The 121,896-nt window shown below is 38.3% G+C and overlaps 6 protein-coding genes across 11 annotated transcripts in view; 4 read left to right on the forward strand and 2 right to left on the reverse strand.

Annotated features, from left to right (window-relative positions):
* The window catches only part of atad2b (ATPase family AAA domain containing 2B), a 106,503-nt gene extending 87,595 nt beyond the window's left edge, over positions 1-18,908 (reverse strand). The window contains exons 1-18 of one of the 2 annotated variants that reach the window (XM_056269247.1): positions 18,652-18,908; positions 16,284-16,441; positions 15,904-15,935; positions 15,353-15,500; positions 12,942-13,038; positions 12,549-12,675; positions 12,063-12,218; positions 11,841-11,916; positions 11,613-11,714; positions 11,380-11,491; positions 11,135-11,250; positions 10,859-11,033; positions 7,986-8,074; positions 7,571-7,730; positions 6,225-6,315; positions 5,055-5,366; positions 1,597-1,741; positions 619-805 (exon numbers count right to left, since the gene is read on the reverse strand). In XM_056269247.1, the coding sequence (XP_056125222.1) occupies positions 619-805; positions 1,597-1,741; positions 5,055-5,366; positions 6,225-6,315; positions 7,571-7,730; positions 7,986-8,074; positions 10,859-11,033; positions 11,135-11,250; positions 11,380-11,491; positions 11,613-11,714; positions 11,841-11,916; positions 12,063-12,218; positions 12,549-12,675; positions 12,942-13,038; positions 15,353-15,500; positions 15,904-15,935; positions 16,284-16,441; positions 18,652-18,762 (2,394 nt within the window). In that variant the 5' untranslated portion in view covers positions 18,763-18,908. Of the gene's footprint in view, positions 1-618; positions 806-1,596; positions 1,742-5,054; positions 5,367-6,224; positions 6,316-7,570; positions 7,731-7,985; positions 8,075-10,858; positions 11,034-11,134; positions 11,251-11,379; positions 11,492-11,612; positions 11,715-11,840; positions 11,917-12,062; positions 12,219-12,548; positions 12,676-12,941; positions 13,039-15,352; positions 15,501-15,903; positions 15,936-16,283; positions 16,442-18,606 lie in introns of both variants that reach the window. The other variant, XM_056269246.1, reaches the window with a different exon arrangement.
* Positions 18,909-21,651: 2,743 nt separating this feature from the next.
* On the forward strand, positions 21,652-26,782 carry ubxn2a (UBX domain protein 2A). Of its 2 annotated transcripts, none has more exons than XM_056269256.1 (7): positions 21,652-21,820; positions 22,762-22,827; positions 22,927-23,063; positions 24,102-24,211; positions 24,634-24,771; positions 25,098-25,259; positions 25,945-26,782. In XM_056269256.1, exons 2-7 carry the CDS (start codon positions 22,818-22,820, stop codon positions 26,126-26,128), a joined length of 741 nt encoding a protein of 246 aa, XP_056125231.1. In that variant the 5' UTR covers positions 21,652-21,820; positions 22,762-22,817; the 3' UTR covers positions 26,129-26,782. The 2 variants fall into 2 exon arrangements, with proteins under 2 accessions (XP_056125231.1, XP_056125230.1); XM_056269255.1 differs by having other exon boundaries at positions 22,934-23,063.
* Positions 26,783-30,277: 3,495 nt separating this feature from the next.
* Positions 30,278-55,868, forward strand: mfsd2b (MFSD2 lysolipid transporter B, sphingolipid). 3 transcript variants are annotated; one of them, XM_056269251.1, is made up of 16 exons: positions 30,278-30,384; positions 30,764-30,812; positions 30,919-31,096; positions 36,713-36,838; positions 37,335-37,459; positions 44,884-45,007; positions 46,532-46,610; positions 46,807-46,988; positions 49,565-49,655; positions 51,012-51,133; positions 51,498-51,581; positions 51,786-51,869; positions 53,593-53,702; positions 54,310-54,453; positions 54,637-54,813; positions 55,464-55,868. In XM_056269251.1, exons 3-16 carry the CDS (start codon positions 30,926-30,928, stop codon positions 55,513-55,515), a joined length of 1,671 nt encoding a protein of 556 aa, XP_056125226.1. In that variant the 5' UTR covers positions 30,278-30,384; positions 30,764-30,812; positions 30,919-30,925; the 3' UTR covers positions 55,516-55,868. The 3 variants fall into 3 exon arrangements, with proteins under 3 accessions (XP_056125226.1, XP_056125227.1, XP_056125228.1); XM_056269252.1 differs by having other exon boundaries at positions 49,568-49,655; XM_056269253.1 differs by lacking the exons at positions 30,278-30,384; positions 30,764-30,812; positions 30,919-31,096 and adding an exon at positions 36,060-36,252.
* Positions 55,869-56,147: 279 nt separating this feature from the next.
* On the reverse strand, positions 56,148-61,135 carry wdcp (WD repeat and coiled coil containing). The gene is made up of 4 exons (XM_056269250.1): positions 61,066-61,135; positions 58,249-60,408; positions 57,157-57,277; positions 56,148-56,653 (listed from the first exon to the last, which is right to left on the reverse strand). The coding sequence occupies exons 2-4, from the start codon at positions 60,127-60,129 to the stop codon at positions 56,481-56,483; spliced, it is 2,175 nt and encodes a 724-aa protein (XP_056125225.1). The 5' UTR covers positions 60,130-60,408; positions 61,066-61,135; the 3' UTR covers positions 56,148-56,480.
* A 439-nt stretch (positions 61,136-61,574) lies between these two features.
* Positions 61,575-80,393, forward strand: fkbp1b (FKBP prolyl isomerase 1B). Its single transcript, XM_056269257.1, has 4 exons — positions 61,575-61,678; positions 64,791-64,838; positions 79,457-79,569; positions 79,662-80,393. The coding sequence occupies exons 1-4, from the start codon at positions 61,642-61,644 to the stop codon at positions 79,788-79,790; spliced, it is 327 nt and encodes a 108-aa protein (XP_056125232.1). The 5' UTR covers positions 61,575-61,641; the 3' UTR covers positions 79,791-80,393.
* A 998-nt stretch (positions 80,394-81,391) lies between these two features.
* mmut (methylmalonyl CoA mutase) lies at positions 81,392-117,216 on the forward strand. 2 transcript variants are annotated; one of them, XM_056269248.1, is made up of 13 exons: positions 81,392-81,514; positions 82,016-82,469; positions 83,269-83,636; positions 84,038-84,195; positions 85,317-85,488; positions 85,779-86,027; positions 87,075-87,186; positions 93,329-93,444; positions 98,379-98,494; positions 100,721-100,852; positions 111,080-111,227; positions 112,758-112,925; positions 116,820-117,216. In XM_056269248.1, exons 2-13 carry the CDS (start codon positions 82,064-82,066, stop codon positions 116,946-116,948), a joined length of 2,274 nt encoding a protein of 757 aa, XP_056125223.1. In that variant the 5' UTR covers positions 81,392-81,514; positions 82,016-82,063; the 3' UTR covers positions 116,949-117,216. The 2 variants fall into 2 exon arrangements, with proteins under 2 accessions (XP_056125223.1, XP_056125224.1); XM_056269249.1 differs by lacking the exon at positions 81,392-81,514 and adding an exon at positions 81,524-81,669.
* Positions 117,217-121,896: the final 4,680 nt, after the last annotated feature.

Here is a 121,896-nt window from a genome sequence, read left to right on the forward strand (position 1 = left end):
TTTTTATTTCTTGTATGTACTGCCAACCTTTTCCATTTTTACTTATCTTTTATTTTTATTTTTTCATATTTGCTAGAAATATGTATATTTTTCATTAATTATATATATATATATATATATATATATATATATATTTATCTGTACTGCAAATCTAATCTTTGTTAGTTAGTTACTGACTTATCAATAAATGTTATAAAGTGTTTCCAAAGCATCTACCTTATTTTTTGCAACGCAGAAGCAAGCTATTTTCTAGATTTCTGATTCATTAGCTGCCATGTAAATAACTAGATTAACAAAATGCAGTAAAAGGTCAAACTATTTGTGCTACAAACCAGTGTTTTAATGATTATATAATAAATTAAAATAATATGATAAGAAATAGCAGTTTGCAACATCAAGCCAGCATAACGGACTGTTTTGGTACAGGAAAAATAACTGGAAGCGAATGACACCGGAAGCATTTATGCTACAAATGGATGAGCTGTTCTAACATTAAGAATAAGGTGGATGACTACCATGATCACACATCTTAGTCAAAACACTGTTAATACTACAAGCCTACAGCCCCACACACAGGCTGTGTGAAATATTCAAAAGTGATTGTGTGTCTCAGCTTGCCTGAGCACAGGACTCCTCTGGGGTTTTGGCACTGACGGAGTATAGTGTGGGAAGGTCAAGACGGTGCACAGTGAACTTCTCCAGGTGGTGCAGCACAGCAGGGGCCAGGTGTGTGCTCTGCCCCGCGCCCTGGGGCCCCGTCAGCAGCAGCCGTGGCCGGTAAGAGGTGGGCTGCTGGTAGGCAGAACTGATACAAAACAAAAAAAGGTCATTATCCATCCATCCGTATTACTATCTTATCTACCTATCTATCTATCGAGACACAACCTCAGATTCTGAATTAAGGAAGAGTTGCTGACAAGCGGAATCAAGCTATGATGACTGACTAAAACTCCAATAATGTAATGAAGAGAAATAAAGGTAATTGATAAAGTTGGCAGCTCTTTAGGGACGACAAATTTTCATGCATTTGACATCTATACTGTATATTAATATATTGAGATGAACCACTTGCCAACATCTCATTTAAGTGTGAGGCGCTGCAAGTATTGATGATCTCAAGCGAATGTCATAAAACGCAACCACTGAACCATGAAGAACAAATCAATGCAAATGAGATTGAAGTAGGTCTGCTGAGGAACAAGACATCTCAGTGCTGACTGTCAGTTCTACAGCATTCCAACAGATGGCAGCAAAACACAGCGCTTGAATATCAAATAAAGCTCTCAGGTTTAGGGAACTTTTAAATTACACACATTTTGTTTGTTGTTTATTTTCTATTGCCATATCAGCATTAAAGGATATATTCATGGTAAAATGAATAAATAAATAAAAATACAATTAAACTTCTTACGTTCCAATAAAAATTATAATATCTAATATTCTAATTCTAAAAGACAACAGCTATATGGTAGTCATTGTTCATGACAATATTGTTAATTATGCATAATCATAATAAATGAAGGGTCTCAGTGTACTGATTAATCAAAAGGGCGCTGAGGATGACAACTGAGTTCTGTATGAATTTATGTAACTCACGTGGTAAAGTGGAGAAAGGGTTTATGGGTGGTGCAGGAAGCTGCTTTCTTCGGCGATCCTGGCTGAGTTTCATAAATGGAAGGAGCACCAAGACATTCCTCGTCCTCGCTGTACGAGTCCTCCACCAACAGATGATTGTCCATGTCTGAAATCACAGGCAAGAAACTTTAAATGCTGCCATTTCTATCACAGTGCTTTACAGCCAGTTTAACTAATACAGAAAACTGAAAAAACTGAAAACAGAATATTCAGCAAGAAATAGTGCTTTGATTTCATGCATTAACATTGGGGGAAGGAAAGTAAAACAAATTAAAATAAAATAATAATGATGTTATTATTTATTCAATTAAACCCCTTCCCTCAGTAATACATTTGTAAAACATTATTCAAATCAGGAAAATCTTAGCTCTTGTATTTGCACTTTCTCTTGAGAACTTGAGAAAAAGGCGAGAACAAAATCAGATATTTACGGTACCTGATTTTAATCTTTTCTTTACAAATTTATTCTTGAGAGAAGTTTATAAAGGCATGGAGGCATATTCTTGCAAATGTATTCTTTCTACATTTACTTTTCTTATAAAATTTGAACTTTATTGATTTTCTTATTTGCAATCAATAAATAATATAAATAATTATGTATTGACAAACAAACCACTAAAACAAAAATATACATAAAAAAAAGGAGTTAGTCAATAAAATTGTAACAACATAAATAAGCAAGTCAGTAAATGAATAATAAATAAATTTGTAAAAAAATATATATATATATTTACATATATATATAAGGAGGGGCAGGGGTGTTGCCAACACCATAAGTTCCTATTAGGAGCTATATCATGTTTACCATGACCACTATTTTTATCTCGCCACATGCCTGCTACTACTGTGGGTTACAGAAAAGCAAAATTGTTCCCCATTTATCAAAATAAACATCAGTTAGTTCTCCCATGCAGACTATAGAAGAGTTTTTCAAGGGCTGCCACCCGTCCTAAATCTGAAAGTCACTCACAAATCAGAGGCCTTTCGGAAGATTTTCAAATTTAACAATCACACATGATGAACAAACCCAGCATGATGCAGCTCTGTATCCACTGTGATTCAAGTTTTTTGACCCCAAGGCCCGAGGGTCACCAAGAATGTATAAACTAGGAAAGAGATCCTGCTGGGTATATATAATCATGCACCTCTCTCCAAAAATACTGGACTCCTGAGCATTGCCACAAGACATGAAATAGGTTCCCCTCCTCTCTCTGGCATCGCCACAATTCAGGATTATCTCTAAATAGCCTTCTGGGTGTCCAGTAGAATCTGTGTAAATTTTTTAATTGTATAAGACGTGTTCCAATATATCTATAGATCAATTTTAAATTACCAGTGATCCTCCCCCATTCTTCATCTTCATATGTGCATCCCAAATCTTTTTCCCAAATTATCTTAATGGCAGAACTAATATTTTAGCCCATTTGACTAATACGTAAGGAACAATATTTCGGTGCCTCATGGCCAGTACCCATGATATTCTGGATCATCATGAGAGTGTTTTTACCCCTGGGAGCATGTGAGGGGGAGGCAAAGATACTTGTGAGCATGCGTCTAATTTGTAGATATTTCCAGAATTGATCATTAGGAAAGCTGATTTTTTTTTTTTTACTCTCTCAAAAGAGATCAATGCATCTTCCAGAATACTGATATTTTTATCAACTCATTTCTTCCATAACACAGGTGTTCCACCTATTAACAACTTTGGATTGACCCAGATAGCAGACGAAGGGCTTAAAAAAGGCTCAACCCCCAAAATGCAGGAGGTCTTTTTCCAAACTGTTGGGAAATAATGAGATGGGAAATAATTGGGTAATTATGCACTGGTAGTGGTAGTTTTGTTATCAATAAGGACTTAAAAGGTATAAGCGAAACAACAGATTTTTCCATGGCTAGCCATGGGGGAGCCCACTCTGGAGGTAACATCCATTGTACCAGGTGCCTCATACAAAATGCAGAATGATACAAAGATAGCTTGGGGAGACCTAGTCCTACCCGCTCAATTCTTTCTACAATGTTTTTGTGAAAAGTACTGGGAAAAATAAGAGTAGAGTAGGGACTATAATAGAGTAGGGAAAATAGTGTAAGTCATTCTAGAGCAGTGTTACTCATTGCGCGGCCTCCTGCGGCTCGCCAAGCTTTCATTTGTGGCTCGCATGGCGGTAAATAATACGGTGATATGATCATGCAGTCACTACAGATATTTCATAAAAACATTAAAAACAAGTAGGGTTATAACTTGTTTCGGATTCTCATCCACAGACGACTGGCTTTGGGCATTTTTAGTGTGTGATAAATATAAGCAGCACAGCACAACAGTTCCATAGTCTCCAAATTAAGAACAGAAATGGATAAATATGAAGTCTGCTGTTTAAAAAAAAGAACCAATGTAGAAGAAGGTTATTAAGCGCAAACAGCGGGAAACTTTGTGTATTTGTGCGGCATGTCAAAAAACTAATTCCGATTTGAAGCTTGTGACATATAAACGTGTTTAGCGTTCATACAAACTACAATACATTCAGATTCATCATTCAGAATGGTTAGATACATGATGGGCTAATGTAGAAAAAAATAACTTACAGCCATTAAATATATTCAAGGATGAATATATTCTAGAAATCCTGCTTTTTTTGTCATTAAGGGAAATCATCTTGTCTCAGTTACAAATTTGACTGGAAAATCATAAAGAATATTTTTTCCCCTGCCCTTTTGTATTTATTGCGATGCATATTGTATGTTCAGGGATGACAGAATGATAAGCAGACATGGTATTTATGACTGCATGTAACTTTTGATACTTTGCGGTAAAATTGGCTCTCCTACTGACTTTGTCCTATCAGTGTGGCTCTCACGAAAAAAAAATAGTGAAGACCACTGTTCTAGAGGAAAAAGATTGCTCTAATTGAAAAATTAACCATTTATAAAATATTTATATTATTCATCAACCTAAAAAAAAGGGTAAATTTTGATTTAATGTTTCATTCACCAGTTATCAATCATCTTTAAAATGTATCAATCAATTTATCAATCATCTCTAACATTTCATACAAAGTTTCACTGCAAAGCAAAAACTCTAGACTCTAACACCAGCAGCTCCCTGACGAGGTGACCAATCTGTCCTCTGTCTCCCCTGAACATACCTCAAGACTAAAATGGAGGGATTGGACTTATTACTACAAAGAGGGCAGTCATTAAAAACACTGGGAAAATTCTATTCCCAGCAGAAATATGAGGTGGTAATTATAAAAGCTCTGTACGTAAGGTACAAAAAATAGATTTAAATGGATGACGAAACACCTAAATGAGAAAAGAAGGGCAAAGAAAAAAAACAAATGAAAGCAATTTTTGTACCTGTGATGTATAAAAGAAATAACTCAGCGAACAAAATACAACCCATCAGCAGGAAATGGAGGGCGTACCGTGTGTGTGTTCCCTGTGCAGGAGCTCTGCGTGGGGGAAGACTCGCATCAGGCAGGCAAGCATTTGAGCCAGCGTGGGCTCCAGCAGGGGCTTCAATACGCAGGAAAGGGCCTGGCCGGGCGGAGCCACAGCCCTTTGGCCCGCAGGTACTATGGAGCGAAGGGCACAACCAAAGTCCTGGGCCCCTAAAACGATGGAGCCCACGTCCAGCTGAAAGCGCTGGCTGGTGGCGTAGATCTGAGGATAGCGCCGCCGCAGAGCCGCTAGCGCAGCCTCTGTGCAAAGTGCTTTGATGTCGGCCCCACAGTAACCTGAGACACGGGGAGACAGCAGAGTTTGACACACGATTGTCACTATGTAGAAATATGGACATATTAGCTAGCTGTAAATATTACACAAAAATAAATAGGTATATTAATATTAAAAAGGTATTACTATGTTTTCATTATAGCCTTGCTAACAGTAGAATTATTAATGCTGTGTTTCATTCAACTCAAAGAGAAAATGTAATTTTATATTTGAGAAAAGTGCAAAAAAAATTAAATAGTAGATTTTAAATAATTGTATTTAAAAAAAAATTAATGATTCAAATTATTTTACATTTTCCTTTACGCACACTGTGTGTGTGTATATATATATATATATATATATATACCGTTTATACTGTAACACAATAAAACAAAAAAAATGCCTTTTATTATCAGGCAAACATTTTACTAAAATTTGAGAAAAGTGCAAAAAAATTAAGTCAGACAAACATGGCAATATCTAGGAAAACACTTTAAGACACTCTGTTTATTCACTTTTAAGTAAATAAAATGCATCAGTGAATTATGTTACTGCATTAAAAAAATAATAAAACGTGATGAATAAACACTGACACCCGAGGCAGGTGTGTAAAACATAGTAAATGTTCTTATTATGGCATTGCCATTTATTTCATCTTCTTCTGAGTCTCAGACAACAAAACACTTTATGATCCGGAGATATCAAGTTGTAATCGCTCACATCTGACTTTGAATGTAGTTTAAACATCAAACATGTTCTGACTGGCGTTTTTATGGAAAGAAAGAAATGACTTGAGACCCAAAACGCATTCAACTTTGCACCTAGTAGGGATGAACTGTAGAGCTGAAGCTAGAAAATCATGACTTTTGCATCCATCTTACCGACACATTTCTCGGCTAGCTCATTTATGAAGGGTTCGGCTAGCTTGGGGCTCCAGTCCCTGGTGTGGATTTCTAGAATGTGCTTTCGGGCCTGTTGGTGAGCATAAACACAAACACAGACAGTTTACAGATGAAACAAAGCACAACCAAACTGTTTTGATCATAAACTCTTTACAAAGGGGCTGGAGAAAACATAAGAGCTAACGTTTGATTAGCCAGCACCCTGCTGTGAAGACACAATATACACATCCAGAAATTAGAGCAGCACAGACCTGACCTGATGTTACAACTTCAGCTACAAAGCTCAGGCGTAGTTGACGCACAGTCATGAACTATGCCGGGGTGGGTCTTCAAAACCGATCTGTTCCCAGTTTGTTTATTGTCCCTACTCTACTGATTCTGTGACAACTAAACAGGTCTGATTAAAAAAATAATAGTTAAAAAATAAATGTATGTACATTTTATCCCCAATTGAATACATTTATTACAAATTATGTGTTTTAAATGAATAACTATGAATAATAAATAGATTAAATGATATACAACAAATGTATTTGAGGTCTGAGACCATTAGTGAAAATATATTTTGTATACGTTTACAATAATGTATTTTTTTCCACACCAAATTATATGCTTTACATTTTAAAAAAAAGGAAATTTTTCTATGGTTTTAATGAAATTTTAAATACACAGATTTTCAATGTATTTCACAATATTTATTACACTAATAATACTCTATTATACTGATCATCATTGTGTCTTTGAAAGTTTTCTGGTTTGATTGATGGTATTTAGAGTACACTGATTGTTTGACACTATTTGAAATCCTCATTTTTGTGCAGATAGTGCAGAACTCCTCTGACTGGTGGACAAAGGAAATATATATATGCTATAAATTTACAAAGATATTTCCCTTAAAGTCTTATATGTAGTTAGCGTCTATTTATGTACAGCTTGGAGTGCTAAATACTTAAGTCAAAACAGTAGCTTGACTTTAAAAGTGACTTGAAAATCTTCTGTTTAAAGGTAACGTTAAAGGCTTTAACACCAGTCATGAAATGTTTTGAACTAAAGCAGGAATGCCCAGATATCAGCAGTGAGCAGCATGCTAAACCGAACTCATCAAATTTAATTGGCATTCCATTTGTCAAGTTGTCAACGAGCTTGACAAACAGAATATGTGAGATTATCAGATAAGATGCATTTCAAAGGCCAAAAAGGCTGCGAAAGACTACAAACTGAGCTGTCAGACTATTTCAGGATTAGTGTTTTGAGTGAGGGACACGAAGGATGGCTGCGGGCAACCAACACAATACCCGGTAAAGTAAAATAAAGGATTTGTGCACCTTTTTATCTGGCAGGTTGAACAGAAACTCCCGGTCAAAGCGTCCGGGCCTCCTGAGTGCGGGGTCGATAGAGTCGAGTCTGTTTGTAGCACCGATGACCACTATCTCCCCCCGGCTGTCCAAACCATCCATCAATGCCAGTAATGTGGACACTATGGAGCTAAACAATTAAAACACAATGACTGGCTAACCTCTTTGCATGTAAAATGAAAAGGTGTTGAGGTGTACATGTGGGTAGGACATCTAACTCATTTCAAACGAGCAAGAAATATCTTGTTTTCCATGATACATTCCTTGTAATACCAAAACCCTTTGTGTGGAAATCATAATGAACTATCTGATTCCTTCAGGAGCATTTCTAATCCTGATGATGAAACCTTCTGCAATACCCGCCACATTCATTTGAATGCATTACCTGTGAATTTGATCCTGTCTGCTGGAGCGAACAGGAGCGAGGCCATCAATCTCATCGAAAAAGATGATGGAGGGTCTCATGAGGTATGCCTGCCAGAAGAACAGGAAGTGTTAGGTGTGTGGCTGGACAATCACATACCTAACACATCAAAACAGCTAGGGAAAGAACAGAGACTAACTATCTAGTTTCCATCACCCTGTTTTTATGCGCATTTTGAAGTATGGCATCAGAAACGAGAGATGGAAATGCCAAAGTTCGGGGGGAAAAAAGTTACCGTAATGCAAAAAAGTTTAAAAACGCTCGCTTGAGGTGGTTTTTGACTTGTGCGGAAAAAAAGTTAATGCAAATAATGGAAGATGGAAACACATTTGCCAAATAAATTCTGAGTAGCGAACATTAAATCCTACATGACTGGGAATTTCGGCTCTTTTTAGGGAACCGAACCGGATCATTTGGCTCAGTAATAAGAGTATAGGCTTGCGTGTGTTACGTGATATTAAGGATGATCTTTACACCACAATGCTCGACCACACGCACTCCATGCAGTGACAATATTATGTTAATGTGTAGCCTACTGTCTGTGCGTGAGATGAATCGAGAGCCGCGGCACCGGTAATGTCATCACACGCATATACACATCAAAATAACATTCAGATATTGACTACTTGACGTATGGCTGAGCAGAATAGCGAAAGGATAATCATATTATTCTGTCTTGTATTAATACACAAAAAGGGAAAACGTCTCTCAGAAGGGAACCGACTCTACCCGTTCACTTAAAGGAGTCGGCTCACAGTCGAGCGACACATCACTACTAGATAAAGTACTAATTGTTGGTGATTTTAATATACATGTAGATAATGAAAAAGTTGCTTTGGGATTGGCATTTAAAGACATTGTAAACTCAATTGGAGTTAGACAACACGTGTCAGGACCTACTCATTGTCGTAATCATACTCTAGATCTAATATTATCACATGGAATAGATGTTGATGCTGTTGAAATTCTGCAGCAGAGCGATGACATCTCAGATCATTATCTAGTCTCATGTAAATTACATTTAGCCAAGGCTGCAAAGCCGACTCTGTGTTATAAATACGTTAGACCTATAACTTCTGCCACTAAAGATTGCTTTATCAATAATCTTCCTAATCAGTTTCATCATCTCAGCATCCCGGATAGCTTAGAAGAACTTGATATTGCAACGGAAACGTTTAACTCTCTCTTTTCCAGCACTTTAGACGCAGTTGCTCCGTTGCGCTTAAAGAAGATTAAAGAAAATAGTCCAACGCCGTGGTACAGCGAGCACACTCAGGCCCTTAAGAGAGCAGCCAGAAAAATGGAGCGCAACTGGAAGAAAACTAAACTAGAGGTATTTCGGATTTCGTGGAAAGAGAGCTCGATTGCTTACAGAGAGGCTTTAAAAGCTGCTAGATCTGCTTATTTTTCAAACCTATTAGAAGAAAATAAACATAATCCTAGGTATTTATTTGAAACAGTGGCTAAACTAACGAAAAAGAAAGCTTCAAGCTCAGAAGTGTCAAAGCAACACGGCAGTGACGACTTTATGAACTTCTTCACTTATAAGATTGATAATATCAGGGACAAAATTATAACTACCGTAATTCCTCAAATAAAGACCGGGGCCTTTATTTACCTGAACTGCAGATGGTAGCCGGCTTTTATTTGAAGCAGGCTTTTATTAGAGGCAGGCCTTTATTTCTAATTCGCGATCCCCGCCCGCCCGCCAGCCAAGTTTCCATGGTGACGCGTCATGCTTGGCACGTGTTCACCACAGCCAAAATAGCGCTGTATGACAGATGTAGCGCTTTTATTTCTAAATATTAACAAACTTGCTTACTATGTCATCAACTATCTAATATTCTGACTCTCAAATCCGTGTGAGTGAGTTTGTTTTGTCGTTTAAAACCCTTTATAAATTATCTTGATCTGTAACGTGAGATGGGCACCGCAGTTCAGAGATTCCTGTCTGTTGGATTTGTTACGTTACAGCGCGTGAATTCTTCAGTTTGTCCCGAAATACATGAAAGTAAGTGGCCGGTGAACTGGGAGAAGAATAGAGTAAACTTTATAGTTACTTACACTGTGTATCTGATATGAATAAAACACGTCGCCAAATATATTTGAATGGATTGTTATTGCTGCTTCCATAGACACCATTGTGTATTTTACAAACTATAAATGTATTGTTTTGCTATAAATCATATCTATTTAAATGTCTGAAACCTAAAATAAACATGTGGTTAAAAACACTGAATAGTTGTGATATGACAACCGCTGAGCGAGTCCGTCTTTGAGTGTACACTAATTTTTCCCCGGCCTTAATTTGAGACCGGCCTTTATTTGTCCGCGTTGACCACGCCCCCGGCCACTATCAGAGGCCCGGCGTTTATTTGAATACCGGTCTTTATTTGAGGAATTACGGTAGATGTTAAACACTAAAATACAGTCTAAGGTTTTTTTAATATAACATTTATTAAACTCATTAATTGTATTAATGTTGTTGTTATTATTATTATTATTATTATGTAAATAACAAATTGGATTTAAAACTGCAAACTCATTAAAAATCATGTCTCTCTCTGTGAACCCAGAGAATGTAGTGTACACCATGAGTTTATAAAAGCTAGCCTTAAATGTGTAATATGAATAAATAGTGATCATAAACAGCTGTTGAGATAGTATTCTCTCTTGTAACAAGTGGATGTTTCGACCTGGAAATGGTTTTGCATTCATTACAACTTAACAGGAATGTGCAATATCTGTTCATCAACAAATATCCCCTCACAGACAACATAAACTAGCTCAAGGTCATACTGGGATCAGGGTTGTGAGGTTGTCTGCTAGATCACCTGGTCAAAAAGTAGGCGGAGCTGTCGCTCAGACTCTCCCACCCATTTGCTGAGGCAGTCGGCGCCCTTGCGCATGAAAAAAGACACCTTCCTGTCACCCTTACTGCATTCATTAGCCAAAGCCCGCGCCACCAGCGTCTTCCCAGTTCCTGGAGGTCCATAGAACAGACATCCTCTGCAAAGAGGGGGGAAAATTGTTGGTGTCAAAGCGCATGATGCATATTACACACAAAAACCCTTGTGAAAAAAAAAAATCATGTAAGGAATAAGCCACACCTTGGAGGCTGGATCTTAAACTTCTCAAACACTTCTGGATATAGTAGGGGGAAGACGACCATTTCTTTCAAAGACTGGATGTGGTGGGTGAGACCTCCAACACTGTCAAACTTCACCTGCATTGAAAGAGACAAGAACATATGCTAGCCCACAAAGCATCTTTTTCCTCAATGGAAATCAATGAAGCATCAAGGAGATGATAATAATAAATTGAATGTACATGAGTATAAAACTCCAAGACTCACAGAAGTGTCCAGATTCATGGGATCCACATCCGCTAAACTGGCACCCACTTTTACTCGGTCTCGAAGAACACCGCTAGCCAAATCCTCTGACCGCAGGTTCATGGGTAGACACCTGTCACACAATATAGACAAATAACAGATCAACATCAAACCTTAGTAAAAGTTCACACACTTCCGCTCTGTAACAAGCCACGAATTGTGTGAATAAACAGTCATTCAGTGAGTAATGTCACCTGTTACGAGCTCGACTCATGCTTTTGCCTTTCCGCCTTTCAAAACGCTCTTCGTCTGATGATGATGTTGATTCACTGCTGTGAATGGCATGTTTCTTTACTCTGGTGATAAAAATACAGAAAACAAAAAAAATGAAATATCCCTCCAAAAATCATTAAACGTACAACAGGGAGAAATGAGACATAAGGACAGAAACATCTGGACAGATGCAAATAACCATTATTCACCTAATATGGCTTCTTCTTGCAGGAGATCGGTGTGTGTCGAACAGAGAGCCCTTGCTTTGCTTCCTGTTCACTGGCTCTGAGAAAAAACACATTCAAAAGGCAAAAATCATCATTTAAAATATTTCAATAATTGCACAGACTACATGGCTTAAGTTTGTGCGAGACGTAGAGAGCGAGCATAGAGAGCTTTGTTGCTCGTGTGAATGTGTCTGAAGCGAGTACCTATTGGGGGAGCTTCATATCGCTGCACAGTTTTACGCTGCCTGAGGTTATAAGGTCTGTCGTTCTCCTCTCCAACCTCTTCTGCCTCGTCTCCTTCATCGTCTTCATCATCATCAGCCTCCACATCTTCATCCTCCTCTCCCTCCTCATGAGACTCTTAAAAATGAGAAAGAGGACTGTTCCGACACGTCGGCCAAACAGAAAAGCTCATCGGCCAATGCAAAATATTGGCCGATATCTCAGCCTTTCCGATATATCGGCCTACCACTAACCTACACCAGACAACTCGCATGATGACACGTCATAACTCAAATATTATAATAACAAAGCTGTCTGCACTGAAAGTGCTGTTTGCAACAGTTTTCAAAGCAGTACTCTTTTTGCTTGGTGCCAGATTTTTTCTATAATAACATACCACGGTATAAATGTTATAGCTTGTTCTCTACCATTATTTGTTCTCCTCATAAGTCCACAATCCACATATACCTTCAGTTCCTTCCTCCTCTTCAGGGTCCTTTGATTTGCTCATGACTTTGTGATGCCCCTGCATTCCATATGTGTTCCTCCGCAAAGACTTCCTCCTCTTCACACGGGAGTACATGTCCATGTTTTCCTGAACCAAATAAAATAAATAAATAAATAAATAAGTAAACATATAAATGAGAAATGTGGAGAAGAATCAATGGAGCAATGTAGTTTGTAGTATGCGAGTTGACTCATCAGTGGGTTCACAGCCCACACTGAAGAGAGAGGCCAATGCTTCAGAGTAACACAGGATTTTATTAACCTCAATGTGGGCAATTGTTGGCTTAATGAGATGGAAAACAAGGCGGCCCAATTGTTCTGCTGTGTAATCAGTTAAAGGATAGGAGGAGTCACCAGTTCAGTGTCCGTCCACATGCGGAGGCGCTCCACTTCCCGATTCTGCCGTATGCTGCTGATGTTGTCCATCTCTTGAAGAACTGCTTCTGCCGTACTAACAACAGACAAGAAGAGTTGTAAAAAAAAATTAAACTGAAATTTAAAAATGATTTAAAAAACCAAGCGCTCACACATAGATGCACACGGGAGCGTTTAAAAGCAGGCGTCTATCAGCGGATCCCTAATATATCTGCTGATAGACGGATCCACTGATAGACCCCGCTTTCAAACGCTCCTGTGTGTATCAGTGTAAGCGCTCGATGAAGAGCGTCAAAGATGTCATTGTTGACTATTGTAGCCAATCGCAGACATACATGTTGAGCGCGTCAACTCAATGGCCAATCAGAAGTGTTTAAGAATCTGTTTAAACAGCGCTCAAAATGCTAGAGGGAAATGTTGGTATCGTCACATTTTTTAAATTTCAGTACCGACTTGGTACCAAAGTCGGTACTTTTGACAACTCTAGACACAAGAGTTACATGCATTCAACAACAAAACTTAGTTTTTAATTTTTAGTCTAATAAAACATTAGTTCTCGAACCGTGATACACAAACATATTCAGATATTTAAAAATAGTAAAAATCAGTAATCGGTAGAGAGTTCATAAAGAGGTTTCTAAGCTTCAGTATGGAGTAACATTGCTCAGAACGAGTAGAGCAGCTCAGCCCATTCATGTGCCACACCAGCAGGTCTCCTCTCTCCAATACACTTTCACCATCTGTCTTTGACTAGCAGCAACTGTTAGCTCACACTAAAACCCTTGATAGGACACAGCCTAGTAAATCCATTGGTTAAAATTGCATTTCAACGTTACCTTGTCGCATCTGTAATGGTACATGTACACCGACTACAAAACTCAGCGCCGCTCAAAAAGCTTTGGGGTGTGTCTGAAGTGAGTGTGTTTAATTTTTTTGTTCAGGACATGGACAAAATAATCATCATATATAGCCTACATTCAGTTACAGTTGGAAAGATGCAAGCTTTGTTTCCCAATGCCCCAAAATAAAAATACGGTGTCAAATTAATCAAATTTTTAAACCCAACCTATTCTATTCTCAATGACAACATCCACACAGCAATATTTAGCAAATATGCAACAACCGCAAAGCGTTCAATATGTAAACAATATAATAAAGCACTAATTCCTGCAGAAACTTCTGGAAAACTTGACAAACATCAAAATACTCATGACAAACATCACTACCTGCACCTCACAATGATTGGCTGCCACCTGACGTTTTTCGCTTGGCATTTGCATAAAGTTGAGCATTTATGAACCTTTCGATGCTTTCAACATAGTCTCCGATCTGCTGTCAATCCCACAATCCAAAGCGTGAGTGTGTTGCTTGGCTCACATTGGACTAAAATGAAAATGCCACTCCATGCCAGTGTAAATATGCCATGTGTTCATCAACGTTAAACCACAAATGTGTGTTCAATCACAAAACTTTCCCTGAGAAAGACATGACAGCAGATTTATTTACAGTATAAAAGAGCTCAAGATGAGATTTTTAACAAGTGCAGCCATTTGCGGTCTTTGTATCAGTATGGTGGAATTTAAACAACACAGAAGCTCAAACGAGTGTGAAATATTACCTAAGGCAGATGCATTTCATTTGTAAAAAATTTGACAAAGACTTACAGGTTTAATGAAGCAAAGTCTACATCTTTTCAAGTACAGCCAGAACCTGCTTAAGTACCCCTGGGATACATGTAGCCTTGACTGGGAATCACCAATTATATCAGAAACCATTATGTGCATGAATGCAAGCTGAACAACTGGCATCACCACACATAGCGAGCTCACTTCTAGATCTGCTCGTGAACTCTGTATATTGTCTTGTTTTAGTTCTTGAGTTTAAAGTGCCTGTTTCTGCAAGAGTAAACTTTGTGGGCTTCGGATGTCTTACTAATTATACACTAGCTACTCAAAACCATGAGGGAATTATAACGTACGCACACAAAGTCCAAACAGAACATGATTTCGAACTGTGAGCTCTTAGTGGGGTGCAATTCTAGTTGGTATGTAGTCGTGAAGCGGAAAAGGACCATCCAACATCATTTGACGCTCAATAACTTTACAGACACACAACCAGGAGATAAATTATTTGCTGACTGTTTGGGCCAACACTGAATAGGTGTCTAGACGTGTAAATGTAGTTAATCATGTGTTCATGTTTATGACATGTCTGGCATCAGTAAGAGAAGAAGCAAAGATCCTGAACAAGCTGTTTCATAGGTTAATTGGCAATAAATGGTCTTTTTGCACTGGAGAGAAACTCTGAAGTTTGGAATTTACTTTGTTTCAAGGAAACTATCATCATACTTCGGGCATGAATTAACTACACATACAAGCATCAGATTTTACCTGTTGACAAGTTGGTCGAAAAGTAAACTCTGATTGAGGTGTTCGAATTGGGACTTCCTGATGCGACGGCTTCTCTTGAGCTCAACATGACCGTTCATACGACCATGGTCCCCCTCTGATGTAGAATCACCCCTCAGACTCATTCGACCTATGCGTTAAAAAAGGGGGTTACTAAAGTCATCCCCTGATGAACATCAAACGTACCCTCATGTGTTCACTGTTTCATGATCAGACATCATTGACATCAAACCTGATGTAACTTATCTAAATGCTGTCTATTTGTTTTGAGTGTTACAGATCCACAGAGTACCAAATCAAGGTCTCTTTCGTGACTTATTGAGCTTGAATGGTCAGAAACACACAAAATGAAGTCAAAATACCATCTTGGGAGGGTATCCACAAAATACACAGTCAGTTATGTCAAAAGCGAACATAAACAGCTAGGAAAGAAATCGGATGCATGTTCCCCCAATATTGGGTGACCCTTCCTTGTAAGCTTTCAATAAAGAATGATTCAGTAAATTAAAATGAATACACTAATATACACTTACTGTGTCCATTCTGCAAGGCACCAGTGGACAACCTGGAAGACAAGGTGAAAATGCATGAGAAAATAGCTCTTAACAAATAGTATAAAAAGACAGAAAAGTCCTTGTTTTACTGCATTATTAACAGAAACACCTACTATTTTTTCTTTGAGTAAAAGCAATTCTTGTCTAAATACATTTTGTCAAAACATATTGAAAATTATGTTTAAATTTGCATGTCATGTTGCTCATTTGCCATGTAGACAGTGTAAAAGCCAATATACACTAAAAGCGAGCAACACAAAACTAAAATGCTGCAACACTGAATATAATGGGATGAGATCATCAAAATACCACAAAAAATAAGTATTAATCATGCAACTACATCGACTGTCCGACCTCACCTAGTACAGTGTTTGGACATGGTCCATGAGCCTCTCTGGCCTTTACTCTGGGGACTTGGAGAAGTATCAGTAGAACTTGGTGGCGTCTGCCTGCGTGTCCGCTTGGGAGGTGGGGACAAACGTGGGCTACTGCTATTAACATCACTGCTGGGCTCTTTCTATAACAGGCAGAGGTGTGTAGGATATTAAAAAGCTTGCACGAGCATGCAGAATACATAGAGAGAATTATGATGATGGCAAGTCCACACTCAAATATGATCTGCACTGGGGACACTTGACACAATATCACAGCTGAGGCCACGAGTCACCTGAAAGAACAATCGGATTCACGTGACATAGACTTCATCATCCTCTATTGACGCGGTGAGCAAAGGACTCATGTCATCTCTCAAATTCTGCATCCTCTCCTCCCAGATCTCATTCAAACCTTCCTGCTGACTAAATAAGCCTATGATTCAAACATAGCCACCGTTTACACCACCCAATAACATGCAAGATAAGAAAATAAAGAGTTCGAGGTTGAACTAGCCAAAAGTATGAAATCATGCTATTCCAATACTTTATACCAAATCACTTCCATGACCTTTCCAGTCATTTGCTAAATACAGGATAATCATTTTTTAAAAGCATACAAATTCAGAACAAATCACTAATGAATCATTCAGAAGGATTTGTGAATCAGTTTGATGATTCATTCACAAGAACAGACTCACTCAGCCATAAATAATATATCACTAGGCTATAGCTTGCGAACAAGTTTTGCTCACAAAATTGTAACTGATTATATATTTTTAGATACATACATCTATATTCACTAAATAATTTATATGACTTTAAAAATGATCAAATAATACTAATTAGAATAAGTATTAATTTCCACACCTGGAAATCACTATTTTAATCAATCTGTATCAATCAATCTGTCACTGAAAGGTTTGAAATTAAATAGCGACATAATGCACCCAAAAATCATAACAACATAAAGGGTATTGAGCGCAAACCAAATTCATTGTCAGAGGACAAGCCACTTATGCCAGAAACTTGTGGCAGCGTATCTAATAATTATTATTAAAAAAAAAACTTCAAGCATTCTTGACAACTAGCACAGAACTTGATAATTAAACTGAACACCCTTGCAAAAAGTATTGTTGTCGTACTGATGACATCAGACGGTAACAGCAGCATGGAACTTCATTACTAAACATATACAGTACAGTACCATGGTAACGTTACATGTCCAAAAAACCATAATATAACGATAACTATGATATGAATCCGGGATTATCGTTTCAAACAGCCTTCCTAATGTGCACATCCACACAAACAACCTGTGCCAAGAACCGATAACACACAGAATCAGAAGTTTAATCTTAATACTCTCAAGTTCAAAGTTTACTTTACAAAAATATCACGAACAATGTCTGTTTTGAGCCACAAGGGGTCTGTCTCAGCTGAGCTTTTCCCTTCCCCCAACACTAGCTTGTTTTATTGTTGAAGACACACGGAGGACGAGACGTTTTTTATCCGACAAAAGGTGACAAACGCGCATTTGTTGTGACTGTTCGGTGCGTCGGAGCGCGTGTCAGCATGGCGCGCGCCGGTACCTCTCGAGCGCAACAAACACACAGCAACAAAATAACGCTCGATTCTTGTCAGCGAATCGGTTCGATTGAACTGTTGTTTTCGATTATCAGATTCACTTAATCACTCAAAACGCTGCAATTTCTTTTTGTGGTGAAATGTTTTCAAACTACTTCTGTTTTCAAAACGTTTGTAATAAAACTATATTCTTATTTTGAGTTTCATCTCGGTGCTCCTACTCCAATTCTTGTTTTTTCCCCTACAGATACATAGATAGGTGTATACAGATATTTCCCTACCTGCTCGGAAAAATATATAAGGTCAAATATTAAGTTATATATCGTTTTCAGTTTTACTGCCAAAGTTATCAAAGTGAAGTACCATGCAAACACAGCGAATCGGTTCACTCGGTTCATTCAAAAGAATCGGTTCAATAGCACGATTCATTCGCGAATCGGACACCAATATAACAAAGACAACTTAGGGGCACTGAGTGCATTAAACCAGCCAGCCGGCTTTATTAAAGTCCAGCTAATATATGTGACAAAACACATAAAACTAAGCGACACGCCACGATTAAGCGCTGTCGTGTCATTAAACTGCAATTTCTGCATCGCCAAGTGTCACTCAAGGCGCAATTTGGGAACAAAAGATGTGGACATCCATTCATCCAACCATTTATCTATACATCCATCCATCCAACCATCCATCTCCAAGAGGCCAGAGTGAGCAGCTCGCTAACCGGCTGGCGGAGAGAATAGGCTGCCGGTGTCTCTCTCTTCCTTACACGGCTGTTGTGCTCGTCCAAGTTTGGGGTGTTCCTCTGAGACGACCTCGTCCGGCCCGAGATGAAGGGACTGGCGGCTTTGTGCTCCGAGCTCTTCCTGGTGTTCACCATGATTGCTGTCTGTCCCCGCTGATAGACAGGTCCAATCCTGTAGCTCTTGTCAGTGGCTTTCGTTCTGACTGTGTCTCTCAGCTAGTAGAGTGCCGAGGCGCCATTTCTCTTTCTCTCTCTCTCCCTCTGCTGTCAGCCAGCCGAAACTCTCCGGCGAGCCACTTCCGCTTCAGAGAGAAACGAGAGTGCGCGCGCTTGAATGAAGTTGGCGCCAGAGACAATTTTGAAAAAATATATTTGTATACAGGAGGTGAGGAAAAAGTGTAAGAATACGGTTTTTATATTTACACGGGTGGTTCTGGCAGTAGGGTAATGTTTTAATAAATTTATTTGCTATAAATTATTTACATTACAATAAATTATTAAATATCGTAGGCTATATTTATTTGGTGAAGGAAATTGTAAAAGTATCATTTTTAAAGCTACAAAATGTGTTAACTGTCTGTCTAGTCTTTTTCTTGAGTAACAAAACAGTGGTCCACAGTCATATAATTTTTTAACATTTAACTTACCTTGGTAGTACCTTTTTTACAGTCTATGTAGTACCATGGTATTTTACCCTGGACAGTACCGTACGTGGTGTAAAAGCATCATATTACCATCGAATATTTTCAGTGTCATGGTACTGCCACAGTACTTTTTATTAAGGTGTTGTTGGCAAAAAGTATGAATAGGATATTGTTCAATTACAATTAATTGTAATAATTATTACATATTTTCTAACCTGAAAATATCAGGGATGAAATTGGGACGTTCAGGGATGGAAAATAAATTATTATCTTAAAAGGTCATGAAATTCTTAAAGTCAATATGAATTTTTCCTAGTCTAGTTTTTCTATTTTGTAAACACATTTTCCATCCTATACAGATGTACTCTAACATGTTTATTCTTATCAAGTGCTGACCGACAGAAAGAAATGTGGAAAATGCAATTTGCACTTACAAAACTCTATGGCTGTTTCCAAAAGCTTAAAAACGCTGCCTTCGGAGGATCCATTTCTAGGCATCGAGCCATGTCCGAATCCAATGCTTCCTGTCCACTGAGATACCTTCGTTTGATGGATTTTTGAAGGCAGCATAGATGTATCCTTCGCTGCCTTTGATATCCCACAATCCTGTGCTTTCTATTCTGTGACAGTTGAGCTAGAAAATAAAGATGGCATCTGAAAGTTGCGGTTGGTGGTCAGTTTGTGTAAATGTACATTTTTTACCAACTTTTTCCCACTTTTGATGTAATTTCTAGCGAGAAATTACTATTGTACTAATTAAATATTTGCTTAGTTATCACTAAAGCTTTCTATATTTTGCTGTAGATCATTAAACCGTTACTCTGCCTCAGAAGTTTTGTGAGGTCCCTTCGTGCCCAAATGCTGCCTGCAAGTTTTCAGAGGCAGTCTACATAGGAAGCTGCGTTCACGCTATGTCGTAATTACCATAATTTCGAGATGACAACACGTGACGTTCTGACGTGCTGTTAATGCGTTTCTATGGCAACATATTCAATGGCTAAATAATACTGCGTTCATGTCAGAATGCTTTCAAATCGCTCTTGCTGTACTTTGATGTCATTCTGCGCAGCGCCGCTTCAAGTCGAACTCACCTTCAATATGCAGTGGTCAGGTGGTACAGTGGCCGCGTGGTACAAGTCGTATAGCTCTCATAAAATTACAAGTTTACACATTGTAATTACAAGTTCTACAAGCACAAGAAGACTTTTTACAGTTCAGAATCGTTACGGTAAATACGACATGGTGTGAACGCACCTTGAATCTGCCGTGGTCAGGTGGTACAGCGTCAAGTTGTATTTACGAGTTCTAAGAGTATGTGAAGGCTATTTACAAGTTGGAATCTCGTAATTACAGTAATTACAACATGGAGTGAACGCACCTTGATTATCTTTGCCTAAACATTTTTTTATTACCCAAAAATGACAATTCTTTTATTAATTACTCACCCTCATGTCGTTCCAATCCTGTAAGACATTCGTTCACCTTCGGAACACAAATTAAGATATTTTTGATGAAATCTGAGAGCTTTAATAAGCATAAATTAAATCTGTTCATCTTATAAACCGATCGAGTCTCTTCAGAAAATGTCAAAGTGTCAGTTGCGTAGCTGTCAATGGAGGGACAGGAAGCTCTCAGATTTCTTTAAAAAGATCTTCATTTGTGTTTCCGAAGATGAACAAAAGTCTTACGGGTTTGGAACAACATGAGGGTGAGTACAGAATTTTCATTTTTGGTTGAACTATCCCTTTAACACTGTTAATCAATAAATCAATAAATCAACAAGACAATACATAAAATAAACATACAATGATTTGAATTCATATTTTTTTAATATGTGTTACAGATACAACGGCACCAGTGTCTCCACAACTTGGACAGGTAACGTATGAATGGGTGACTCTTATATTCGATAAGCCACAATAATTTCATTTTCAGAATGCAACTGCAACTTTAACAATAATGATTATTATCAGAAAGGTTTCCTGGACCCTCTTCTGTCCTCTGTCCATTGGTCGAGCAAACTCATAGCCCCGCCCCAAATTCACACCTCTTCAAACTTTTCTGATTGGCTATAGCCAATTTGCTAACCAATAGCATTTGCTAACATTCTTGGCTGTTTACAAGGTAAAGCCTTTAGCTATCAATATGATTTCTCAGGAGGACATTATTACCGATATTTAAGTAATGTCAGGTTGCCTAGGGTCAGGTTATGTGGGGTATTAAAAATCGCTTCTAGCAGCTTTGCTGAGGGTATTTTATTTCTGTACTGCTGACTGCATTCACCATCTGTCACTGTCTACACCCAAAACAAACACACATGCCAGTATTTATTCAGTTACGTTCAATGAACCATCTCATTATATTCATATCAGTACGTAAAACACCATTCCAAGAGCATTTTGGCCTTGCTATGTCATAGTGACGTGTGCACAAACGTGAAGTCTGGAGACGTCACAGGAATGGTGGACTGCTGTAGGAGCGGCATGACAACTGTGAGAAACTTACGAGCCGAGGAGACAGTTTTACGACACCATTGAAGCCTTACACTGGTAACCATCTACAGTTTATAATCGGAATTATTAGCCTGCGATTCAGAAATGATGTGTTATGGGTTATAGCGCTTGTTGTCCGTCATAACGGATCGCAGTGCGCTTGCGTGGTCTCTACACTATCCTTACGTAATTTTGGCGCACTGCTTTATTATGCTGCCTTTGACCTGTTTGTTACGGTGAATATGATTACGAAGCTTAAAGCATGCACGTGGGTGCCTTTACCTACCAGAGATTGACCTTAAAACATTTGATTAAATAAACTTAGGGTATTATAACGTCATGTAGTTTATTGTCGGTTCATCATGACGTCATCATTCAGTATTAAGCAGCTGATCGCATGTCAAATGTTGATCAGTATAATATTGATAAATTGTCTTTGTACCCTTCAAATGCTTCAGATGGTTGTTTTTTTATGGCACATGTCCAAAAATTCATAGTAGCCTACGCTTTGATACTATTTGCAAGTGCGTATTTTTGGACATATACTGGTAATGCCAAATGTTTTGGACGTGCAATGTGGAAATACGGTAAAAATGTCATAATACATGCATTTAATAATATTTCAGTACACTAGTATATGCCAAAGTGCTATAATAGCATTACTAAGGTAATTGTAAGGGTTTTATTTTTTATAATACTTATTTTTATGTAATATATTTGTATTTGTTCTTTTTATAATATTTATTTTAATTTGAATAATTATTTCATTCAATATTAAAGAACTGTACAGTAATTACAATTGATATCAGCATAATAGTGGTCATTTCTGGTCAGTTATGAAACCATATCGATATTTTGAGAATTTCACATCTCACTGCACCTGTCAATCTCAGATAGAAATGCCCCATGAATTATTCAGGAAGCACTGATGCAGTGGTTACATTGACTTGCACCATCCCTTATAACTTATATATTCCCGCATATGTTTGTGTTGCAAGATGGACAACAGAAGACGTCATGATGAAAGATATTGATTCTAGAGAAAGGGTTCAAGATGACACATGGTAAGTCCGCTCTGTCTATTATCCAACTTGAAACGTCATGCAAGAATCATTTCACCATTACTGAATGTTTATAATTGAACGCTTTGTTGCCTTCATGAGCTCTTAGGTGTGAAGGGGCTCAAAATGATGAAGAGGAGGATGAGGAGGAGGCGAGCCCTCTTAGATCGAGTTTCTCCGTCGAGGACCTGCTCGATGAGGTTGAGAAGATCAGCAGTGTTGCCAGTAGCGGCAAAAAGGTCAGACAGTTCATATGAGACGTCTTGTGTGCAATCGCATTCAGAACATCCAGGTGGTTACCTTAAATAAAAATGTTGTTAAAAAAAATAGTACATCAAGTTAATGTCAGGTAGGGGTGGGCAATATGACTAAATTCCTATTTCACGATATGATACATTTTATTTCACGATAACGATATATATCACAAATTGGTTATTTTATCTCATTTCTGTTAAAAATAAGAAAAAAGAAGCAAATTACAAACAATTGGACAAATACAATATAGCAAAAATATGAATTAAACAAATTACGTTTTTCAGGTAGGTGTCTTTAGCGTGTACTAGTTAGAATTTGTACAGAAATGTAATAATCAAATGAAAAAATAAGATATTGCATAGTCTTCACTGTATGAATTAAATATGAATGTATTCTTATTAAAGCTAAAAAAGTTATTTAGTCAAGAGCAGTAAGTTATTTTCTCTTTTGTTTGATTCACATTAATGACACAGAGCAGCAGGTAACGGTTTATTAGGCTGCTGTCACTTTAAGACCAAACGCACAGATCCATTATACTGATGCACATCCGGTTTACACCCAACTGTTTACTTTCACTTGAGACAATAATCGCAATAAGATGTGATTGTGAAAGAGAACTGAATTTGCCATCACATGCTGAGAGACGCTTATATGCGCAAGCTCTTATTACATGCTTTCTGCTTACCATGTGTCAGTCAGCGCATGCACAACATTGAGTGCTTTTTCACTGCTTATTGTGCTTAATAACAGTTTTTAACATCAAGCACGTCCTGCACTTTATATTCTCATTCATGCCTTCACTCTGAAGTGCTATATATTTACATATCGCGATATACATGATGTAGCAAAATCTCTAACGATATACATTTATTCCATGGTAACGATATATATCATCATACCGTCCAGCCTATATGTCAGCATAAACATGTAATTTCTGATCCACTAGCATTATCAAACAAAAATGCAAAGATTTCGAATTTTCAAAAGTATTCTTAAGGTTGTTTTATGACCGAACTCTACAGGTGGAGATTGTAGTGAGACTGTGGGAAAATGGCTTCACAGTAAACGACGAGGATTTGCGCAGTTACACCCTAGAAGAAAACCAAGAGTTCTTGGAGGCCATTAAAAGAGGGTGAGTATTGTTTTTGTCACTAGCTATGTTTCCATCCATCCGAATTTTAGGATATCGCATTAAAAAACCGCTGGATTGAAACGCCAAGATGGGTATAAATTCTAAATCTGCACATAAAAAACTTGTGCGCTCAATTGAGATGAATAATTTTTTATTTGATAATAAGACATGCTCATAAACTACGATGAAAACACATTTACCGAATAAATCCACAACAAAACACTCACCTGACTTTGGATGTGATTGCATAACTGGACTAACCAGCGGACTAATTTAATTGCACAGCATCTAAACAAAATGGCTTTAAAATACCCATTGTATTATCATGTTTTGTGCTTTTTTCCCCATCAAATGATGACATACTGACAGAATAAAATTGAAATATATTTAATTGTATTGATTTAAAAATCCTCTATATAAAGTGAGCTGCCTCTGGAGCTAGAAGGAAGAGCCGAGGATGAAGAACTAGAAATCAACATGGAGGACATGAAAGATGAAGTTTATGTCCCAAAGAAAAAGACCTTCCACCCGTTTACAGGCCGAGGTTACAGACTGGGAAGGTAATAGGTCCTCTTTTGCTTACAGTTTATTTATTTATTTTAACTGACCACATCACAGTAGTGATGTTAGTAAACGCTTAGCATACAAATAAAAAAGATTTTAGCAAGATTTTAGGTATTCCTACAAATATCCACTAGGTGTCCTCACAACACTTCCACTACTTGATGGTTTGACTGTAAATGTGTTGAGGATTATCTAGATGTTAGTGTTAGTTAGTTAACCCTCTAATCGCATATAAAATCACATGGCACCACAATAATTGCAGTGCATCTGTTAAAAGCCTGTCTTTATAAATTGATTAAGTTGAAATGATTGTCGTCGGCAGTGTGGCCCCGCGAGTGGTGGCCAGGTCTCGGTCGATACACGAGGACTGTTCTGGTCCCCCTCTCCCGGCAGTGGAGCTGAATGAGGACCTTCCTGTGACCTCCCTCCAGATTTGGCTGGCAGACGGTCAGCGGCTCGTGCAGAGGTTTAATCTGAGCCATCGGTGAGTATCATATGGTCGTAGAAGGTGAACTTCACGAAAGCATACATGGGTCATATCCCCCTAAAAGTGTGTGTCATTTCTGCAGCAGTAATGTTACGAAATGAAGTACATTTAATACAATTGATTGGTTATATATGTGTGCCAAGCATCAACTTTAAAAACCTATTATACAACTAAACATAATATGACTGAATACAATTTATTGTTGTTTTCTTTATTATGAGTATTTAAAATTGTATTACTCTTACGTTTGATATGTATATATCCTTTGATGCTGATATGGTGTTAAAGGATAAATAAATAAATCTAACTGAATATGCATCCTTTACATAGTGTAATTTGCTTTTTCACAGCTAAAGTTACAGGCTTTAAACATGATTATGTTTGAATGTTTATTGTCAAAATCCACCCCGGGCTTGTTGTGATGCTCTAAATTTGAAATCCTACCCTTAAAAGCTCTTACATAATTCTCATTCATCATTTATGTAATACAATCATGCAAGGTAAAATGGAAGAATCGTAAGCTGCAACTTTGCGGCAGATCAAATCAGATTATGCTGGATTTAACGTATGCGTCACAACATGTAAGGATTTCATGCCTCCGACTTGAACATGATTGCTAAGATGTGGCTGCAAAGCTCCCTGAGAAGATGCATTCATGTTGGCTTTTATGTAATTGGTCCAGGATCAGTGATGTGCAGCATTTTGTGGAGCAGGCTCAGAGTTCGGACGCTCAGTTCATCCTGACTACATCCCTGCCGTTCCGAGAGCTCACAGATGAGGGTCAGAGTTTGGAAGAAGCCAACTTAGCGAATGCCGTCATCATTCAGAGGTCTCTCAACACACAAGCTCCTTTCGGTCACTCCTGACTGTTCCTGCTTTCACCAGAGACTCTGATCTTTTGGTCCCACCCATGTTTGGGTAACATTTTATAAATCCGTCTCCCTTAAAACCATAAAAGCCAATGTTTTGTCTGGTTATGAATACAGGGGTCCTTTGGACATCACTATGACTGTATAAATGGCCACTCAACTCAAATAGCTTTAAAGGAATAGTTCACCCAAAAAATGAAAAATTTCACTGACTTGAAGCAAGCTAACAACCCACTGGACTAAAAGATTATCAGTAAATGATGATTTAAATTTCAGTCGAAATGCAATGACATGTGGGAGATTAATAAATGGTAAGTGATGACTTTTTCTTATTTAGGTGTATTATTCCTTTTACACTTATGTTTTCTTTTTAATTTCCCCATCATGTTCTTTCACAACTGGAAGTGTTGGCCTTTTCTGATGCAATGCAGTATGCACAAGCCAAGTCTTTAACCTTCACGATTATACATGTTTACACATAGATCAATGAAGAAGTCAGATCATGGAAGCTTCCATGATGCTTAATGAAGTTCTGTGCTGGTATGTCTTATAATGTACCGTTAAGTTATAAATGTCAAATGTTTATGCACTTTGCCTAAGACAGAGGCTCTGTTATAAAGACCTCTGCTTGCAATAAACCTACTGATGATATGCTGATTCCTTTTCTCATTTCAAATGGGTTCTAATATGTCTTAAATGCACACAGAGCTGATAAGTATAAAATTAGGAGACTTTCTGATTCATGTGATTTTTTGTTGCATGAATGGACTTGGATCGTTCTTCCACTTTTAAATATTTTAGAAGTGATATGAGCTCATGAAGGTTTTTTTTAAAGATCAGTTGTCTTAAGAGTAGTGTATGTTTATTTACTCAATGCAATGCAATTCAGTCATACCGTCTTCATCATTAATCTATTTCTAGTCTCCACCGTTGTTCCATACGAATCTCGTTCCAACTGTCTTTTTAAACTTCCTGTTCATTTCCACATATTGTTTATCGTTGCACAAAATACATTTACTTGTAATGCCAACCATATGGTCCATGTCCTGGCCAGGGGGCTGAATGTCAAGAATTTCTAAAGTACAGTACATTAGGTTGGTTTGACTGTTTTGATCAGGTCTTGCAACCATGATGAATTTTTTTTAAATAATTTACTAGCAAGTTTATATCTGGGATTTTGTGAGCAGTTCATGCATAATTAAATGTGTATTTTCTCTTCTTTTCATGCAAGTCATGGTAAACGCATGTCTATTCACCTCATTCAGTCAGGTTGACTGATGTGCAACTAAAAGATTTTATTCATTTTGTTTTGCTACTAATTGTAATTTATGCATAAAATATCTGGTTTATTCTACAGAGACTTAACAATGATTTTTTTTGTCCACTATAGCTGTGTCTCTGAGATCCTACATGACACTATTTTTTACTAATGGTTTTTCAAATTTCTTAACATGTAAATATTTGTATGAACATGAAAAATATTCAGCAATTGAGACATAAACTGAACAAATTTCGCTGACATTTGACAAACAGAAATGGAAAAATGAGTCCCTTGGTCAAGGGCAGTCAGTATGTGGTTTGGCCACGGGCTGATGTAAGTGCTACAGTGTGTCTCGTCCTCATGGACGTCACCAGATCTGCCAGATCTTGCTGTGAGATGTTACGACACCCTTCCGAGGTACTTGCATTCTCAAACAATAAGTTTGGGGGGACATATTTTTTACAGTCTATGGGGGGACACATGGTTAGATGTGGTTTGGCACTGTGAGGACGATCAGCTGTCTAAGGCGTGTTACATTATTATGGACATTGCAGTTAATTGCTCTGGCCACATCTGCAGTCCTCATGCAGGTGATCAAGGAACCTGGGCTTCTTTACCCCTGGTGTTTTTCAGAGTCCGTGGAAAGATCTCTTTAGTGTCCTAAGCTAACTCTGACCTCAAAGGACTATTCCACAGGTGCATGTGCAATAATTGTTTTTTATTTATTCATTTAATATACAGTAAACTGAAAAAAGGTATATTTCTTTTTTTGTATCTTCAATGTATATGTTTTTTTATTTTTATTTAATTTTATATCAAATGCCTGTATGCTAATAATTTAATATTTAATGTCATGCTGCTTTGTTTATTTAATTCCAGCCGCGGCTTGTCTGTAAGGGCAGTTGGGGCAGAGGCAGAGCCCCACCAAAATATTCATCCAAAACATAGACCTGTATATAAATGTTAATATATTGTACCATAATGTATTATCTATATTAGTAAATTGTAAATGTGTTTAGCATTCTGCAAAAAAATATTTGCTTCTAGACTATTTTAATCCGAGCAGAGGGTGCCGAGCCCTGGCCAGCTCTACTGCGCCCCACAATTTTCCCAATGTAAATTTATGGTGAAAAATGGAACTGAAGCGCGCTCTAATTTGGAGCATTTGGGCAGATTTCAGACTGCCCGTTTATTTTCACTTTACCCTGCGTAAACCTCGCTCCAGTCCAGACCAAGACGATATCAACCTGCTTCAGATATGTGTAGCCAACATTAGTCTCCATCAGGTCAGTTACTAGTTGCCTTATCTGTTCTGTGAAGTAGCATATCAAATTAATGAAAGTATAAATCCATTAGTTAAAATGGTTTAGTTTTAGTCTTTTTTTTACAGTCTATGGTTTAAACGTGCTCATTTGTGTTTTGTTTATGTGTGTTCTGAGATTAGACATGACTTTATTAAGACAGCACTAATGCGTGTGTTGTGTGTGTGTGTGTGTGTTAGGGGTGTAACGATACACAAACCTGACGGTTCGGTTCGTCCCACGGTTTTGAGGTCTCGGTTCGGTTCATTTCGGTGGGGTGGGGGGGTTTAGAAAGCTAAAATTGCTTTTATTTTTTATTAAACAGTGCTTTAATGAACAAATTGTGTCCTTGTCTTTAAATTAATTCAATTACAAGTAAACGTTTCTCAAGGATAACAAAATTATCTGCTAATGCTGTAAACTACAGCCCTTACTTGCACATTACTATAACATTAAAGCTTAACAGCCTAGACTTTTAGCCTAAATGATATAATATTAAGCAACACTCAAATAACAAATTGTATGAAAACATGTAAACTGCACATAAGGCAATTTTTGCATTAACATGTTCTAATTTGTTATTTATATAATAATTTACACAGTTGCTGTTATTTTCATGACAACTATTTTAAACATAAATTAAATAATCAAGATATCATAAACAGGTTAAGTAAAATAGAATATATAGGCTAATATATAGCATGTATTTAGTGAAAGAGTTAGCAAACCAGCAAGCTGTGGACACTGAATGACTTGCCTGAGGTCAATATAAAGCTATGTGAAAAACTAAGCGTTTTATTGACGTATTTCCGCTGTTGAAACACTGATTGAGTGTTTACACAAGTTATGATGCCTTTCAGTAAGTATACTGTATCTTTCAACATACCTTCGAGTGTCCATTCATGTTTATTCTGTAACTGAGGAAGAGATGATCGCGCTCCGCGCTGCCGCATGCATACAGTGATATCTGTCACGCCACATCTAAGAGCGCCAAAACGGCATTTATTGTTTGCAATTCGTGATCAAATAGACATAATTTGAAAGATTACACCTTGCTTATTATCAAAAGTAACAAAACACTGAGCTTATTGCGATTATATGTGGTTAATGGTGGTTAGGCAACAGCCCTGTATTCGTTGTGTACACATAACACATGAGGTGCAATGAGCCGGGGCTGGGCGGGGCAGCAGGGGGCGGGGCGTGTTCGGTTCGCCATGAGAGTATCGCGATACGTATCGTGGGTGGCGTATCGCGGTTTTTCGGTTCGGTTCAAATATCGTTACACCCCTAGTGTGTGTGTGTGTGTGTAGCTACTTAAAGCCTGCCAAGAACGCCACCCTCAGGCTGAATAACACAATGACACTAGACCTCTGCCAAAAGTGTGTCTGCATGTGCAGATAAAGCTTACAAACTGTATAACATAAACCAGCGCTAATAATCTGCCCTACCTAAATTTACAATCAAGCTGCTACTGGTGACTTAATTTTACTTTGACTGTAGTTCATTAAGAGCATGGTGTCTTAACTAGATATAGGATCCTGTGAGTTGCCAATTTGGTGTCCTGCAGGGGGCGCGCTTGTTTGTTTGTGATTACTACTATCGAACGTGCTGCTGCAGAATGAGTGTGTGAAGGAATGAACCCGCAGTTCATCCACCGCTGCAGCAGATGTGCATTTCACCGCATCACTCAGGTTATCTATCTATCTATCTATCTATCTATCTATCTATCTATCTATCTATCTATCTATCTATCTATCTATCTATCTATCTATCTATCTATCTATCTATCTATCTATCTATCTATCTATCTATCTATCTATCTATCTATCTATCTATCTATCCATCTATCTATCTATCTATGCTTATGTCTCTTCATTTTGTGAGTATGTTTACTCGATATTTATTTAATCAAATTAATATGTTGCTTGATATAAAAAATGCATGGAATACAAATCATTATTTGAGCATTATATGAACTAAAAGTATTTCTGCTGGAAAAGTGACCATTAGATGTTTTATGTTAATATTCACTGCCTGAAAAACTCTTACTTTGCATATGTGTTTATTTAGTGTTTTGGTGTCTTTGTGACAGCATAGGGATGTATGCTATCCGGTTCAGGTAAGCAGCTTGTTTTGGTAGAGCGAGGACTCTGATTGGCTCATATCTGTGAGTGACAGCTGGGAAGCATCTGTATCTAACCCTGCCCATCCTCTCGCTGCTGCAGTATGTGAATGGACGCAGGCACAGCTGTAGCCAGCTCTGAGAAGCCAGAGAGTTCAGCTGCTGTCTCTGTACCCGTCACACCGGGTGCCATGGCAAAGGGGGAGAAAGCCCGGGTCACATCAGGGGATAAAGTCATGATGAAGCACTCTGAAAGTTCTTTCACCAAGGTACCACCACAGGTAAGGCAATGTGATGCTCACTTCTTCTTTTTTTCCTGTGTTAAACTGTGAGTTATGTGCAAACTGCAGTGTCTTTTTAAATCAGCTTGAAATCTAAATGTATATAAATTAATGGTCAAGTGAAAAAGAATATAACATGACTGAATCGACCTGCCTACTTTGGGTTGCACAAATTAATGTTTGAGTGTAAAAATAAACTGTATTGTGCACTTTGGAGTTGATGAACACTCAGTAGGGGGGAACAGGTACCAATATACACATATTTTTGTTATGATACCGCCGGTCTGAACATTTCTGGATCTGTACGTTATGAAAGTATGTGGAATGGCATGTTTTAATGAGCACATGGAATGTTTGTGTGGAATGGATGCTTTACCAACACACACATGCCCAAAGGCTGCTTAGGCGTAGCACTGACTGCCAGACAGTTGAACCCACAAGTACATACTGCTGTAAAGACACAAACTGTATTTTTAAGTTGTATATTACAAGATTACATTTGAGTTTAACCATTGCACCAGTCAAAAAATCACTTCTGTAATCAGACCTGAATTCGTTTCACATGCCACAGACTGCAGTGTATTATCATCTGGGTTAGAAATAGATATAATGTGCATTGAAAGTAAATGAAAAGCTCCTCCCTGTCATTATCACAATTGAGTGTTATAGATTAAGTCAATGAATATTTGCCTTTTTTTAGAGTTTTTGGAGAGATCACTCTATTCATTTTGAATTTCACTGCATGTTCCTTGACAAGTAAATGCAGTCAGACAGCAAATATTGGCATTTTGTTCTATTCAAATTTAAGATAGCATATTGTAGACAGATCTGTAAGCAATATGACCTTCATCCATGAAAAAAAAATGTCAGGGATGATCTGTCAAGTGAAATAAAGTCTGTGCCGTTCTTCTGCGCTGACCCTCTGGTCGAGGGGAAAATGGCAGTCGTGTGTCAATAATGTATGGAAAACACACTAATGGAGCTCTTGTTCTCACGCACGCCATTACAAAAAGGAAAGACGGAGACTCTCATAGTGGAAGGTTAAAGATTTCAAGTGGAAATGGTAGGGGGTTCACTTTTAGCATGGCTTTTTTTGGACATGTTAACGGTAATACTTGATAAAGAGCGATTATGTTACTATGGTTAACATGACTCTCTGGCATGTTTGTACAGACCAATGTACCAGTTTTTTTCATGCAGTCTGAATCTACTGAGACTCCATCAGAGAACATTTGCCTCCACAGTCATGAAAAAATTATTGCTACACTTGCGTGTCTGGGTTTTGCGAGCTTGATATTGTTTTTCATACTCTTTGCACAGGAAAAAAAAAAATCGCAATTCAGATTGGAGGTGAAAGTCCAGGGTCGATTTGACATTGCAAGTGTAATGATAAAATGCATTTTTTAAATCCCGCTGGGCATGAAGCCTTAAACCCTTCATTATATCATCCAGATTCATCCTCACGCAAACATACACAGGGAAAAGCAGCTTAGAGCAGCAACTCTGAGAAAGTAGGCTAAGCACAAAGAGTTTCAGTTCAGTTGAATCTCACAAACATCATGGAGTCATCATGGGTCCGGGTCACATTTCACCCAAAAAATCAGATGGAAAAAAGAGACAATTATCATGACTATTCAGCATGTTTCCCCCCTTAAAATATGTGCTTATTATCATGAAAATAATGTCACTGTATATGTTTAACTGCTTGTTAACGCAAATATCTAATTAGCCAATCACATGGCAGCTACTCAAGGCACTTAGGCATGTAGACATGATCAAGACGATCTGCTGAAGTTTAAGCATCAGAATGGCGAAGAACGGCGATTTAAGTGACTTTATGGTTGTTGGTGCCAGTATTTTAGAAACTGCTGATCTACTGGCTTTTTCACGCACAACCATCTCTAGGGTTTACAGAGAATGGTCAGAAAAAGAGAAAATATCCAGTAGTTATGTGGGGGGAAATGCCTTGTTGATGCCAGAGGTCAGAGGAGAATGGCCAGTCTGGATTGAGCTGCGTGATGCGATCGTGTCAATGTGGACCAAAATCTCGGAAAGAAAAGAAAAAGTTTCCAGCACCTTGTTGAATCTATGCCACAAAGAATTAAGGCAAAAGGGTGTCCAACCCGGTACTAGCAATGTACCTAATAAAGTGGCCGGTGAGTGTATATGTTAAAAGAATAATAATAGTTTTTATTATAGATTTTGGGGTAAAATATGTCCCAAATGTGTTCTTGACAAGCTTTGTGAGACAAAATTCCAAAAGGAAAGTTTGGTCCTCTTGTCAGCATTACATTTACTCCGTCTTCCCACCCTTCTGTGCTGCTATCAAGCTTTTGCTGTTTTCAATCTGTGAGGAAGTCAGATATTTTGTGTCTCAACTCAACGACTTCCTGTTTGTGTCTATCATGATAACAGCCACAAAAACAAACTTTGTGAGAATTCGAGCGATCCATGATGCTATAGTGTTGTGGATGGTCTCCAGGGTGTGTTGCGAAGTGGTTGTCTACCAACCCAAGTCAATAGATCCCACAATAAGATTCTCTGAGTCCCTTGTTCAATGTACACTTCCGTTCAAAAGTTTGAGTAAAAGACATTAATACTTTTATTTAGCCAGGATGAAATTGATCAAAAGTTACAGTAAAGACTTTTATATTGTTACAAAAAATTATATTCTTTTATAATAGAATATATGATATTATAATATAAAATTATGATTTTTATATTATAATAATTATATTTAAAATAAATGCTGAATAAAGACATCATGTTTTCAACATTGATAATAATCAGAAATGTTTCTTGCACAGAATATCAGCATATTAGAATGATTTCTGAAGGATCATGGGACACTGAAGACTGGAGTAATGATGCTGTAAATTCAGCTGTGCGTCACAGAAATAAGTTATATTTTAAAAAAATATTTCAAATTGAAAACAGAAATTTTAAATTGTATTTGTAGGCTACTTTACAGTTTTGACTTTATTTCTGATAACTGCAGCTCTGCCGATAAGGGATTTGTGCTAAAAACCTTACTCACCCTAAACTTTTAAACGGCAGTGAAAGTCAGATTTTCTTTCTGGAATTTTTTTTAACATCTGACTGCTGAAAATCATGTATTAGCATACCTCATGCCAGTATTTTTGTCTGGTTTTCCATTAAAAATATAAAAGTATTAATATTAGTGCTGTCAAATCGATTAATCGTGATTAATCATCACATCTAACATAAAAGTTTATGTATACATTTTATATATATATATTATTGCAAATTACAAACTTTTATTATACATGTATATTTACAAGTGAGGTTTATGCTTTAAAACAAGGGGGGAAACTATTTGCCAATGTGTTAAAAATAAGAAAAAAATCATTTAAAACCATGTATTTTATTTTATTTTGTACAATTCTGCTTCTCAATTATATTAGTTGTAAGAGTGTTGAGATATTCTTATCAGAAAACAAGACAAAAGTATCCAAAATTAAGAAACTGTTTTTTTTTTTCACAACACTTTGTACTTAGGGGGTTAGTTCAGCTCACAGTGTGCAATAGTGATGCTTAACAGATAAACCAGAATTAGACCAGTATCTGCCTCTAGCACACAATCTTCCTGATTCATTTCACACGTCAGTACCATCAAATCCTCGTACTTTTCCTCTTTTAGAGGCATAATTGTTGTTCAGTAGCATCCGAATTTAGATTAAAAGTATATAACTTGTGTGAACTCTCTGATCTTTTGATTTTCTTGCCTGAGTGATCCGAATAATAATATTTTAACCTCCTAAATTGTGATTTCAGAAGTCATTCATCTTTTTTTCATCATGGTGAAGTTGAGAACGTGAGGGGGAAATTCAGTGAGTTAATTACAGCGTCTTTTGAAGAGCGATCAGTCCTGCCCTCTGCGGTTGTGTTTCTTGTGAGGGTACCCAGAGTGCACGTTGACTTGGAGACGCCAAACACCGGCTTTGATGAATGAATGAATGAGTTAACAACTCAAAGACGAGTGTTTGACTTCTGTAGCACCAAATGTCTGTCTGACTGTCTCCAAGATCTCTCTCATAAATATATGGCTCTAAGCGGCGGTTTGACTTCCCTTTTATGTGTTGAAAGGATCTCCCCTCCGTTTTCTACTCACACACCGCACATATGCAGACACACACACACGCACATACACATACACACCCTCAAAAACACACATTTACGCCTTATCCACAGAGTTTTCCAAGGGATAAGTGTCCTTTTTAATGTGTGAAACACTTTACATTCAGAAAGCCACTCAAAACGTATGCATTCCTTTAATCATTACGGTAAAGAGAGGTCACTCACTACACCCGTGTTGCTTCCATTGTGTCATTGCCGGGTTCCTTTGAATGGCAAGTGCAATTAAGTGATGTGGTTTCATTTGAAAGGAATAGTTCCACTAAAAATGAAAATTCTTTATCATTTACTCTCATGTCGTCCCAAATCTGTTTATTTTCAACTTTAGAGAACATTCAAAAGTAACGTTTCCATATTGTTCTCAAAGAACGTTACATTTACATGTAATCATTTAGATGCTTTTATCCAAAGCGACATACAAATGAAGAGAGCAATAGAAGCATTTAAACCAACATTAGGGAAACAATATGCAGGTTCTGTGACTAGTCTCAGATAGTCTAGTCTAGTTAGTCTACAGAACATTAACAGTCACATAACCAAGAAAAAAGGTTTTTAAAACGTTTAAAAAAATTGATGTTTTAAATGTTCAGCAAACATTAATTTTAATTATTTTCATAACCCAATGGGAATAGCACAACATTCTTAGAACATTTTTTATAACAAACAAATCTGTAGAAGCACAGAAGAAAGAACAATATATATAGGGAAAAAAATCATTCCTTAAAAGAAGCTTTGAAGAACCTTTATTTTAAGGGTGTTCTCTGTGATCAAATAGCCCGTCACTCACAGCAGTGGAAGCATCTGGGTTAAATATGTCCCGTGGTTTCGGGACTGAGGGTCCTTCAAACTATCCCACACGGAATGGAGAAAAGAGAAACTCTGAACCGACAGCACAAAGACAGATGCTGTGATTATCACCTAAAAACCTCAATAAAAGAACTCCTAAAACCTCATCAAGTACTGACCGACTACATCAAATGGAGAAAAAATACTTTGAAAAGGTGAAAACACCATTATATAATTCACAGCACATTATTTGAGAGATTTAACTATTTGCATGTTTATGGTTGTTTTTATGGCTCTACTGCTACTATCAATATAAGTTGAAAAATTGTGTATGTATGTATATATATATATATATATATGTGTGTGTGTGTGTATATATATATATATATGTATATATATATATATATATATATGTGTGTGTGTATACAGTATATATATATATATATACACACACACACAAATTATATTAAATAGAGAGAGAGAGAGTCAACATCAAAGAAAATGATTAAAAAAAATACTGAATAAAAAAAGAAATATTTGAAAATGAAACTCGCATTGGCAAAGTAAGAATGGAATCAGCTTCCAAATTTAACCTTAGAACCCCCCACCCAAAAAAAACCCCCCAAAAAAACCAGTATTTGTGATGGTTGCGTCTAATAAATCCCATTTTTTCAGACTCATCTGGATCAGAAGCTCACTGTTTGTAGCAAACTATGTTTCGCCATCGGAGGGGCACCGAATCAAGTCGCCGGGAGCGCAACAGCATTCTTTCTTCAGATATATCTACTTGACATTGCACAGGTGAGATCTCTAGGTGTTTTAATGAAATAAGAAGCCACACTGTAATTTTTTTTTTATCTATAACAGTAATAAACACCTAATTTATTCAGAGTGCAATGCATGCTGGGAACACACAAATGTTTAACATTTCACCAATATGAAATTCTTTGTTCGGACAACTCGTTTGCCTAGTTGGGACAACATTTGGGGCAATTCCCTTGGTCTGACATGGGTTTTTTATGTAATTTCAAGAAAATTGCATTTCTTAGTTTTTGAGACTTGGAAGGTACTGTGATATAATACTTGAGGATATGGTTTTTAATAGAGCATATTAATCACAGAATAGCACCCTATTAATTATTTGATTAATAGAAACAGAAGCCAAAAATAATTCAACCTGTGTTAATGATTCTGCTCTTGTTCTGATTTTCAAGAACCATACAGTATGAATAACACATACGGTTTGATGGTATTTCTTAATGTAGGCCTAGATGTTCACTTTCTCTTCTCCTGACAGATTAACCCGTTCCAGGCCTCCATGGTGTTGTTCGTCGGTAAGGCTTGGGGGGCAGTTACTGACCCCATTGTGGGATTCTTCATTACTAAGAGTAAATGGACAAAGATTGGACGACTCATGCCATGGTGAGTGGCGTATGAGAACTGGTGAATGAAGCAGTGTGTTTGAAAGTGCACCTATTGTTTTTCTCATACTAAAGGCATGCCATTCACGCTAAATAATTTTTGATGTATTGCTTCCTGATGAGAAAGGCAAGAATATTCAAATACTAACTTAGAAAATCAAAGCAAGTCTGCAGATTTTCAGCAGTCAGAGTTCATTTTCTTTTACAGAAAATAATGGGCATAGAATCCGATTTGTAGCATCCAGTTGAAGAATTTCAAACATGTTTGATATTTTGAGCCAATTTAGAACACATACAGTAGTTTTCAAGAGCATTAGTGCCCGTCCACTCTTTCAGCGGCACTGGTTCCGGAAGTATTTTTTCCATTGATTTTTTCTCATATGGATTTTAAAATACGTCTTTGTTAAATCATTATAAGCCATGAACCAAGCCAACCAGAGGCGAATCGTAACATTATAAACTTTGATTTAAAGCAAAAAAGTTTTCGAAAATTTGACCAAAAAAAACAAAGGTACAAGACTATACTTAACGGCTTTAATGAGGGAAAGAACTACAATCCGATGAAGCATTGCAAACAGCATAATCGAATTAAAAACGATGGAGAAATATAAAACTACACATTTACAAATGTTGATTATATATATTAAAACTATATATTTTAATTCCATTGCAAAATATGCATCCATATACAAATATTTAAGTATTTTGAGAGCGTCGTTCACAGTGCTTTATGGGAGTGGGCGGAGCTAAATAGCTCTGTTGGCACATGTTGCTCTTTTCGACTCTCTGATTGTTGGAATTTTCTGCAAATCATGTAGTTTTTCACCACAAATTGCACTGTTAAACATGATTATTTAAAAAAATATCCTGAAATAATGCGGGCTGATGGCTTCAAAAGAAGCAAATAGCATAGATTAACAACCTTGTAGCTTACCGTAAGGCAGTCTTTAAAAGTTATTTAAGTTATTGTTAAAAATCAATTATCCTATGGAGAAAATGAATGGAAATAATACTTCCGGAACCCTTGCACTTACAAAATCAGCAAGAGTATGATGCCTGGTGTTCAGATGTTGTGTAGTGTATTCCTGCCTTTAGTTCAGGGTTTAGTCAAAATATCACTAGCCTATATTCTAACAAATGACATCTAAGCAAGTAACAAACAGGTTTCTGAAGGTTGAAGGCTTCTTAAAATGGGCTTGTGGACGTCTCAGGAGATTAAAGTGACGACATGCCCAAGATGTGAGTGCCTGACAGGAAGTTCTGATTACACTCTGATGTGACATCATGGAGTCTGGGAGGAAGTAGTTAGGGTTTGTTTTCAGAGAATCACTGCAGAACATCTCAGCCATGCCCATGTGGGCCTTCTGGTGTGTCTCTGTGTTTATTATGCTAAAGCCGTGCCAACACAAAGACAATAATGTTGATTTACAGATTCTACATTCTCTTTTAAATGGGGGAATTCTGCAATATTACTCATCCTATCGGCATCACGCTTGAAATTTCTTTTGTTTTTAGTTACGTAATCAGTGACATTTTCAAAGCACAGGTTTTTGACCTCTTTTAACTCTCATGTTAATGTTTTGGAAGCTCAGTGCAGCTCTTAACGTTCATCGGACTGTTAAATCTAAATCTCTTTCTTTGACGTACAAAGAAATGATTTAATACCACAAAAATATAAAGTCTGTTCCAGAAACAGGGAAGTTGTGAGTAAGCTCATTTTATAGAAAAAAAAATTATTTGTATGCATTTTTTTGGGGTAACACTTTCATAACGTTCATTAAAAATTATTAACAAATATTGTAATTCTTAACACATCAGTACCCTATTTATTTGTTTATTTTATCATTATATTAAATTTATCATGTTTTATCTTTTTTTGTGTGAGTAATTATGGGTTGTACAGTGGGGTCTAAACGTCCGCATGAAAGTCCACATTTTTTTTTTTTTTTTATCTGGAAAGATATATTTTAATGTTTAACAGGTCAGTACCATACATTTACATTTTTATGATCTTGTATCGTTATATTATATTTATTTTATGTGTACAGTCCAAAAGTCCAGAGACCACTTTTAAAAAAATGAAGATATACATTTACTTAATTTTTCTTTTGCACTCATATTTTTAAGTAAATTTCACATGTATAGAATTAAGTAAAAACTGCTTAACTAAGTTATGTAAAATTATCAACAAGGAGTCAATTTATCTTGGCCATTTAGACTTTGTTTCTACAATTTCTGCCCCAGTGAATGATTAACAGTATTAGAAAGTTAATCAAGTAATGTAGAAATTACTTTATTTTTTTTTCTGTAGTATTTACTTCAACACAGAATTATTTTTATTAGTGCATTTTACCTAGTGGTCTCAGGCTTTTTTCCCTCAGGTTACTTTGCTCCCAGAGTTAAAATATCAGGTCATCTCACATTCACATTCAGCACCTTACATAGTCAAGTCAAGTCACCTTCATTTATATAGCGCTTTTAACAATATAGATTCTTTCAAAGCAGCTTTAGAGTGATAATAGGAAATTAAAGTAACAGAAATTGTTTTGGCTTTACAGCAGCTCCAGAATAAAGTTATAGTCCAGCTAAATTTAGTTTTGATTGATTCACTTCCGTTACAAAGATCATTAGTTATTAACTTAGGGGCCGCTAACACGACGGCTTATATCTCGAGAACCCCTCGCTCAATATTCCCCAAACTCTAATCGATCGTAGTGCTGGACGGGGCCTTTCGAATGAGCCCTTTTCGAGGTCTGAAAATTCCTCAGAGTCCAAAACCTGCAGTGGGTGGGGACTTCCAGGGCCCCAGACACCGTTCTAACAGAAAACCCTTAACGCGCTCCGGCCCACTCATCCGCATAACGACAGTGCCTGGTGCCTCGAGAACGCAAACCTTGAAGTAGGTTCCAAGGTGCAAGCCTATAATAAGGTTTTTTTTTTTATCTTGTCACGATACGCACACAAAAGGGTGATAGTCCAAGTGCAGTTTATTGGGTAATCCGTAATCATAAATCCAGGAACAGCCAAAAGGTCAAGGTCCATGTAAGCAGTCCAAAAACAAGAAATAAACACTTAACCAAACCAAGACTGACTCTGGGAAGCGGGTGACAAAATACAAGGATTCCAGAACAAGTGATTAAACAGACAGGGTATAAATAGACAGACACTAACAAGGTGAGTGGGAACAGCTGAGTGTGGTAATGAATAATGAGTCCGACAAGGGTGATGGGGATTGTAGTCCAATAGTGACTGACACCTTTGGGGGAAGAGGACCTCTAGTGGCTACCCAGGGGACATCACCCAGACATTGTGACAAATCTCTGCGCAAGCTTTAAAAAACGCAAACCTGTGAAAACCATTATGGCGTCAGGCGTGCACATGCATATTACGTGTTTATAGACCTTATGTAGCCACGCCCCTTTTCCGTGCTGAGCTCATTGTCTTTTGACTTCCGGTCTGTATTTTCACAGCGATCTTGCCTAGTTATGAATGAACGGCTCGTTAAAAAAAATTCCCAAGGTCCATTTGTTAAGACATATTTACAATGCTTATCATAAACATTACAATGCTCATGATAACTTTCATTAACTCTACAATAAGTAAATCAACTTCACCAGCTAATTACTCCTGGACAGCGATGCCATAGAGATATACAGAGCGACCGCAAAAACGGAAGTTCGAAGACAATATTCTAAAGATGGTGGCGCCCTCGTTTCTCTGGTGCATAAGGTCTATAGGTATGCGCGTTTGAATATATATGTGCGCAGGCGTGTAGTATTTCTTTATTAATTAACCTCAACAAATTAATTGTCTGGCCATTAAAATGTATAATACAGAATTATTTATCGCTTCTGCGTAGCCATGTGAACCGGAACTATTTTGACAACGTTTAATCTGTACAGAGGTAAAGGGATGGGAAGGAGGCCTTCACAGGGGAGAGGATAGTTGACACTTCAGGACTGCGTTGTCGTCGTGTCCAGGCGCAGGTCCTTCATCAGATCTGGATACGGCCTAGATCTGGCAGACTGCGGTAAACCTCGGGATAAACCATAGGGGATAAACAGAGAGACTAATATTAGTGTAGATGCCATTCTTCTCATGATGTAAAGAGTACATCAGGATTTATGGGAAGTGTTCCCGGTTCCGGCTGATCTAATCTATGCAGCCTAACATTGAATTATAGAAGTTTATAATGTGTTATGGTATGCTAGGTCAAAGGGATGTGTTTTTAGTCTCGATTTAAACTGACAGAGTGTGTCTGCTTCCCGGACAATGGTAGGAAGACTGTTCCAGAGTTTTGGTGCTAAATTGGAAAAGGATCTACAGCCAGAAGTCGATTTTGATATTCTAGGTATTATCAACTGGCCGGAATTCTGGAGATCGCAATAGACGTGAAGGACTATAATGCGCTAAGAGCTCGCTCAAGTACTGGGGAGCTAAACCATTATGTGCTTTGTAAGTAATCACCAATATTTAAAAATGTATCCGATGTTTAACAGGGAGCCAATGCAGTGTTGATAGAACCGGGCTAATATGGTCAAACGTCCTGGTTCTGGTAAGAACTCTGCTGCGTTTACAGTAAACAGCTGTAGTTTGTTTATTAAGAGTGCAGGGCAACCACCCATAATAGCATTACAATAATCTAGCCTTGATGTCATTCAATTCAATTCAATTCAAATTTATTTGTATAGCGCTTTTCACAATACATATTGTTTCAAAGCAGCTTTACAGAAAGTGCATTTCAGAAATGTACATAGAAAAAATACAGTTAGTTAATCATGTATTAATTTAGGGCATAACATATCGCCGGCGTTGAGTCGTCTCTTCACATGCGTCGAGTCGTCTCTTCACAGGCGTTTAGTCATCTCATCGCAGGCATCTGAAGTCTCCGTGAGAGGCTGGATACAAACTGGAGCTGACGAACGCTATTTACCTCGGGACTAGCGTCCCGAGATAACAGCAGAAAAGCAGATGGGAAATATTTAGCATGGCTGCTGTTCATAATATTAATGCATTCGATCTGATTCAACAGTAGTATAAAAGGTAAGCATTATGTGAATGCTTGGCTAAAGAGATGCGTGATGCGTCTTTAATCGAGTTTTAAACTGGGACAGTGAGTCTGAGCCTCGAACAATATCAGAAAGGCTATTCCAGAGTTTAAGAGCTAAATGTGAGAACACCCTCCCTCCTTTAGTGGACTTAGATATCCTAGGAATGACCTCGAATTTAGTGATCTTAAAGAACGCGATGGATTGTAGGGCGATAGAAGGTCCATTAAATACATATGAATGTAGTGGAATGTCATGAATGTATGAACTAACTGTTCCTCATTTGTCATTGAGAGCTTATGCCGTAATTTAGATATATTTTTAAGATGGAAGAATCCGGTTTTACAGATACTAGAACCGTGACTTTTAAATGAAAGATTGGTATCAAAGAGCACACCCAGGTTCCTAACCGTCTGTCTCTCTCCATTCACATGAACCCGTCTGTCCTGTTCTCTCTCTCTCTCTCCCTCTCTCTCTCTCTCTCTCTCTCTCTCTCTCTCTCTCTCTCTCTCTCTCTCTCTCTCTCTCTCTCTCTCTCTCCCCTGTACGGTGGCTCCTTTGTGTGGCCGAACAATCAGCAGGGCACACAGAAGTTGCTCCACACTGCAGTAGTGGCATCTGGACTGTGCCAGAATTGGCCACTCTCTTTACCTCCCTGTTCTCTGTTGCTTGTTTGCTCACAGTTGTTTATCCTCTGTGAAAGTGAAAAGCAGTGTGGCACAGAGGTCAGTGTGTCCAGGGTAAACTGCTTAGAAAGTACCTGACCAAACATTGAGGTTTTCTTTACAGGAACAGGGTTGTGATATTTCTAGAGTTGACAAGGTCACGTAATTTAGTATGAAAGCCAACAACCTGAATTCAGCATTCAGCAAACGGTTGCTTACTGTGGGACAAGTCTCGCTCCTGAGTCAAAGGGAGATATGGAAAACAGGGCTATAGACTGTGACTAAAATGCGACAAAAACAAAATCTAGTTGTGAAAGCTTTGTGTGCGTCCATTTGCGGTTTCGCCAAATTTCTTCTCGTTAGAGCGTGTGCCAATGTTTCCTGCACACAATGAACAGCGTGAGCAGTGATGTTTGATTCATAGAAATTGACTCCTGTAAACCATCTATCTATCTATCTATCTATCTATCTATCTATCTATCTATCTATCTATCTATCTATCTATCTATCTATCTATCTATCTATCTATCTATCTATCTATCTATCTATCTATCTATCTATCTATCTATCTATCTAGCTAGCTAGCTAGCTAGCTAGCTAGCTATCTACTCATCTTTACCTGATTAACAAGTAAGGTTTAATGACAAACACATTTAATGGTTAATACATGTAAAGGCATTTCAATATTTTGCCCAAACATTCACATCTGCATAATTTCTTTACTTAACGTATATTTCTTGTACGCCTTTGCCTCAAGAATCCATGGATAGATTGCACTTTTAAAAAATCTTTAAAAGTGTAGAATATATAATTTAGCTGATATATGGGTATAAATTGCTGAGAAAATGCACATTCAGCTGTGTATTTGAAATCCTCTCAACCCTCCAGCTGACTGCCTCTCCCATAATGGCACAGTATGGAAGGCTTGTATCAGTATGAATTATATATGGCCAACACATTCCCCACGTCCTGCTTCACTCTGTGAAGACGACTTCGTCAGAATAAGACTCTCAGTGTGCGATTCACTGTTTTAGATGATCATTCCGATCTGCTGTAGCGTCCATACAGACAGAGACAAAATTGATACACAGATACACAAATCTGTTATAGATGTGCACTGTAGCTTTAAGATGATATTCAAGCTGCCCTATGTAGGTTATATTGATTAGTTCATAAGCTAAAATGGAAGATCAACCACAGGACATCTATTGAAGACAATGTTATTTAGCAAATTTAGCAATGTTATTTAGATCATTTTTCTTTCTAGCACTTCCTGTGACCAGATGACTTTTGCCAGAAATATTTTCCCAAAAACATTTGTTTGTTTGTTTGTTTTCACATTCTCAATCATGTGCATACTGATAATCATACTCAGATGATCTCATTTATCTATCTATTTAATGTTGTAAAATTGGACTTTGATATCTCACCATCACTAAATAATAAACAATTTTGTTTTACAGTATGTGCACTTAAGTGTACTTACAGTGTACTTATCTAAGAAAGTACTGGTTAATATAAGCTAACTACATGGGTTAAGGTTAGGTTTTGGGGTAGGTTCAGGATTGCTACCTAGTTATTACCCAGTTATTGTAATTACTATAATAAGTAGATATGTTAATTGAGAACAGGGCTGTAAAATAAAGTGCTACTGACATTTTGTCTTTTTACACTTAATTGCATTAAGACTTTTGTGTCCTTTTCTCCTCCAGGATGGTGGGCTGCACTCCATTTGTGGTGGTCTCTTACTTCTACCTTTGGTTTGTCCCACCTTTTACCAATGGGAGGTTCATCTGGTATCTGGGCTTTTACTGTCTCTACCAAACTCTCATCACAGTAAGTATCCAGCAGATTTGCTTCGATGTTCTTAGAGTTGTACTATAATTTAATGGTATAAATAATCGTCTACAGATTAACAAGAAAACACATTTCTTTAAAATAAACATCCTACTGACCCCAAACTATTGATAGGTAGTGTATCTGATGCAGTGTTGCTTCTCAAGTTAATTTAATCTTGCTAAAAATGCTTGTCAACAAAATTTAGTGTGGTTATAGCCCAGCCTCTTTGATCTCTGCATGGAGTTTTCCATGATTTATTTGTGTTTCTATCCTTTGTTACTATGGCTTGGCTCATTCTGTCCTCCGTAAAAACCCGCCAATAAGTGCTGGAGTGGGGAAGCCGTTCTGACCACATTGGTCTACGCTGTAATGAAAAGTCATTCTAACTACTTGATAAATACATGGTACAACCTGCCCGAAACCACCAGAGAGGATAAATGCTGCTTTCCTCTTTTAGCGTTCTCCATTGTCTGTGAGCACAAAGCTGAGAAACACCAGCTGCTGTTAGTGTACATGTATAAGGTTGTAGCACCGGTAGTTTACATGATTCTAATTAGTCCGTTTTTCATAATTAAGCTTTGGTTTATGTTTAAATAAACAAATCTTCCAGCTACTCAGAATCAAAACCCTTAATGGAAGTCAAATGGACAATATGGGGAACTCTTAAGAAACAGAAGCCCTCCTGGAGAAGCACTCTGTAGTTAGATTTATTTTGGTAGCCGTTTGGGCCGTTGGTCTGCCGCAGGGCTGACTTGGCTTTCGTGAGAATTAGAAAAGCTATAGATGACAGTAGTGCACACTTATAGTAAGCATGCAATGCAATATGTAAGCAAGTTCAAGGAAGGTTTGCTGTACTTTGATAAATATTGATTTTGCACCGCACATTTATAAGTAGCCTACACAGTTGTTGTTCTTAAAATGAATAGCATTGATTTATGAGCTTTTTTTTTAGAATGATATACAACATAATATAAATGGGAAAGATGATAGTTATGAAACCACTGATAAATGTACATGCTCTAAATTTTGGATCACTCATCATTTTGCTTGCCTTTTTTTAGATCATCACTTATGAGAGCGTACAGAACTCTCCATACTGTAATAATAAACATAAAGCTTCCAATTAGAACCAAAAATAATTTTATTGCCTGAACTATAGGTGGTCCTATTTAACCTCCATGAGAACTTTTTATTATCTGGTTCTTTATGAAAACCATAATGTACGGCTGCTTTAAAAAACCTAGAAACCAAAACCTGGTCTGAAGAAGCTATAATATGGCCAAAATGTAATCTTTGCTCAACCTAAAGCGCAGCAAAAACTTTTAGGAAAGTCTACACTAAATAATTTGTTTATTCACTGGTTTAATATTGAATTTTTTTCACATTAAGCATATATTTTTTATTTTTTTTTATTTTTTTTGTGCAATAATGTATTGCATTTTCATAAGACATTTATTTCAGTGTTCAGTTTCCATCTTAATCACTGTTTGTCTTGTATTTTATTCTTAATCTCTCTTGCAGTGTTTCCATGTGCCTTATTCCGCCCTGACCATGTTCTTGAGCACCGACCAGCGAGAGAGAGACTCTGCTACAGCTTACCGTAAGCTTACAGCTACACAGACAACATTGTTCATCTTTAAACCCATGTTTAGATTTGCTCTAGATAGAATATCAACATCTGATTTCATTGTGCTCTAATAATCCTAAAATGAATGCTTGCCAAGTGCTTATGTTGAGAACTGCATATGTTTGAATGTAAAGAATGATTTAACTCATTTCTCCTTGCATATGTGCAGGTATGACGGTGGAGGTGCTTGGGACGCTGGTCGGTGCCGCTATTCAGGGTCAGATTGTAGCGAGCGCACACACTCTGAAGCACTGTCCGCATCGGAACCTGACGACTGGTCACCTGACAAACAGCAGTGGCACAGAGATCATCAGATCCCTGGCGCTATCACAGGACTTTCTGTCTCATGCTGTACGTGTCACAGTCACAGTTTATTAAAACTCACCTTAAAGGGATAGTTCACTTTGAAATTAATTTTTGGTATGTTTTAGCTTACCTCAAGGGCATCCAAGATGTAGGTGTCTTTGTTTCCGCAGTAGTTTCAATTTTGATATTTTTAGGTCAAACCGTTCTTGTCTGTCAGTCATATAATGCAGGTCTATGGTCACCACCTCAAAGAGCATGCACAGAGAAGTCCAAATTAAACATGATTTAATGACTCGTAAATGTAAGTACACATTGATGGCCTAAGACACGAAACGAGCGGTTTGTGTGAGAAAACGAACAGTATTTATATAGTTTTTACCTCTTGTAACCACAGCCACGTCCAAGTGATCTGAGGGCGCGGGCGCTTCGGTCTGCGCAAGCGCCGGAAAGCTCCGGAAGTGATCTCTCGCGCGGTTGCGAAAAAAATTCAACGTTGTCTGTTGATATATCGAAATCGTCTTCCATTGCGATTTCCTGTATATCTAAACATGTTTAGATCTTTACAGTAAAAGGTAACACTTCCAAAATCTCTGTGTAAACAATGAGTGACGTACACGCGCGAGAGATCACTTCCGGAGCTTTCCGGCGCTTGCGCAGACCGAAGCGCCTGCGCCCTCAGATCATTTGGACGTGGCTGTGGTTACAAGAGGTAAAAACTATATAAATACTGTTCGTTTTCTCACACAAACCGCTCGTTTCGTGTCTTAGGCCATCAATGTGTACTTACATTTACGAGTCATTAAATCATGTTTAATTTGGACTTCTCTGTGCATGCTCTTTGAGGTGGTGACCATAGACCTGCATTATATGACTGACAGACAAGAACGGTTTGACCTACAAATATCAAAATTAAAACTACTGCGGAAACAAAGACACCTACATCTTGGATGCCCTTGAGGTAAGCTAAAACATACAAAAAATTAATTTCAAAGTGAACTATCCCTTTAAAGTGCAGTAGTGAACCACTGGGCTTAAACGAATAGTTCACCCAAAAATGAAAATTAGTCCATAATTTACTCACCCTCAAGCCATCCTGGTGTATATGACTTTCTTCTTTCAGCCGAACATAATCGGAGTTATATTAAAAAATATCCTGGCTCTTCCAAGCTTTATAATGGGAGTGAATAACTGAGATTTTGAAGCTCCAAAAAGCGCATCCATCCATCATAAAAGTAATCTATACGTTAATAAATGTCTTCTGAAGCAAGCGTTGGGTTTTTGTAAGAATTGTTTTTTTTAAAATAAGGCTTTATTCATTTTTAAAAAGATTTAAAACTTTATAAACTATAATCACTGGCTTCCAGCAACGGCCGTATTCTATATACAGGTGAAACTAGAAAAATTTGAATATTGTGCAAAAGTTAATTTATTTCAGTAATTCAACTTAAAAGGTGAAACTAATATATTATATAGACTCATTACATGCAAAGTGAGATATTGCAAGCCTTTATTTGTTATAATTGAGATGATTATGGCTCACAGCTATGAAAACACTAAATTCAAAATTAGAATATTGTGAAAAGCTTTCATAGATGTAAGCCATAACCATCAAAATTATAACAAATAAAGGCTTGAAATATCTCACTTTGCATGTAATGAGTCTATATAATATATTAGTTTCACCTTTTAAGTTGAATTACTGAAATAAATGAACTTTTGCACGATATTCGAATTTTTCGAGTTTCACCAGTATATATATATTCATTAAAACATTTGTTGAATATAATAATAATGTAATATGCTTTGATATTGTATATGCAGTAGTGGGGAAAAAGTATTTTTCCATGAAATCATCAATCATGATTTCATCCAACCATAAACCCTTCAAAACTTAATGAAGAATGGATTTCTAGAGCTTGACCTTCGGAGGATCAATTTATATTCATCAGAGTCCTCAGAATCAATAAATTAATGTGCTTGTCTTGGGGGGTGTATAAATCTATTTTGAGCCGAGAGCCACTGAGCTCCATGTCAGTCAAAACCGACTTGTGAGTGAACCGACAGGCTTGGCTTGTGGATGTGGCTGAGGGTTCCATAGTGGAAACCCATGATGGAGAACCATGAAGGCCCACAGCTATTTGGAGCTGGACTGCAGAGCGTCTCTGGTTAAAGCTCTCTGAGGCGGCCGGGCTGAATCCAACACGCACCGTGTCACCGCGCATTCTTCTGTGGTCGGGCCGAAAGGCGGTGAGAAGGAAGGGTGCGCCAACCGTCTCCTCTGGAACGGCTCTTTTGATCTGGAACAATAATGAAGTGCTTGCCGCGGTCCGTGGAAAAATAGCAAACAATCCTGAGGTTGTTTAGGGCAGAGCAGTTCCTGTTTGGGGGAAATAGATTGAAAAGTTCCTCTTTTCTGGGGTTGCACCTAATTTGAGCTCGCTAAAATTTGCAAGACCATACAGTACGAAGTCTAAAGCAGTGCTACACCCAAATTAATATATTGAATTTGGAACATGACAACCATGTACTGGAATAAAACTACAACCAAAGATTAAGATGTATTAAAGATAGAAGGAAATGTGTTGCAGGACTGTTTTCTCATGGTCTGTTTCTCTTTACAGAAGGAAGTGTACATGATCGCTGCCGGAGTGATCGGTGGGCTGTTTCTGGTTTGTACGGTGGTCATGTTTCTGGGAGTCAAAGAGAGAGATGGTGAGCATGTGCAGTAATCATGTGGCATACATTTGTTTTGCCACTGCATCCGAATGGAAAAGTTTGCTTAGTTCACCCCCCAAAAAATTAACATTTTCAAATGACTTCCTTCTGTGGAATACAAGAGGAGATGCACACTGCTCTTTTCTATACAGTCTAAAGAGAAGTTTGGAGTTGTTGATCTCTGTTAAACACACTACAAGAGTAGTCCGTATGACTTTTCAGCTGTATATCCTATGTTTTCTGAAGATACACAACCATTCAAAAGTTTGGGTTTTGAGATTTTTTATTGCTTGTGAAAGAAAGTCTCTTACGGTATGCTCATCAAAGCTGCATTTATTTTGATAAAAAAAATACAGTAAAAAAAAATATTTTGTGAAATATTAATACAATTTAAAATAACTTTTCTATTATTTAAATTATATTAAAATAATTTATTCCTGTGATGTCAGAGCTGAATTTTCAGCATCATTACTCCAGTCTTCAGTGTCACATGATCCTTCAGAAATCATTCTAATATGCTGATTTGATGCTCAAGAAACATTTCTTGTTGTTATCCTTTTTAAAAACAAATCGTGATGCATTTTTTTCAGGATTATTTTTGACGAAAAGAAAGTACAAAAGAACATAATTTATTTAAAATACAAATCTTTTGTATACATGTAAAGTTTTTTCTGTCACTTATGATCAATTTAATGCACCCTTGTTTTTGCATCCATATTGACCCCAAATTTTTGAAGAGTAGTGTGTATGATAGCTTTGTGTGAAGTGAACAGAACAAAACAGACCAAAATCCATTCACTTATATTCAAATATGGCATACGCGTCAAGTTTGAATACATGCAAGTGCAAATTATATTTATAAATATAAATTACTTAAGTGAATTCTAACTCACAGTACACACAAAGCTAACGAATGGCTTCAGAAGACTTATTTAATCGCTTTTTTTTTTTCTTAGCTTGAAAGTCAAGTCAAGTCAAATATATTTATATAGCGCTTTTCACAATACAGATTGTATCAAAGCTGCTTCACAGTATCAATCAAAACAACTTAACAGTGTTTGTTTATTACTGGAAAAGACATCCAAGTTTGGTAGAGCTGATCAGTGGTATGATGGGTCATTTAATTTGAATATCCCCAACTGAGCAAGCCAAAGGCAACAGTGTCTTTCACTCTTTAATTATATGGAAAACTGCAGCATAACTACTGTCTAAAATATATTTTTGCGTCCCAGTAAAAATATTTTTTTTTTGGTTGGGGAATAACTTTTCCTTATAATGTGTCATAATAGTGTCACACTGTACCTCAGAAAACATATCTAACTTGTGTTTTCTCCGCTTTTCCATCTGCATTAGATCCCTACGCTACTAAAACGGACAAATCCATTCCTTTCCATAAGGGCTTTATTTTGGTCATGAAGCACGGGTCTTACCTCACTCTGACGGCAGCTTTCCTTTTCATATCTGTGGCCATCCAGGTAACATACTTTCCCTCCAGTATTTCATTCTACAATAGTTTGTTCAGTTGTATCTAACTGAATTATTATATTTATTAGCAGCATATACAGTTTCATCATGTTTGAAACTCTGAATATATTCCCAGAATGTGGCCTTCAGGTTCTCTTAAAGGGATAGTTCACCCGAAAAATGAAACTTCTGTCATTATTTACTCGCACTCATGTCGTTCCAAACCCGTGGGCTATTTGTCCGACGCAACATGAAAGTCAAAAACGTTCATCTTTGGGTGAGCTATTCCTTTAATCACAGTGTTTTGGGCTGGATTTATTAATGACATCATTATAACTGTATTATATGTCCATTTGCCGCTGTCTCCTTTTGCAGTTGATACAAAGTAACTTTGTGCTGTTCTGCACGTATGCGGTGGAGCTTCGAGATCACTTTCAGAACATTGTTTTGACAATTCTGGTGAGTACCTGATAAAGCTGACACCACTATGAACTTTATTCAATAAACAGATATTGTTGATGTCATATCCATTTCAATAGACCTGTCATCAGTTGTTTGTTTGTTGCTGACGTTGAACTGAAGACAAAGCTCTCTATAATTCTCTAATGTGTGTATCTTGGGTAGAATGAACTTGTGACTGAATTTCTTCCTATATCTTCCCAGATGTCAGCAGCAGTGAGTATCCCATTCTGGCAGTGGTTCCTTGAGAAGTTCGGGAAGAAGACAGCAGCATTCTGCGGCATTACAGTAATTGTTACTTTATCAAGTGTTTTTTCTTAATCAGTGATTTGGATGACTCTTTATTCAGTTATAAATGATCAAAGGATACTACAATTATTGCAGCAACAGCAATTATTGGGTATTTTTTACTATATAGTGTGTCATATAGCAGTGTTTATTCTGAATGTGTCTGATAATAGTGGCCTAATCAAAATCAATAGTGTTCTGCTGGTCATGTGATCTCAGAGTTACAGCCACCATGTTGGGAAACTAGTCTTATACTGAATAAATGGCCTTTTCTAGACCACTGACCACTGTTATGGTACAACGGTTCTAAAGGCACACCAGGGTAAAAGGCACATTTGACTTAATTCTCTTTTAAACCACTAGATGGCACAACACAGCTCTTTTCAAGCTTTTAATGTTGTATATAAGACAAACCATGTGCAAATTCATGAGTCAGCACCATTGCCGAGTATTTTGTCCTTTAAAACTTCAGTGAACCAAAGACGCGGTTTGAAATCACTGGTGTTTCTGACATCACAAACTACCTTGTAACCAATCAGGTCAACGTGTGATCGCCAACGAGTGGATCTCTGAGCTGGTGTGAGTGAGTGGAGGCGGGGCTCATTTGCATATTAATAGAACCGCTTATACTAAATGAGGCAAGGGTGTAGAGTTACATTCAAGCTATTTTAAGGCATAAAAAATTATTTTCAAGGAAAAAACTTTTAAATATGTCATTTTGGTGATCAAAGATGAGTTTTGAGGGATACAATTATTGACTACAGGGGGACTTTAACAACCGCTTTTGATGATGCACGTGGAAATTTGTCCAAACTTTGACGCAATTTCGGGCAGCAGCGCAAAGTTGATTTTGCGCTACTTTAATTAATATAGGTAATTAAAGCAACAGTTTTTTAATAACAGATGAAAATGTAAAAGTATGGTATTTGGGGTAAAAAGTGCTTCTGCCGTTGAGGCTCAAGGTACAATAATTAACATGATAATAAACAGCCGACTGACTTTTCCATTTGTTGACATGACATGGTTAGATTCAGATGGTAAATATATATTAAGTTGGGTGTCCTTAGAGATAATCACCATATTTATAATGAAACCATCATTTAAAAATATGACATTAATCGTATAATAAAATATCATATTTATTTGTTATAAAGATTTTTTTTAATTATTATGGGATCTCATTCAATGCTTTCATAATCTTTTTTAAATAATTTTGTTTCTGTGTTTTTTTTAAATCAACATATTTTAATGACAGTATTTATTAAGCAAAAATGAATTCTTTTATTTATCAAAATAAACCAAAAACAGTACAAACTTTGCTAAAGTGATTGTTTTGAACAAGTATTAACTTAGTAACAAGTAAAAACATATTATTTTAGCTATTTGTATCAATAGTTTGTGCCTTTTGCCCCATGCTAGTTTTACCCCGTATGTGGGGTAAAAGGCCCACCTCTCAACCTCATACATTTATACGATTTTTAAACAAACAAACTGCTTTTATGATTTATTTTCACACAAAATCTGTTGCTCCATCAATGTTCAATAAAAACAGATCTATTTTTCCATACACTATGAAAGTAGTGCCTTTAGCCCCGTTGTACCCTTTGACTGGAGCCATTTTAAAATGTTTATCAAATGCATTATACATTTCTGGAGGTTAAAAGCATACTTACTGCAACTATAAATGGTTTAATGCCTATGTTTCAAACTGTCATCCGTGCAGTGGATCATGCCGTTCACAGTGATGCTGGTGTTCATCCCTAATCTGATAGTGGCATATGTTGTGGCCGTATCGTCTGGGCTTAGTGTGGCTGCTTCTCTCTTGTTACCATGGTGAGTCTTCCAAACCGAAATATAATACTGCACTATATGCATAAACAAGAATATGCATCCAATACTTTGTGTTTTTTGTTTTAAAGCACAGAATAATGCGTAGATTCGTTTTTGTTGTGGCAATGAAAAAAAAGCAGCGGCAATGAAAAAAAGCAGCATTGTCTTCAAAATGTATTATAAATATAGTTTATGAATGCATTTAAAGGGATATTTCACCCAAAAATGAAAATTCTGTCATTATTCACTCACCCTCAAGTTGTTCCCTTAGTAGACTAAGGGAAGTAGACTATCACTACTTCCGTTTCATGCCGACTTTAAAAGTTATCCATAAAGAACGTATTACAACGTTTATTTTATCCGGCCAAGCTTTAACCTTCATATATAGGTTTAATAACCAGTAATCTCCAAATAACAGGTTCCATGGCAGGGTCATGCTATTTTTTGGTTTTTAAAGATAGACTCTGCTTGATTGGAAAAGCCCCAAATGAGTAAATTGCAGATTTTATGTGCCGTCTACAAAGAGGATTTGGCTTTATGGTACCAATGTCAATGTTTAATATGAGATGATGAATGATGCCTCTGCTGTGTTGTGTTTCCTGTTGCTCAGGTCAATGTTACCAGATGTAGTGGATGACTTCAGACTGGCAAACCGCAACTCAAAGGGACACGAGGCGATCTTCTACTCCCTATATGCCTTCTTCACAAAGTTTGCTGCAGGCATTTCTCTTGGAGTGTCCACACTCTGTCTACAGTGAGAGCACTCTTTCATTACTCTGGAAATAATGATTCATGACAGACCACTGGTGTAAACACTGTAATATTGAGAATTTGACATTGACATTTGGAAACCAGTCAGTAAATCAAGTAAATGAATGATTATTTGTGTACAGAATATATCCCATGAAAGCTGAATGCACAGTTGTTGTTGTTGTAGGTTTGCTGGTTATGACACAGGAGCGTGCAGACAGCCCCCTCCAGTGGTCTACACACTGAAACTGCTCATCGGCGCCGCCCCGGTGGCCTGTATCACCACAGGCCTCATGATCCTCATGGTGTACCCGATCAGCGAGGACGTCAGATTACGAAACAAACTCGCCCTGGAAGAGCTCAGGTAATGACCCTGTGTCACATTTCAGGCTTACATATAATCCATATATTTAAGTATATATATATATATACAGTATATATATTATTACAAAAGTTTGGAGTCTGTATGTTTTTATTTAGCAAGGTCGCATTAAATTTGATCAAAAGTGACAGTAAAGACATTCATAATTTTACAAAAAAATGTCATTTTCAAATAAATGCTGTTCTTTTAAACTTTCTATTCATCAGTTTCTGACATTTATAATAGTAGAACATATCGTTACTGTTATCAATGGTTCCCTGTTTATGAAAAGCAAAAATAAAGTACCGTACATAAAACCTTTATTTTTATCAGTTTCCACTCAAAAAGAAAGCAGCGTTATTTAAAAAAAAACAAGATATATATATATATATATTTAAAAAAAAAAATATATATATATATATACAAAAAAAAATATATATATATATATATTATTGTAATAATTGACAATATTAGTTTTTATTGTATTATTTTGATTAAATAAAAATATTTTAAAAAACAACTTTTGAACAGTGCGTTTGTGTGTGTATACAGTATTTAAGCATTTTTATATTTTACAAATGATATTTTTTTATTATTTTATATATTGGATATATTATATATAATAAAATTTATATATGTCATTTATTTTTCAGAAGCCAGAGCATTACCTGCAAATCTCTCAGAGTTGATCTGAACAGTGCGTAACGTCCTCAAGCAGCAGATCCTGATATTCCAGCCCAGTGCTGGGATGAGTTGTGTTGGTGTATATTACACTGTGTGAGATTTATAATATGTTTTAATGTAAACATTTCAGTTTGTTTCAGTATTCAGTCTGTTTCTGTATTTTCACATGAACATATAGCCACATATATCTAATTTATACACATGACATGAATGGATTATATATCATTCATTATATATATATATATATATATATATATATATAAGGATTTCCTGAGGGAAAATATACTGATAATATATTAAGATGTTATAGTGATTATAAATATTTTTAATTGACTTGATTCCAGGATGAATAAAACATTGTGCTGGTTCACGTAGCTTCAGCATATTTCAATGATGCTTCAATAAAAATAAAATATAGAATAATGATAATAAAAGTATTGAATATTAATTGGATGTATTAATGTAGTTCATGCATCTATCTGTATATGTGTGTGTGTGTGTGTACAGTATGTTGTTTAAATAAACCCAAAGAATCCTTTAGATTTACTAAAATAATAATTATAATCCTATAAATAATAATCAGGTAATGCAAAAAGGTATTAAGGTGCTATTGTGTGGTTCATGTGCATTTGTGGTTTACAGAACACAATCACTTTGAAGTTTCACTATGAGTTTTAATACATTACATATATATTCATTTTGTTGTATGGAGAAAAATAGAAACTAATTTTTAGCAAAAATAATCAAGCAGGCACTCAAGTATTTCTTCTGAAAAATAAACAAAAAATGTTCTGCCCTTGACATCTCTCATGCTACACAAATCTACCATCATTCATTAAATATCAAAGAGGCGAATATGTCGGCAAGAAATTTTCCCTGAATTCCAAATTTTGGAATATCCCTGTGTTAGCCACAAATATCCAGCCGACAAAAGACAAATATTATAAAAACTCTTTCTAAAAAGTCCTCTAGCGATGATATGGGTTTCATTTCTCTGCATTGGGAGACAGTGGACTTTCAGGGAGAAATTCGTCTGTGCCATTTGGGGGTCTTGCAGGAGATTTCCTTCTGGCGTTCCTGATCGTGAGCTCGTCCTTGTGTTTAAACGTGAGCGGGACGAAACCATCTGCATCAGCTACCAAGACGATCCACATGGGACCTGTGAGAAGAAGAAAAAGTCATTTCTGCACATTCATTTGCAGTCTCAGCATACGGTAAGTGACAGTGGTTTGAGCAGACATTAGTGTAGAGATGCACAGCACAAAAGGCTGTAAGCTGATTCAACCTTAAACCCTCAAATCCGATTGCACCACCTAATCACTTCCTATTTTAGTCATTGACAATTAAATGAAGCCAAAGCACTTGAACAATCTGTCTTCAACAAAGGATTCGCTGCATTGCACAGCGTCATTAAAAGATCCCATCTCCTCATTGTTGAAAAGAGCAAATCTGCCTGAAATGTCAACACAGATCTCACAAACGTTCAGTGTGCAATGGTTGCAACCACTTTTTCATGCAAAAAGTCAGCTTATCAACGCAATAATACACATCTTAACTTATTGAACCTCTATAATATGAGATAATGTCTCATATTATTACATATGTATTGATCAAGTTGGTGTAATCAGCATTTTGCAAGGTCTCTCTATCATCCAGACGTACCATGCATCATCTCCACGACGGTCAGGCCGAAGAGTTCCTGTACCAGCCGCAGGCAGAGCCGTCCCACACACAGCAGCAGCGCCCTTCTCTCGTCCGTATACACATTCTCAGACAACTGTTTCTGGAGGAAAACACAATCGATGAACACCATGAGTCACTAGGGGAGCGTCATTCATAACAGACCTGGTCATGTGGTCACGGATTAAGTGATGATGCCCCTAAAACAAATTATGCCTAGGTCAACAGAATCACTTCAATCTGACATCTGCTGACAAAGGGTTGTACTGACAACAGAGTTGGTGTGATGCTTTACAATGCCTGATGGTCTGACTAAGAGTAAAATGGGCTTTGTGGAGTCTTGGTTTGGATTAAGGCTTAGCTCCAGAAGCAAATCATTTAATCAAGTAATCATTTATTTTGTGGTGTATTTATTCAATTTAACATTCACTGTATGACAACGTCTAAGAAGGTTGTAACTCTACTGATAAATTCAACAAACGGAAGTCTGCTAAGAACCACTAATGCAACTGCATAAAAGTCAATAAAACTAACTAATCAATCATTTAAAAAAATGAAATAAAAAATTGACAATGAAAATGGTTGACAACAAATGCCATCAGTTATTAAGGCATGTGCTCTTATATTGTATAGTTTGCATTTAATTTATAAATTATTTTAATGGAATATATTAGAAATAATAATCAATATTGTTATTATTTATATTAATTATGATTTATATTATTTATAAATTATATTTATAATGTGTAGTGTTGTAAAATTGAATAATAATCATAATATAATATTACATTTAATAATAAAATAAACTATAGTATTAAAATTATTGCAATACAAAATTCTAAATTATTCAAACCATATGCATCATATTTTTGTTTGAGATCATTTGCATATTGAGATTAAGATGTTGGTTTTTCAATACAATACCGCAAAACGAATTCTTTATGCAATTAATCGAACACATAAAATCAACAGATTAGCACTCTTCACTTTTCTACTACAGAAGACTGCAGACTTTCCTTGCTTAAGTTTAGACTCCACTGTACAATAAAAAAATAAAAATAAAAAAAGTCATACCTGACATGTAATGTGCACGTATTGCGGTTCATAAGCGGATGGATAACTGCATGCGATCTTCTTGCCGTTCTGGGTGAAGTCTCGGATTTCTGAGAGGCACTGCTGGAGGTCAGCAAATCGGGTGAAAATCCTCTCCATGTTCTGCGTCAGCTGCTCCAGGTTGTTCTCCTTGGACTGAAAGCTGTTCTTTGGTGGAGTGGCATCGGAGTATGATTTTTCCGAGACCTCGTACCTGGGCGAACACGGCCGACTGGAATCCCGGCTGGCCTGACCGGCTACGGCGAGCGTGGCCATGCGGCTGATGTGATCCATGTCGTAGTTTTCTAGAGTAATGGAAGAGGAACTGGACGCTCTATCTGAGAAGTCGGTGGAGCTTGCCACGGGGCTCAAATCCGAGCTGCGTACCTCCTCGATTAGTTTTCTCCGACTGGATGGCGAAACAATTACAGAGCCTCCGGGAAGAATAAGATCCTTAATTGATAGACGATCCTCTTTAGAAACGTTCTCAGAATGACGTCTAATCCCATGATGTTGGCTTGGCGGCTCGGACTTGGGAACCACTGGGGTGACACCTTCCTCGTCGAATACCAGTTCCTTGGCTATTAGCCTCAAGATGTACTTGTCCGTGTTGGAGGAGGGGAGGAAAGCAGGATCATTGGACTTCTGCCGGCCAATCATAAAGAGCAACATCTTGTTGGTGAAAAAGCACACCCCTTTGGGCCTCTCGTTCTTTTGCAGCTGGATCTGTTGCACGTTGGGCATGGAAGAATCCGTGATACAGTAAACCAGGATCATGTTGCACGTGTTCGAAGCCACGGCCATCGTGCTCCCGCTCGGATCGAAGGCAATGATGTCAGGGACCAAGATGCCAGGGATGCTGACCTTCCTTGTAGTGGTGACCTTGCGTTCGTACGTTACTAGAATCAAATGAGAGGAGTCCTGACCAGTTCCCGACAAATGATCCCGCCGCCTCAAGTGAATGAGAGGGCTCGGGTCTGATTTCCTGTGTTTGGCGAGAATGTGCGTTAGATCCATGGGTCCGGATGAAGAGGCGTGTCCCGAGCGTTCAGAACCACATGATCTCCGTCTAGAGTCCAAATAATAGTCCGTATCCACTGTCAAAACAGGAGAAGGGCGACAAGTCGATACCTCTGACTCATTCGGTAGGTCGAAGGCGATGCCTGCATTGAGCCCGCAAATTTTATCAAGCGGAAGTTCAGTTGCCACAGCCACTTGAGCGTCGTTGGTGGACTCGATGGCGCAGATATACCCACCTATATCGAAAACAGGGCAGAAGGAACACGCCACCAGGCTTTTTTGGATGTCGTTCCAAATGTACGAGTGCAATGCGCTACCGATGGCAACCACAAGGCGGGTTCCGTCTTTAGTCCAGCAGGCACAATGGATTAGACCACTGCCCTTGATGTCGGCCTTCACGCGACGATTATCGACCCGCACAGTAAACAAAACCGAGGCGTCCCGCTTGGTCAAAACCGCTAAGATGTCCATTTTGGGATGCCAGACACATCCTTGGGACAGCAGTGGGAACGGCTCGCTCATTTCACAGGTCTGCGTGCACAGGAGTTTGTTTTGCTCCGAAGCGCTCAGCTGAAGTTGCCAGACAGTGATGTGCTTCTTATGCTGCACGGCAAGCAACGCCGGGGACCCGGAGCAGCACAACGGCCCCCAGAAGAGTCCCAAGACATGTTCGAATTGTCCAATGACATTGGTGTCACCAAATTTGGGCTCATCGTCAACAGAATACAATGACGTGAGACAGACCTGCTTACCGTCCGTCCAGGCTATTCCGTGCACAGGGTGAATGGCTTGGTGCAGGGTGTTTAACCCTGTTCTCAGAAGTTTGGCTTTTCCTAGCTCCATGCTTGGTTCAGATTATCCAATGGAAAGGAAAATAATGTTCCTGGTCATACAGGAACTGAGTCAGAATTGAGAGATAGATGCAACTCTGTGCTTCAGTATGAGAAGACTGCCATCACATACTCCAAGAATAGGTAAAGCCTCTTCCCTCACTCTCTAATCCTATTGGCCCGAGTGAGGCTCCACTCAAGGATGACCAGATTAGGCTGACACGACCCCCGACGTCATAAAACCTTCTGAGGTTTGAATGCTAAGTCTTTTTTTTTTTTTTCAGCCCCAGGCCTGAAATACACAAAAATATATAAGACAAGACATATACAAAGACTGAACACCACAGAAATGTCACTTTTGAAAATGTATGCTGACATGAAAAACAGCCCTTTACAAAAAAAAAAAAAAAAAAGCTACTAGACTATAACTACAATAAAACTGTGGTGGCTTTGAATTAGCCAGAATGGTAATCAATCGATCAATAATTAATTAGTTAATGCTAATTGTAGTAAAACCAACTGTATAAAAAATTATTTAAAAAAAACTATTGTTAATATTTGTAATGGGAAGTCAGTTTACCACAACAGACATGATCAAAGACTGAGAAGAATCACATAAATTTCACTTTAAACATAATACAAAATAACCCCTTACTAAAAGTTACCATGTTAGCCAAAGTTAGACCACAAAAATATTCTAAAAGCTTATTGCATTGTTTGAAGTTGAAGTTTAGAGTAGTAACAATAACTATCATACGCAAAAAAACAAAGTTTTTGTCTAATTTCTCTGTAAGGTGCGTTCGCGAAACTGTTTTATTCACGTGTTGTATTGCCACAATCCCACATGCTAGCATGTGAAGAAGATCTAGAACAATCCTGAAAATAAGAGCAAAAATATAAGATAAAAATAGCAAACCAGTATTTTCAGAAGGTAATATTAAAAACATACCATAATGCTATTGACAACCCTGCGGAAACCATGGCAACTCCACAGAAAGAAAATCACGTAAACCTGAGCAGTGTCCGCATTTCCCATGACATTTCCCCGCGGAGACATTTGAAGTCATGGACAAACGGAAAGAGAATGACTCGGGCATTCTGGGAGTTGTAGTTCACATACGTTCAAACTCGCGATAGAAAGTTCATTTCCGCGAATCGATTCTTTCGAACAATTCGTTTTAAAGGGCTAGTTCAAATATATTTTATTATTATTAAACTTCAAACGAATAAAGTCAATGTACATTCAGAACTGCAATAAGATATATACAACATAAAAATGACCTATTTTACAAGTGTCGTTAATGGATGTTACACACAGCACACTATTCCAGAATCGTATAAAAATTGAGGTCATCAGAACGGAATGTTGCCCAATATTATATTTCACATCACCACGGCACGGGTTGACCATCGCGCATACAGTTAGGCTGATATGATGACAGTGGGCGGAGTGCAGTAGCGCTGTAGTCTCTCACACTCTGTCTCTCTCTCTCTCACCACTGAAGGAACTATCCGCGCGAACAGAATGGGTGTTGAGATTGAAACAATATCTCCAGGAGATGGTAAGATGCTATGATCTAATAAGTTCGAATTTCAAATTCCCAAACGTTCTATCTATATTAGGACGACTGGCGAATTCGAATGTTGTTTTGGGACATTGTAGTGGTAAAAGCGGGATTGCGGGAACATTCTGTCTCTCTAATTACATAATAACATTCTTGAATTTTCATTGCATATTTATTTGCGTAAAGAAGTCAACACTAACAGTACAGATTCAACGAAATGCCCATCGCTATATGATGAGGATGTTTCCGCTCACTGTCTAGTCAGGGATTTATCGTGTCTGTGCCCAGCAGAATAATGTGCCATGCGTGCCAACTCAAACACTCTTCTCATTATGATTCCTCACTGCAGCTGTCAAAAATGTGCCTTCTTCAGGATTTCCTCTACAACATGCTTGTAGAATGATTTTGCTGATGAAATGCAGGTAGATGCTGTTGATCGTTTATGTCTCAGATGGCAGCATTTTTGCCCTGGCTAGACATGAGCTTTGATGTTAATCCGAGGGGGCTTTGCAGGATCATTTGGCACAGTTGGCAGTCTCTGCTGGTCTGGTCTAATGGCACAATGCTGTTATGTGTGCCACTTGTTGCATTACCTGTTTACCTGCATTACAAACTGACCGGTTGGCCATGATGCCACTTTCATTGACACAATGTATGGATTTATATCTTGTATCTGATTGGCCAAACTGATATAGAGTATAACTAAAAAGCATTGGGACCACACATTATCACTTCATAGCCAAACCACTCACAAATGTGGGGTTTTTATACTCACCACGGCTGCATTTATATGAGAGAAAATGCTGTAAAACAGTAATATGAAATATTACAATTACAATTTAAAATAATTGTTTTTATTTACAATATTTAAAATGTCTTTTTTCCTAATTTCCATCATTACTCCAGTCTTCAGTGTCACATGATCCTTTAGAAATCATTCTAATATGATAATTTGCTGCTCAAGAAACATTTCTTATTATTGTCAATGTTAAAAACAGCCGCTTAATAAATTTGTGGAAACCATGACACATTTTTTCTTTGATTAATAGAAAGTTCAGAAGAACAACATTTTTGTATAGTATATTTATTTGTAACAACCTAAAAGTCTTAACTGTCACTTTTGATCAATTATTTTGTCCTTGCTGAATGATATATATATATATATATATATATATATATATATATATATATATATATATATATATATATATATATATATATATATATATATATATATATATATATATACACACAGAGAGAATACTAAATTATCTTTAATATCTAAATACAAATGTGCAGATCATTTCATGTGACACTGTAGGCTATCTATATAATTTATTTATTTTATATAAAGCTTGCCAATATTGCACAAAGAAAACATCAAAGGTAAATCCAGTCTTTGATTTTCAATTATATACTTTTAACCCCAAGTTATTTTATTGGGCTATTTCTTTACTGTATTTAAGTCACTTTGGGTAAAAACATCAGAGAAGTGACACTCTTATAATATTCTAACAACTCAACATGCCTATACGCTTAAAATGGTTACATTTGTGTTTATGTTTTTTTATACTCAGAATTTGGGGCTGAGAGTCTGATTATTCATTTATAAGCTTATATGGACCAATAGGAGGCCAGTGAGTCATAATAATGAGCATTATTATGAAATGATCAATAGAAGCTGTAAAGAAGTGCTGGAGTGACCATGAGCTCATCTGATTTTGACACCTTTCAGACGTAAAATTCTTGGCACAAGTCATCAAACTCAAGAACTGCCTACTTGAGTGGCACAGTGTCAGAAATGAATGCGTTGTAATGGCGCTTTTATTTTCTCTTGCTCTGCTCTGGTCCCTTGCGTCTGTGGGACGCTCTCGTCTGACATCCTATCTGACCCCCACCAGCCTGCTGTCATGTGGCTCACATTCCTGTCCAGCTCCCACACACATTAATCAGACACCACCTCCACCACACACACACACACACACACACACACACACACACACACACACACACACACAGTTTTCCTGATCTGCCCTGGACTGCAGATGAAGACCATACCCAAGTCTCATGACTGTAGGAGCTGCTTATGGATTTAGAAGCGTTTTTATTGATCCCTTTAGGGTTTTGTGGATTAAATTAAGCTATTTCCACAATTATTTGAACAAGTTTTTGCCACTGTGGTGGTCTATTATTTGTGGTATCTATTTTAGACAAACTCTATGGTTGCATCCAAAATTGCATACCTATTAGTAGGTGAAAAAAGAAGCGTGTGAGAAAAGAAGTACGTCTGAATTCACAGTACTCATAAAAGAGCAGAGCAAAAAGTCCCCAGAGGACCTACAACTTTTAGCGAGATTCTGAAGTGTGTATATGATAGACACTTTACTATCCCATGAGGCCACGGGAGAGGATTTATGAATGGTAGTGAAGCGACGCAACTGATGCTTGTAGGTCATATGATAATGACAACATGGCGAATGTAGTACGTCTGGATTACATTCATACTACACACTCATACAATATAGAACATACTTTTTAACGGTCGTGAAGCTATTATTCAAAATAAGTTCCTAGTCAAGAGAGTATGCGATTTCGAACGCAGCCAATGCTAATCAGAAAATGTAACAATACAACCGGTGGTTTGTCGCTTTACATGCCAATCAGACCTTTTCTTCCTGTTTGGGTTGTTCTTGGTCATAAAAAGCTGCTAAGGGGACTAAACCTGAGTATCTTTCAAAGATTCAATGCCGCAAATCTTGCAAACCTCTGAAAATCTGTTAAAAGCCTCAGAAGTGATCATTGTACATATCCTGGCAACCCTTGTTACCCAGTTGACTGATTAAGACGTGAGTCTTGAAGCTGTGTGTCAGCCAGCCAATAAGATTGGACCTGGACATTTGAGTCAGCTCTTGCCATTTTTATGTGCTGAACACATCAGACGATCAGTGAACGGTCAGCGGGGGTGTCGTCTTAACTAGGAGTTAATGAACTGATAACATTAGCTACAAGTTGAAAAAGCTTCTTCATCACCAGACTGTGATGGTGTGCCAGTGGATTCACATGCTATGATTCTTTGCACTAACTGTCTCATTCTCTTCTTTCTTCACAGGAAGAACTTTTCCGAAGAAAGGACAGACATGCGTTGTGCATTACATAGGTAAACTATCTGCTGATGTAAATGTTCACATGTGTTGTTTATTGGAGGTTTCGCTCAGACGACCAGTGCGCCCTGCAGTCGACCAACTCAGACAGACCGGAAACAGGATGTCGATAACAACATTCTGTCTCCTCTTGTTTAATGTTTTCTTTCGTCTCAGTATCCCAGTGATTCTCTTTGAAAACACGGGTAGAACTTGATAAGTGTTGCAGTTCTTTCCCTGTATTGAATTGCTTGGTCTTCAACTACATAATAAGCCCTTATAATTATTGCTTGAACTTTGGACATTTACTATTGTGCATGACACACAGTATGTTGCCAACTGGATCAGAAAATTGATGTCTTTTCCACTCATTATGTTCATATTGTTGCAGATAATACAATAATACAACAAAAAATCTTATAGAAGCCAAACATTTCAACAGCAGTGATTATCTCTGTAGGACAAAATTGTTATTTCTTACGGAATAGTTTTAATACTGCCAAAAAAAGACAAAAATATGATTCTTTCCTGTCTTTTCAGAGGGATCTGCACTAGGATTGATGTAAACAGTTTGAGAGCGAACTCTCAGTGTTATTATAAGCTAGATTGAGGCAGCTCTGACTGTGAGATCATTAGCACTCAGAGCAGCAAACAGGGTCAGACTCACTGCAGACGTCAATACAGCCCTTCTGCAGCACTTAATATAGCACTGCAGGGCCTTTGCTGAGAGCCCTCGAGCCCTGGAGTGAACCAGATACAGCATTACCACCAGAGACAGGCAAGTCATCACTATTCAACCACACTCTTTTTGGATGAAATGGACAAAAATCAATAGGGCAAATGTTTGGAGTGTAGGAGCAGGAGGGAAATTTGGGCTTAAGATTTATAATTTAAAAAAAAAAGAAGCATAAATTGTGAAATTAGGGGTCAGAAACCATGTTTCATTGAGGTCAGATGCAATAAGCGACAGAAAGCGTTTTCTAGGCCATTTATTTATTTTTGTTTAGCTCATATCAGATAATTAAATCAAAGCAATGGAAATTGCTGACTAAAAGAAAAGCTTTGTGACTGATTGTCACTTGTCCTAATATGACACAACAAAGTCTATATCTGGGTATCGTTCAAACATTTTCGATACGATACCTTGACTTCGATACCGGTTCCTGAACGATACTTTTTCCGATACCAATTTTATGAAAAATGTTTTAACAAGATTACATTACATTACCTTTGGTTTTATTTGTTCAGTTTGTTGACTTTTTCTTCACAGACTCAATGACTCATAAATGCCTCACGGTCAAGCACACGCATAAATCTTGCCGTAAAGCACTGGCAAAAGTAGCCTAATGATTATGAATGTGTCGGGAGAAAATAGCAAGGAGACATTTTAATTGTTCATTAATAAACTAGTGTTTTCTGAGTCAGTGTAGGCTGCAAAGATGAAGTTGACATTGCTGACTCGTCATCTCTGCAGTAGTGAATGTGCATGCCTATAGAGAGAAATGGATTATATAATCAGAGAGAATTTGTTTTCGATTCGAATTGGTTCGTTTAAAAGTATACATTTCAAGCTTTCTTATATGCCTATTTTTCATGTCTGTGTGGCAAGTAGCCTGTACGCAGGGTTTCGGTTCATTTGTGACGCGCTCCAGTTCTTCTTGCAGTCGAAGACGAAACAACTTTCTGTTCTTAAGTTTATTCCGTGCACTGTCAAGTGCCTCATCAGATTTATCGTGTTGCCGGTCTTGGCAGCAATTATCTTGTCGTAAATATTGCATCGCGCACTGTTGGCATTGAGCCTGGTGAAATGTAGCCACACTTTTGATCTTTTCCACATCTTTAACATCTATGGGGATTGGGACGCTTACACACTACAGCCTCACGTATGAGCTCTGGGCATAACTGCCGTAAACTAGTGTTTTTCCTTGATGCCTCGCCACAGCCAATCATGTTGCGTGCTTATTGGCTGACTGATGTTGCTGAAATTTTTTTCGGTTCATTTGAATAATCCGAATAATTTCGAACCCCTTCTTAGGTATCGAAATTTGGTACCGAACAACAAGAGATTTTTTGATGCTCGATGGTATCTAGGCAATTCGCTCAGTGCCTAAAAAGTATCTAACTCGATGCCCAGCCCTAGTCGCAAGCAACTTTGCCCCAAAAATGTTTTTGTGGTGTCATTACGATTATTTTATTCCCGATCGCGTTTGAAATCTTATTTATTCAGCTTTCAGATGATGTATAAATCTCAATTTAATAAAAGTGACCCATGTGACGGGTTTTGTGGTCCAGAGTCACAAATAGGAAGCAAACAAGGCAGGTAACGAGGGAGAGCAGGTGGGGCAAATGAACCAATAATCGGATAGGGTTAAGACAATAGACAGGAGAGAAAATAGCCCAAAGAAATAAACATGACAAGCCATGTGCTCACACCAAACATGACAAAAATGTGGCCAGCGAACACAATCACAACACAAGCCTTGTGCTCAAACAGAACGAGAACAGGAACAAACAGCTATAGTAATGAGAACACTCATAAGCCAAAACATGACAAAACTAAACAAAAAATGACATGAAAGAAGCGTACAGCCCGAGCGAAACAGCACGCTCACACGACAAGACAGAACGCACGGAGAATGTGCGAATGCCCATCCCGTGCACTCAAAACAGACGACAAACTCGGAACCGCACGCTTTATTTTATGTAAACATCATTTTACACTGCCTTTTAAAAGTTTGTCTGTAAGAGTCTGTAAGATTTTTAATGTTTCCGAAAGAATTCTCTTATGCTCGTCAAGGCTGCATTTATTTGATCAAAAATAGAGGAAAAGCAGTAAAATTGTATAAACTGTTTGCAATTTTAATATATGTTAAACTGTCATTTATTCCTGTCATATCAAAGCTGAATTTTCAGCATTTATATAGCATAGTCATAGGATTTTTCATATTTCATATTCATCATCAGTGTCACATGATCATTCTAATGATCATTCTAAATCATTCTAATATGCTGATTTCTGCTCAAGAAACTTTTCTATTCTCCATGTTAAAAACATTTTTTTTTTTCTTCTTGGTTATATGGGTGTAAACGGAAGGGAAGTAGGGAACATTCCATTTTATAATTTTGCAAACAATTCTGAATGGGGTTGTATTCGCTATAACAACCGCCTCGCTCTACATTATCCCGCTTATTACATGGCTACCTACCAAATAAATCAATAATTTGACACAAAATATTGATTTAAAAAGGAGTTTATTGTTTTAAAAACGATTGTATTGCTTCTGCTAAAGAAAATAGTCTGTTCCGTCTCTATATGGTTAGAATCCTGCGTCCATAGCAACGCTCTGTTTTTTCATGGCAACGGTGTGTTATACTTAGCAGTGGTCTGTTATCAAGAAATAACAGACCGCATTCTACATTAGAATTCAACCAAGCCATGTAATAAATACCATAATAATTGCACATGACATCACTACTTTCCTGCCTCTGAATGTCTGGTCAGGGTTCAGGGAACTAGACACCTATAGTGGGTTTCTCTTTATTACCATTACAGTGCTCTCCTAGTGCCACCACCAATCACATGGGTGTCTCTTCAGAACATATTTATACATAGTGTTGCCATTGTTATTAATAGAGCCGCCTGTCACGAGAGATCTGATGGCTTCCTGTGCTCTAATAATAAACCCCAGGGGACCCAGCGGGACTGGGCTAATTGATTAGTTCTGCCCGCCTGGGTCAGAGAATGGTAGGTGTGCAACGGGGTGGGGGTCTCTGCTAATTCAGACACGAGCCCATTATAAAATCCATCCCATTTCACTCGGCATCCAACCATGACTGCTGATAATAAACAACCTGTCCAGCTAACAGGGAATGTTCTCAGGACGTTCTCTCAAAGTTGTGAACAAACGTTTTTTCCAGTAACATTAATAGAATGTTCGGTCAAAGTTATTCCGTTTTTAAGAGAACATTCAGGCTGATTCAAGACGCTTCGGGGTCCTGATCAGCCTGTCGGGGTTGTATTCGCTATAACAACCGCCTCGCTCTACATTATCCCTTACATATTCCCTTCTTTAGATTTTAGCTTATGTTTGAGCCACAGTTCAATGCTTTAACCTTTTTTAAAGGAATAATTGACCCCGATACAAAAATTGTCTCTGCAGTTATTCTTACCTACTTCACATAATGTAACGTTTCATACACTTCATTTTGTTGTTGACAAATTTTCAACATATTTTTTTTCTCTTTGTATTTTTATATCACTTAAAACAAGATTATCCCATTCACCATCCGGGCACATTTGGCTTTCCTTTTTCCAACTTAACTATGATTCAAGATGCTGGCATATTCTGGCATGTATAGTATGGATAGTCTGGAAATTGGGATGCAGCCAGGGTTTCAAGTTCTGGGAATGAGTTGTACAGGTCACCACTCAGCAGCCTGTAATATAAGATTGAGTTAGTGTGGAGATTATTGGACAAAATGAAGACGTATACACTACCTTTTAAACGTCAGTAAGATTTTCTTCTTTGAAAGAAATTAATACTTTTATTCAGCAAAGATGCATTAAATTGATCAAAACTGGCATTAAAGACTTTATAGCCTATTGTTACAAAAAAATTATATTTAAAATAAAATGATGTTCTTTTGAACTATTAAAGAATCCTTAAAAACGTATCATGGTTTCCACAAAAACATGCTTTAAAAATGTATTAAAACAATCATGTTTCTTGAGAAGCAAATCAGCGTATTAGAATGATATCTGAAGGATCATGTGACACTGAAGACTGGCGTATTGATGCTGAAAAATTCAGCTTTGCATCACAGGAATAAATTACATTTTTGAATATATTAAAACAGAAAACAGTTATTTTAATTTGTAATAATATTTCACAATTTTACTGTTTTTACTGTATTTTTAATCAAATAAATATAGACTTGGCACTAAAAAGTGATGTCTTATATATGCATATATGTAGCCTATATGTGTTGTTTGTTGATGTTGAGATAATTGATCAGAAGTCAGCTGCATTTTTAATATCAACAGCTAAGGATTCAAATAGGAGCATTCATATTTATTTACATCAATATTTATTAACACCATCATTCTATTGAAATACCAAGTAGGCATATTGTTTGTCTTAATCATCATCCCGCACCATTTGAAAGTATGTTTTCTCTCTCTGCATCTGATGTTTCCGCCGGAATACTCTTGTTAGATGATTCATGAACCCATAAGTTTGCCGTGCCACGTGGTTTTCTGCTGACATATTTTTGAGTTGAAATGTGCCAACAAATCTATAAGAGGCAGGTGCATTCAGGTAGCGTGTGCATCTGATTACATTTGACGCTGACTGAGAGAAACCGACTGCCAGCTCGGGTAGACAGATACTGTAAGCTGAGGTAAAAATAACCGTCCTGGCCTCCGCCTGCTGTAACGTTACTGGTTCACACTCTCACGCACAGGTTCAGGAACCAAGATTGACTTTAGGTTTTTTTTCCACTGAAAGCATCAGGTTCACATCTGCTCGTCTACATCCATCGGGCACAGAAAAGCTCCCACCCAACATGACCGCGCGCTGATTGGAATCATGGAAAATAATTTACAGTGGAGCTGGTAGTACAAGCTGCGACATATTCTGTGACTTGTTATTATCCTGGGTTTGTAAAGGGTCGGTAAAGATATTGACATTAAAATCTCTCTGTTAAAGTCGGCATGAAACGGAAGTTGCGATGTTTTTTTTCTTTTCTATTGTGACATATAGAGCTGGTAAGTCCCGCCCATCCGTAAAACTACTCGGTTACTATCGTAACCTCAGTTCCCTGAGATAGGGAACGAGTATTGCGTAGCTATACGCAGTGGGGAAACTCCTTTTCCTCGATTTACTGAAGCCTATATGTAAAACTCATTTGCAGCTGCACAGCTAGCACACTGAGCATCTGACCCGCTCATAGGCTGTGCTGCAGCAACTGCACATCCAATGGCGCGGGCGAATCTGACGCACGACCAATGAGCTAGCCCAACGTCAGAGCCCGTCGAGGGGGCGTGGCCCAGCCTATATAGACCCCCGAATTCGCCATTATAGCAGGTTTATACGAAGCGACAACTTCACTAGTTACCATAGTGCGGCCGGCTACGCAATACTCGTTCCCTATCTCAGGGAACTGAGGTTACGATAGTAACCGAGTAGTTCCCTTTCGAACGGTCACTTCGTATTGCGTAGCTATACGCAGTGGGGACACCATGCAAAACGCCGCACCCTGAGTAACAGGACCCCTGAGCTAACAGAACAAGCCAGAACCCAATAACATATGCATATACATGTATATATAACAGACCAGACACAGTCGGGTCTGAATAATATATATATAAGTCAGTAAAAACTAACAGAATATACTAACAAAACCAGACACCGTCGGGATTATTAGTATAACCTTACTACCGGCCGAAGCGGGTTTATATAATATGTATGTGATTAAGCACAGTAATTTTTGTAGATAAGACCAGCCACTGTCAGGTCTCAATCATACCGAAAGCACCTTCGCCTGCAGGGAAGGTACCTCCATATTATAGAACTTCATAAATGTGGAAGGCGAGGACCAGCCGGCCGCATCACAAATATCTTGAATGGGAAAACCAGATGACCAAGCCCACGACGAGGCCATACCTCTGGTCGAATGGGCCTTGACACCTATGGGGCAAACCTGACCCACTGCAGTGTAAGCCAAAGAGATGGCATCCACTATCCATCTAGACAGTCTTTGCTTAGTGACTGGATGACCCTTAGATCGGCCCCCAAAGCAGACAAACAGCTGTTCTGATTGTCTAAAAGACACAGAACGCTCCAAATAGATTCTCAACGCCCTGACAGGGCAGAGAAGATTAACCTCCCCATCCTCGGCAGAAGGGGGAAGGGCTAATAGCGTAATAACTTGTGCTCTAAACGGCGTTGAGAGCACCTTGGGTACCTAACCATGCCTGGGTTTGAGAATGACTCTGGAGTCATCCAATCCAAACTCCAAACATGCAGGACTCACAGAGAGGGCCTGCAGATCTCCCACTCGCTTGATAGATGCCAATGCCAACAGGAGAGCAGTCTTTAGCGAAAGTGGTTTTAGATCAACCGACTGGAGCGGCTCAAAAGGTGGTCCCCTCAGGGCCCTAAGGACCGTGGAGAGGTCCCAAGGCGGCACCGAAGGGGGCCTGGAGGGGTTAATCCTCCTAGCACCCTTCAGAAACTTTACCACCAGGTCATTCCTTCCTAGTGATTGGCTAGCCACCAGAGCATGATGCGCTGCGATGGCTGCCACATACACTTTGAGCGTGGACGGGGTGCGGCCCGCGTCCAGTAGCTCCTGCAGGAAGGAGAGCACCACCGAAACCTCACATGACTCTGGGTCAATACGATTTCTCGAGCACCAGCTGGAAAAACCCGACCACTTTAAAGCATAAAGGCGCCGAGTAGACGGGGCCCTTGCTTCAGAGATAGTGCTTAAGACCCTGTCAGGAAGGTCCGCGGATACCCGTTTAGGGGCCACACATGGAGGGCCCATAAATCGGGTCGGGGATGCCACATCGTTCCGTTGGCCTGTGTGAGGAGATCCTTCCTCATCGGAACAGGCCAGGGGGTCATGTCTGACAACTGAACCAGTTCCGGAAACCAAGTTCTGGATTTCCAGAGAGGAGCCACCAGAAGGACTGGGCATCCGCTCTCCCTGACCCGCTCGATAACCTGTGGGATCATCGAGACGGGGGGAAACGCGTAAAGGGGGCGGCTGGGCCAGAGATGAGCCAGCGCATCCCTGTTTTTCGAGAAAAACACCCTGCAGTGGGTGTTGGCTCTCGAGGCGAAAAGGTCGACTTCGGCCTCGCCGAACCTCTCCCATATTAGTCTGACCGTCTGAGGGTTCAGGGACCACTCGCCTAGGGGAGTGTTGCCCCTTGAGAGCATATCCGCGCCCACATTCTGGATGCCCGGGACATGCGCTGCTCTCAGAGAGCTCAGATTGGCTTGTGCCCACATGAGGAGGTCCCTCGCCATAGCGTACAGGTTGCCTGACCTGATGCCACCCTGGCGATTTATGTAGGCCACCACAGACACGTTGTCTGTACGGACCAAGACGTGGTGACCCCTGAGGTTTGACAGAAAAGCTTTCAGGACCAAACCAACTGCTTTCATTTCCAGACAGTTGATATGTAAGCTCTGCTCCGTGCTCGACCAGAGGCCGGAGGCAGGCTTGCCCTCGTGCAGCGCTCCCCAACCCATGTTGGATGCATCTGTAAAAACCACTTTCCTCCTGGAAACTATCCCCATGGTCACCCCCTTGCGGTACCAGTCCTGAGCCCGCCAGGGAATCAGTGTTCTCAAACACCCCTGATTCACCATAATGCGCAGGCTGCCTGACTGCCATGCATGGGTTGGCACACGGCGTTTCAGCCAGTGCTGCAGCGGGCGCATGTGCAGTAATCCCATGTGGAGTACTGATGATGCAGCTGCCATTAGACCAAGCAGTCTCTGAAACCTCTTCAGAGGCGCGCGCTTGCGCGCCCTGAATGCGGCTACCAGTGTCTGCACAGAGAGCGCGCGCTCTTGAGTGAGCCACGCTTTCATTGTCACAGAGTCTAAAACCGTGCCCAGAAAGACCACAGTCTGGCTGGGGTTCAGTTCGCTTTTGGCAACATTGATTGTGAGACCCAGGCACTTTAAATGGCTGAGAATCAAATCCCTGTGAACTATTAGTTCGTCTCTCGACTGCGCTAGCACCAGCCAGTCGTCGAGATAATTCAGCACACGCACTCCCTGGCTTTTCAGCGGGGAGAGCGCTGCATCCATACATTTCGTGAATGTACGGGGTGCCAGAGCCAGACCGAACGGCAGAACGGTGTATTGACATGCCCTCCCCTCGAAGGCAAATCTCAAAAATGGCCTGTGACGAGGGTCGATCTGAATCTGAAAGTATGCATCTTTCAGATCCATTGAAACAAACCAGTCCCCCGGGCGAACCTGCGCGAGAATTTGTTTGGGTGTTAACATTTTGAAAGGCCGTCTCATGAGAGCCCTGTTCAAACGCCTCAGATCTAGTATGGGTCTGAGCCCGCCGTCTTTCTTTGGAATTAGAAAATAGCGGCTGTAAAACCCCGAATACATTAGCGTGGGAGGGACTGACTCTATCGCTCCATTTGCTAATAATTCCTGAACTTCGGTGCGAAGCACGTGATTCACGCCGCTTCTCACCGATGTCTCGATAACCGCCTGGAATTTCGGGGGTCTGCGAGCGAATTGGAGCGAGTAGCCTCGCTTTATAGTGTTTATGACCCAACTCGACACACCAGGGATGGCTTGCCAGGCCATCACTCGTGTGGCTAGGGCGTGACACACTGAATGGGGGGGACCGCCTAACATAGGGGGACCTGATACCCTTATAATGTGATTTGTGCACATACTGAGTGTTTGACTGACTATATAGGCTTTTGCCCGGGGGGAAGTCAGTGTTACAACAGGGCGGGGGCCGCCTAGTGAAGGGGGAGCGTGAACCCGTGTGTTGTGGTTGTGAAACATGCTCTTTTTGTGCTTTATTTGGGTCGCCGTGAAAACGGCGTTTGTTTGCAGAGATGCGCTCACTGCTGCGGGCCTGTTTACAATAATAAAATCCCCAGCCGCCTGAACTGAACAGGGAGCTGTGGGAAGTTTTGCTGGTTTCTTCGAGGGTGGTCCGGCTAGCGCGAGACACGAGCCCTCTCTCTTTCCCCTCCATGCTAGGACGACTTCGGAGGCGCCTGGTCGGCCACGGCGCTGGGTCGAGGGCCTTGACGCCTGGGGAGCGGGTAGCGCTTCGCGGGCCTTGACTGGTGCTGGCTATCAGCCGCAGGGCGGGGCTGAGAGGCCTGTTTCGCCGGCTTGGCTGGATGAGGCGAAGGCGGCGGCTTGGGCTTGCTGGACGCGGAGCTCGAACGTTTCGGCAAGAAGTGTCGCATGGCCTGGGACGCTTTCTGTGCCTCCGTGTACCTCTCCGAGAATCCCTTCACCGCCGGGCCGAAGAGACCGGAGCTGGACACCGGGGCGTCGAGAAACCTCGTTTTGTCTGCCTCCTTGATTTCGGTGAGGTTAAGCCACAGATGGCGCTCGAGCACGACTGGTCTCCTGCGAACAGGACCGGTGATGGCGTTTGAGTCGGAGAAAGTGAAGCACGCGGGGACGCGGCCGGCGTGCGTTCACAAATCTCCATACCCTCCGGTTGCCGTTGGCTGCGACGCTTCTTCTTCCTCGGAATGGAAAGCGTGGTTGAAGTGGCCTCGCCGTCCCGGGAGAGAGCTAGCCGATTGCGCAGCGCGGAGATAGGCATGCTGTCGCAGGCCTCACATCCGCCGGCAGAGAGAGCATTCTCTGCGTGGTCGACACCCAGGCAGAAAATGCAGCTCGTGTGCTGGTCTGCCTCGTGCAGACGGCCTCCGCACGTGGCGCAGGATGAACGAGGCATACTGAAAAGAATTCACAAAATAATAATACAAAGGATATAGGATGTCGCCGGATAGCCACAGGTGAGACGGCGTCAGGAGACAATCGACGTGCAGGCGAAGTCTGCTGAAGAGAAGCTCGCTCAGGCTGAAAGGCTTGTTCGACGGCGAATACTACAGTAAAAAGCTCAGGGACATGTGTACTGTCGCTGAAGGAGTAAAATCTGCTAAAATGGCGAATTCAGGGGTCTATATAGGCTGGGCCACGCCCCCTCGACGGGCTCTGACGTTGGGCTAGCTCATTGGTCGTGCGTCAGATTCGCCCGCGCCATTGGATGTGCAGTTGCTGCAGCACAGCCTATGAGCGGGTCAGATGCTCAGTGTGCTAGCTGTGCAGCTGCAAATGCGTTTTACATATAGGCTTCAGTAAATCGAGGAAAAGGAGTTTCCCCACTGCGTATAGCTACGCAATACGAAGTGACCGTTCGAAAGGGAACTCCAAGTGGACCTCTAGGTTGAAAAAGCGTCAATGCAAGTGAATGAGAGAAAATAATTATTTTCTGATCCCGTTTGAATTGTGCCATGAATGTGAACATAATGTTGTCTGTGAATTTTTTATATAATTTCTCATGTAACGAGTTTTACAGTATATTGTATGATTCTTTGGCTAGCAGTTGTGGAATAGACATAACGAGAAAGACTCGGAAAGACTACTACTACACGTCGCAAATGTGACGTCACCGCATAACACATTTTCCCTCCACAAATCACGGTGCGATAATCTAAGGAATTAGATCGAGATGCCTGTGTGTTTTGTACCCAAATGTCACCATTCAAACAAAACAGGCTGTTTAGCGGGATCCGTGTGCTAGTGGTGGTGACGTATATCAAACGCGTCGAAACCAGCGAAGAGTTGTAGTCCACAAAGTGCTCTCACACAAAGTCTAACCGTATGAAAATTCTACCCGCTAAATTGTAGCATTCTTTACACGAAAAACTATATAAAAAATTCACAGACAACATATGTTCACATTCATTGCAAAATTCAAACGGGATTAGAAAATAATTATTTTCTCTCATTCACTTGCATTGACGCTTTTTCAACCTAGAGGTCCACTTAGAGTTTTACAGATGGGCGGGACTTACCAGCTCTATATCCTTTACTGTCTATGCATGCATATATCCAAGTGAAACGGCTTTTTGAAAGAGACAAAATGTTGGGTGGAACTTAATTTTGTCCATGGGGAATTGATTGGATGGTTGTGGTTTGCTATTGGTCGATCTCATGAGTGACAGGTTGCCCCGCCCTCATGCCACTAAACACATCATCAGAGAAGAGATGATGCTGCAAGAGGGTGGGGAAGTTTACGAGGCAAATGTTTTTTTTTATAAAATATGCATGGATAAATCATTTATAATATATGCTGGGATATTTAAAAAAAAGTCATGCTTCATTGCGTTATCACAAATAAAACAATTGTCTCCAAGCAAAACTATGCAATATGCTTACAAAAGCTTTACCACATTTTTAATAATATGTAAATATGTCGAGGTCAAGATGTCAGGCTTTTGGTATTTTTTAAATTGATGGACAATTATAACAGTACAACCTAGGAATGATTTAACAACATGCTAAAAACTTGTGCTCGGACAAGCACTATTCACATTCTGAAAATGTAAAAATCGAGTTTATAAATGGTAATGGTAGAGCAACACTGGATAACTTCAGTCAGTTAAGTTCATTTATAAATATGCTTTAGTTGGTCCTTGTAGTAGAACAAGCTTATATTATAATATACTGTCTGCTTTTGGAACGGAGCCCACTCTGCAGATATCTTGGCGCAGTGAGCTTCCTGGAAGTCCCAATGAAATTCAAGGGGGAGTGAAAGCTAATACTTTACTGTACTGTCAGAGAACCATCTCTCAGCATAAGGAACCTTTATATCTCCCTCAGCATGGATGAAACTGAAATGAATGCTTCTAATGTTGTGTCAGACACACTCCCCATGTTATAGTGTTTCTTTTTTGCTGTTAAAAAAGGGGGAAAACACTTGTAACATTTGGAAAATTAAAGAATTTTGGTATACATATCTAGTAGCATGTTTGTATTGTAACCATATTAATGTTCTAATAATTAGCCTTATTATAGCCAATAAAGCCTTATTGTTTGTAAAAAATAGTTTGAAAAATAGTCAATATTTCATATGAAATATATGAAATATTATATTATTTGACATAATATATTTTTATAATTTTACTTTAATATTTAGATTAGATTTAGGTTTATTATTTATTATAGTAGGTATTATAGGTTAGGTTTGGATTTTTTTATGAAGGTTTTTTTTTTTTTAAATGTATTGGTGATGTCAATTCTATATGGTAATTTGCTGATTAATCAAAAAAATCTATTAAAGGTGGTTAAAAACAATAGAAATTTTTTTTTAATTTAATTATGCTGATTAATATCAATCATCGTATGGTATAATTAAATCATAATTAATGTTTTAGTTATTATTAATTATTTTCAATTTAATTTTTAATTTTGATTGACACCCCTAGCTAAAATATAAATGTATAAATAGGATATATTTAAAATGGCATTATTTATGTATTATTTTTTACAATTCTTATTTAAGTACTGTACATCTGACAAAACTAGGTAGCTTTTGTTGCTAAATATTACAATCTTTTATTATGCTTTATTTTACATTTGGCCTTTATGACTAAAGACCTATTCTTATATGCATGCTTATACTATAATAATGGAGGACCAGAGTGTTTCTGTGTGTATCTTCCTCTCTCTTTCTTTTTTTCTTCCTTTGATATGGACAGAGGCAAAAGATGACCTACTTAAGCCGGCTGAATAATCTGTTGAATTAGGCCAGTGTTTCATATTTCATTCTTTTTGTTAATTTAGATCACAAGAGCTCATATTCCACAGGAGATTTTGATAAGCACAGAAGCGCTCCCTCTGATGGGTCAGCTGTGTGTTAGTGGACCATGCCTGATTTTAAAGCCTGTTTGACTGAAGGCACCCTGAAGACATCCTGAATGAGTTAACTAGTTAACTGCAACACCCTAACAATAACAACCACCAAGAACACCCTAGCAACACCCTAAAAACCACACAGAAGACCCTAGCAACACCATAGAAACATTCAGAACACACTAGCAATACTCTAAATTTTAACATCCAGAACACTCTAGTAGCAACACCCTAACAACCACCAAGAGCACCCTAGCAACACCCTAACAACTACCCAGAACACATTAGCAACCACCTAAAAACACTCAGAAGACCCTATAGAAACACCCTAGAAACATTCAGAACACCCTAACAATACTCTAAACCACACAGAAGACTCTAGCAATACCATAACAACCAGCAAGAGCACCCTAGCAACACCCTAACAACTACCCAGAACTCATTAGCAACCACCTAAAAACACTCGGAAGACCCTAGAAACATCCAGAACACCCTAACTATATTCTAAACACCCAGAAGACTAGCAATACCATAACAACCAGCAAGAGCACCCTAGCAACACCCTAACAACTATCTAGAACACATTAGCAACCACCTAGCAACACCCTAAAAACCACACAGAAGACCTAGCAACACCCAATTTGGATCCCATAGCTTCAAGGCCTGTGCAAAAGTTGCTTGAGAAAATGTAAAAATCTAGTTGTCACTGGGTATTACTGGGTATGACATCAGTACAAACAGCTGGGATTACTGGATCTGTTTGTGTGGCCACTCCACAGGTGGCGGATGGTTGATGTGGACTGTCTGTTTCACCAGCTGTTGTTTTGGGACCAGTGTTGGGCTGTCAGTTTTTTTCCACCATGTTGCACAGTCTAAATCTGCAGTTAAATGGACGCTTGAGGATGTTGTGCTGATGGTATCTGTTGAGCTCTTGGTCCAAGGCTGCAATTACTGTCTCCTGTGAGCCTGGCAACTGCAATCGTGCTTGTTTCTTCGACAACATGCTTGTCTGTTTAGATGTGGTAGCATTTTCTCCTTAATCTTAGATTTTTGCGTTATGAACAGTAAACGTTTTTAGGGAACCACCCAGAACACTCTGAACTGAGTGGTTCTCTTTTCTTCTTTAGAAAAGAAAAAAAATAGTTAGTTGTTGTGATGATAATTGTGTATTTAAACTGTATGCTATTTAATTGCAGGGATGCTGCAGAACGGAAAGAAGTTTGACTCGTCACGAGACAGAAACAAGCCCTTCAAATTCAAGATCGGCCGACAGGAAGTCATCAAGGGCTGGGAGGAAGGAGTTGCACAGGTATTCGAGTCTGATGTTGTGCTGCATGTACTCTGGAGCTTATCATATTCTTTGGAGTATTTTTGCTCTATAATATTTTTACCTAATTTCAGATGAGTTTGGGTCAGCGGGCGAAGATCACCTGCACCCCAGATATGGCTTATGGGGCCACAGGACACCCTGGTGTCATTCCTCCCAACGCCACCCTTGTGTTTGATGTGGAGCTGCTGAAACTGGAGTAAACCACTAGCTGTTACAGGGCTGAAGGGTCGCCCAACCAACAAAACCTTCATCTAAACAATCTAGACATCATCTTTTGTGTTTGTTTGCCAACAAATGCAATATGTAGACACTGTTTAGTTACTTTAAATCTTTTCTACACATTACCTTAACACTATTTTGGCATCTCGTTTTCATTTTGCTTCATGCAGTGTTTTTTTTTTTTTTTTTTTTTTCATATTACATTTTCCTGAAAATATGTGAATACAATAGAGTCATTAAATCAGTATTTTAATTTGTACCAGACTGAATCCACCACCTTACTGAATTTAGTTGGGCTAGTATTTTACAGAAGGGTATAATGGGTTATAATTCTGTATTCCGAGGGGCATTAACAACCACTGTCTGCATTGCCACTTTTGATAAAAGTATATCCTGCTGAATGCATGTGATATAAGGATAATGTTACTGTATTTACTATATATTTTATATATAAATCCATCCCTTATAAATATTTGCTGTAAGTCTCATTTGTGGAACAAACCGAATATGTACGATGGAGTGCTTTGGCTTCAATGAACATTTTATCAACTTGCTCTTAATAAAGACATTTGAACTCTTGGAAATCTTTGTGCGGTTGATGTAATTTGATCTGATACATTAACAGTAATGATGCTGTATTATCATCTGTTCTCCTGCTGTGTATATGACAAGAGAGAGCAGGAGATAAGATTATTTGGTGTTTCATAACTTGGAGGCATAACTTGGATTTTTCAAGCTAATGTTCTTCTTTAATATAATCCAAATTAAATTGGCTGAAAAATATTAAAATATTTTTTAAATCTAAAAAAATACTCTTGATTTCTTGGATAATTTGTATACATAATATTTATGAAACTTCATGAACATATATGAAACAAGGAAAGATTAAATGAACAACATGTTATGGCCATAGGCAACCTGTGAGTGTTTTAAATTGAAATAAAATAAATTATGTAAAAAATTGGCGTTTTGACTGGAGCCTTACACTGTAGTCTGGTGTTTCATAATGCATATTTTAATTACTGATAATGCATTGCATGTGTGCAAAAACAATATAATTATGCAGAGACACTACACGTTTGCAAAATTATCAGTCGTTATGAATTGTAATAATGACAAAAAGCCTATATTTACATATAACTTGGCATATGTCACCACCTGCTGGAATTAAGGTGACATAACGATTGCATAGATATATTCCATTGGGCTGCCATATTGGAACAGTCAAAAAACACAAGTTGAGTTTTTAGACGCGTGTATGAATATCTACATCTGATTTCAGCCAATGATTTTGCTAAACTGGCATAATACTTCTAGACGAAGGCGTCAGCTAACATGACATGCTGTCCGTTCCAAAGATGTATATCTATAGTATGTAACGATTGTAAGACCGTCAAAATAATAATCGGCGAGACGGTGACGTATCTCACTATACAAAACTAAACTATACTACACTACCTATACTATAACTAATTTTGGCGGGTCTTATCTATTCTACACAAAAAAAAACGAATATTTTTTTTAAACACTAAACGGAACCTTTGATTCAAAGCCTCAATATCATCCGTGAAGTTATACGGTGCACATCCGGGTCAGAGTTGATGCTGATTGGCTGGATCTGGTTTGTTGTTAAATGTGATTGGCTGGAGCGCAATACGCCTGTCAGCGTGTCATCGTCAGTGTCTGGTAAATAGAAGAACGCAAGGTCAGAAATAGCTTTTGGTTTGCTCTTAAATGTTCTGTTTTAAAACATTATGATGTCACCGCTTGCATTTAAATGTTATTTTGTCGCGTAATGTCCTAGATGATCTATTATTGTTAGTATGCAAAGGCTCCAAACGGGACAATCTAAATAGGCCTGTAAGTTTGCAAACTTTAATGGATAATACAGTGAAAGTGGCTGATGATCCGTGATGTATACGGCTTTAAATGTGACATTTGCTAATATATTTTGTTTAATGGTATTATAAATCTAATGTAATAGAAATGCTATAATATAATGGGTACTGTTTGATGACATGTTTGCTACTGGAGGCTTTACCAGGTATTTTTAGTCATAACAGTCGTATTGTGTGGGTGACTTTCAGTATCCAGTATCGAAGACTGCATGCTAATCACCATATGCTTATTTATACACACACACACACACATAATAATAATACAAATTTGCAGTGAACGCCTGTTTCTTTTATTTCTTTTTTATTAGATACCCTTGAGTAACTAAACTCGCTCTCATATACCCAATGCATACAACATGTTGACCGCACGGAAGGCATGCGTGTCTTTGACAGCCAGACGACTGCTGGGAGCGTCTGTATCCTCGACCCTTGACCCCCAGCGCCACCCCAGACAGTTCCGTACGGCCACCCCACACCGAGATGAAGTGAAGATCCACGAGGGATGGGCTGCCCTGGCCAAGAAGCAGCTGAAAGGGAAAAACCCAGAGGATCTGATCTGGAAGACCCCTGAGGGCCTCTCCATTAAACCCGTATACACTCAGACGGACACGGCCGCGGTGGAAGATGAGCTGCCCGGAGTCTTCCCGTTCACCCGAGGGCCGTACCCCACCATGTACACCTACAGACCCTGGACCATCAGGCAGTATGCCGGCTTCAGCACTGTAGAGGAAAGCAACAAGTTTTACAGGGACAATATTAAAGGTATGACATCACAATATTAAAAATATACCAGTTCACTCACATGAAAATTTGAATTAAATATATTGATTAAATTATTCAAATAAATAATTAAAAAATATCACAATCAAATTCAAATATTATATAAAAATATTTGTTGTGTATTATATACAGTTATATTGCATTTCATGTGATCATTAACTAACAGAGAACCGTGAATGTGTTGTTGAATTATTTAAAAATGTGCAATATTAAAGGTATAATTAACCCAGAAATGAAAATTCTGTCATAAATTTCTCACCCTGCTGTTGTTCCAAGACCTTTCGTTCATCTTTGAAACACAAATGAAGAATTATTTTAATGAAATCTGAGAGATTTCTGTCTCTCCATTGATAGTCTATTCTCCCAAAGCTCTGATGCTTCAAAACATTCATAAAGAGACCGTAAAAAGGTTAAAAAACCCAACATATGAATCAGGCAGTTTAATCCCAAGTCTTCTGAAGAGACTAGATTGCTTTATATGATGAACAACAGATTGAATTTAGGCTTTATTCACATATAAACATCAATCAAAGAACATGGAGCACTCAATTATGGTAAACGGAAGCTCAGCGTACTATCTTCATTTGTGTTCTGAAGATGAACGAAAGTTTTATGGGTTTGGAACGACATGAGAGTGAGTAAATGATGACAGGATTTTCCTTTTTGGGTGAACTTTCCCGTTAACTTAAAATCTTAGAGGGTCTTAAAATAAATATTTTAGGTTAAAAGCGGTTCAGTTGACCAAAAAAAGAGATAAAAGTCATATAAATTCCCTTTTCAGCGGGCCAGCAGGGCCTCTCTGTGGCCTTTGACCTCCCGACGCACAGAGGTTACGACTCGGACAATCCCAGAGTTCACGGGGATGTGGGAATGGCAGGTGTAGCTATCGACACCGTAGAGGACACCAAGCTGCTGTTCGACGGCATCCCGCTAGAGAAGATGTCGGTATCCATGACAATGAACGGAGCCGTCATTCCCATTCTAGCCATGTTCATCGTGACCGGAGAAGAGCAAGGTGTTCCCAAGGAGAAACTGACCGGCACGATCCAGAACGACATTCTCAAAGAGTTCATGGTGCGAAACACCTACATCTTCCCTCCAGAGCCGTCAATGCACGCCATCGCCGATATCTTCGCTTACACTTCAAAGGTACAGCTTGTGTGACATGACATATAAATGTCATTCTTTCTCTCTCTTAGGCGTATTCTTTTTATATTTCTTCCTTCTACACAACTTGTATAATTGCTTATTTTTTGTCTATTAACTTTAAAACTACTTTTTTATGAACATACTTTTAAGAAGATTAATTTTGAATCTTCTACTGACTTGTATTGATAGAATGTTCCGCCTATGATAGTGATGTTGCCTTTGTAATATTTACATATTGAAGTGTGATTGATTTCTTTGATCTTTTTTTCTAAAACTCTTATTTTGTGATCCTAGCATATGGGCTTTTCAGAGCCTTGTAGTTTTGACTGTCTTTGTTGGATCAATATTCAGAGGGTCTGTCTCCTCTACGCCGTGTAACACATTGAATTGTCTTCTTACAGAATATGCCCAAGTTTAATTCTATTTCCATCAGTGGATACCACATACAGGAAGCTGGCGCTGATGCCATCCTTGAGTTGGCTTACACTATTGCCAATGGACTGGAATACTGCAGGACCGGACTGAAGGCTGGACTCACCATCGATGAGTTCGCTCCCAGGTTAACTCTGGGATTCAGGGACATTTCCATTCAACTCTCTACAGTTCTACAATTCCATATTATTATTATTATTGCTTATATTATATTATTATTATACACATTGTGTAATATATTATTTAACATGAATTTATTTTAACAATAATAATATAAAATAATAAAAACATGTTAAATAATATATTACACAATGCTTATTAAACAATAATGGTGATAATAATGATAATAAAATAACTGATACATAATTATAAAAATAGAAAAACATATCAATTAATATTTTATTTTCTCATTAATACAAACTTGAATTAATATTTTTTTATTAAGTAATTAATTATTAATGAAATGTATTAAACTATTGATTGTATACAAATTATTATTATTATTATTATTATTATTAATAAACATGTTAAATGATATATTACACAATACATATTAAATAAAAATTATAATCATATTGATAATAAAATAATACATTATTATTACTACTACTACTACTATTATTAACATTATTAATCATAATAGGAATAGTATTAGAAATGCATATAATTAATCCATCTGTTTCTTCAATACAATTTTAATTGATACATTTGATAAATTAATAAAATATATAAAATGTATTGTATAAATATTGTTGTTATAATTATTGCTACTACTATATATGAATTTCTAATTTCTAATTAATTCAGTTACTATACATTTTATTTAATGCATATTAATAATTACATTATAGGTTATAAAGATGATGAAAATGATATAATAATAATAATAAAAACTGTATTTATATATCAGATTTAATTGCTTAAATCTGTGAATGTTAAGTTTTGTGGCACCATCTGCGGACACTATTAACATGTTAGCCAGTGTTCAAAGCGCCAAATGCGATTAAAAATCCATGTTGAAACAGTGTTACTCACCAGTTGCCCGGTAACTTTATATGAATTTTGAAAATGCATGGTGGTGGGAGGAAAGTGATGTGGCTTTGTGCGATCATCAAATATCTACGGTTGTGATGTAATTATATAACTACATTGGGGCCGTGGTCAGGTTTCCCTTTCTTTTTGTCTTTAGCTGATCACATGTTGACTTTTCCAAAAGTTTCATATACACTCTGTATGATCTCTTTTTAGACTGTCATTCTTCTGGGGCATCGGCATGAATTTTTATATGGAAATAGCGAAGCTGAGGGCTGCGCGCCGTCTGTGGGCGACACTCATCAAAGAGAAGTTCCAACCCAAGAACTCCAAATCCCTCCTGCTGAGAACTCACTGTCAGACGTCTGGATGGTCCCTCACTGAGCAGGTACTGTGACCGCAGGCTCGTTCACAGCTGGTTCTCCTGCTCTTTGAAAGATGATGGACAATAGCTTGTTAAAGTGGTGCAGTAAAGCGTAACAGTGTTAACTCGCATCTTTGACGGGCAGTATATGACATTTTGCTATTTGCTTGTCTTCAATTTCTGTGATGTCATGCTGGGTAGTCTCTAGTCACGTCCCAGGGGGAAATATCATTGGTCGAAAATCCTGCCGTATTTTTAGGATAATTTATGTTGTGACTGGTCTCATGATTAAATGTACCCCATGTGTCCTTCAGGACCCTTACAACAATGTGGTCCGTACCGTAATCGAGGGCATGGCTGCAGTATTTGGCGGCACGCAGTCTCTGCACACTAACTCTTTTGATGAGGCTCTGGGTCTGCCCACGGTCAAGAGCGCACGCATCGCCCGCAATACACAGATCATCATCCAGGAGGAGTCGGGCATCCCGAAGGTGGCTGACCCCTGGGGTGGGTCTTACATGATGGAGGCCCTCACCAATGATGTGTACAGCTCAGCGCTCACGGTTCGTACCACAGAGAACCGCTCATTATAAACCTCGATATAATATAAACCTTCCTTAACTTGCAGATATTTATGTGTGGATGTCTAATGTTATGCATCATAAATAATAATCAGTGGTGACAAATGTATTTAATTATAATCTGTGTTAATGGATTTTCCCCCCTCATTTGTCTGCATATTGATAAATCCACTTGACTTTACATAATATATATAGATCTGTAATTAAACACTTGATGCGTCTTAAAAAGCACATAATGAAATGATTAATGACAACACACACAGGCTTTTGATGTTTTGGCTAATAACTGATATGATATTGCCAGTATTATAAATCTATACTGTTATAATAGTAATACTATCATTACTACAATTAATAGTCACGTTTAAAATAAATAATACATTTGTTGACTTAAATGGCAAATATAAATTATTATTATTGTACATTTAAATGTTACGTAATGCATTTTAAATATGGTAATACAATAATAAATATTTAATTAAAGTGACGACAGAAATAAAAATGAATTCATCTATTTTATTGTTTTGTCAAAACAATATTTAATTGTATATGAAGTAGAGCTGATGTAGAACTTTTAAATTTGTTTTTCTTAATTGATTAATTTTTTAACTAATTTACAAATTAAATGAAAACAAAATAATTTAAAAACAATCTGTATTGTATAAAGCACTATAAATAAATGTTATTTGACTTAGCTTCATACATTTTATTAATTAATAAATGTGTATAAAATGTGTTAAATTGTATTGATTGTATGAATATTATTATTATTAGTAGTACTATTATTATTACTACTGCATAATTTCAAATTAGCATAATCACTACATTTTTATTTAATGCATATTAATAATAATAAAAATAATAATTAAATGACGGCCATGTCAGTTATCTGTCATAAATAATTCTTAGATTTATGAAAATAAGTAGTTGCTTAAATTATTCCTATTTTAAACACTCTGATTTGTTGCTTAAGGTCTAGCAATATATGTGATTGTGTATGTTTATTCTGTTCTCGTTGTTCTCGTTTAGTTCATCACTGAGATTGAGGAAATGGGAGGTATGGCTCGCGCCGTGGCCGAGGGAATTCCCAAACTGCGCATCGAGGAATGTGCCGCCCGCAGACAAGCGCGCATTGATTCAGGTACCAAAGCAAAACACTCATATACACAAGCCTGCATACATAATTACAGCCCAGCACACGTGACTAATGTCCCATTTAACTATGTAGTGCTACTTTTAAAAACCTCCATGACCAAAGGAAGTGAGCTCGGCCAGTCACATGCATTAAAGGATTAGTTCACTTCAGAATGAAAATTTCCTGATCATTTACTCACCCCCACATCATCCAAGATATTCATGTCTTTCTTTCTTCAGTCGAAAAGCAATTAAGGTTTTTTGAGGAAAACATTCCAGGATTTTTCTCCATATAGGTGACTTTTGAAGGTCCAATTTGCAGTTTCAATGCAGCTTCCAAGGGCTCTACACGATCCCAGCCGAGGAATAAGGGTCTTATCATTTTCAAAAAAAAAAGAAAAGAAACATTTATGTACTTTTTAACCACAAATGCTCATCTTGCACGTCCACGACTTCACGCATTACGTAATATTGTTGGAAAGGTCAGGCGGTAACCTGATGTAGTCGGAAAATGTTGGGTAGGGGGAAAAGCTGAATCTCATTTTCTTCTCCAACTTCAAAATCGTCCGACATCGTTGTTTTACCTTTTATTAATTTATTAATTTATTTATTTTTGTAAAGGGCGTTTGATTTAGTCTGCACGTTCACTTTGTAAACACTAGGTAGGTAAATCCGCCTACGTCATGCGGGACCTTTCAACGTGATTGCGTAATGTGTGGCGCATCACAGCTAGTGCAAGATGAGCATTTGTGGTTAAAAAAAAGTATATAAATGTTTGTATTTTTTTTGTTTTTCTCGAAAATGACCGATCGTTTTGCTAGATAAGACCCTTATTCCTCGGCTGGGATTGTGTAGTAGAGCCTTTGAAGCTGCACTGAAACTGCAATAGAAGGAAAGACAACTATTTCTTTTAACAGATTTCCAGTTACATTTACTCCAGTTAATTTTTCAACATTTCAACATTCTCCTTAAGCTATTTTGTGTGAATGTGCGAGACTTCCGATTCATTAGCCGCTATAGGGAAATAACGAGACAAAATGCTGTAAATGGTAAAACTATTTGCGCTACAAACAAATGTGTCTATATTTACGACAATACATAGTACATAAAATGATATGGTAAATACGAGTAAATACGAGTTTGCAATATCAAGCAGCAGAACACGCTTTTTTTATACAGCTAAAAATAACTGGAAGCGGATGACACCAGAAGCCAGACACATTCAATTTACAAATGGCCGCTTTCACTCTCACCTAAAAAATAAGGTTGAAACTGTCTCTGCTTTAAAAAAAGCATCATCACTACAGTAAGCTAGGTTAGCGATGACATTTTAACCATTACAGGAAGTGATTGATGCATCTGATGATTGACTCTGAGAGGGTTTGCTTCAACGGGAAAGGGTCTGGTATTTACAGAGAGGATTTGACGTCTCATCTTCTTTAACAATAAATAGATAATAAGCAGTGAGTGGGTGTTGAGGCAGATGTCACGTTAGGATCCTCTCGCCCGCTGTGGAGACATCAATCAATCAGTCGAGCGAAAACCGGGGCTTTTCTGAACCAGACCACACGTCCTCTAAACGGCTTATGTCAATGCACTCTGGTGACAGATAGTTCAGAAGCACTGACATGCTTGCCATGAAACATCAGCAACGTTTGGAGAAGTTTTTGAATGTAACTAAATGTAACTTTTCTTCTAAAATGAATCCTTTTTTTATTGCCTGTGTGTGAAGGGGTTGTAATCATACATTACAATGATCCACTTGTCGGGTTTTGCTATTACCTCTGAAGGCCAGTATTCCTATTTCTATGTGAAGTCTCCGGGTCGGATTTACGGCGAAATCCATCGGATGTGACGTGCATGCGCGCTCCCGAGCCTCTCTCCTTTTTATATACAGTCTATGCGACGGCACTGCAGCTGACGACATGGAGTCTGATAACACCAAAAACTCCTGCCTCCAGCACAACACACACTCCAACACTAACTCCACATAAATATAAAAAACAAAACAAAACAAAAATGTATCTGCTGAAGCTCGTCAGGCCAAACGTGAATCGGATCGACTTAGGACAGGACGAAAACACGGATCAACATCGGCAGAGCGTTTGAATTATGGAGAGACCTCCGCTATTTTTATTGTGATAAATTACAAGTTTTCAGATATGCTGAAATAAATAATGGTAAACTGTAATGAAATGGCAAGGTAAACTACGACATACATGAGACATGAAATGAATACAAAAGACTGTTCCAGGATAACAAAAAGTAGGTGCTTTAGGATGTAACTTTTATTTTATGTACTAGATCTACTGTCTAACGTCACTCATCCCACTACTATCATATTGTTTATAATATTCAGACATGCTCAGTACAGTAATGTTACATCCTACGATCTTACTGTTACACTGAAATTTAGTCTAGTTCACTAACCGTTTTCGTTATCATATTATACATTCACCTATGTTGACATTGCTGATTTTGAAAGATACACGAATAGTTAGTGAAATGCCTTGTTATGCTAGATAACACACATGTCGGCTAAATGCAGTCAATGTAATGTTATCATACCAGCATGGAGCATTAGTTCAACGTCAAGCTGATAAAAGTAGCCTATTATTGTAACGTTGCAGTGGGAGTTTACACGAGTTTCCAGCATGTTGTGTGATGGTTTCTCCGGTGTGTTGAAAGTCTCAGTGTGGCCGGTACCATGAGTGCTCGCTCTTGTGTTCGAGCACGCGCAAGAGCACGAGCGCTCTTGAAAAAATTGGTTGCAATCTGAAACATCACCGATAGAGGGCGCTAAAAAAATACATATAGCACCTTTAAATGTTTTTTTGCCCATGTCACTAGACTTGCAATCTAGAAAAATACTTTAATTATTACATTTTAAAGCTATTACTGTCTCAATAAAAATGAAAACAATCATAAACCAGAGAATGGCTGAATTAATGTAAATTCTTGGACATTAGTAGATTAGTAGGCAAATTAAACTAGTGAGAGAAAAGTGTGAACATTTTGTTGTGCATCTTGTGGCATCTGCTGTTGTTGTTTTGAAGTAGATTTCTCTGGTGTCACCGGAGGACTTGTGACAGATGGCAGTCGAGATGCCATTTAAGATCTCTATACAGATGTGCACAATGCTCTGATCAATAGTGAACCAGAACTACAGATGCAGAGATATTAACAATGATTTGTTTTTTGTATTATTGATCATTCTGTCTGTGTAGTCTAAAAGCTAAGTTCGAGATCTCAGATATTTACATGCTATTGGTAAAACTTGACTGATGCATTAATTGGCTCCCATTTCTCTATGCTTTGCTGATTGAGAAATACAGTGCCACTAGGGGGCAGTCTTTTAACATGCATGACACGCGCATACAATAATCATTATGCCAAATGCCTCCATGATAAACCTGAAACACAAGATTTTCACTTTCACATGCGTGCTACTCTTAAATCGAATGTTGCTTCACATCAGGTAATGTTTTGCACGTGGCTCTTTCTCCAAGGAGTTCTGCATAATTTAAATATCCCACAGATGCCGCACAGCTGGATGTTTTAGTGGCTGTAGGCTAGCGCAAGTGATGTTCTCTTTGGGTGAACGCCACACAGTTATCGCTAAAGACTTCAGGAGCCGCTCTAATGCGTCCTGATGGACTATGGGAGGACAGAAAGAGTGTAAATAAATGATCAGATTAATGAAGTGGTGGAAGCATTAGTTACACCTGCCATGAACCACACACACATCTTATTTGGAGTAAAAGTTGAATTGAAAAAAAAAAAAAATCTTTTTGCTTTAATGACAGCAGTGCTTGGGCTAAACTACCTGAAATATTTCTAATTCATTTTACATTTTTCAGAATCTTAAAACTTAATTTACAAACTTTATTTCAAATCCAAGATGTTCAGTTTGGTCTTGGATGTTTGTGTAAATATTTACTGAATGGACCCAGGGCCCTTGAAAGATTCAAGAAGCGACATTTCAAACAGAAACTAACCCAGATTGGGTTTTCAGCAGATGTTTGAAGCTCCCCGGGTTTGTTAAGGCCGTAGACAGTCAAGACATTGATCTTGAGGGCCCTCGATGGATTTTTCTCATGTGCATGAGTGGTGGAATATGTATGAATGGACCAGCCTGTCATTTATCTTCTGTCCTGTCATTCACTTCACTTGTTCAGGGTTTACATTTCTTTATTTTCCAGAAAGTTTTCAGAAAGCCTTTCTCTTTTTTTAAAGTCCCCCTGTAGTCAATAATTGTATCCCTTAAAACTCATCTTTGATCACCAAAATAACATATTTTAAAATGTTTTTTTTCCTTGAAAAAAATTCTTCATGCCTTAAAATAGCTTGAATGTAACTCTACACCCTTGCCTCATTTAGTATACAATATGCAAATAAGCCCCGCCTCCACTCACTCGCACCAGCTCAGAGATCCACTCGTTGACGATCACACGTTGACCTGATTGGTTACAAGGTAGTTTGTGACATCAGAAACACCAGCGATTATAAACTGCGTTTTTGGTTCACTGCAGTTTTAAAGAGAAAATACTCAGCAATGGTGCTGACTTATGAATTTACACATGTTTTGTCTTAAAACATATTAAAAACACCACATAGACATATAAACAACATTAAAAGCTTGATTTTCACCACAGGAGGACTTTAAGTAGTTGATTGGTCAGAGATGGGTTTCTTCATTCTAAAGAGCATTTAATTGGACAAATCTGTGTAGTGCAGGGTGAGTCATCAATTTTTTGTTTGCTTTCCAAATTTTAAATGTGTACATTAAAGAAGTCTCTTATACTCAACAAGGCTGCATTTATACTGCAAAAACTCAAATATTGTGAAGTATTATTACAATTTAAAATAAATCTTTTCTATTTGAATATATTTTAAAATGTAATTTATTGCTGTGATGAAAAGCTGAATTTTTAGCATCATTACTCCAGTCTTCAGTGTCACATGATCCTTCAGAAATGATTCTAATATGATGATTCTATTATGCATTCTGATATGACTAAATTCAAAAGAAGCATTTTTTTTTCAATGTAAGTCTTTTATAACATTATAAATATGTTTACTATCACTTTTGATCAATTTAATGTATCATTGGTGAATGAAAAGCAATCCCAGATTTTGTGAAGGTAGTGTAAATCTGCTAAAGATATTCTCATATTTTAGGGGCTGGGTTGTTATAGTTAGCTAAAATTAAAACTAAAACCATAAAAACATAAATTACTAAAATAACACAACAAAAATAAAAGAACAGTTCACTAATATGAAATAACTATTAAAAAAACATAAATTAATAAAATTGCAAAAACAAAAAAATACTAAAGCTTTACTATGATAAACTAATGAAAAATATGAATAAAAATGTATAATAGTATCTCAATTAAACTAAAATAAGTAGCTAGTATAGTAGTGTATATATAGATGACTTCCAAGCTAATACACATGAATGAAAATCCACAAAACTCTAATGTAAGAATCATCGTTGTAAGACTTTACATTTATTCTCATTCAGTATTGTATCATCAGGTCCACTCACTCTTCCTGGGTGTTTTTGGCCCTAAATAATACAGTATGTAACATGGACTATTGCATCCCCTGTGCAATACCAAACAGACTTATATTTGTTTAACATATCCTTTCATCTTATTCACATTCCCCTGAGTAATTATATATTACATATTTCTACATGCATATATTGTCTATTGTCTATTTCTTTATTCTATATTTTTTATTCACTGACTTGTCTGTGTTTTATTTGAATTATTTTCAAAGACAAATTCGCTGGAGATACTCGTCAATAAATCTCATTCCAATTCTGATTAAAACTACGCTTGATTCCAATAGCCAAAACTCTGACTACCCAGTTGCAATAATATCCCTCCAGGTTTGAGTTTAATGAACATGTGCTGTAAGTAATAGATGTGAGCTTTCGTTTCTATATGGATGATTATCCTCGCCTCATAATGAGGTGAGAGGAGCCCATTAAATCTGTACCCTCTGATCTTTACCTACAGGGCGTGCACAGAGATCTGTGAAGCTGTGATGCTTATTTCAGCTATAGGTGTCTAGTGTTGCCCTTCAGTTTTTAGGGTCTGCTACTGATGCCCTCTCGCACTGTCTCTGTCTCGCTATAGGCTCTGAGGTCATCGTGGGGGTCAACAAGTACCGCCTGGAGAAGGAAGAATCCGTCGACGTGCTTTCCATCGACAACACAGCTGTGCGTAACAAGCAGATTGAAAAGCTGCAGAAGGTTAGTTCCCTCTGGCAATGACTCACAGCACGGATTTTGAAGCCGAGTGCCTTCATCCGTATTGACGTGATCTGAAATGGTTACGTATATTCCGTTCCCAACCGAGGACTCTGTGAAGTTACCTAATCACAATCAAGCGCTTTAATTCAATCGAGCTCTTGAAGTGCTTCATTGAAATGGTCATAATTGATCATTTTATTCTTCACAGTCAGAGAAAGTATTATGGCATTGAGAAAAGAAAATACGTGACATTGACATAGAAATATATAGAATTATATTTAGGGCTGTTGGAGCGATTTGGACGTCAAGTCTGCATGAAAAGAAAGTTGCATTAGTCTTGAGCTGAGATAATTGGATTTGAAATAGTTGTGTTTTGTAAAAATAACACATGTTCAGTTTTCATTTATTTTTCTAATATACATTTGCAGTTTTTATTAAATTTAGTAGAAGCAATTTATAATAAATCCAAAAAATCATTATGATACTCATAGTTTTCAGTTACATGACTGCCGTGGAGACCTGGAGGGCAAAACGTCCATAGAACTGCAGCACAGGGCTGTCTTTTGTGCCATCTCAAAAGAAGATAAGCTAAAATTTGTGAACAAAATGCACTTTTGATCCATATTCAGCACCTGCTGCAGTATTTCAATCACTAAATCAGTGGAACATTCTAAAACCCCTAACGTGAAAAACACTTAGTGTCTTTAATGTATTAAAACATATTTAAAGATCATATTCAGTATACACTTTATTGATAATGCGTACTATATATAAGCAAGCAGAGATCAGAATATGAATGCAACATGCTAAATGGTTAAAGGTGCAGTAAGCGATTTCCGAGAAACCCTGTTGAAAGTGGAACGAACTGAGCACCACAACACACTTGTATAGCCAATCAGCAGTAGGGGGCGTGTCCACTCATGATGGGGGAGGAGAGAGAGAGAGTGAGCAAGAGGGAGATTTGAAGAAAGACTGTAGAAAGAGAAATGGCTGAGAGACATTACAAAAGAGAAAAGCTCAGAGGATTATCCTAAATACCCTAAAAGAAAGGTGATGATACACAGGGCAACTTTTTGAGCAATGTTGCTGGGCAATCTTGCCGAGCGATTGTTGCTTGGTCACTTTTCCATTAAAAATGGCCAATACATTTCTATCTGGATCATTTAGATCGGTCGTGGGCCCTGTGTCTCATCTGGTTGCCCGTTGACAGGAACATTCCCCAGCAACATTGCTCAAAAAGTTGCCCTGTGTATCATCACCTGAAGGGTTATGATCAGGCAAGAGCTTTAGGATCCACGGCAATATTAGAAACGCTTTCCAGCGCTGGAAATGCCTTAATTGGGAAGGCCTGAAAACGGACACAGAGGTTGTTGTTTCTGCTCCACATGTGAGTAACATTGGTTTTGGTGAGTAACATTGGTATACTCTTGTGTACTGTGTTCATTTTTTGTTCTTAGTCGTCGTTCTTTCATCATCTTCGCTTTATTTTTCACGAAGCATTATTTTGCTGCACCTTTTAAGCATTTTCTTTAGAATGGTTTTCTATAGAAAAATACGTAACAATAAACTATTCTGGGTTCATCTGGTTGCCTGTACATAGTATACATCATCAATAAGTTGTATATTGAATTTGTCTTTTAATATCACTGTCTGTCTTAGTGGTTCAACGGATCACAAAACTCATGGTTCGATATTCTATCATATTACGTTTTTTGATAAACGTATCGGATTATTTTTTTTGGATCAGCACAACAATATTTTGGTAATAAATGTAACTTTTCTGTCCATTTATTACCTAAAGCACACTTTAAGTACTTCGATACCACAGCAAAAACAACTTATAATATTCAAACATTATTATTTAATAAAAACATTTCATTAAAAAAAATGAAATGAAATCCATTAATTACAAGCATAGATAAATACAATTACAAATTAGAAATAAAGTAAGGTCTAACTGTAGTGAATCCAGGTACAGACATGTAGTAATTAGGCCTAAATGTCAAATAACACTAGTGTTCACTGTATAAATTAAATATAGATTAATCTTTGTTAAAGCTGTGTTTTGCTGAGACAGAGGTATTTTTACATCATTTTGTTTGTGTCCATTCAAGCGCATGGGGATGCGAAAAAGGAATCAATTCGATGTTCGCACTCTATCAGAAACGTGCCTCTCTGTGTGTGTGGCTGTGCGCACAGATAACAGCGCACGACCTGCACGTGAATCAAATTGACGGTGAAACTTAGTAATTAATCCTCAAAACACGTGTGCTGAACCTTGGGGCCTGGTCCGTATATCAACTACAATCCGTTTTTCCCCTAGTCTTTAGAATGATAATGGATCATGTGACGCATGACATTTTGCCCTCACAGAAATAAATTATGTTTATAATGTATAAAAATAATGTTTATTTAAACATTTAAAAAATAAAGTTAACATTTATAATTATGCTATTTTTTTTTTTTACTTGTTCTTGGTGAGCACATTAGAAACAAAAACATTAGAAAGAAATCGAATGTATGTGGTACATTTCTCATGTTTTGTGTGAGCTATCGTATAATTTTGAGAGCGACAAGCCAACATAGCAACTCAGAATGTCTGAGAAATATTAATAGTCAGTTTTAATGATATATTTAATGTGAGGGAATTGCAGTTAGACCACATAAAGAGACCAATATGCTCAAAGAAGACGGTTGCATAAACTGCTTAGACTAGTCTTAAAAATTAGCCACCTCATTTTTTCCCCCTCAAGACTGGTCCTAACATTTTTAAGTCCGCTACATAAAAAGGTACTCTGTCTACTTTGAAATGGAAAAGTAAAACTGATTACCCCTTGGCTACCTGTAGTTGGTCAAACTAGTTAAGACACAGTCTTAACATAGTGGCTAATTTAATGCAACTGGAGCCTGGAGTCAAAGTTGAAGTTCAACAAGTTGACAGAGTTTCCTGAAGACAAAGTTCTCCACACTTCTATAGGCTGTAGAAAATGAGTAAGGGGATCCAGCTTCAAACTAACACTAATACTTATTTAGTCATATGGATAATTAGGTAATCAAATGACAGTCATATGATAGGTTAACAGTACAGATAACTTTAGCAACATCCAAACATAGTACTGTGTTCTTTACGCATATTAGGTCATTTAAAGACATTATCTTTGAAACTTTAACTTAACTTGAAATGAATTGCAAAACAAGTACATAGTGTTTACTCATTTAGCCCTTCTTTCAGAGAATAAATGTTACTGCATTCCTGACATAGGTCCAACCCTTTAGTAACCGATACCAAATATAGACATTCCCTGTTACATAAATACCAGAATAGATACACTGGTTTTAAGAAAACTATGATTTCCAATTCATTATATAATACAATAAGAGGGATTGTAAACCCACCCCCTTTAAGTGGGTTCACTGAAATGCATTTCATTTGCTCATCATTTGATCTCCTGCATCAAATTCGATAGAATGCTTTTATATTAGATGGCATTTATCTTTCCCTTCAAAGGATTAATAATATATCTCATGAGCTTTCAGCAATGAATATGTAGAGGATACTGTGCAGTCGGTTGGCCGTTGCAAAATAGCAGGGTGATGAAGACTAATGATTGACCAAATCATTTTAGTGAATCAGTGTGTTTGGCATGGAAATGAACAAGTTCAAATTCCTGTGATTCGCTGATTGTCTTGCAGTTGTAATCAAAATTATTCCACCCTCATTGAAAGTCAGGGTTATTGGCAAAATTGGCTTTGAAATAAACAACGTGTTTGTTTAAAAATACTTTTTAAACAAACAAAAGTAATTGAATTAGAAGTGGTTTCCCCAAATTCAACTAAAGATGCATCTTTCAATGACTACTTTTTGTTCATTGCAAACAGCTGAAAGTCTGTGAATTTAGCCAGTTAGTCTGATTTGCAATGGGGGTTGAATAATTTCGAATACAAGTGTTGTGAAGTTTGCATTCCCATAGAACAAGGTTCCTAATAATCGTTTCTCATACACCAGACCATATGTAGTGTCTTTTGTTGCCCTACCCAAATGATTCAAATAAATGTCATGAGTTTCTAATAATGCATGGCTCTTTGTGAAGATCTAGTCATGTATGTGTGCGTGCTGCATGTTTTCTATGACTGTATATAGAGCAGTTTGATGTGATAAAGTGTGCAATTTGCATGTTTAAATCACACCTTGATTTTGGCACTTTGTGGGTTTATTGTCATTATTTAAGTGCTCTTATAGTATTTATTAATATATTGAATTAACTTTTTATTTTTAAATTTTTGTTTAAGTTTTAGTAATTTAGTTATGCATTTTGTTTAGTTTTTTCTATAACCATATATAACTTTGATTATTTTTCTTAAAGCTTTAAGTATTTCACCTAATATTTATATATATTATATTATTTATGTAATATTTATTTATATATAATTCAATTACTGAAATGATTTTTAATCATTTTTTTTTAAATTATTATTATATTTAATTATTTGTAATATTATTTTGATTTATTTAACAAAACAACCCTGAAAGGGATTCCCTTTTTAGCCAAAGGTATTGCATAAAGATCACACACCAGTCAGATGATCCTCTTTTTTTATCTTTTTTTTTTTATTATTAAATTAACTTTTTCTGCACAATATTAGCACAAGCTAGAGGATGTGAAGGAACACAGTACCTTCACAATGTATTCACCCCATTTACAGCAATTAGTTTAGTTACAAAAATCTGATTCTGCACTATATGCTGTGTTTTCTGAGACCGTTTTCACCCACAATGTATTGATGCTCTCCCACACCTCCATCTGCATGATTTTAAATGTCACCCATGTTGTTTATAGTATACACTCCATACTGATTCCATGTTTCTGTATGTTTGTATGGCTCATGCAGGGTCAGGGTTTGCAGATGGTAATGAGGCTGCCATTGCATTGCAGGTCAGAGAGAGCAGAGATGCAGAGGCGGCGAAGAGGTGCTTGGCCGCGATCGAGCAGTGTGCACGTACCAGAGATGGAAACCTACTGGAGCTCGCTGTGGAGGCTGCGAGAGCCCGGTGAGTCTCCCTACATGACTTCCAGATGCAGAGGGCTTTGGAAACTGGGTGAAACTCACAGTTGAAAACACAAACACACTCACGAAAGGTTTATTCCAACCCCTAAAGGCCTGTTCACGGCCAGAACGATAACTATAACGATTAAGATATAGTTTTAAAAATAATTCTAAAAATGTTAAATAATAGTTGAGTTCACACCACAACTATAACGGCACAGAGAAAGTTTTTTTTTTCTAGCCGATGAATTATAAAAACAATGACAGCCAATCAGAATCCATTCTGCTTTAAAGAGCTCAAGCATTTACTAGTTATTATAGTCATTTTTTTTAGTTGTCGTTGTTGGCCCCTAACTCTAAATATTAGGGTGTAACTTATTGGCATAAACTATTAGTGTGTGACTTGCATCGTTTGCGGTAAGACGTGAAAGATTCTGTCTGCACATGCAAGCTCCTCTCACACATTCAGCAAATCTGAAAACTTTTCAGTTTTGTGATACAGAACTATCTTCTTTATTACATATCATTATCCAGTGTTTCATTTATTATTCATTAGATCACAAATTATTTATCAGTATTGTGCGCATTTATTATTTATTAGTCTTGATCTAATATTTTGCATAAATATTAATCTGTCACAGAGAAACTTGCAGCTCTATTTTGCAAATAGTACAGAGTCCTGCCGTCCATCTTCATAATTTGAAGCGACAGGAAGACAAGAGCAAAGTACAGGTGTGATGTCTCTCATCCATCAGCGCTCATGAAACCAGCACATGCTATATGGTCTGTTTTTGCTCATAGTCAAGAAGGTATATATTTTTATGGTTTTAGTTTCAGTTATAATTACAACCCTGGTGCACATATAAATAGGGGTGGGGGATATGCCGGTAGACACAATAAACCGGTAGAAATTTGTCAACTGGTAGAGTTAGTGATGATAGAGATAGGTCGCAGTTATGATAGAGACGATAGTCCTGAATAGAGCGTGCGAGTACTGAACTGAGTTCAACGTTCAAATACATAAGCTTATGTGTCAAAATGCCTGACTTCACGAGTATCCTCGTAAACACAGTCGTTTATGTCTTAAAGTCCCCCTGTGGTGAAAATCAAGCTTTTAATGTTGTTTATATGTCTATGTGGTGTTTTTAATATGTTTTAAGACAAAACATGTGTAAATTCATAAGTCAACACCATCGCTGAGTATTTTCTCCTTAAAACTGCAGTGAACCAAAGACAGTCTCAAAAACGCAGTTTATAATCGCTGGTGTTTCTGACGTCACAAACTACCAATCAGGTCAACGTGTGATCGTCAACGAGTGGATCTCTGAGCTGGTGTGAGTGAGTGGAGGCGGGCAAAATAATTTGCATATTCATAGAACCGCGTATATTAAATGAGGAAAGGGTGTAGAGTTACATTCAAGCTATTTTAAGGCATGACTGAATCACCTTTGTAAATTTAATAAAATATACAGTAAATACATGTACATTTAATTTTCACAGTGAAAACTATGTAAAAGCTATTTTTTTGTTCATTTAATTACTTTATACAATTTATGTAGTTTTTCTTTTCTAGTGCTTTCTAGTTTTTCAGGCAGGTCTATTTTATTTGTGTCTTTGTTCTATTGTAGTTTTGTCCCATTGCCCTATTATTTGTAAATAGTTTCTTTCTTCTTTTATCATTGTTTGTTTACTTGTCTTCAGTAAGCTTGAGAGTTTCTTTGTTTTAGTTTTTTACTATTTTTGTTTTTCAATGGTATCAAAAATGTTGATATCATAACCTTATTTAAAGCAAAAATGACTATACCGTGATATATGTTATCGTGAAATAAAATGACTCATATCATGATTTTAAGATTTTTGTCATATCGCCCACCCCTACATAAACCTTATTGAGACATTGTCTCAACTCAGATCATTTGTAACTTTGTTTTCTTCTTTTTTTTCCCCCATATTATAAAAATATTATCTTGCTTTTGCATGTCTGGCTGGAAGAGCTCGAGTTAGTGCCGCGTGTCTGTGTTTTACCAAGCTTAGTGCAAAACTGCTGTTTCTCAGCGGCAGATTGGGGGATCACACTCTTTGAACATATGGAATGCGATTCTTGCCTGTTTAATGCACTGTAAACACAAATCATATTCAATCATATAACAATCCAAACAAAGTAATGGAATTGTGTTGCATGTTATAATGTGGTTATCTGTGGATTAAAGGATTCTGTTGGTTTCTGTAGGTGCTCGGTGGGGGAGATCACAGATGCCATGAAATCAGTTTTTGGCGAGCACAAGGCCAGCACGCGCATGGTGAGCGGAGCGTACCGCAGCGAGTTCGGCGAGCATGAGGAGATATCGCTGGCACATAATAGGTAGGAGTTTGCAAATTCGCCTTCCCAAAACCGAGTGCCACTTCCTGGAACTGTACTCATTCCTCACCTATATATGGCTGCTTTCGTACTGTATAGTATGCTAAAAGCCGTAAATCAAATGAATAGTATGTCCAAATAAGTGGACAAAAAAAACCCAAGATTGCTTACTAGTCCTGCCCAGGTGTGCATCCGACTTCTTCCCATGAGGCTAGGGGAAAGGAGTTGACATAATTAAAAACATACATGCATACATACATACATGCATACATAAATGCATACATAAATGCATACATACATACATGCATATATCTAGTAATATATTTCTAATGTATGACATAATAAAAAATGTAAAAGTATGTGTAGTAGTGGCCAAAAGTGATGTATGTGTGTGGGTATGTATGTGTGTATATATATATATATATATATATATATATGTAACCGCTAAGCCTAAGCTTAAGCCAGCTGAGGGTTATGCAGAGGGTTGAAGTAGGCTAGTTGACGCGCTTGACGTGGTCGCTTTGATTCAGTAATAACGCAACAACATTAAAGTTCTGTGTTCTTCTCTGTCGTGAGAGATATCATTTATTGGATTTACACAAGGGTTTCATCTTCCATAACGGAACAATACTCCATCTTCACCAACACTGTCACAGTATCAATCATCTCACCACAGCCTCGGTGGCGGTCAAAAACTAGTTGGCCCTTTCCCCTCTGGCAACACCTGTCACTGATTACAGCTACCCTCCTAAGTAGCTGAGCCACAATAGCTATGCCATGACCCTAGTGCCACCTATTGGCCAACCCTGGACATAAACATTGAAATGGCTCCTACACAACCGGCCCCCAATTGGAATGGTTAACAAACATTACAATTCAAAACAAAACAAATTAAGGAGCCATTACCAACCTGACGTAACATATTATGTTAGTTACAGCGAGCTCACACACATTAACACTGAAATTGCCCATTTAATCTGCAGCCTCAAGCAACAGACAGAGCTTTGTTACAGGACGTTGAATGACACTTGACTTTGTTTGCAGACGCACTGAACGCACAAATCCCTTTTTATCCCGGAAAGCTTCCAACACTCTTCCCAGTGGCCAAGAGCCTCGTGGGGCAGTAGGATCCATAATAACGACAATATCTCCAGACTGTAGATTTCTCCTGATTTTATTCCATTTTTGCCTCTCTTGCAGCAAGGGTAGATATTCCCGTACCCAACGTTTCCAAAAAAGTTCAGCAATATACTGAACTTGCTTCCATCTGCGTTTTAAATACAAGTCATGTGGCTCAAACAACCCTGGCGGCAATGATGGATTTCCTTTCATCAGAAGAATGTGGTTGGGAGTAAGTGGCTCCAAATCATTTGGATCGTCTGAGAGTTTGGTGATAGGCCGATCATTTAGGATGGCTTCAGCTTCACACATAACTGTTTGAAGCCCATCATCGTTCAGGGTCTGCTGTTGAAGAACTGAACTTAGAATCCTTCTCACCATGCGGATAACCCGCTCCCAAACCCCACCATGATGTGAAGCTGCTGGAGGATTAAAGCTCCACTTAACTCCCCTTTGCCGCAGAACTCCCTGAATTTTTCCATGATCCAAAGCTGCGAGAGCCTCTCTTAGTTCTCTCTCTGCTCCTATAAAGTTAGTTCCATTATCAGATAAAATATGAGAAACTTGACCTCTTCTACAGATGAAACGTCGCAGAGCATTGATACATGCATCAGTGTTCAAAGACTCAGCCACTTCAAGATGGATTGCTCTGCTTGCCAAGCAGGTTAGTATCATGCCATAGCGTTTGTCCGTACCACGTCCTTTCCTCACTGTAATTGGGCCAAAATAATCAATGCCAACGTTGGTAAATGGTGGTTTGTCAGGAAGAATCCTTTCCTCAGGCAAATCTGCCATCTTTTGCTCCTGCATCTTTCCATTATATTTCTTACAACAGAAACATTCTGTAATGACTTTTCTTACAGCGGAGTTGGCGCTAGTGACCCAATACTTCTTCCGCAGTGTTGATAGCGTATGATTCCGACCACTATGGCCCTGCTGCTGATGAATGTGCCTGAGGATGAGAGTGGCCACATTTTGATCCTTAGAGAGGATTAGCGGATGCTTAATCGACTCTGGCAAGGAACTTTTAGTCAGCCGCCCTCCAACTCTGAGAAGCCCATCATCCAAGCGCGGATCCAACCTGTGGATTGTACTACGCCTGCTCACTGTGGATTTCCCAGCTGACAACATGGCAATTTCCTCTCCAAATCTCTGTTGCTGACAATATCGAATGATAGCCAGCTCAGCTCCCAAAAGGTCATCTATGGACAAAATTTGCCCTCCAGGCTTGTCCTTGAACCCTTGTCTCCTCCGTGGCATATTATTGTCTGTGCTCTGCTTACCAGCAACCCCAGCTTTCTCCTCCCTCCTCCTGCGGCATTTTTCCAACAGAATGGTTTTCCATTTAAGTAACCAGGCTACTGCCACCTTGAGTTTACTCCAACTGGAGAAGTAGGTCAGTAACCGGTTTGTGGCAACCTGTGAGCCATCCACAGACACAACATTCACTGTGACTTCCTTCTTGACCTCCTGATCATCTGGTTCTATGATAGTTTCTACCACATTTGTTGTCCAGTTAGCTTCCGGTTTACACAAAAAACTTGGACCCTCTATCCACCTCCTGCCATGAATGAAGTCTCCAACCCTCACTCCTCTGGATGCCTCATCCGCTGGATTTTCCTTGGAGCTGATGTATCGCCATTGTGAAGTTTTAGTGGCTCCTCTTATAGTCGAAACCCTGTTCGCCACAAATGTATGGAAACGTTTATCCTCGTTTTTTATATACTTCAACACAGAAGTGCTGTCGGTCCAAAAAATGGACTGCTGCAACTGGAGTCTCAACTCAGCCTTCAGCATCAGATCAACACGAATGGCAAGCACAGCAGCAGTCAGCTCCAGGCGAGGAATAGTAACAGTCTTTAAAGGTGTAACTCTGGCTTTGCCCATCAGGAATGCAACATGAATGTCATTCCCATCATTCAGCATCCTGAGATATGTAACTGCTCCATATCCTGTTTCACTAGCATCTGCGAAGTGATGCAGCTGAGCATGTCTTGATTGTCCAAAGCCCTTGGGCTTAATGCACCGATCAACCTTAAATTCAGACAGCATATCCAGGTCCTCCATCCACCTGAACCACCGCTGTAAGATGTCTTGTGGTACAGTCTCATCCCATCCATAATTTCTTCTGCAAAGTTCTTGCAGCATGATTTTGGCAGGCAACACCACAGGTGCGACAAAGCCAAGAGGATCGTACACAGAACTAGCCACTGACAACATTCCACGCCTGGTGACTGGCTTCTGCTGGATCTCCATTTTGAACTTGAATGAATCACTCTCAACGCACCATTGCAAGCCAAGAGCTCTCTCAAGAGGAAGTTTGTCTCTATCCAGATTCAGTTCAGTCAGATCTTTAGCTCTGTGTTCCTCTGAAATAGTCTGCAGTGTGGTGCGGCTGTTACTAATCCATTTCATCAGAGTGAATCCTCCTGCCTGACAGAGAGTAATTAAATTTTTGACCATGGAAGCAGCTTCTTCTTCAGAGGGCATGCTCTTCAGACAATCATCCACATAAAAGTTCTCCTTGACTGTTTGAAGAATTTCAGCCGGAAATTCAGATTGATTGTCATCTGCTGTTTTTCTCAGAGCAAAGCTAGCGCAACTCGGTGAGGACACTGCACCGAACAGATGGACAGTCATACGAAACTCAGCTACTTCCTTAGTGAGATCGCCCTCTGGCCACCATACAAAGCGCAAGAAGTCTCTATCCTCCTTTGCAACTCTGACCTGATGGAACATTGCTTGTATGTCGCCCATAACCGCTACAGGTTCCAGCCTAAACCTGAGCAGGACACCAAGCAATGTACTGGTCAAATTGGGACCTTGCAAGAGCTGCTGGTTCAAAGATGTTCCCTTAAAGGTCGCACCACAGTCAAACACCACCCGCAGACTCCTCTTCCTGGGGTGATATACACCATGGTGCGGGAGATACCACACCCTACCACTACTGTGATCCAACTGCTGTTCTGGAACTTGCTCTGCATAGCCCAGACTAATCACCCTGTTGAGGTTCATTTTGTATTCCTCATAAAACTGCTTGCTATTAAGGAATCTCCTTTTCAGCCCGAGCAACCTTTGCTTTACCACAGAGAAGTTGTTGGGCAGAGATACACTGTTCCTTTTAAAGGGCAGCTTCAAACTGTAATGACCATCTTCAAGTGTTGCAGAACTTTCCATAATCTCCACGAACCTGATGTCTTCTATTGAAGGGCCTTTCTCCTCTGTAGCTCTTTCACTGAAATCATGATTGTACTGGCTGTGTAGCATTTCTTCCAATCGGCTCACGGAAATCCTGTTGACAACTACTGAAGGAGCTTCTATTTCCAAGCTGCTGTCATTAGACTGCAAAGGGCCATTAAGGACCCAGCCCAATACTGTCTTAATTGCATACGGTCCTCCCCCTTGGCTATTTATGACCTCCCAAGGTTCCAATATCCTGGGAGCATTGCTTCCAATCAATAGGTCAACATTAGCCTCTAAGCTGGGAATCTGTACTTTTGCCAGATATGACCATTTTGCCAACTCTCCTTCAGAGACAATACTGTCTGCACTTACAGGCATTTTCTTCTGCGTGAGGACTTCTGGTAGCTTATAGAAGACATTGCTCTCCACACCAGACACCTCCAAGTCAAACAATAAATTTGCTGGCACGACCCTTTCCTGTCCCATAGTTTGTAGCAGAAAATGGGTTTGTTTACCAGACAACCCAAGCCTTTGCATGAGATGTTCCGAACAGAAAGTGGCTGAACTGCCGGGGTCCAGAAATGCATATGTTTGTATTACTCTGCCCCCTTTGATGGATTTGACTTGGACTGGCAAGATGGAAAGGAGGCAGCGATCACTTCCGACCCCTACACGACCACATGCTTCTTTAGACGCTGTGGTGTTAGGTCTCACAGGCTCCTTAGGTCGCTCTGTGTATGCATTGGCTTTGTCTCTCTTGTCAACATGAAGCACACTAGGATGTGTTTGACTGCAAATCCCACAGGTCGCACGCTTTCCACAATTGCGACTCATGTGCCCAGCACATAAACAGCCAAAACAAAGCTCCTTCTCCTTTAGAAAGATTATTTTATCCTGGTGCTTCTTCCTCTTGAACTGTTGACATTCCTCCAAAGAGTGACTTTGCGAACAACACACACAGATTGATCTAATAGTAGAACCATTTTCTGGCAAGACAGCCTTTCTCTCTCCAAAGTTCCTAGCTGAATGTACAGGGGCAATGGTGGTGGCAAAGCTGTTTCCTTTCAATCTTGTGCCTGGCTGCGACTTCAGCCTGTCGACCTTAGCAACACCTGTTCCTGGTGCTGAGTCCCGAATATCGCCAAACAAAGGGTCTGACAGAATACGGACATGTTTCTCAATGAATGCCACCAAATCTTTGAACAGAGCTCTGCGGTCAGATGTATGCATTATGTTATGTGCCACTGACCTCCATTGCTCCCTCAGCTTGAACGGGAGCTTAGACATGACTGTTCTCATGTTGCTCGTCATATCTAACTCCTGCATATATTGTATGTTCTCCATGACATTACAGCATGAGCGCAGAAAAAGTGAGTAGGCCTGCAACGCATTGACATCTTCTGCCCTTATAGGCTGCCATGCAAAAACCTTCTCCATATATGCAGAGGCAACCTTATACTCGTTGCCAAAATGTTGTTTAAGCAGCTGCTTTGCTTTAACATAACCTAGATCAGCTGTCATATGCTGGCAGCTTCGCACCAGTTCCCGTGGCTGTCCTCTCGTGAATTGCTCCAGGTAATATAAACAATCACCTTGACTGACCTTATCCTCCACTACCTGCTCAAATGCTCGCTTAAATGAAATATATTGAAGAGGATCCCCATCAAATAAGGGAATCTCTCTTGCAGGCAATAACATAAAGCGTTGCTGTTGGACCAATGCAGTAGTTATTTCGTTTTGCCTTTCCATTATGGAACAGATGTTCCCCCGTTGCTGTTCCTCTACTGACTGAGCATTGAACGAGTAGGGTCCCAAAGCTTGTGGTGGTAAAATATGATGATCGTCCGTTTGAGAACCAATCCTCTGGTTTAGCCCGGCCTGGCTTTGTTGACTAGCCTGCTGAGTTAGCATAGCTGTAGGTTGTGGATTGCCAATTGGCAGTGACCAATCCTGGCCCTGCTGTGCTTTTTGGTGGTTTACAGGCCTGTATTCCTTTGCCATAGGATTGAGCTCGTTAACAGTTGCCGTTCTTTTGCTTTTACTCATATAAGAACTCATTCCATTAGATGTAGTGTCAATGTCAGAGGCCAGCACTTCCAATTTGGCATTGGAGGCAGCTAGCATAGCTTCCAGCTCAAGTTGCTCTCTTCTCCTTTTTAGTTGTTGCTCCTGTTCCTCCAATGCATGCAGTTCCTTTAAAGATGCAGCCCGAGCAAGCAGTGCAGCTCTTTCTGCCTTTTCCTTTATTCTTGTAGAGCTAGTAGATTTTCCACTACGATTACTCCTCCTGCTTGCTTGCTTGCTAGGAACATTTGAGACACTGTCCTCTGGCCTGATATCATCATTATCCTGCTCATCCCCTGTACCTTTTTGAGAACCCTTTTCATCCCCACATTCATCACCTTTGTTACCTTTTTTTAATTGAATAGCATATAACCAGCGGTTTACCTCAGACAGAATTTCATCATTGCAGATCATTTTTGCTTTAAACCAAATATCATGTTTTTCCTTTTCACCCTCAGGTAATATGCCCAGCAAGGAATCATGAACACATTTTGCCTCATCACACAAATCAACAAGAGCACCCATTGTACATTGTACACCTTCTTTATCACTTATTTGCATAAGCTCTTTGATACGTTCCCTTAGCTTAGAAGCCTTATTTAATTTAGCCTTCCTATCATTTTGCAGCCTTTCCAGCTTTTGTTCAAATGCCTTTGCAGTTAATGTTACAACACGTTTTTCTTTATCTTTTAACACACCCGAACCATTTGCTTTACTGTTCAATTCAGCTGATTGCGCAACCGCCTCAGCAGCTGACAAGTCTTTTTCAAGTAAACTCATAGTGCACTTAAACGTCACAACGATAATAATCAGAAGTCAATGTAATTTGTTTTCCACTACAAAGTTACTTTGTTCAGTTCTTTCTTCACCAATGCATTGGATTTTTACACCCGGGTAAGTATGAGTAGTGTGCACACAACTTATGAATGGCCATTCAATTACTTTGTAGCGCTACAACATACCTTACGTTGGACGCCTTGTAGATGAATAAGAACCGTCTCACGATGTCCTCACACTGATGAATGATGAAAGAAGTTTCTCGTTGTCCTCGAACAGTTGAGCACACCTTGGCATGTTTCCGGGCTGGCTGAGCACCGCCGCATCCTCTCACCGATGCTGGGCTAAGCGAGTCATCTCCCCGCTGACTCCGCTTCAGCCTGTCCTCTCGCCGGGTTCCGGTGTGTAACACGGCCGGGCAGATACACAATGAGCAGCTTTCAGATGTCCGATGTCCAGCGGCCACTCCGCATGTCTTTAACGGTGAACATCTAACTCCACACGCGACGATCTTCCCGCTTCTTAAAGGTTAGTTTTTGACTTTGTGTAACCGCTAAGCCTAAGCTTAAGCCAGCTGAGGGTTATGCAGAGGGTTGAAGTAGGCTAGTTGACGCGCTTGACGTGGTCGCTTTGATTCAGTAATAACGCAACAACATTAAAGTTCTGTGTTCTTCTCTGTCGTGAGAGATATCATTTATTGGATTTACACAAGGGTTTCATCTTCCATAACGGAACAATACTCCATCTTCACCAACACTGTCACAGTATCAATCATCTCACCACAGCCTCGGTGGCGGTCAAAAACTAGTTGGCCCTTTCCCCTCTGGCAACACCTGTCACTGATTACAGCTACCCTCCTAAGTAGCTGAGCCACAATAGCTATGCCATGACCCTAGTGCCACCTATTGGCCAACCCTGGACATAAACATTGAAATGGCTCCTACAATATATATATGTATGTGTGTATGTATTTATTTATTTATACAGTAGTGGCCAAAAGTGATGTCCGACTTATTCATTTATGAAATATATTAAACATTTTGTATGCATGTTCTGAATTTTGTGCTCGCGTCAAACTATTGTGTGCACACGAGAAACTTTTCACGTGCATACAGGATTTATTTTAATTTTTTTGCATGCTCAAGCGTTACAATTTCCGTTTTATTCATACTGCCTTTGTGCGTTACTACGGAAATGTCATACTTCAACTTCACTGAACTCCTTGAATTAAGCACTGACCGCATTTCTTTATATTTGAGTCCAAGTTCAAACACTATGAAACGCTCCATTAACGTACGGAGCTCTGCACTGGCAGCGGGACATTAAACAGGAAGTGTGTGTCCGAGCTTCCAACAGGTTTTGCGTGGGAACGCAAATAACTTTGAGAGGGAACGCAAATATCTTTGCGAGGGAGCGCAAAAGTTTTGCGAGGGAACGCGAAGTTTCTCGGGGGAACGCAAAAGTTTTGTGAGGGAACGCAAAAAAAAAAAAAAATTCCATCCTAATTTTTTTCACACCACCACGTCCCTTTAGGGGCTCCGTAGGTTACTGCCATTTTACTATGAAGAAAATGATGAGAGTATGGATGTGCAGGAATTAATAAAAATCTATTTGCTCAAAATTTGTCTTTCGTTAGGGCTATAGGCTATCTCTAATATCCATGACCTTATGTCCGCTTGACATCCTCTGTGACAGCCGAGAAACCAGCTGTAAAATGGACTGATGATGGCGCAATATGGTCGGGTGGAGTTTTGACTGACAGTTTGAGGAGCCAATGGAGTTATGAGGTTTAGGCACAGCGTCTTTTAAATGCTTTATCATTGGTTAAATATTTGTAAAATCCACATACAGACGTAAAGGATGACCAATAGCATTCATTTTATAAAACAAAAATGATGAAATATAGAGTTACGATGTTTCGGCCTGACAGCGATGGTATATTCTTATTTGTAGCATTTATTTTGACTTATTTTTTGGAATTTGATCATTTTCCACGGTACACCTGACAACCTGTCACGGTACCAGCACAGTGGTTGGGAAACACTGCTCTACGGTATATCCTGCTCATGAAGACTCCAAAAGAGGTCAAATGTTGCATTAAACAATAATAACAGTCTGCCGATATTTAATCTTTTATTTGCTCTTGAGCTGACCCCATAACTCGGTGTGATATCTTCCTTTTGACCCTTATGGCTTCATGATTGTTATTTTCATAAAGCACTAAATGTAACTGGATTTATCTTTAGCTGCTGAATTGATGATAAATCGGGATGGCTTAGACAGAGAAAAGCTCTGAGATTCCACTATACAGTATCTCTGTATTTGTGTGTCTTATTGATTTTCTGCAGTCAGATTAAAGCATGTCTACCCGCCCCAATGTGACCTCAGTTTGACAGATTAGATGAGATGAGAGTGTGACAGTACATATCAAACATTACACCATAAATATTTAACACAAAACTTTCAAAAGATCCAGATCTTACAACCTGAACATCTCAGACTCACATGGTACATTGTACATTACATTACAGGGGAATTATTTTGCACCATGTAATTTTCAAGTTTTATGCTAAATTGCTTTTGTAGTTAATTAATTACATAAACATATATTATAAATACTCTTGATTATCCAGACCTTTGTTTAACACCAGATATACTAAAGTTTGTTTAGTAAGAGGGAGTGTTCTTTTGGTATTTTTTATATGCTATTGAAGTACTTATTAATATTTTAAATTATTTTTATTTTTATACTTTCAATTTTAATTTAAATCTATATAGCTTGATTTCTTTTTTCTTTCTTTTTTGGTAATTTTAGTACTTAAAAATGTAAGTTATTTAGTTAACGAGAACAAGTCTTAAAGGAAAATATATGAAGTAACCAACCACAAGTTTCTTCTTTTAAAGGAATGGCTCACCCAAAAAAAATGATTTACACACCCTCATGTTGTTCCAATGTGTGTTTCAGCACAAAATGAAAAAAATGTTACGCTTCAAAAAATTACACGGAAGCACCATAAAGGTGTTTGAAACATCATCTTATTTAGTCAGCATGTTGATGGTATCATCCCGTGTGCTTTTGTTTCTCAGAATCGTACAGTTCAAAAAGCATGAAGGCAGAAATCCCCGTCTGCTCGTGGCCAAAATGGGACAGGACGGTCATGACAGAGGGGCAAAGGTCATCGCCACTGGATTCGCAGACCTTGGGTTTGATGTGGACGTCGGCCCGCTTTTCCAGGTAAGAAAGACACTATATCCGTCATGGTGTATCTCTACTTTTTTGTTCCCATTTAAAAGAGTTTTTATTTGTATGCATTACTAATGCTTTTGCAAGTGAGGGTAAAAATATCCTCTCCTCTGATCTGAAAGTCATCCATGTGTCAAAGACGATCAAGAAGTCATGTCATGGAGCTTAACTTTTCTTAATCGTGTTTATCTCCCACATTTTGGCAATCGTGTTTCCTTTAAAGACAAGTCTATCATCAATTAAGAGATCCTTTCTGAACCATAGACATCAAGAGATCAAGTGCATACCTCTGAGTTAAGCTCCCACTTCTCCCTAGTTTTCAAAATAAGAATAATCCGGTTTTCTCATTTGTGCTCCATGAATACTTTCCTGGAAAAAAAAACTATTTTTGCATCAGATTGTGATGTTCATTTTAAAAGCCAATGTCTCTGACCTTAAACACATTAATATACACCACCGTTCAAAGGTTTGGGGTCAGTAAGATTTTTGTTGTTGTTGTAGTTTAGGAAAGAAGTCTCTATTGCTTCCCAAAAACTGTAATATTGTGAAATATTACAATTTCAAATTAAGGTATAGTTAAAAATGTCATTTATTCTTATAATGACAAAGCTGAATTTTCAGCATCATTACTGCAGTCTTCAGTGTCACATGATCCTTCAGAAATCATTCTAATATGATGATTTGCTGCTCAAGAAACTTTTCAGATTTTTATCAATGTTGAAAACAGTTGTGCTGGTTAATATTTTTGTGGAAACCATCTTCTCAGGATTCTTTGATGAATAGAAAGTTCAAAAGAACAGCATTTATTTGAAATAGAAACTTTTTGTCAATTTAAAATTAACTTTATTGTCAATTTTGAGCAATTTAATGCATCCTTGCTGAATAAAAGTATTAAAGGGATAGTTCACCTAAAAATTCTGTCATTATTACTCACCCTCATGTCGTTCCAAACCCGTAAGACTTTAGTTCATCTTCAGAACACAAATGAAGATATTTTTTAGGAAATCTGAGAGCTTTCTGTCCCTCCATAGACAGCTACGCAACTGACACTTTGACGCTTCAAAGAGTTCATAAAGAGATCGTAAAACTAATCCAAATGAATCGAGCGGTTTAGTCCAAATTTTCTGAATTGACTCGATCGCTTTATATGGTGAACAGATTTAAATTAGGCTTTTATTCACATATTAAACATTGAGCAGCGAACATAAACAGAAACTCAACTGAACCTGCTTGACACGCGTGAACAAACCTCTTGCTGAAGCTCAAACGTGCTGCGTAACACGAGAATGAACCTCAAGTGGTAGTTGCATAGTCTGTGGAAGGTCAGAAAGCTCTCAGATTTCATCAAAAAGATCTTCATTTGTGTTCCAAAGATGAACAAAAGTCTTACGGGTTTGGAACGACATGAGGGTGAGTAAATGATGACAGAATTTTCATTTTTGGGTGAACTATCACTTTAATTTCACAGTCTAATACTTGTCACTTCACTGGATTTTCTTTTGTCCGTCCCCATGATGACAGACCCCGCTGGAGGTCGCCCAACAGGCCGTAGATGCAGATGTGCATTGTGTGGGGGTCAGCACACTGGCAGCTGGACACAAGACACTCGTGCCCGAGCTCATCAAAGAGCTGCGTAACCTCAACCGGCCAGATATCATGGTGATCTGCGGAGGGGTCATACCACCACAGGTAACACCTGACTCCTGACAGACAGCTCGATATATGAGCAGAGGCACAATGTGAGCTGAACTGCTGCTTACACAGTCTCTTAGACTGAAACTGACAGATTTCACAGGACAGATCCCAAAGAAAGCGGAGTATGAAAATTGATATCAAATTAGTCAAAAACTTTGAAGGCATTTTTCTCAGTTAGTTAGCTTGTGTAATTACTGCTTTGCCTTGCACCATATCCTTATGCAACGCCGCAACATGCGATAAAATGTATCTTTTCCATATTTCCATATGAGTTTTTGTTCTAACCAGCGGCTGGAACAACAGCAACATAAAAAGTATGACAATTATAATCTCAGATTATGTGCTTTATTTAATGTTAAAAGAATTTAATGTGAGTTAAAATATCATTTTGCATGACTTTATAGCTATGCTGAAAGTGACAATGGATATTTCACCTCAGATTTAGGTGTGTCCCAGTTCGTGTTACTGCGTACTTACCCACTATTCTATGCCATTTTGTAGAATAAATAGTGTGAGTAGTGTTATCACACTGAAAATTCCACAAAGAAAAAGTGCACTTTAAATACTAGGATGGTGCACTTACCTAAATAAAGTGTGGCTCGTTGGACACTCAACTGTCACAGCTTTAGGGTGTGTTCACACTTGGCATGTTTGGTTGGATTAAAAGGAACCCTGGTGCGATTGCTCTGTTAGTGCGGTTCATTTTAATAAGTGTCATCCGAACCCTGATGCGCACTAAACAAGCGGACCGAGACCCCTGGAAAGATGGGTCTCGTTCCGCTTCCAAACGAAACCTGGTGCGGTTCGACTGGAATATGATCGCAACACTAGCCAAAGACATGTAATCGAACCAAAAACAGGACATGATGTCACAAGGTGCGACCCTAAAAAGGACCGAATGCTCAATCATAGCTGTTTTTCTCGTCATAGTCGCGATGTTGCCCATCGGTACAGGCATCAGAACAGCGTCTCCTCACAGCAGATCTTCATTTGTGTGTGTGACGACGGAGGCATTCCTTGACCCCTTTACATATTTTATGAGCTCTTCACGAGTTGTCAGCTCCATCTTATACCATCATATGTATGCACATACAGTGAGCGCATTTAGCCCAACAAGTTCTGTCGCAAAGTATATGTCATAGAAGTATATATATATATATTTTTATCTTTAGGTTCGGTGTTAAAAATGACATTCGCTAAGCGAATCAGGACTAAATGTATCGCTTTCTTTTTTGGTCTGGACCAAAAGAACGAACTACAAGTGTGAACACTTGCTATCAGACTCTGAATGCTGGATGTCAGAATAACCTCATACACTACAAAGTTTAGTACATAAGTACACACATAGTGCATAGTGTGTCATTTAGGACACAACTCTTAAAAATGAATGAAAGGAAACAAGAATGTTCAAACTTTTAACTGTGTATTCTATGACAAAGATTGTGTCAGTCACTCAGAATTTATTTTCAATCATGTTAAAATGGTCTAATGATTATGTGTTCCAATTCCATTTTGTTGCATGTGCAGAGCGCTTACAAAGAGACTCCATCCACAGGCTCTTCTGATTAGCTGTATTTTGTCGTGTCTCGGAGTTGCTTTGCATCTTGTGTGGACAGACAAATTACTTGTTGCTGGAATCTTGTCACATCGTATCTAGTTAAGACACGGGCGTTAGATGTCTGTGCCTCAGATAGCCTTATAATATAAAGATGAACATTTTATGTTATCTTTGTTTTGATATGGACAAAAGTGAAATTAAATGATCTGTCCAGAACCGAAGACATTGATGTAGATTAGACTTGACTGAACTCTATGTGCATTCATTCAGAAAGTTCACCATTCACAATGTGTATGGAAAAGATAAGAAACAGCAACTTTCATGGCAGAACGTTTTTTTTCCCTCAATTTATCGTTAAATCTTTAAATCTCAGTGCAAAACATCAGATTCCCTTTTTTTGTATTGATTAATAAAGAAGTAAGTCATGATGAAAGGAGACATTGATTTCAGCAGTGATTAAGGGTTGTTGGGTACGACACCCAGCATAGGCCGCTTATGCCTGTGCCGAGTGACATGATTAGAAATCAATTTAATAAGCATTCTGACCTTTGCCACATTTATATTGAATTTGAATCGTAAGGTCACTGAATCAGTGTATGGTGCAACACTTGCTGCATTCATATAGAGTTTAATAGATGTGCACCTACATGTGGGTATACAGTATATTGGATATTTTATAGTAGTTAACACCAATACCAATGCTTTGATTTCTATTGAATGCATAAACTGATGAAAAATGTATGCAGCTTGGTAAAATGTAAAGATACTACTGTTAAAAAGTTTGGGGTCGGTAAAAAATGTTTTGTGTGGTGTTGTTGCAAGAATTCTCTCATCAAGACTGCATTTATTTAATCAAAAATACTGTAAAAACAGTAATATTATGAAATTGAGTTTTCAATTTGAATTTATTTTAAAATGTAATTTATTAACTTCTACTCAAGAAACATTTCTTATTATTATTTTCTGTGTTTACTGTCACTTTTGATCAATATAATGCATCCTCCGTGAAGTATTAATTTCTGTTTTTAAAAGTCTTACTGACCCCAACACTAGTGTGTTTAAATCATCTAATCTAACACTAATAACTTTTCAGTATTGCCTGATTCTTAATATAACACTGTCGTTTGTGCTCATTCAGATCAAATAATTAGCATGCATGCTTTCATCTTCAACCAGAGACCATTTGCTCTCCCAGCAGAATACAGATAAATTTGCATCTAGATCATCGATTCGTTCAAATATAGGTCCGTTCTCAGTCACAGTGGGGTTTAATTAGGACCTTTATAAGGTCAGTCTACACAATATTACATAATGATCTCCTAGCTAGTGCATATGAAAGTTGGACGTATGTAGCCACCTGTATGCCTGCAATTACACTGTGAAGGCGAAAGCTGTGGAAATCCATCTCATGCACACAATCCATTTGCTTATACTATATCAGATCTACTAGGTAGATTCCACCGTTTGGCATTGCAGTTTAAATAAACTTAATATAAATATAATAAACTGCATTTAGCTGTTTCACTTTCTGAGCTTGTGGTTCTCAACGAGTGGGTCAGGACTAATTAATTCAATTCAAATTTATTTGTATAGCGCTTTTCACAATACATATTGTTTTCAAAGCAGCTTTACAGAATTAATCATGCTGATTGTGAATAATAAAATGCAGCTGATCATATAATTGTGCATATTTAGGATAGAAAAACAAGGAGCTCTTCAAAAGCAAGGAGACAACGCTTCTATTGTCTTTTGTTGTTAATGGCGGAGGTTGTGCATCCAATCAGACTTTACAGTATTTTATATTATTAATACATTATTTTAACAATTTGGTACAGTGCATTTCAATGTCATACGCTTTGATAATAAAATCTGTCTGTCTATCCATCGGCATATTTTGCCAGAATGGTTACGTTTTGGTTATCATGGTTTAAAAAGACATTCAGACAGATGAGCAAGTATAGTATATATATTCATTCATTCACTCACTCACTCATTTATTTATTTTACTCATTTTGGAACTCTTTTGTTTTTAAACTAGAATAAGGAATTTACCATTAGTGGACATCTTGTTAGAGACTCATTATAATAAACTGTTGAGTTCCTGAAATGTTTTTTGTGTGATCCAAAAAAACACTACATTTTGAGCGAACAGTCTATTTCAGTTCGAGACTGTTTCTGTTTATGACCTTGGCTGTTGTTTTTATCTAAAAGCAATTGGTTGAACTGAATTAGTTTCAAATTCAATATGTGCTCCATTAATGTACTCAATTAATTAGTTTACTAATCATGACATAGTGAAATAGTTCAGATGCATTTTCTTCTCTTTTTAGGACTACGAATTCCTCTACAATAGTGGCGTCAGCAGTATCTTCGGCCCAGGCACCAGAATTCCTCAGGCAGCAGTGGAGGTTCTTGACAACATTGAAAAAAGCCTTGAGAAGATCCGACATGCCATGTAACCAGAGAACAGTCAGATTTTGTTCTTCACACACACTCAACATCTCAAAATGCACTTAAGCTTTGAGCAAGACAGCAATTCAATAGGATATTGACTGAGAATAATTAGAACACTTTTATATTCCAACTGATAACACAACATGATGTAGTCCGTTTGAAATAATTGACTCTCTGAATTGTGTTTGATTTGAAACCATGTGAAAGCAGTCATTAGTTTTGTCTAAAATGTGTATAGTTTGACATAATGCATTAAACTCAGTGTTGATGTGGTCACCAGCCCCTTTCTTAACCATCATTTGGTATTTACAGATCTTATGTGACAAGATGGCACACTTGTGTAATTTTACGATATTTTCCTCATCAGAGTGAAGCGGTTTTATTGTTTTGGTCAACAATAGAAAATACCGTAAGCACAGTAATGTATTAAGTTGGATAGTGCATTTTAGATACACAGTAATAGAAGCTGTCTGTCTTTGCTCAACGTACGCCTTATGGACCTTTTTGCATGATCTTATTGAGCACCATCTGTTTCAGCTTTTGGTAGAAATGAGCACGTGGATGTTAAGATTATGTGTCTACACTGGCATGAATCCGTAAACCCTCTGTGATGTGAAAGTGAGCCGCTACATCTGCTTCCTGTGACTTTCTCTGCTTTTTATCTGATTTTATTGCAGTAATGGATAATCCTTTATTTAAGTATAGCAATGTTCATGTGAACTAATCCTAATTTAAAAATAGTCGCTTTATGTTGGTAATTTCACATGTTCATATTTCTTTTTTGAAAGGAAGTTCACACTTTGGTGTCCATCACACTAAACGGGAGCAAATCTCAGCGGTCACTTCACATGATCCTCATGTTAATGCCAGTGTGTTTAGTCCCCACGTAGCGTTTGTCTGCTCCCCGTTCAAAAAAAAAGAATCCGAGGATGACAGGACATGTGATTGAGTCTGACGTTTTGTTCGCGTGTCCCGTTGGCTGTGAGATTCGCAGAAGCCGTCAGGAGATACACTCCTGCTGTGGGCCTGTTTGTTGTTGACAAGTTCATGCAGCAATTTATTAATGTTCTAAAAATACTTGTTTTTCATAAAGTGAAAGGAATAGTGGGTATGCGCGGCCGGAGTGACTACCCAAGTGGTAGAAAGACTTGGCATAAGTTGTTGCCGCGAAAAACACACAAAACACAAATAAACGGGAAAGAGCTTTGCGATTGAGTGTACATCTAGATTTGTCAAGAAATCTGAGGTATATTTTTACAGACTGCCGAAAACTACAAAACAGAGACGCAAATGGATCGCTGCAATTTATAGAAACAACTGGACTCCAGGCAGCGAAAGGTGGATTTGCAGTTATCATTTTGTGTCAATATGCTGAATTTGGGGTAAAATCATACCATATATATTCTATTGTTATATATTGTATTTACAACTCCTCAGTGGAATATTTACCATCGTATATTCTGCATAATTGGATGTTTTTAATTAAACACTGACAAAAAAAAAACTAGTTTTAGGGGCTGGACTATATATATACACTCACCTAAAGGATTATTAGGAACACCTGTTCAATTTCTCATTAATGCAATTATCTAATCAACCAATCACATGGCAGTTGCTATAATGTATTTAGGGGTGTGGTCCTGGTCAAGACAATCTCCTGAACTCCAAACTGAATGTCAGAATGGGAAAGAAAGGTGATTTAAGCAATTTTGAGCGTGGCATGGTTGTTGGTGCCAGACGGGCCGGTCTGAGTATTTCACAATCTGCTCAGTTATTGGGATTTTCACGCACAAGCATTTCTAGGGTTTACAAAGAATGGTGTGAAAAGGGAAAAACATCCAGTATGCGGCAGTCCTGTGGGTGAAAATGCCTTGTTGATGCTAGAGGTCAGAGAAGAATGGGCCGACTGATTCAAGCTGATAGAAGAGAAACTTTGACTGAAATAACCACTCGTTACAACCGAGGTATGCAGCAAAGCATTTGTGAAGCCACAACACGCACAACCTTGAGGCGGATGGGCTACAACAGCAGAAGACCCCACCGGGTACCACTCATCTCCACTACAAATAGGAAAAAGAGGCTACAATTTGCAAGAGCTCACCAAAATTGGACAGTTGAAGACTAGAAAAATGTTGCCTGGTCTGATGAGTCTCGATTTCTGTTGAGACATTCAGATGGTAGAGTCTGTATTTGGCGTAAACAGAATGAGAACATGGATCCATCATGCCTTGTTACCACTGTGCAGGCTGGTGGTGGTGGTGTAATGGTGTGGGGGATGTTTTCTTGGCACACTTTAGGCCCCTTAGTGCCATCCCTTTATGGCCACCATGTACCCATCCTCTGATGGCTACTTCCAGCAGGATAATGCACCATGTCACAAAGCTTGAATCATTTCAAATTGATTTCTTGAACATGACAATGAGTTCACTGTACTAAAATGGCCCCCACAGTCACCAGATCTCAACCCAATAGAGCACCTTTGGGATGTGGTGGAACTGGAGCTTCGTGCCCTGGATGTGCATCCCACAAATCTCCATCAACTGCAAGATGCTATCCTATCAATATGGGCCAACATTTCTAAAGAATGCTTTCAGCACCTTGTTGAATCAATGCCACGTAGAATTAAGGCAGTTCTGAAGGCGAAAGGGGGTCAAACACAGTATTAGTATGGTGTTCCTAATAATCCTTTAGGTGAGTGTATATAACATTGATATAAGTGATCACCCGGATTTAGACCTACCTATATTGTGTTTATAAAAAGTGTTCACAGGCAAATTTTCTTTATTTCCCCGGCGTCGAAATCAGGCACATATAAATGTCAGGAAACATGATTCCCTGTCAATATTCATGGATCACTGGATCTTTGGTAAGTTGTAAGGAACATTATATCGAATCCAACCTTTAGTTTAAGCTGATAATACTTAGTTTTACTCGTGTTTTTTGCAGTTTTCCCCTATTAAATCCAGTCATGCAGCAGCTCTTCTGCCACTCAGTCTGGCTGAGGGGCGTATTCTGGCGGGAAAGTGATGTCAATGCATACCCTCTATACATTGTCAAAACAACTCGAACCAGGGGCCATTCTCCTCTGAACTCTGGTATCAACGAGGCACTTTCACCTACAGAACTGCGGCTCATTGGATATTTTCTCTTTTTTGGACCATTCTCTGTAAACCCTAGACATGGTTGTGCATGAAAATCCCAGTAGATCAGGAGTTTATGAAATACTCAGACAAGCCTGTCTGGCACCAACAACCACACCACGTGTTAAGTCACTTGAATCACATTTCTTGTCATCTTCTTGACCATGGGCAAATTCCAATCGGAAGTGAGGCTCCCTATTCCCTATGTACTCCGAAGGGCAGAGGCCTTGAAGTGGGGATTTTGAAGGGAGCAGGACACTTGAGCGTCATTATGAAGCCGTTTGGAACGCACTTGATGAAGGGAGCAATTAAAGACCACCCAATTTCCTCATTAATTCACATGGAATGATATCAAGACAAAAGGCAAATAAATGTACATTTAGTTTGTAATGCCCCTCATGTCTACATGCCTAAATGCAATGAGTTGCTGCCATGTGATTGGCTGATTAGATATTTGTGTTAACGAGCAGTTGAACGTGTAACTAGTGAGTGAGTGAGTTATTGTAGTTATTTTGTTATCATGATGGACACATCTTATATAGAATTGAGGAAAAAAGATTTGTTTCACAAATGCAACAGTGGGCCTTAAAAGTCAAGTAACCTAACCTATAGTGACCTAATAAATCTTTAGAGAGCATTACATAAAAGCTCTGAGTTGATCATTCTGAACTTTCAGCCTTTTGGCTGACAGGGAAGATGGCATAGAGTTCAAAGCAACTGCTAGTGCAAAATTAGCTTTTTCATGTACTTTACTGGGGGTCAGTGAGATGCAGGAGATTCCAGGAGTCTCAGAGGAATGCTGTGAGATAAACGCATCTAGATTTCAGTCTACTATCTTGGAATGGCTCCTCAAGAAATATATAGAGCATGTACATGTTCTCAAGTAAATGTACAGTACTTCATTTTTAAATATAACAGTGATCCGGCCTTAAAAATCAAGTGGCAATTTTGGTACCACTAGGTGTTAGGTGTCTTTAACTACTATGAACTTGCGTCAAAAAAACATTTCTCTTTTGTTTGTTACAATGTACATATTGTGTTCGTGTTGTATTGCAAAACAACTTTGCTTCAATTGAGGTGGAATACGGGTAAGGTTAGGTCAAGGTCAAATCGTCACGTCAAGTTTATTTCCATACAGTGCTTTATACAATAGACATTGCTTCAAAGCAGCTTTGCAAAACTAATACGTTTGTGTAGCAAAATTCAGTTATCAGTAGTTTCAGTTTTCAAGTGCAAATTTGTATACTGTATTCTACAATACAAAATGTATAAACAATGAAAATCACACCATTCACAGTCATTGGTATTCTCAGAGGGATATTGAATTAAACCCTAAAAGTTGTTAAGCCAGCCCAGTTTTAAAATTCCGCTCCAAGAAAATCTCTTTTCTAGGAATGGAGCCTTTGAAAAGCTTTCAGAGGGGATGTTGAGCGCGGTCAATACTGGCCATTACTCACATCTTAAGTGATGTGTAATTTTATCTAGTTAAACCTGTTATCTGAGGAAACGTGGTGGCTTGAGGTGAGCACATGCAAGTGAGGTTCATTTTCACTAGCGTAAGCTCTGATTGTCATGGTAATGCAGATGTCAAGGGGAGATGGGCTCTGCAGCACAGGTTAATCATTCAAATTATCCGCAGATCTTTGTTGAAATGTTCAACGTGCAGTATAAATGGGGTTAATGGGGTATTGATTGCCGACCCCAACATGTCCCTGTATATTTCGTTATCATACATTTTCAATGAACTTCTTGATGTTTAATGGCTTGTTGCTTTATTTTTGTTTTTGAGCCTAAGTCTGCATGTGCCATTGTT

Source organism: Rhinichthys klamathensis, unplaced genomic scaffold (assembly GCF_029890125.1).
Source record: "Rhinichthys klamathensis goyatoka isolate OS25496 unplaced genomic scaffold, OSU_Roscu_1.1 h1tg000281l_1, whole genome shotgun sequence".
Lineage (NCBI taxonomy): Eukaryota > Metazoa > Chordata > Actinopteri > Cypriniformes > Leuciscidae > Rhinichthys > Rhinichthys klamathensis.

What these genes read in the sequence shown, in the direction of transcription:
- wdcp (XM_056269250.1), bottom strand. Translation starts at nt 60,129, where the DNA reads ATGGAGCTAGGAAAAGCCAAACTTCTGAGAACAGGGTTAAACACCCTG. An exon ending in ACGTGCACATTACATGTCAG is followed by an intron (nt 57,278 to 58,248) that starts GTATGACTTTTT and finishes GTTTTCCTCCAG; the next exon opens with AAACAGTTGTCTGAGAATGT. An exon ending in CGTCGTGGAGATGATGCATG is followed by an intron (nt 56,654 to 57,156) that starts GTACGTCTGGAT and finishes TTCTTCTCACAG; the next exon opens with GTCCCATGTGGATCGTCTTG.
- mmut (XM_056269248.1), top strand. Translation starts at nt 82,064, where the DNA reads ATGTTGACCGCACGGAAGGCATGCGTGTCTTTGACAGCCAGACGACTG. An exon ending in TGTACAGCTCAGCGCTCACG is followed by an intron (nt 86,028 to 87,074) that starts GTTCGTACCACA and finishes GTTCTCGTTTAG; the next exon opens with TTCATCACTGAGATTGAGGA. An exon ending in GTGGAGGCTGCGAGAGCCCG is followed by an intron (nt 98,495 to 100,720) that starts GTGAGTCTCCCT and finishes TGGTTTCTGTAG; the next exon opens with GTGCTCGGTGGGGGAGATCA.
- ubxn2a (XM_056269255.1), top strand. Translation starts at nt 22,781, where the DNA reads ATGATGAAAGATATTGATTCTAGAGAAAGGGTTCAAGATGACACATG. An exon ending in AGGGTTCAAGATGACACATG is followed by an intron (nt 22,828 to 22,933) that starts GTAAGTCCGCTC and finishes ATGAGCTCTTAG; the next exon opens with GTGTGAAGGGGCTCAAAATG. An exon ending in TTGGAGGCCATTAAAAGAGG is followed by an intron (nt 24,212 to 24,633) that starts GTGAGTATTGTT and finishes CTCTATATAAAG; the next exon opens with TGAGCTGCCTCTGGAGCTAG.
- mfsd2b (XM_056269251.1), top strand. Translation starts at nt 30,926, where the DNA reads ATGGACGCAGGCACAGCTGTAGCCAGCTCTGAGAAGCCAGAGAGTTCA. An exon ending in ACATTGTTTTGACAATTCTG is followed by an intron (nt 51,582 to 51,785) that starts GTGAGTACCTGA and finishes ATATCTTCCCAG; the next exon opens with ATGTCAGCAGCAGTGAGTAT. An exon ending in CAGCATTCTGCGGCATTACA is followed by an intron (nt 51,870 to 53,592) that starts GTAATTGTTACT and finishes TCATCCGTGCAG; the next exon opens with TGGATCATGCCGTTCACAGT.
- fkbp1b (XM_056269257.1), top strand. Translation starts at nt 61,642, where the DNA reads ATGGGTGTTGAGATTGAAACAATATCTCCAGGAGATG. An exon ending in AACAATATCTCCAGGAGATG is followed by an intron (nt 61,679 to 64,790) that starts GTAAGATGCTAT and finishes CTTTCTTCACAG; the next exon opens with GAAGAACTTTTCCGAAGAAA. An exon ending in GGGAGGAAGGAGTTGCACAG is followed by an intron (nt 79,570 to 79,661) that starts GTATTCGAGTCT and finishes ACCTAATTTCAG; the next exon opens with ATGAGTTTGGGTCAGCGGGC.